Genomic DNA, 144179 nt, shown 5'->3' with positions numbered 1-144179 from the left:
TGGTAGCATAGGTACACACAATATAATTCAGCACGTTGACGCATAGAGTGCATGGGAGCAAGCGATTGGACTATCGGATGTATCTCAGACGTGTTTATGACAACTGGGAAACAGAAACAATTAGCATGCGATTAGCAAACAGATTTTCTGATTAGACCGTTTGGCGATATCCAGGTTTTCCGGTACAGCAGAGATTATTTTGCAACAGCTCATTAATAATTATCCACATTACCTCGCACGAAACGGATAGAAAATCTTTGTCACTTGGCACCCAGTACAGGGGACCGTTTCATGAAACTTTCTGTCGGTGATTTACACCGACAACTGTTAAAAGCTACTGAAATCCTTGCATCTGATTGGCTGATAGCAAATTTGTCGGTGAAAACCTCCGACGAACTTGTTGATGAAACGCCCCCCAGGTAATGATTGGGGTATTACTACTGCAGTGAAGATGGTGGAGGGCCCATAGACAAAAATTGATATTTTCTTAGTACAGACAAATTCTATAAAAAAACAACAACCAGAGAAGGATCTACTTTCTGATGCAATGTAAGACTCTCCGATATAGTGTAAATAAAACTGGACAACTGACATTGACTGAGTTTAATAAGTCCTTTCGTTCTGTGGGAGTCTTCTTCATAGATTCACACTTCACCACTCCCAGAATTGTTGACATCAACAGTGAGACAATCCCGGAACGCGGCAGGTAAAACTTTACTCAAATCCCACTGGCTGACCGGCGGGTTGATACCGAGATGCCTCCTCATTAGCGACCATTATCTGGGATTTCCAAATCGTCTGTGACGCCCGTTTATCTCTCCTAATTACAATGATGTTTAGACTTAAACGGACTATTTGTTTGCTCCGGCTGTTTTGTCAATATGCCCAATATAGGCTTACCACGCCAGCGAGGCCCCAGGGACCCATCACCGCCAGGGGAATCCTCGCATCATCCGCTCACTAGAGAACACCCTCATCAGCCGTTGATGGGCAGTGCATCACATCTCCATCACTATTTGTCAAATTTCGAGGATAAACAGGGTGTTGTTAGAAAACAAAATAGCCCTATAACCTGTTTATCTCTAATTGGTGCGCATCGCAGTGCTCTTGTTCTGTACAACCGGAGGCTGTATATTATATGGTGATGCTACTTGATGTTAATCAGGGCCGGCGGAGCGTTTTCAGAAGTGTTGGGGGGGGGGGCACTTCCGGGTTTCATGAGCTAACAAGAAAAAAAAAAATAGATTCTCAGCTCATCTCTTCCCTTCCACTTCCGGGTTTCTTCAGCTGACAAGCAAAAAAACAAAAAAGTCTTCAGCTCATCTTTCTCCTTCCACTTTCGGGTTTCTTCAGTTGAAAAGAAAAAAGAAAAGAAAAGAAGAAAAAAAAAGGTCTTCAGCCCAAAAAACATAACCTTACCGCGCTCACACTTCAAGATATCTATCATTTCTTTTTAGTGCCACTCACGTAATTCCGGGTTGAAAAAAGTGGGGGGAGGGGGGGGGACAAAGTGGTGACACCTTATGTATTCCTTTGTATGGTGCACAAAAAGTTAGGGGGCCGAGCCCCCCTAGCCCCGCCCCCGGTTCCGCCGGCCATGTTAATGACATACGCCCTTTGATGTTTATAGGCAAAGAGTTTTAGGAGCGTAATGCGAGTAAAAATATATGAGCTTTCTTCATTTCACTTGTAGCACTTATAGGAAGTAATCAAGTAAGGCAAGTTTAATACAATGTACGCAGGCACATCGCGTATTTTTAGGAGTTCCATACTGAAATTTGCCGCCCACCCCCCCCCCCCCAAAAAAAGTGTAAACATGATTATTTAAACATGCACTGCTTCCTTTACGGCCATCTAAAACAAATCAATTGACTTCAGAATCAAATCAGCCTTCTAGCCCCAACAAATTACATTAATCACTATACGAGTACAATGTATTGAATGATAGTAAATAATAGGGCCTGCCTAAATTTATCATTTAACATCTAACATTTAACACAAGTTAGTCTGTGCTTCTGGCTATACATTGATGGATGAGATGATGCCTGGAAGTTTACATTTCTACAGTGTTGGCCTGCCTTTGGAAGATTCCATGAAGACCCTGCGTCTTTTCAAAGATAAGACTTGCATCATTTTACCCCCTCCTCAATGTGATATCCGATTAGGGACCAAACTGGACTAGCTCGTTTTACTGCCATATTTTCATACCCTATACAATTCATCTCTTCGGAAGTGAATGTATGTCATCAGGGGCAGTGGAAGTATTTGAGCGTTTTCTGTTATGATGTAGGATATTTGAAAATACACACACGCACACAAATACCCCCCAATCACTTGAAAATGCAGCAGCCTACACCACCAAACACATACCAGCAAGACTGCTAACATTTCACATTAACCTATATAAGGCATACTATTAGTGTAGGTTCCAAAGATCAATCAGGGAGAAAGGCATGTGCTGCAAGTATCTCAATGGACAAAAATGATTCCCGAATTAGGGGGGCCATTATTATTCCTTTGTCAGGGCCTTTGGAACGATACTACATTTACTTTGTATATCTTCATATACTTATGTCTTCGTATGTTTTCCTGCGGAATGAAGGAGGAGGTTTTATTTGGCAGCTCCCTAGTAGCGGAGACGTCTCCGCGATGTCTCCTGGAATGTAGCAGAGTCTCCGAGGAGTCGCGAGATAGTCGAACATGTTCGAATTTTTCGGAGACTATTTCCAGTCTCCAGCTGGTCGCCGAGACGTCGTGGCAACGTCTCCGCAAAGTCTCCTTCACGTCTCCGCCAAGTCGCCGGAGATAAATTGTTATTCGCTAAGTCTCCGAGACGTCAACGCGACTTTGTTGCGGAGACCCATTAGCGACCTACCGGAAACGTCGCAGTGACGTCTCATCGACTTTCAGACAAATGAATTATCACCTTATATTTGGAGACGTCTCTGAAGTCGCCGTGAAATCGCCTTCTTGGTGAGAGCGTAAGCCATATTTATTTTTTCGGTTTTCAATTTGTGTGTGTGTGTCTACTGAGTCGCACGACTGATCAGTCGCGGCAGTCGCGGCGAAGTCTCCTCCAGTGAGATCCACGCATTACCAGTGACCATCCGACCCAAGCTTGGTACAGTGTATTAGCATGGAACTACTGGCAGCTCCATGGTATTGAAGCGGACGTTCGGGGGGGTGGGGGGGGGGGGGGACCTGTTCTCCGCATGCGCAAAACAGCTTATAAAAATTGATCTCGCGTCGTCTTAGTTTTGCGTTCTGGACCATTTTTGCGTCCCCTCAACTCCGACGCAGAGAGCTACTTGATGCAATTATCGTAATTATGGGGGCGCCATTTGACTTTTTACGGGCTGCGTCTTCGCGTAATCTATACATGTATCAGGGAGAGAGAAGAACGGCCAACGCAATCGTCATCTAAACGTCCGTGTCGCAAATCTAAAGCTCCCTTGTACAAGGTAGGCCCTATAAAGACGCAATCTGGTTTCAAGGGATCGTATAATTTTGGTTGAGACCTAATTTCAGGTTTCTAACATTTTTTTTTTGTGAGATAATGAGAAACCTCTTATGAAATATGAAAGAGCATATAATTCTATGAGGAATTAACGTTTATTTGATGAAAATTGGTTTTGAAATGGCCGAGATATCCAAAACAGAGCGATTCTAATAAAGTGTGGGACCCACCTTTTATAACGATCGCTTTGTTTTATTTTACTTTGTTTTTGGATGTTTCAGTCATTCCAAACCCCATTTTTATCTAATAAACTTTGAATTCCTCTTAAAATGGTATGCTCTGTACTATTTCATAAGTGTTTTCTTGGTATCTCGCAAAAAGTTAAAAGCCCTATTCTCATCTCCACCAATACTGTACCATCTTATTGGACTGGTCTACAAGCATGACAAACATGTGTTATTCCTGATGGGAATTATGCCTTGAAACTGTTAGTACCACTGGAAAGTTATAACCCAATCCATGATCGATTTAAATGTAATGATTAGAGAACGGGATGTGCAATCGGAGCGGCTGTGTTTTACCACGACAGCGATAGTGGTCATAATCAAAAATTAGTAGGCAAATCTAATATTCGTAAGGCCATGATAACACTGGTTCCCAAGTCTTCCGTCACTTGCTCACAGATGTCCACTAAATTCAAGCTCTTTACACATATTCAAGAAGAAATAACTGCTTAACAAACTTACATGTTGTAGGCGGATAATCATCTGGTAGTCAACTGGGACCTTGTAAATCGTGGTTGGGGTTACAGCTTTTGTATATGTATACAAGTTTTGTATACATTCTGTATTTTTTTAGACATAAACCATTGGGGGTGTGCTGTGGGGTGAACACATGAACCATGACTGACCCACTTGCACATGTCATCACGACTAATATCATTGTTTCGTGAAAATGTGTGTAATCTACAAATCTCATTATTCTATTAGAGTGTATATATGTGTATGCATATATATGCATATAATTATATATATATATATACACATATACATATATATGTGTGTGTGTATTGCTATATACAGTATATCATATACACACTCATCCCATTACAATATTACACATACAAATATACTTTTCCTGTGCATGACCATAGAATGGATATGCCCCTTTAACACTTGAAAACAAAAAACACAATACACTGTGAGATTATAATTAACAGCGTTAATTACAAAGAGACACATTTCATGTTAACAACTTTAAGTAAATCTTTCTCACCTTGACCTATGGCATCAGGAAATCAATTCACAACTTTGTTCTTTCGTTTTTCTAACAGAGGACAGCACTGATCACCGATCTTGAAAAACAAAAATTACCTACTGCTGATCCATGTTTCGAACCAATTCAAAAAAATAAATTAAAGCATATTAGTGAAATTCAACAAATTCTGACAAGTGAGAGGATAATCAGACTATGTCGAAAATCAGTAAAGTATTCTATGGAAGTATTGAATCCTTCTGGCAGGTTTAAGAACCACCTTGGGCATGGGACTCAAACATTGCTTGCAGGATATATGTACATGACTACATGTACTCTTTTGAGAAGTACTAAAGAGACAAAAAAATGACCACAACATCAACATCAATCATAATGTGGTGTGCTGTATATTTTATTCATTTACAGTGCAGAAATCATGCATACAGTGCACTCCTGTTATAACGAACATGGTTACAACGAAATTCTGGTTACAACGAAGTAAAAATTGAGGCTGCAACATTATCCACTCTATGTATTTTTATTGTTTATTTGTTGGGTTACAACAAAATTCCGATATAACGAAAGAAAACTGCCGGTCCTGAGGACTTTGTTATAACGGGAGTCCACTGTACTACATTGTATCATTGAGGAAAAGAATATTTTTATATCATTTAACCCGTTCTATACAGGAACCTGGTGGCCTGGGTATTTAAGGCTATGGGGATGTCAGAATTTAGTATGGAACAGGTTAACGTGGAAAAAGATAACACTTTGTGCAAAGAAAGATAAAAAATTATCAGCATTTTATGTTCATGAAGAGAACACATTACAATACAGTAGACCTCGCATAAGTCGACATCGCATAAGTCGACAACTCGCTTAAGTCGACACAATAAAAAAGTCCCGATTTTTGCCTTTGTTATTCCTTGAAAATTTCCTCGTCTTAGTCGACATTTATAAGTCGACAACTCGCGTAAGTCGACCTGATTTTTCAGTGCCAACTGAGCTGAAATACGTGTTAATTCCCTCGTCTAAGTCGACATAATTTTTCGCTCAAAATCTTATCGCCATTCTCTGAAAAAGAATTGTTTTCCCGCTCCGATTCACTGCGTTTCTACTCGGTAATTCGCTAGTGTACGGCGCGGTAGCGTTCGCGCCATGCGTCCATTGTCTTGTATGCCAGAAAATAGAAAGGACTGTACACTCATTTACACTGGAGCATTACACGTAGTACCGTACCCAAGACAGTTCACTTTACCCCTTTTCTCCCTCTCGTTTTTCTCAAAACGCACAAATTTTGTACACTTATACGTCCCAGTAGGTATTCATTATCCGAACATGAAATAGGTGTTTTTGTAAATCCGAATATTCTATATAACGTTGATTATTCCGAAGCAGTATTAAAACCAGGGCCCTTTATAAAAAGATTTATTACAATGCAACTAACAATGCAACTCAAAAAATCAAATGCAGGTGTATCAAATCACACGCAACTTTTGCATTTAAACGCAAGTGCGTTGCTGAAAAGACTTGCGTTTGATAATCATATGAAACTAGAAAATAATTGTTACGAACCTGAAACTCAATTGCGTTTAAACGCAACTCTAAAAATCAAATGCAAGTCCATCAAATCACACGCAACGATGTATTTAAACGCAAGAGTGTTGCAGAGAAGACTTGCGGTTTTTGTACGAAACTAGAAACTGCGTTTAAATAAATCTCTATATCTACGGAAGTGTGTTATTGTTGAAAAGACTTGCATTACTTTTTTCATTTCGTAAGCAAAATTAAAAATTAAACGCAACTCTGAAGATCAAATGCAAGTCCATCAAATCACGTGGCACGCTGAAAAGACTTGCGTTTGATAATCACACGAAACTAGAAAATTGTAGGAAACTTAAACTCAATTGCGTATAAACGTAACACTAAAAATCAAATGCAAGTCCATCAAATCGCACGGAACGCTGAAAGACATGCGTTTGATAATCATACGAAACTTTTTTTTAACTCAACTGCGTTTAAACGCAACTCTAAACATGAAAGGCAAGTCCATCATATCACACGTATAGCGCTGTATTTAAACGCAAGTGCGTTGCAGAGAAGACTTGCGGTTTTTGTACGAAACTATAAAGAAACTGTGTTTAAACGCATCTCTACACATCTACGGAAGTGTGTTATTGTGTAAAAGACTTGCATTATTTTTTTTATTTCGTTAACAAAATTACAAATTAAATGCAACTCTAAAAATCAAATGGAAATCCATCAAATCACACGGAACGCTGAAAGACTTGCGTTTGATAATCACACGATACTAGAAAATTGTAGGGAACTTTTTTTTAACTCAATTGCGTTTAAACGCAACTCTAAAAATCAAATGCAAGTCCATCAAATCACGTAACGCTGTATTCAAACGTAAGAGCGTTGCAGAGAAGACTTGCGGTTTTTGTACGAAACTATAAGAAATTGCGTTTAAACGCATCTCTAAACATCTACGGAAGTGTGTTATTGTTTAAAAGACTTATCGTAAGCAAAATTGAAAATTAAACGCAATTCTGAAAATCAAATACAAGTCCATCAAATCACACGGAACGCTGAAAAGACTTGCGTTTGATAATAACCCAAAACTACAAAATTGTATGAAATTTAAACTCAATTGCGTTTAAACGCAACTCTAAAAATCAAATGCAAGTCCGTCAAATCACAAGCAACGCTATTTCTAAAACGCAAGAGCGTTGCAGGAAAGACTTGCGGTTCTTGTCCGAAACTAGAAACTGCGTTTAAACGCATAAAAATGTACGGAAGTGCATTATTGTAGAAAAGGCTCGCATTATTTTTCATTTCGTAACGGAACTTTCGCCGTGACCGAACTTAGTCTGCACTTGCAGGGGAAAGACATCGCAGCATTTACTCGTTTCAAACTACCGAAACGCATGCTGCTTCACAAAATGTCAATGAAATAAATGATAACGAATTATTGTTAAAGTTCGCTATGCCGAAGTTTTAAATCTCAGTCCAAAGTTAAATTAGTCCGACAATGGTAAGAGGTTTGTTTTTACGAAGGTTATTGTACATGTAGTCCGAAAGATGTCGTTTTCGGATGAACAAACTTTTCTTCTTCTTTTTATTTCAGACGGGCCCGCGCCGTACAGAGCGGTAATGTTGCGAATCGGAGCGCGAGAACAATTAATTTTCAGAGTATGGCAATACAAATTTAAGCAGAACAAATATGGCGACTTAGGGAAGGAAAATCAAACATATTTCAACTCAGTCGGCACTGAAAAATAATCTCAACAGAATCATGCGAAATCACACGCATATCTTCCCAGCAACGCACTTGAATTTAAATCGCAAAGTTTAATGCAATTTTGGGGAATTTGCCTTTGATATTTCAAATCAAGTTTAAAACGTTAAGTGTCTAGAAACGGGGCTAGGTTTCCGATCCCGCTCTCTCAAAATCCCTCTAGAGATTTTGGAATTGTGCGTTGTCGTTACTAACCCGCGCAAGATTTATGCATGAACTAAAACATTATTGTTGCTCATGTCAGTAGGCATGTTTTGGCGGCAAAAGGAGTAAGATATGGGTAGCGATCCGCATTGTGATCCAAGTCTTACTCTGTACAGGGGAAATCAATTTTCATTTATAAGTCGACAAAATGTCGACTTACGCGTAAGTCGACATTCGCGTAAGTCGACGTGTTTTGCTCAGTCCCGATTATGTCGACTTACGCGAGGTTGACTGTATATGTACTTCTCCAAATGCTAGCTGTAAGTCAGGCATCTTGTTTGACAACTTCCTGGTACAATTTTGTATTTGCATGATAGTAACTATCACGTTTGTTCAATTTGGCAACAACACTTCACAAATCTATAGATTGATTTGGTTATTAGATTGAAGGTTACTGGCTCTATTGGGAGGGGGGGGAGGGGGGGGGGGGCTCATGCCAGTGCAGTCACGTGCCCCCATGACCAGTGTTACTTGGTCAATCTAATCAGGATTCCTACTTAAAAATGTTCAATTGAATCTCACTAAATTATGCTTCTCGAGTACCCTCATGAAGAGTATGATTATGGCTGTCGCACCAACAAACACGAGCAATTAAGCCCTAATTATCTTTCAAGGAATCACCCTGTGACAGTACTTTTTTCTTCTTTGCATCAATTACTAGAAAGACAGCAAACTGTATGTGTCATTTAGTACATGTACATCTATGTGTATGGTTAAATTATTGCCAAACAATTTTGCAATTCAGAAGTTGTAAGGATGCAATCATGTTGAACACACCAATCTAAAATATTTGAAACATCTGATCATTGAGTGTCCAGGTGTGATGTCATAGCCATTCACTGCAATGGAAAGTGGCTCTCAACGATGTCACATAGCCCGAGTACCTGTGAACACAACAGTTGCTAACCATGCTCGCACCCAATTTTAACCCACTGCTCGAAGCCTTGTGCAGGAATATTATGTTTAAAACTAGCAATAAGCTAGTGACATCATCAACTCAGTACTCTACAGAGACTGCTAGCTGCTTTATAAGAGCACAATTTGCAATCGATACTTTTCTTCGCAATAACCAAGAGTGATGATTCACAGAGTTACGTTTAGTTTGACATCAAAGTCATTATACTAGCAGAAAAGCACTGTGGAATCTCGTATCAAACATGCACTAACATAACAAACAATTGTCACCATAGAGTCTTGCACTAAATTCTATTCTTTTTCAAATCTAGAGGCCTGTTTCATAAAGATTGGTCATAGATTGATCTTACAATTAATGCAATTTAAGACAGTTAAACTCGATCTGCTTTTAAATCTGTGCTCGACAATGAAGCATAATTCTGTTTATGAAACAGACGTACGATCAGTATTGATCTTACACTCGATTCACTGATTTAATGCTTAATAAATCGAGCATAAGATCAATCACAACTCTTTCTGAAACACACTCCAGTTTATGATACGGTTATGCTGTAAAAAATGACAATTTGCTGGTCCCAAAGATTTTGTTACATCTAGAATGCATTGTAAGGTACACTGTATCATACAAAAGATGAGTACATGTAGTTTCAAGTTGAATGTTCCTTTTAGTGCTCCAACACATGGAGACACATGGTGAAGAGTTCCATTTGCCACTGGCAATCTCCAAGACAAAGAATTCCCAGGGATGACTGCAAAGAAGCACAGAGTTCTCGTTCATATTGGAGGTGGCAATGCTTTCACCAGTGAGAGGCACTCCTTGTAGCTGTCTGTATAGTCAGCATGGCTCTTGACGAGAATACAACACGTTGCCCTCTTTGCTCCGCTGGCAGCTCCCAAGTCCTTTGTGATACAGAATTTGAGATATAATAATGTCATACAGAATTTAGGATTTTATGTCATACAGGGGAAACTCGGTATAACGAACACTGCTATAACGAGATATCGGTTATAACGAGGAAATTTTCCCGGTCCCAAATTTCCTTCCACACAAGTCTATGTAAAATGCTACTCTTATAGCGAGATCGGCTGTAACGAAATAACTGCTATAACGAGATAAATTTTGTGACTTCCAAACAAAGAAAAACATAGTCAATCAAACCTGCTATAGCGAAGTAAAGCAAAATGCCTTCGGTAAAGCTTTACTTCGCCTGTGCTATCATCTTCCGAGATTGTAAAGCTTGATGCGCCAAAAACTGTCTTGTATACACATAATCATTTTCTTCAGTGCACTCCAGCTAGCACTGCATGTTGTACGTGTAAGTGTGTGTGTGCGCACACACTGATACATGCAGAAAATGTGGTGGGACGGCCATATGTATACATGACATCATCATGACGTTTAGCAGGTGTGAGGCAATCTGATGCTGTGATTGGCCTTCTACGTAGGGAATTCCCCATCTTCACACACACGCAGTCATAATGCATACAGAATGTGTCATATACACACACAGCATTGTGCAGACCATATTCAAGCTTTCCACACAACACACACCCATACGATAACCACATACCAATCCACAGACGATCTTGATACAATCGCAAGCTACTGTATATAAATTTACAAATTCAAACATCTACAATTGATAAGAAACACATTTTTGATATTGGATTTCCTTGGTGAAAAACATCTTCTTACCCATAAAGGTAATTCCCTCACACACAATATCAAGTTATCACAGTATTGATTGAAATATGATGGGTAGTCCCACATGTGCAAATTAATGTCTTTATGTTATGCCCTCTTTTATGCCTACTGATATAACGAGATATCGGCTATAACGAGGAAAATGACTCGGTCCCGACCATCTCGTTATATCGAGTTTCCACTGTATAGAATAAGTGTTTAACTCTTAATACCTCTTGGGAAACTCAAAGGCATTCAGAATTCTACACAAAAAGAATGTATAAATCTGCAAGCCATAGTGCCCCCAGCCTGACCAGACCTCATATCTCAAAATCATGTATTTTCTGGGCAATAAAAAAAAAAAACTTTCTTCACATGCATAATATTTGACATATTTTGATATCATATAATGTAGAAACAATGTTTTGGATTTTTACAATAATGATTGTAATGTGTTAAACATCCAATCAGTATTTTTCATAATCAAAACTGAGTTGTTGTTTTTTTTATATACATTTTGTATATGCCAGTTGAGACATGAGGTCTTGTCAGATACTTCATCTGACAAACTAATGCGCTACCGAAATCCTTGCATCTGATTGGCTGAGAGCAAATTTGTCTGACAAGTTTGTTGGACAGAACGCTTTATGAACTGCCCCCCCCCCCCCTCCAAACTGTTTATTACCATTTCACCTGATACAGTTTTGCATGCTGGAGGACTGATTGTAGAACAGGAACTTGTCATGCTCAAAAGAGTAGATTTTGTGACAGTGAGCATTGAAAAGAAGAGTTAAAAATACACTTGTTTTATGAACAATTTTACTTGCTGACATAAGGGAAAGTGTCAAAACACCCTGGTGAACCATTTTTGACATGTTTTGCATTGTAATCAGTACAGTAGAGATCTACCTGCACTATACTTAAACCACAACAAAGAAATAATTGCTACTCTTAAATGGACAGGCTACTCATCAATACATTGTACCTGCTTATGTAGGTAATAGAGAGTACATACTGTACTGTTTATGACTGTATTGGTCCTCTTTGCTTTATTTCTGTTGTTGTTATTGTTATTGTTATTGTTGTTGTCCTAACCCCACCAGGATCGGTATACACTCCATGCATATTTACCACAACTAAAGCAATACACATCAGTGGTCACCAATATCTAACTCACCGATTTTGATGGCACATATGCATAGGGCAGATCCAAATCTTCACAAACTGCTGGTAGATGGCACATGACTTCAATGGGTGTCACATCCCCAGCAAACACAACGAACCTGAAAACAAGACACATTCATAATACAAACGTATACAAATGAACAACTTTAGAACTTTTTTTTTCTTAACAAATGATATCCTGTTTTGCCATTTTCATTGATATTTCTTTGAATGGCCTACAACAGTGTACACCTAAAATCTGACTTCGTTGCATGTTGCATTTCTAGAAGTCCCAGCTGTTTAAATAGGGCAAAACTGTTTAGCATTGTCACTAATGTCACATAACAGGTGAATTTTTGCAAGATTGGGCCAATAGATGAGCAGAATAGAGGACATCACTATTTTAATACAGGGCATTATAAAGATATTTTGCCCACTTGCTATGCTGGGCATTTAAGCATGTGTCCAATACATTAAACAAGCAAGTACCCTTTGATTTTACTTATCCAACTATGAGCTTTAGTTGCTCAGGATTATGATTAAGGTGAGCAGGCACATGAACTTGTAGCAATCTGCATATCATGGCACCCCCTTGACTGTACTGCTACCGGCAGCCATCCCAATGGCAAGAATTTCACCAACCCCATCAAAAATTATTGACAGATACTGGTCACTGATCTCAAGAAGTACAGTAGAGCAGTATTCATAAATGTCTGTTTATTTTCACATCTATCTTTGTATAGTTATTTCAGGTAACTGTAATGTACATCATGCTAGCTAAACGACTGCATCACATTTTAATTACAAATTGCATTTCTATGACATTGTGCAACATCTACATGTACAAGTAACATTTGCCAGTTTCCAACTTTGCATATGAATATCCATGTTAAGTGTTGCATAATCCCAATCAAATCACTTGAACAGACAAATCTTATACCAACCCCTTTTCTCCTTTGCGCAAGAACTTCTGAACTTCTTTCACACCTCGGCGAACCATCTTGACTTTACTAGCTGTAAAAAGGGTGACATTAAATATAAAACAAAAATGTGTACATGTACAACATCAGGCCTAAATGAAAGTTTAATCTCCCATGCAACACGACAAGTTACACAACATACATGTATTTAAATGTCAATATATGATTCTCATAAAAAGAAAAAAAATATATATGCTTGGCCATAATTCACGACCTCATGTTTCAGGGCGTCCTTTTCCATGATTGTATAACAACATCCATGCAAGCTCAGTCAGGGCAGTATCACTATCAGTTCACTGTATTGTTGGTCTGACCACAACACAAGTATTTCTAATCTTTGCAGCAGTGCTAACAATAACATGACTTACAATTTGTATTTAGAAATATAATAAATATTGTGTACATTTCATCACATACTCTGCGATGTGACTGAAACATTGAAGGGATGAAGAAGCCATTCATAGACTTTCTAGATTCTAATTCTACAGTCTCCGCGGAACATATCCCCGACAAGATGCAGACCGATCTTTCGGTCAAAATGCAGTCTAGAAATGTTAGACTCCATCCAGGGCCAGGGAGGTGTTTCACAAAGAATTTAAGTCGGGCTTAAATTTTAAGACTGACTAAATAAACCAAATGGTATGCTGTGTGTGTCTTGTATCAATGACAATGTATTGTTGCTCAACTTTCTAAGGAAAATGAAGATTTTTCGAGACATTTGTCATGTAGCCATTGAAAATACAAGATAAGATAAAGAACATTAAAAACAGTGAAATTATTCTGTTAACATTAATGATAAGCTGAAGTGTGGGATGATTAAGCTAGTGAAATGGAACAGGGAAACAAGTGGGTATACCATAACTTTTTCGTACGACTTCGTGAAACACCCCCCGAGAGGGTATTCTGCAGTCGACTCACTCATCACTCAGCCCACCACCTACCAGTGCCAGTACCAGGCACCAGCCAGGCCACACTATACGCACCAGATCAACTGTTCTAGCTAGAAATCTTATCGCAAATTGTTGTTACCATTATGACTGGCTCTGTCAATGGCATATGGACATTGTTAAGTCAGCCATTCTCACCTTTCTTTATCACTTTGTACAATTTTTTCGTCAACTTTCTCGAGGCCATTGGGTTTGCAATGGGCGAAACTCTCGACACAAGTTCGTCATACGAAAGCTCTGCCGTCTGTTTGTCATCTGACTGTTCGTCACTAGCACTTTGGGCAGGTCCGTTCTTCATTTTTCGTGTATCAAATAGATGTGTGACGATAGTGCAAAAACTATCAATGGTAGTACCACAAAGTCCTCTCAGAACCAACTTTCTCTCAGAGTACGGTTGGTGGATATTCGCAAAATTATTAGACACGACAAAGTCAAGTGGTGGACAATTTCAGTCAATGCTCCTGCTATGGGTAATCTGTGAGCGCTTGCAGAATCAGCGCAGCGAACGCCGCGTTGGCTCATGCCACATACCGCACTGTACCCGTGGAACACATGCATGGTATGCATGCATGCAACACAACATGTGCTGCACGCACGCTAGGATAATTATCCTATCTATGGCACGCCAAGAAAGAAACAAGAATTTCTAGTCGGAATTTTGGATAATGCTCGTTATTCCGATTCCGAAAGGCAAAGTCTCTATCATTATTGGGACTACACACGTGCGTAGAGATTCGTAAAATGAAATCATAATAATAACGATAATTCTATGAAACGTTCTTATCTCTAGGGTTCGCTAACCGAATGCGGCCCCACCAAACGGCGGTATCGCGGGGTTGATACAGCGATGGGGCCGATTTCCACGGCACAGCATCATTCGTCCTTCTTTCTTTCTTTCCCCCTTTGTTCTTCTTTTCTTTCTCACTTCGGTCCAATATGCGGAAGGACTTCCATATGTCGCTCGACTAAATTAACCATAAATGCAATCCTAACTTAACCCTAAACCTAACCCAACCTTGCATGCTTGCCAACGCACGGTTACACGCGCACTGCTTATTTTTCGCTATTGAAGAGGCAAAATCGCTCCCCCTCCCCCCCCCCCCCCCCCCACGCCGATTCCCCAACCCCCTAGCTGTGATGGCATGTACCATCAAGATTGCAAACTGAAAAATAAACAGACAAACACCAAAAAGCAAATATCAAGCAGACAAAAGCTTGGCCCACCTCTATGATGAGGGTTGTTACTGTGAGCCACTTAATTTCTGACCAGCGTCCTCCACCGTTGTATATTTTTTCGTAAATTTATTGTCTTTACTGAAAATCATCATTGCTTCATGCATTTTCACAGTTAGCTTTCTGTACTGTATGGTCCTCCCTTTTATTCGTTCATCCTTGACATGACTTGGTATTCCCCTATAATATTTTTCTCTTTATCGAAAGTTCTTACTATTTTATCTTATACTTTAAAGACTAAGCCCTGTTCATCGTCCTTATAATACAAAAGAGTGAATTCAGAGCGAAATTGGAGTGAATTTTAAGTGAAAATGTTCATTTTCACTCATTTTGGAGTGACCTCAGGGATCACTCGAAGATTTTGGAGTGATCCCTGAGGTCATTCTAATACGAGTGAAAATGAACATTTTCACTAAAAATTCACTCTTTTTTGTATTCACTCCATTAAGAGTAAATATTTTCACTCGATTTTTTAAAGAGAGTATTTACACATCTGTGTGTGTTATTCCTCGATCATTGCTGGGTAATAATTACAGTTGTCAGTATAGCGCCTTTTCCACATGATTAGTATTGGACAAATAAAGCGCTTTTCCCCTATAAAGCCCACGCTATTTTGACCCCCAGGCCAAGGAGGGGGGGGGGGGGGGTCCTATATAACTTCTTGATTGTTATGATAATTATATCACCGTCATTATTTGGCACGTCGGTAGAGCGACTCATATACGCTACATGACCCAACATTTTAATTTTCCTCGAGGTTCCCCATTGAGGGCGCTATTCACCAAAATAAAGAAATGTATATGAAATATGCTAAAATCATTGTTTTTATATTTCTTTTCCCAAGTATTTATGTTTTTCTTTCCTACCAATCATTTTTATATTTGCTAATCAATCCTCACTAATTGTTATGGGTGGAAAAATGAGCAAAGAAAATGGGATTCCATCAGGATTCGAACCCAAGACCTCCGGATTGCTAGCCCAGTCGGTGCTCGGCTAAGCTATAGAAAGCCCTAGTTCAGTGTTCTTCCCATTCCAGAAACCCTACATTCTAAATGCTCGGATGGTCAGAAGCTATAGCAGTGTGTTTGTGTGTGGCACACACATACACACTTAAACCTGGCGTAAACCCAAAGGATATAATTCAACTTGGGGATAAATGTGAGGGATCACCGAAGTGATGCAGCTTAGTTTTGAGTATGTAACAAATTTACAGTATATTCTGTCTTTATTTGTTGCATACTCAAAAAGGTGCATCATTTCGGTGATCCCTCGCAGTTATCCCCAAGTTTAATCATCCTTCGGGTTTATGCCAGTTTTAAAGGGGAAGGCTAGCAACTGATTAGTGGGAATCGGTGGAAATGCTGGGAGATGATTGTTCCAATCCTTATGGGATTCATTCAAGAGTACATTATATATCTATTGTTGTGTGAAAATGATTTGCTTCAGAATGGTCTCATATTCAAGTAATGTGCAGTTTAATGCTTCCAGGTTAGCGTCCCTGGTCAGTGACGGAGCATTAATCTGCACAGTACTTGAATATGAGACCGTTCTGAAGCAAATCATTTTCACACAACAATAGATATACAATGAACTCTTGAATGAATCCCATAAGGATTGGAACAATCATCTCCCAGCATTTCCACTGATTCCCACTGATCAGTTACTAGCCTTCCCCTTTAAGTGTGTACGTGTGTGTCACACACAAACACACTGCTATAGCTTTTGACCATCCGAGCATTGAGAATTTAGCATTTCTGGGACGAACACTGAACTAGGGCTTTCTATAGCTCATGCAGTCGGAGCACCTGGCTAGCAATCCGGAGGTCTCGGGTTTGAATCCCGATGGAATCCCATTTTCTTTGCTCATTTCCCACTAATTATGCTCTTTCTGGTCAGTTTATTCTGTCTTTAGTTGTTAATTGTTATGGTTCGAAAATGTCAGACTTTAGACAGTTTTAAATCAAAAGTGAAAACTTTTTTGTTTTAGCATGGGCCTATATCTTTTTGTACTTCCCATGCAGCACTGTGCAACATACGAATTTAAGAGCTCTTGAAGCGCAGTAGAATATAATATAGACATAGTTTCTGCGCTTAATAAATGATTTATTATTATTATTATTGAAATTTCAAGGTAAGCATGGGGTCGCTATGTACATTATAAAGAAATATAGGAGACCTACGATATATTGTTTTGAATAGGAACATATATATACGAATTGGAATCACATTTCATATTTCCGTTATATTGAAATTTGAGTTTGCAGATTGATTTGGATAGACAAATAGGCCTACTACAGACAAAACATGTGTGAAAATAATACAAATAAAACGGTATATTTCTTGGAAAATACTGTATTTTAAATTATTTCTGGATCATCTATTTGATGCCTATGTCATATAGAAATAAATGAAATAATAAGAAGACTATTTCAGGGTAATGCATGATCATAATTACTTCACATTTTGGTCCTTCAGCAAATTAACTGAAATTGGAACAGAAAAAAATCGAATCTGACAGACATGGGTCGCTTTACGGATGCTATGGCAGCCAGCAATAACGGACATGGCTATTATGTATCAAAATGTTCGCAATTAACTTTGAGAAAAAGTCACCAAATATGGTTGAAATTGAAAAAAAAGTAAAACAAAGCAATCCTCATAAAAGTGCTCAGTTGTTGTAGGATCCCTTTGAATTCGGATATCTCAGCTATTTCGAAACCAAATTTCATCAAATAAACTTTGAATCCCTATCAGAATTTCATACTGTGACGTTTCTCAATATTTCGCAAAAAGAACAGTTGAAAACCTGAAGCCCCATCTCAACAAGTGACTATATACCCATCCCTGGGTCAGCATTTGAGTCAAAATAATGATACTTCACCATTCAGCGTTCAAGGAATGCAGACGTCAATCGTCAAACACAGAGTTGGCGTGCCATAAATGCAGACCTGACGACTTTTAACCTTGTGAGGGCGTGCTTTCATCGCAAACCATCGCAAACGTGCACAATCCTCTTTTCATTGGCACGCACGCACGCACCTCGGACCGAGCTGTGACCTCATGCCATTACTGCTAGCTGTGCCGCGAATACGCACACGCGCCTACGATGTACGCGCACGCGTCCGCCGCTTATTTTTAGGAGAGCGTGTCCATCATGGCCGATGAACAGAAGGACGAGACGCAAGGGAGTGAGACATTTTCATCACAAAGTCAGCAAAGTGATGAATCAAATGTTGGAAAAGAAGTCGCTGACAATGCAGAAACAACTCAAGGCTCTTTCCGACCTAGGTTTGTCATTCTTACTCGACATCTTATGATGTTCTTAATGTGTAAAATGCACCTGCTGCATGCTGTGTAGAGGTCTGGATAACTGGCTGCACGCCTGTGCTGCCGCCAGTGTGCTGGAGTGTGACTGTCGTCGATGCAGATGCGTGTTGTATGGTCTACACAGTGGCAGTGCAGTGCATTGGGCCTGGGGTGTGTAGTGACAGTGGTGTTGTGTGATATTGTGAGCTGAGCTAAGCCGAGTGAGCCGAGTCACTGAGCAGGGGTGTATCCAGGATTTTTTGTGGGGGGGGGGGGGGTCGTAATCACAATTATTGGACCTTTGCCTTTGCGAGAGAGTGAAGCGACCGCACTACGGTTTGGCGCCCATAGGCCATGTACACAGTTTAAGCAGCTTCTCAGTCAACACAGCGCAAGCGCAGATCCCCGATATGCATAATTCATGTCGCCCCGAACTCACCGAGAATGCCTGCCGCTCCATCGCTCAACTCCCGATTGCCTACAGAATATCGTTATCTCGACTATCGGCTGTGCGATCGCAGCAAGGAGAGAGCTAAAAATATCTTGGCCGCTTCTCTCTCGGGCTCTCTCTGCTCCGCGATGCGCTTGCCATGTCTTACCTCGTTGCTGATTGGCCGAGCCACGACTGCATTGGCCATGTGTATTGTGAGCACTGTGTCTCGCTCGCTGCATCGCTAGCATGCACAGTGCGTGTAATCACTGCACGCAATCCCGCTCTCGTAACCCGTTTGTATGTACCCAAACAGCCTCGCAGCGCACCGCAGGTATCGGGTAGATCGCTTGCTACGGAAATCTAACATTATCAACATTGATTTATGCACTTCAAACATCCTCGCACGTACATTGCACATACTCGCACACGGTAAAAATAGTATCAATACACAGATAAATCGATCGAGAATCCATCAAAAAATACCACGAGGATGAGAAAAAATTGCATGAATGACCAAAACTACTCCTTTGATGACATATTCCTGGCACAGATTGCCGGAAAATTACATAAAATAGGGCGAAATTATACGGAAAATCTCCGTCGTTTTCCAGTAAGCCACGGAGGTGTACATGGTATCAACATAAAGTTTATGAATGGAAGAAAACGATGATGTCATTTTCGGAAGGCATTGTGGGAGAGCAAGCCAACCAATGAGGGAAAACCTTTCATAGTTGAGAAGCGATAGCAAGCCGATCATCAACCGATACCAGCTTGCTGTCGTCTGCTATGGTAGGGATCAACGGCATGGTGCATGCAGTGCGCTGAGCGAGACATGACGTCATCACTCGTGAACGGTGGGAGTCCAAACCGTAGTGGACCGAGCCCGAGGGAGCGGAGCGACCAAGCGGGGGGAGGGTGTGGATGTGGGAGGGGCACTACGGTTTGGCTGCCATAGGCCATGTACACAGTTTAAGCAGCGCCTCAGTCAACACAGCGCAAGCGCAGATCCCTGATATGCATAATTCATGTCGCCCCGAACTCACCAAGAATGCCTGCCGCTCCACCGCTCAACCCCCGATTGCCTACAGAATATCGTTATCTCGACTATCGGCTGTGCGATCGCAGCAAGGAGAGAGCTGAAAATATCTTGGCTGCTTCTCTCTCTGGCTCTCTCCGCTCCGCGATGCGCTTGCCATGTCTTCCCTCGTTGCTGATTGGCTGAGCCACGACTGCATTGGCCATGTGTATTGTGAGCACTGTGTCTCGCTCGCTGCATCGCTACCATGCACAGTGTGTGTAGTCACGGTACGCAATCCCGCTCTCGTAACCCGTTTGTATGTACCCAAACAGCCTCGCAGCGCACCGCTGGTATCGGGTAGATCGCTTGCTACAGAAATCTAACATTATCAACATTGATCTATGCACTTCAAACATCCTCGCACATACATTGCACATACTCGCACACGGTAAAAGTTGTATCAAAACACAGATAAATAGATCGAGAATCCATCAAAAAATACCACGAAGATGAAAAAAAAAATTGCATAAATGACCAAAACTACTCCTTTGATGACATATTCCTGGCACAGATTGCCGGAAAATTACATAAAATAGGGCGAAATTATACGGAAAATCTCTGTCGTTTTCCAGTAAGCCACGGAGGTGTACATGGTATCAACGTAAAGCTTATGAATGGAAGAAAGCAATGATGTCATTTTCGAAAGGCATTGTGGGAGAGCAAGCCGACCAATGAGGGAAAACCTTTCATAGTTCAGAAGCGATAGCAAGCCGATCATCAACCGATACCAGCTTGCCGTCGTCTGCTATGGTAGGGGTCAACGGCATGGTGCATGCAGTGCGCTGATCGAGACATGACGTCATCGCTCGTGAATGGTGGGAGTGCAAACCGTAGTGAGGGGGGTGTCCCCCCTCCCACGGTGGGGAGTTTTTTAATTTTATATCTTAAAATGGGGCCATTTGGTGCATACAAAAGTGACTTTTTCGGCATACTTCCTATAAGATCCTAGAGTATATAGTAAAAAGTTTTGCGGACCATTTAATACAAGTATTCCAGAGTTGACGATACTCCCAGAGCTAGTCAATCCTGCGTAACTTTGCCTCCGAATGTAGTAAGAAAGTAGAATATGTACTTCAATCTCAATCCAAAAGGACAGGAGTTGAAAACATGAGTATGAATTATAACATTCTCCTTACAGGACAATATAGGTTAGGCCACAATTCAAACGGCCGCGGTTGTTGTAGGGTAAGGCACGAGTAATAAGGCCGGCTGTAAGTGTGTAGTCTAGGCAACCAGTTCGATGAGTTGCTGATGGGAGACAGGAAAATCAATAAACATGGCAGTGTGGCTTAAGCCTAAGAAATAAGTTATGGCAGATTAAAACTAAGTTACGAATTAACAAGGTTTTTGACAATTTGCTGGAACACCACTTGGTCACTTTTTTCCCTTGTTGTATACAGGGTAAAAAGCCCCCGAAAAACAAAAATGTCTGTGACAAAAAGTGGACCTTTTGAAAATTTGGGGGGGGGGGGGGTCGTACAACCCTCCCGACCCCCCCCCCCCCTTGCATACACCCATGCTGAGTGAGGTGAAGCTGTATCATTCTGACTTCCATAGCTGCAGCTATACCATAGCCAGTTACTTGATAGCTAGATGGGCAGTTCGGCGAAATGACGCTGTGCTGTCGGTGTCGATATCAGTATTATCACTACCCCCCCCCCAATTTCTAAACAATTTCTAAACTGCATCAGAATGTCAGTCTACATGCTTATTTTTGCTAAAGGGCAAATCCAGACCAAAATTGTCATTATTTCATAAACGAGAGATGGTATACGCTGCAAGAAAATCGAGCAAGCTCAATTCCCACTTTGCTATACTATTCGCAGCTATTCGGTACTTTCGAATAGTGTCCTCTTATGTGAACCGGTGTGAGGAAATCCTATCGTTCGATTCAAGCTATTCACGTGCCCTTGAAAACAAGCCTCGAATACCTGAATAGTATACTTCTATGTGAACGCAGCCTCACTGTATCAGTCCTGGAAACCAGCTCATGAGGCCTGCTCCCTGTACGAGCACTCCTTGATCCTCCGCCTCACAAAGCCTCCGGAGAGCCTCATGACGCTCCCGGGGAGAGAGACTCATGAAGCTCCCTGTTCACTTTTAGTTCATCTCACATCTGACATATAGATTTAACTTGTCACAACTTTGCACGGTGATTTCTTCTTACAGTATACACACATGTCCACTATCCATCAAATTCAAAGATGCCCATGATGAAAAGAAAAAAAATCTGTAGACTAGAACCCGTTTTTTTTATGCCTCCGCCACGAAGTGGTGCCGGAGGCATTACGTTTTCGGGTTGTCCGTCCGTACGTCCGTCCGCTTTCGTTTACGCGATAACTCGAGTAATATTTACTGAAATTTTACCAAACTTGGTCCAAGTATGAAGTATGATGGGGCAATGATTCGATTAGATTTTGGGTGAAATCGGCTAAAGGTCAAAGGTCAAGGTCAAATCATGAAATTGTATCCGTTTACGCGATAACTCAAGACTGTATGGAGCAAATTTCACCAAACTTTGTTGGAGGATGATGTATTATGGGACAATTACTTGATTAGTTTTTCAGTGAAATCGGACAGAGGTCAAAGGTCAAAGATCAAGGTCAAATCCTAAAATTTATCTGTTTACGTGATAACTCAAAACTGGATGAAGCAGCTTTCACCAAACTTGGTGCAAGGATGATGTATGATGGGACAATTAGTTGAGTAGATTCTAGTGACATTGACAAGAGGTCAAAGGTCAAAAGGTTAAGGTCAAATGCTAAAAATGTTGCTATTTCCCCCATATCTATGCAATGCCCGCAGTTATTTTCTTGAAACTTAGTGTAGACATGTACTACTGCGTAAAGATTCTCCAGAGAGAGTTTCATGTCATAAGGCCAAAGGTCAAAAGGTCAAAGGTTAGGTGAAAATGTTGCAATATCACTTTTCTCGCAAATGGTTCAATGTATCTTCATGGAACTTGGTACATATCCATGTACTGACTGGCAGGGATTATCTAGGGAATTTAGGGGTCATGGGTCAATAGTCAGGGGTCAAAGGTCAAGGCCAACTCCTCAAAATATTACTATTTTCCTCATATACTAGTATATGCAATGATTGCATTATTAGTTTTAAAATTTAATATATGTACATGTATTACTTAATGGAGATTCTCTTGGAAATTTCCAGCCAGAAGGTCAAAGGTCAGGATTAAATGAAAAAAAAAGAGATATATTTTGTACTGTAATTACACTCTTTCTTCATACCTTGAAAATTATACTCAATGCATAAACTTATAATAAGGTCGGTCAGAAGTCAAGTAAAAATTTTCAATTCCCCAAATATGTGTACCTGCACTCTTTAATAGACAATAGCAAACCCAGTTCGTGGAAAGTGAACATTCAAGATATTTCTGACAAAACCTATTATTTCGATATTTTGCCAGTTATGTGAAACTGTCATCACACATTGTGAAGACATTGTACTATACACCTATTGGGAGAATCATGCATTATGGCGAAGGCATCAGTCGCTGTAGCGACATTTCTAGTTTTTTTTTAAACAATCAAGTTTTAATCAACCAATGCACAGCGACCCATCGAAACACGGACGCCAGCGGGTTCGCTCAGTGCAAGGCTGCCGCACCTAGTGGACTGATCCGACTATATTTTCGGTGCTTTTTTCTGCGGCTCTCACCTCTTCGGGCACGAATCAGCCTCATGAAGCTAATCATGAAGTCTGACATCTTTTTACAAATATTTGTAACGAGAAAAATAAAATCGGTACTAACCTGATCTTGTCTTCCCGATTACTATTCCACGCTGATAGAGTAGGTGGGTGCTCCATTTTGTTAGCAAACTAATCACTTTGTAGGTATGACGGGTTCACTTTCTTTGTCAGTTCTGCCGTCCGCTAACCTTTAGCTTGGGCGCTTTTTCTGGGATCATCCCGTGATGCGACGTCACATTACATTGCGCATCCAACACATACATACAGTGCACAAGCTGTGAGATTTTCAGAGCGAGCTTGTGCACCCAATGGAGGATAGCACATTTTTGTAAATTTTAAATACTTGTAGGTGGGTAAACTATATTGTTGTACATTTTTTTTTTTTTTGTGCGTGAGTGGGGGGGGGGGGGGGGGGGAGTGGTGAAAGTTATTCAATCTGAGGTAAAAATTTTCAATAGCAGTGCAAGGCATTATTAGACTTTTGAGGTGATACTGTTATTACAATGTACCTCATTAATTTGCATATTAATTAGTATGTGGCTGTCACAAATTCTGCTGGATGAAAGCATGTTTACCTAGTTGTGATAGCAATCTAATAAAGTCCTCAGTCAATTTTGTCTGATTTTTTTTTTATGAAACTCTTGGTGCACCTCTGGCTTATAGTATTTTTACCAGTGTCAAAGTGAAAGGGAGTGGAATCGAATGTCAAAGCTCCTGCAAACTGGAATTGATGAGTGCATGTTGTGTAATATGTTGTGTATACAAATGTACCTTTCATACCTCTCAACGCAAGAGAATATACAATTGTATGGACGCAGTCCTCTGTGGAGATTTTGTTCTGGGTATTCATTTTCATGAGGAAAAAAAGCTGCAGTGAATGTCTGCCATGTACAAGGACAATAAAGACAATCTCTGTCACAAAACATATACAAACTGTACATTGTAGATACTCTGTACACAAAATATCCAAGAGTAATTCTGACATTACAATAAAGCTTCTCTCACTACTTAATGGCAGTCCTCTGAAGAACTCTCAGTTCACACTCTTTTGAGTTGCAACTTTCTGTTTCTTTCAAAATCACATACAGTAATTGTGTATTCACATGTACATTGTATACAATGTTTGGATCTTGAAGAGGACACAGGCTATTATAGGTGTGAAAATGATACTTGTATGACTACCACGTTCTGTAGGCACTGTTCACTTCTGGCAGACATTTCCTTGTGCCTATTGATGACATGAGTTTACACATTGCACATTGTACATACATGTACACTACAGTGTACATGTACAAATCCTGTTGTCTTTGTAGTTCATGATGAACTTAATCTTGTGTGCATTTGCTCTTAAACAGCATTATTTACCGTATGCAGTTAAAACAAAAACCCAGCTATAGTGCTTCAAAATAGTTCTAAAATGTGAGTTAGGGATAGAAACAACCAAGGGGTGTACGAAATATAATCAATGTTCAGATTTGCAAAATGTTAACAATTGTTATAATAAAACGCTGACATCCATTCAGCAGTGTGTTCTCATTACATTGTATGAATGTTTATGCGTACAACTTGTTTGACTTCTTTTATTTTAATGTACATGTGCAACTAGAGTTTGACATGATGGCAGGTGAGATTAGTCATCTGTGTTATATTTGCTAACTAGTCCAGTTGTCTTCCACATGTTCAGCAAGACTTCAGTGGACTTCGGATATTTTAGCAGGAATATGATTTGAAGGCAGGGACGTCTATGACCTCGAAACAAGAATGGAGTCTGTAGAGTTTGAGAAACATCTGACTGATCGCTTCATTCCGTAATACTGCTGTACCATGCTTCTATTTAAATGTCTTCAGGGAGGAAGTAGAGTGTTGACTTTGAGCGGATGTGTATCAAGTTAGGCATACAACTTTACTGAGGAAACTGTGAGGAAGGTGACCGAAGTGACCAATTCATCCATCATTTTCTTGCTCTGCAGAGAAGACGGAGAGGAGGACAGAGAAATGAAGGCAGACCCAAATTGGGAACCGAAATGGGATGACAGTGAAACTGGAGACGCTAGTTATCTTGTGCTGGAGGAAGATGAGCAGGGAGCAGCTGACGAAGCAATGGAAGCCTCCATGGACCACGACAACATATCTCATGATTCAGAAGAGTCTGGCCTTCTTGCGTTCAACGGGAAGGCACATAGTGTGCAACCAATTGATGGAGAAGGGTACATGTGTAAAGAGTGCGGGGCATGGTACAGGCACCGCCAATCCCTCAACTCTCACATTCAGGATCAGCACCAAGGCAAGCGATTCAAGTGCCCAAAGTGCTCTTACAGCACTAACCGCCGCCATGACCTGTTCCGGCACGACGGGCAAGTCCACAGGGAGGGCAAGAAGGGGCTCCCGCGGAACAGAATCATCACTCCAAAGTTGTATGCGAGCGTTGCAGCCATGCAGAAGGCAAAGCGGGCAACGAGGACATCCACAAAGACATCCACAGCAGTAGCAGTAGCAGCAGCAGCAGCAGAGCCTGCCTCATCCTCCCAGCCCGCCTCATCCTCCCAGCCCGCCTCATCCTCCCAGCCCGGTCCGTCAAGCCCCGCATCGGCCCAGCCAACCGACCCTGGCGGTGTCCAGCCCCTGGTTGTTGTCAGCGACGGCATGCAGGGTGCCGTGTATTCCGCTGCCTCGTCTCCCCAGCTTGATCAGGGTGGCACCAGGTGGCCGGAAGACGAAACCAATGGAAAGCAGCACAGTCAGACAGAGACCTTTGAACACCAGCTGCCCAGTGGGGCGATTTTCAGGCGCATTACAGAAGTGACATTCTTTCCAGATGGACGTATAAGAGAAACGCGAACAGAGGAATATGAAATGCCATGACATATCAACGTAAATTTATTTCCACTAAAGCTTGAAAGTTGCATTGTATATTATTTTGTGAAGGCAAATTTTTTCACAATCATATAATTTCAGATGTACCCTTGTACATTGCGAGTAAATATGTACAATTGGTACATGTACATGTACATATATTTTCATACAAAGTGTAAATATTTTGGAACATACACAGGCTGGCATCAAAGTAGTATGTGGCTGACAAGTTCAGTGAACTTTGATGGGGTTGTGTACTTTTAGTTGATGCCTACATTGAACACACAGGATGAAAATGCAGTGTTGGTGGTGAAACATGTGATGTGAGGTAGAATAAAAGAAAGAGAAAGTTCAGCACAGTAGAACATTTAAAAGGGAAAGTAAACATTTTGTAAGACATATTGAAGAGATAAAAAGTCAACACCTCCATGAATATTGTCGATGACAAAAATAGTGTTTTGGTGATTTTGTTTGAGGAATACCAACCAAGAGGCTCTTGAATGGCTTTCAGTGACTGTAAGTTTTGGTATATTCATGTTGGTCCATATCTTTTTGTTTTTGTTTTTTTGTTTGTTTTCATATGTAGAGAAGCCGTCTACTTGATATTTTGCAGATAAGAGAACAGGAATGAGAATTCAAAGAAAGACGACCTCTGATGATCCACATGTGCATTATGACTAAGAATGTTTATGGGTTGTAATGCCTACTACAGCTGTAAGCATGATCAGCGCATGAGGTGTCTATTTGATGTCAAGAGGAGAAGCATTATCAATCCCCAGTGATCATAGAAAAGCTAAACAAGACATGTTGTGGCTTTGCATAATAGACGAGATGATGATTGCATGTGCACAAAGCCACAAAACGTCCAGGGTAGCTATGGTTACAAGCAATTGCAACATTTAGCTCCCCCTACATTGTTGCAAAATGTGATGGAAAAGCAAGTGAGGTTGAAAACCAAGATGAATAAAAATGTGGGAAAAGAAAAACAAGCTGCATCTTTAAATGCAGTTCAATGTCAATCATGGAACATATGTACAAGTACTTTGTAGATGTATTTTCAATCTTTTTACACCATATATCGAATCATCTACTGTACACATTGATAAAATCTAAGATGAAATTTACTGGCTCTGCATGAGTTTGTTCATCTCTAAGGGATGTAAAAGGTTTTTAGATTCAAGTCTTTTACATATTGTAAGAAGATTCATATATTTTTGTGTGCTTTTTGATGTCTTTGATCATGAAAGCAAACCAATAATTATATGTAGGGATTGTATACTACCTAGGGTGTGTTACTGAAAATGCATTCATGACATTAATTCACAAAACAAAAATCAAACAAGCCTCATCACAAAATTGCAATTTATTTATCAAAATGTTCAGATATTACATATTAATCTACGATATGTTTTGATTTGTACATCTTGTTAAAATGCCCAGAGATTAGCTGTGATTGTCTGGTTATATCATGTTTCTGTTCAAATTGAATGAGAAATAGTTTTTAAAAAAAGTCCTGAGAAAGTGATTTTCTCAAGATGCTGCAATTAAATAGGTACATTTTGTAGTTGATTTCAGTTGGTACAACATGTATGTTTGATATACAATGTACATTGTACATAGAACAATTTCCCTTTTTGCATATCTTTAAATTTACAATGTATGTGTGATGAGTTGAAAAGAAAGAATAATGGAGACAAATCACAGTTTAAATACTACTTTGATCATGAACAGTAGAATAATTAGTGCCAGTGGTTAATGATATTTACCATTCAATGGACAGCATACAATGTCCTACAAGAGTCCTCAGTATTATCTTTTATTAAGGAATATAAAAGAATGAAATACAAGTGTATTCTATATATTTATTTATTATCATGTATGGATAGAATTTTCCCTCAAAAAGAGTTTCAGGTACAGTCAAACCTGCCTTAGCGGCCACCTGTCTATAGCGACCACCTGTCTATAGCGGCCACTGAATAATCCCCCTGAGAGAAAAGTCCTGTCAAAGACCCTGTGTATAGCGGCCACCTGTTTTAACGTGGCCAGCGGCCTCAAATTTTGTTTCCCACTGTAGATTTTAACCTGTCTACAGCGGCCAAAAACCCAATGGAGCCGTTGCCGTGCGGATAATTCAACGTGCTTTTCTGCTTTGTAGCCGTGCGGGCAATGTTCAGTGATCGCCACCGCTGCATTCATCCCTCATTCAGTCATGATAATGCACTAGTGTTAAGCTTTCTTCACGACAATACACATACTACTGTGCAACAATTTCAATTACACTGTCATGGTTAAATGCATGAAACACACGGTGTGTGCATACATACACACATACATGTACATGTAAGGATACAACGATGATACATGTACATGTAAGCAATGCACACAAAAAAGGATTACCTGTCTATAGCGGCCACCTGTCTATAACGGCCACTTTTTCCGTCTCCCTTCGGGTGGCTGCTATAGACAGGTTTGACTGTACATAATACATGTACAAAGTTGAAGTAACAAGAAGGTTTGACAGTAGCATGGTTGTAATTTATACATAATCGTATATTTAGCAAATCGTGACTTCCCAAAAATTTCGTGAGTGGTTAAATGTGCGATCATGGAGTACTGAATTGAGAAGTATGCATGCAAGTTCACATTCATGTCAGGATGTGAGTTCATATTTTCTTGTGTTTTTAAATTTGCAAATCTTGCCTAATTTGCTAAATTCAAGAAAATAAGAGTCTCACGAAATATTTTCCATACAACTATGTACAACTCTATGTTGTATGTTAATAAGCATTAAAGCAACAAACTGCTAATGACATGAGCTGTCAGAAGTTAAAAAAAAAATTACACAAAGTAGACATTCTTGTGTAATTTGTAAGTGCCAAATATGCAGCATTATGTTATTAATGGGGTTTTCTCAATTCCATATTTTTCACCATCCTCTTGAAAAAAATATGTACCTAAGTTAAAAAAAATGGTTGAGCCATTTTCACATGTGGATCAGATGTTGAGTGCTGTTGCGTGCTTACAAATGTACAGCTATGCGTACAGTGTGCAGTGGAACATCACTGTAAAGAGACCAGATGTAACAAAACCCTTTTATAGTGTACAGTGTGACTTTGCAAATCCAAACTCTGTATACATCTATTTCTTTGTTTTTGTACCCTTATTTATAGTGAGAAACCTCACATAGTCACATGAGGTAATGGTCATGGTTTTTAGGCCCTAGTGAGCTTACACACATTTTTTTTTTTCTTTTTGTCCAAGAATTTTCGTGGCGTTATAGAGAAAATTCGACGTATAATGTAAGGGACTTTGACTTGAAAATTGTGTGCAGTTGATTGTGTTTGTGAATCTTGTGATAAAAGCATCAGAGCTGTGTGAAAACATGTACATGTACAGTGGGTGTCAGCAGAAGATTATACAAGCATGAATATGATTTGCCTGGATATGATTTTATACCACTTTGAAATGACAGTTGAGTGTGTTCATCTTTGTGTTGGTGGTACGAAAAATGCAATTTATATACATGTTAGAGGGAAGAAAAGTATACGGCTGTGCAGTTACAGAGAGTTTCAGTATGTAAATGTACACTATTGAAGCCTGGATGATGGTACATTGTACACTGAATACAGCTTTATGTCTCCATGTGTGATACTTCCCAGAATATTTTTTCTTGAAAATAAAGTAAAGCTATGTACAACTTAAGTGACAGGAGGAATAAAACATTGAAAGATATGCACCACATGAAACAAAATGTATGCTTGTCTTCCAGATGATTTTTGTGTACAATATGTAGCATACACTACAGGGTGTTTATGTCCATTGTACAATGATATTGCCTTGCTGCTGTGGATGTTAGAATGTCACCTGCAGTACTGGTAGGTACTTGTGGCTTTTGCATAACGTTTTACGTTCAACGATGTGTTTGCATATATGTGTTTGTGTGTGTGTGTGTGTGTGTTTCATGCTTGTAACAGGTTTTTTTTTTTATGTGGCTACTATTAAAGCAAGCAATACAGTAAACCTTGCCTAAGTCAAATCTATTTGGACTGGAAAAATAGTTTTGACTTAAAAGAAATTTGACTTATGAGGGATCAAAATCAATAGAATGCATGTATTATGAGAAGAGGGCTTGAAAAGACCTTTAACTTTGATGATTATTTGACGTATGCGAGGTTGACTTTAACAAGGTTGACTGTACTTCTAAGCAAGCAACCAATAGACCGATGGCTTTGGGTTATATTGTTGTAAACACAACAAGGAGCTGTCAAACCGTAGAGGAAATTGAGGGGAAGTTGGAGGGAAAATGTTTGTGTACCTGTGTGTCTGTATTTGTGTTTTTGTGTGTGTGTACATGTGTGCATGTACAGTGTATGTGTATCTGTTTTTCTGTATGGCTGGCTGTCTGACAGTGCATACCATATTCGTGACTGCAATGTACAGTGTAGATAGATATTTTGTTTTAGTTTTATACAGTAACTGCTGACCATGGATTCTTTGGTTGCTGCGTAAATATGATAGAGTAAAAAGAGTTGTGGAGTTTGGTGCGTAGTGTTACATACTACATTTTATACAATTATACATACATTCAGGGGTAAGCACGTAATGCCCATTCTCCATTCTTAAACTTCCTCAGTATGGAAATAAAAACAAACAAACATGAGGACCTGTCTGCTTCACATTCAAGTGAAAGCTAGCAAAGCATCTATGTCAATACCATACAGCATGCAGAGGACTTTAAAGGGATGGTACAGTATTGGTGGAGATGAGAATTGGGCTTTTTACTTTTTGCGAGATACCAAGAAAACACATGATATAGTACAGAGCATACCATTTTAAGAGGAATTCAAAGTTTATTTGATGGAAATAGGTTTTGGAATAGCTGAAACATCCAAAAACATAGTAAAACAAAGCAATGTGGGTCCCACACTTAATTAGAATTGCTCTTTTTGGATATCTCGGCCATTTCAAAACCAATTTTCATCAAATTTTCACCATTTCCTTCTTTGTTGAAATGTTTGAATATGTATATATGTAAATATATAATATCTCTTTATTTCTGAAGCGCCATGAGCACTGAAAAGTGAACCTGTGCGCTATACAGTACAAGTAGCCACTATTATTATTATTATTATTATTAAATAAATGTTGTATTCCCCATAGAATTACATGCTCTTTCATATTTCATAAGAGGTTTCTCACTATCTTACCAAAATATGTTAGAAACCTGAAATTAGGTCTCAACCAAAACTGTACGATCCCTTTAATAGTGATGATGATTATGGCAACTGATTGACACATTGCCCTACATTGTATATCGCGTACCACGTAAATCAGTTGCAATGAAAATATCTTGACAGAAGAATTTCATGAATTTGAATAATGATAATAATAGTTGACATATTTATAGCACCTTTCTTCCTGGAAACAAAGCACTATGAGATGTAATCCCTGGTCGCCATAGGAGTTGAAATACATGTACACCCAAGGTAGTGACAGTAAAGTCCAGTGCATGCATAAGGATTTCAAAACAAGTGGGTCTTCATATTTTGTTTGAAGTGAAGTGAAGTGGCTTTGATGAATGGTAAAGACGCACAATCATGCAGTATTGTTTTGCGAACTGTGTGAGAAATTCGGAAGAAAGGAGGAATAGTCTTGCAGCAATTTAATATGTTTTTTATTGATGTACCGTATGTCCCTCAAAAAAATTACAACAGTACTCTCTGCAACGTAATCTTTGATAATAGTGAATCACATTTCAGGGTATGAAACTCTCGTTGCCCACATCTTACAGAAAACCCCATTCGATTTGCTTCAGTGGTCAAAGAGAAATGAGGAATTTTGTAGAGCATATCAAGAATCCCTTCCCTCCAAATTTGGTCTAATGATTCCAAGTGCACCGAAGTGCTAAACTTGGAAGAATCAGACTCATGACATGCTTTACAACAATCCACATTTCTCTGTGACTGCTCAACCAAATTGAATGGGGTTTTCTACAAAATGGAGCTAAGATGTTATATTTCAAGACCCCGAAGTAGCATTTAGATGGTTTAATCATATTGAGTGTTATCAATGCGAAAATCTGATAGTAATTTTTTGGGGGACATACTGTACGTTAACATTGTATTGTTGCCTCTTTTAATTTGTAACTTTGCTCTGTGATGCTTTGATAAAGTGCTAGTTTCCCAAACAGGTATATTCAGTGAAATCAGCGAGATGGGTGAAACAAGCATCAAAAGTTTGAAGAAAAATATGAAATATCCTCTAACCTTATGAATATGTCTTCATATCCATGTGCTGCTCACTCCAGATGAGGAAAACAACTCCATACAGATATTTGTGCTGTCGGTGAATCAATGAGTGTGCTTACACATTTAGAGAAACCTCCACCACTGAGTAATTTGTTCATTGACTGTTATCTGTTGTCTTTTTATTTGACAGGTATAGTGGGTCGCCCACCAATGGAGGCTTCCACCGTGGCCCCCCTCCGCCCCGATTCAGAGGCCCCCCGGGTCAGATGAGGCCTTTCGGGGGACCCCGGCCGAGGGGCCCACCACCAAGGGACTTCCGCAACAGATTTGGAGGACCGCCACCATTCGACCCCCGCTTTGGGCCACCTCCCAGGGACCGGTTTGGCCCTCCGCCACGGGGGCTCCCACCGATGCCTCCAAACATGCAGGTGAGGAGGGACGTACTGACCTTTTACCACACACAGTGAGCCTTTGGCTCAGTGCTGCCATACCGCTGCACCTCCATAGTCACCCCCATAGAACTGAAAGATTTGTCAATTCACATTTATACATTAATTACACCAATTTAATGGGCAATGTGATTGTCGTGGTAGTACATTTCCTTGTGCTTAAACCAAGAGAATATCCACTGTATCTACTAGCCATCAAGCTACTGACAGAAAATGACAAGAAGTTATATGTGACATTTGTTTGCTCTCTGCAGTTTGCAAGTTTATTTCGTGATGATGAAACACGATCAAAATAATTACATATAGTAAAGCTCAAGTCCCTTTATAATGATTGACGTGATGTCTTTCGAAGCCTTAGCAGAAGCATTTTCATTTGCTTTTGTGTGTGTGTGTGTGTGTGTGTTTTGCGATAGGTGTCAAGCATCAATTCTTCTATATTTTGTGTGGTGTGGTTGGTTGCCACACAATTTGCCTGTTATGTGAATTGCATGATAAATCATCAATATGTGATTCCTGTCATGCATAATATGATAAGTTTGATCAATATACATGTAATTATGATTGTGTACAAAGAGAGAGGATTTTCCATACCTGCTTGAAATGGCAGGAATTATGGCCTTTCAGGAATCTTTTATAACAAAAAAAGCATTTTACGGAAATGTGTTTTGCAAAAATAACCAGTTGGAAACGTACAATTGGCTTGATGACCACTGAGTAAAATGAGCAAATGAAAACATGCAAGGCTGTAGCTGGGAATAAATGTTACGACTGTAACTATTTTGTGTCTGAATTTTACACAGGACACTTGTCTGTGCACTTTATATTTGTAAATATACACTCCCATGTTGACCTAACATCTTTTACACTCTTTTCAACCAGTCCAATCCAAATATTGATGGAGAATGCCACACATATTTGCATGAGGCAGAGAATAGATCCAATATGACAGGTAATGTACTGAAACAAATCCAATTGCTACAACATGCATGTCTAGGTTTAGTTCCTGGCATGGATTTCTTTATATCATGGATCTTTGCTTAAAAACTACATGTATGAGTTTTAAACTACATCAATCTCTAACCATTTCTACACACATTTTTTTTTTTTTTTTTTTTACTTCCAGAATCCTTATAGAACAATATTCATTTCTATATATCAGATTTTGATGTTTATTATCATTAAAGAAATTGGTGTAATATTTGTGCTTGTAGAGGAATATATTGGTCAGAATGAATGTTACAAGCAAATACATCAAGATGGCTTGTGATCGTGTAGTTGATGACAGGGGGAATGATGTAAAGGAAACCTTTTCTGTGTGCATCCACCTATAGCCACCAGGAGGACCCATGGGGGGAGGGATGATGCCCCCTCCAGGCATGCCCCCACCGGGTATGCCCCCTTTCTTTCCCCCACCCATGGGAGGCATGCCCCTGCCCCCATTCCAGCCGCCGCCCAGCCACCAGCCAGCCGCGGCCCAGGCTCCAGCCAAGCCCGCTGCAGGCACTCTCACTACGCCACCCCCGGGGATGAGCCCGGCAGTGTTTGCCATCGCCATGGAGCCCAACCAGGACTTCTGGGTGGAGAATGTCACGCCTGAAGGAAAGGTACGCTCCTTTGTGTCTTCTCATTCCTTAAAAAGTGTTTTGCTTGTTTTGGTATGATATTAATGATTCAATATTCATAATTTTGAGTGCGCAATGTTGGGACATTATGTCAGAACATCATAGAACACAGAAAAGTTGTGGGTACAATGCTTGAGAGACAGCCCTTGAATTTTGACTTTATGCAAATGTATGTGTGACATGAGATTAAGGTCGGCACAGTGCAAGGGTTTCCTCTGTTTCAACTTAAAGGCATGATCAGGTAATGTTGGACCATTGTGATGTCATAACTTTGTGTCAGTTATGGCCTTGTGATGTCATAGCTTTGTGATGTCATAGCCTTGTGGTGTCTCTCTGCCCTTCCAGACCTACTTTTTCCACGCCAAGAAGCGGGAGCCAACATGGACCAAGCCAGAGAACGTTCGGGTCATCAAGCAGTCGGACCTGAATGCCATTGCGGCGGCGGCCGGTGTGTCCCAGCAGCAGACGAGCAGTGCGGCCACCTCGACCACCAGCAACACCCAGACCACCACATCTGCAACAGCTGATGCCACTGCAGAGCAGAAGTCATCAACTGGTATATACACACTCAAAAACAGTCCTTTCTGTCTAACCTTTCTTTTGGCAGAGGAACTTTTGCCTAAAATGACTTCAATCAATTTTGGACAAGTAAGCAAGTCTCATATGCAATCATTGAACTGTAAAAATGCATCTGTTTGCATGGTAGCAAGCTTGTCAAAGGTAATCTTGCAGAAATTTCCTCATCTTTGTGCTTTCCTGGTTCTATTCCACTTCTGTTCACTGTGTTTTCCTTAATTTCCAATTTCATGCTACATTTCTTGAGGTTTTGATGTTTAAAGTAGTATTCAGTGCATGGCATTGAAAATGTCCACCTAGATAATGCACTTTTAATTAAGGCACTTCTCAAATTTATGTAGTCAAACAGAGTTGCATGGATTAAAGCAAACTATGTAATGAAGCAGAGATTAAAGGGCAATAAAAGGATAATGATTTTGATATGCTCTTACAGATGCAGCAAAGAGTCCAGCAGCCATGACAGCTGCCTCCCCAGCACAAGCCACCCCGCCCTCTACTCAGGCATCTCCGTCAGCTGGAGGGGGAATGCCCCCGCCCATGAACATGCCCCAGAGCCCCGGACTCCTGCCCCCACCTCAGGGGATGATGCAGCCGCCCATGCGCATGCCACCTCCGGGAATGCTGCCCCCACCCAACTTTGCCTTTCCCGGCAGAATGCCTCTACCAGGGCTGCCAGGAATGCCTCCTATGCCCATGCCAGGTAAGCTCAGAATCTTTGGAGTTAGTCTTGCTTAAACATAGAAATTAAGATGATCATGATAATTATGATCTAATTGTTTGTTACATGTATGTGACTGTGCTTCAACAAAATCAACAACAAGTCGCTTGTCCCAATTTTACTTGACTGAAAATAGGTGAAATGGGTCAACTTAGTCAATCTTAAGTGTTTACGTTTTCTGGAAGAGCAATTCTTCTTTTACATTATTCTTAAGTTTGGGATCATAAATCGAATAGGGAATTATGTTTTCTGCAGTTTTTCTTGGAAACTTTTTTGTAGAGTAGCCTGATTAGTTATGTCTTACAGGCGTCTTTTCATTTCTTAAAAAAAGCCTTTACACACACTTCACTTTCAACTCTAGTAGCTTGAAGAAATGCTGCTATCACATCATATTAGTCACGAATAGAATGTGCTAATAGAGTGTCAGCTTTATCTGATCATCCCTTCATTGTGGTTGTTGCAGAGTTTTACTTCCTGGTTTTTGTCCCATTCACTGCACAGAGCATAGCTTGGTGCGAGATTAGGCACTTTAATGGACCCTAAACTTCAGAGCCTCTTTTCTCATTAAACACTTCTCCAGAGTGTGCTCGTACTATCTTTCTGTTATTTAGGTTAGGAATTTCCACCTGCATTGAGTTATACATCATTTTAAAGCTTAGAATCTGCTCTTTCAGAATCTACCCTTAACTCAAAATCCATGTCTGGTGACTTTTTGATGGTTTTGTGATGCAGGGTCACATATCTGCTATACAAAATAAAACTAGCTGTCCGAGAATATTAAGTTTTGATAATTTGGAAAATTTCATGCATCCTATTTATTCCTGTCCCTGTCCTCAAACAGCATTTGATTCACCATAAGGTAGCTCAGTATAGATGCAGTTTTAAGAAATAAGGATGTTTTGTTCCTGATAGATCTGGAACTTTTTATTCATTCTGTTTCTGCTAAATACATGTCATTTCTTAGAATAAAGTTAGCTTGGATTGGTTGCTCCCTATGCTGGATGTGTTAACGTGCTCAGGAACAAACCTTACACCAATATGAAGCATATAATTTTAACAGGTAATTAAGCCTATCTACTAGTCCCATATATGTTTAATCAAAGAATAGGTCATGCAAATTGAAACTACTTAGACGAGATTTGTGATGATTTGCTGACATAATTTTTTTTTTTTTGTAGGTATGATGCCTCCTCCCCCGAGGATGCCTGGCGGTCCGCCTGGTCTCATGAATCCTGGCATGCCCCTACCAGGAGTCAACATGATGCAGCAATCTTCACAACCACCACCACAACAGCAGCAGCCACAGCAGCAGCCACCACAGCAGCAACAACAGCAGCAACCAGCCTCCTCCCAGCCCTCGCAGAGTGCACAGGTACATATGTATGTGGAGCGTGGGTGACACGACATTTGCTCCTGCGACAGTTGCTCTGGTCATACTTTCTCCAAGTTAGGGATAGGGGTGTGATGGGTTTTAGGATTAGTTTTATGTGAGGATTATGGTTAGGGTTATGTCTGTGGGTAGAATTTATGTTTGGTTTAGCATGCAGATATTTCATAAAAGCAACTGTCTGTCGCATGAGCAAACGTCATGGAACTTGAGTGTGGTTTCTTCATTGATACAGCATTCTTTGGATTTCATGAAATGAAATCCATTTGGTTTTTTATGTGACTGCTATAAAGGAAGTATTGAATGTCTATACGTGAGCAGCCAGGAGGCCAATGGCTTTTAAGTCCCAGCCAAATGACTAGGGGGTGAGGATAAAGTGCATTGCCTAGAGACACAACTGCTGCGCTAGGAGATGTGAACCACCGACATTGTGGTTGGTATTTTGTGGTCAGATCCACCAAGCCATAGCAGCTTGTAGGTTTATGGTCAGTAATGGCTCAGTCACACCAAACTCAACACTGTTATAAATGCTATCTTTCTCTTCTTTTTTTTTTATTGGGGGTAAATGGTAATTCTTGACTTAAAAAAACAAAAAACAAAGACAAAAATGAAAACAAGAGGTCAAAATATAGAGCAGAATAGTAACATACTGCTCTCCCTGAAAATCTCCACTTTCTCATCATCCAGAACAACAACAACTCCTCCAAGACCGAGTGGATGGAATACAGGAGCACAGACGGACGGCCATACTACTACAACACCCGCACCATGCAGTCTACATGGGAGAAACCTAAGGAGATGGAAGAGGCAGAGAAGCCCGCCAAACCTGCAGAAGGTACTGTAAACGTCGATATTTTTGCGTGATTAATTTTTCGCGCTGAGCGGCTCAAAAAGACATTCGCGGGTTGTTGAATTCGCACTGCACAATTCTCAACCCATTCACAATGTGCATGGAAAGTTTTGAAGATATTTTCGCGGGCTTTAGAATTCATGCTAGCCAGAAGTAGCGTGAAATATGCGAAAATTAATGTACCGTGAACATTTTTGCATTTACAGTACTACCCTTGGTCTTACTCTTTCCCTGTACATGTGTCACACGTTCGAAAGTCATCTCTTCAGACGCACTCCTGAAAACCTGATGAACAGTACCAACCCTACTAAGGGTTCCTCCTATATGACAAGTGATGTCAGCTGGTGATGTTTACCAAGCACTTTTACCATTTATAATGAGGAAAAATTAGCAGAAGGCAATATTTTTTTCCTTCATAATAAAAAAAAAGAGAAGAGGAGAATGGAATTAACTGCATATGATGAAATATGTTGATTCAGAGCTATATAAATACAAATTCTACCTTATGTATACAAATTTTCTTAAGCAGTATTGAATTTGTCCCCAAACCCTGATGGTGGTTCAAGGTGACTGAGGGGCAAGTGGGTTTCCAGTTTTAGTTAGGGAGCTTTTGATTTTTGTGACACAGACGTTCAGAGGAAAAAAGCCTGTTCTGCGCATGCGCAAAATCGTTTCTCAAAATTGATCTTGCGTCATTTGAGTTTTCATGGTTGGTTCTGGACCATTTTAGCGTCCGTTCAAATCCACACATCCCAGTCCATTTTACTTTTTAATGTAGGTTGCATCCTTGTGGAATCGAAAGCTACTTTGCCACATGACGCAAGGAGAGAGGAGAACGGTCAATCATCTAAATGTCCACGTCGCAAATCTAAAGCTTCCTGTTGTAAAGCTGTGTGACTTTTATGATGTGCTGTTTCATATTCTCTTTTGCTCATGTGCATTGTTGTTCTTTTACTTACAGCTTCAGAAGAACCCAAAAAGGTGGAAGAAAAGGAGAAAGAAGAAAAGAAGGAAGAGGCAGTACCTGAAGAGGAAGAGAAGAAAGAGGAAAAGGAAGAAGTGAAGGTTGAGGAGGAACAGGAGGAGAAAGAGGTGAATTTAGCTTTGCAATGTTTTTGTCTTGTTTTATTTTGTATGGATGAGATAGGGAAAATGTTTCTAAGCTAGATTATAGTTTTCCCCTCCAAACATTAATTTCATGGGACTTTTCTGCCGATTTGTATTTTGTGTACCATTGCAATAGTGTGGCTTTTATTTGCCGAATGAGCACAACTAACATCAGTGTCACCATATGGCAGTGTAAATCTGAGTGATCTGAAGGGTGCTTGCCACGTCCTACAGACGAGGGCAACTATCCAAAACCTTCTGCCTAGCTCCACGCTGGCTTACATCCAAAAAGCCCTCTCACTCATACTGCTTCAAAAGAAGTATGGTACAGACTAATTTGTCCGCTGCATTTGTCTTTCACCTCCTGAAGTGCAACAAGTAAACAAAGATAAGTGTAGTTTCAGTTTCTTCCAAAGGAGAATCTGTGAGGAAGCTTTCACAATTAGTGCATGAATACCATGTGTTCATCAGTGCTTTGTATCATTAAGGCTATTCATCTCTTTGCTCTTTAGAAAGCCTGCCTCGGTATATGATCCTCAGACAATCTTAATAAGGAAGGCTGAGTGGTCCCGTGAGCTTGAGAGTTTCATTTAAAATTTGACAATGTATTTTCTTTTCATTAAAAGGAGGAGATGGACCAGTCAGAGCCAGCTCCGGAGACCAAACCTGTTGAGACTGTGGAACCAAAGAAAGAAGAAGAGAAGCCAGTCGACAAATCTAAACCAGTTGCCACCAAGCCAATCCCAGGAACGCCCTGGTACGCATTGATTAACATGACAGTGTCCCATCAAGACTAGAGACTGAATTCACTGAGGATGATGTGATTGGGGTTTATCCCATGATTTCACTCTCCCTTGTTTGCTATGCTGTGTTGGTTTTTTGCTGAGAAGAATAGCTAAGTTAGCAAAACATTCACTGATTTTAATGGAAAGATTAGCCAAGTTTTACTAAAAGCATGTCATGGCTAATGTGATAAACCAAGTTACTGTATACGCTATATATTTCGCGGGGGTTTTATTTTCGCGAATTTCGCGAGTCGGGAGCTATTCGCGAAATTAACAACACGTGAAAATATTACCTTCCAAAATGAATCCCTTGCCTTGATGATACAAACATTTCAGTACTAGTATACCATGTCACGGCTTACCGAACAGACCATACTGGCGAAGCTTGTTTACGCACGTCCACGTCTACTTACGAATACTGTAGAGAGCCAATCCATTATCGCAAGGGGACCACTCGTCAGAAATCTAGCGCGATGGACTTAACCACTTCAAAAATGTTGAATTCTAACTTACTAGTTCGCAGAGTTTGGTAAATTTTTTTCATGCAGTGTATAACTAGTATCATTCTTATTTGCTAGTAAGTTGAAAATTCACACTTTCTTTGCCACTTCATATTTTCTCTGGTTCCCCAATCGCGAATTTAACCACTCGCGAAAATGGGTGACAGCGGCAATTCGCGAAAATTTATGTACGCGAAAATTATAGCGTATACAGTAATCCACATGGGGTAAAGTAGTTTCAAGTGTTTTCCATCATATACAATGAATGTATATATGAAGACATGAGTTGTGTGAGTTTGTTTAGGGAAGGCAACCAAGTTGAAAACTCCACTGGCAGAATCTAGTTGAAATCAGAAGCAAACGTGTGATTTCAGGAAAGCTGCTCATCGAGCATTTTAAGTCATTTTTCATGTGCAAATGTTCGTTCAGGAAATCATTTGTGATGTAACTTATGGATGTTATTGGATGATTGAGGAATACCTCTTCCTGGAATAGAAGAATATTTAGGTATGGAACGACCAGAGGTGTAAAGATAGTACTTTCCCCATTTGGTATGTAACTCTTGTATGCTCTTATCAAAACTGTATCTTGCTTTGGTGCGACAGGTGTTTGGTGTGGACTGGTGACAAGAGGGTGTTCTTCTACAACCCCAGCACCCGGCAGTCCCTGTGGGAGAGACCGGAGGAGCTTCTGGGGCGGACAGACGTGGATCGCATGGTGCTGGAATCACCCCCTCAGTCGGAGGAGGAGCTGAAGCAAGGTGCAGGGGTTTCCCACCTTTCAGACTTTTGGAAACTTTTCACTTTTTGTGCATTGTATAACAGTGTCGGCTGTTTTGATTGTATTAATATTAATTGTATTAATGATAATAATGACAGGCCTTGCTGGGATAGCACATGGCCAGTTGCAGAATTATTCCGCCAGCCTGAAAAGGTAAAAGAATTTCCAGATTTTGAGCCAAATTTATGATATTGTGTGATAATCTGCTCGTAACCACATTTCTGTTTTCACCTCTGTTTTTATGCCTCCGCCACCAAGTGTGGCCAGAGGCATTACATAGTCTTGGCTTAATTCTTCATTGGATTTTCCATTAATAGGAGGATTCATTTGAGTTTGTGCAGATACACTGTAAACAAATGTCTTCAAACAGTTCAAAGGTGTGGATTTGATCAAAATGCATTCTTGAACATTCAGTGATTTAAACATGATAGAGATCTGGATTCCCAAATATTTCATTCTCTCTCTGTTTTTGTTTGTTTGTTTGTTTGTTGTTTGTATGTTTTATGTGTGTTGTGTGTGTGTTGTGGGTTGTTGGTTGTTGGTTGTTGGTTGTTGGTTGTTTTGTTTTGTTTTTTGGGGGGTGCAAAAATTACGATTACAATCATTCAAGTACAGTGGATCAGCAGAGGAAAGCAGGTCACTGGTTTGTTTGAAGTCCGTGGTTTTGACTTTGGTTTTCTGCCGAGTCTAGCTACACAAGCATCAGATGCGATATTGCACTTGAGATGTTTTGACTTTCACTCGCCCCTCAGTGGTTTGCTATTCAGTGGTGCTGTTTGTCTTTGGCAATGCAGAGGAGAAGAAGGAGGAGACGAAGACGGAACCCAAGGAGGAAGAGGAGGATGCTGCGGGGGAACCCAAGGCCAAGCGGAAGAAGAAGGACAAGCACCAGTCGGACCCTGAGAAGCTGGCTGCCCTGGAGGCCGAGGTGAAGGCCGCCAGGGAGAGGGCGCTAGTACCCCTGGAGATTCGCCAGAAGCAGTTCAGAGACATGCTGCTTGAAAGAGGGGTAAGACCGTCCTTTTTGCTGCATAGAGTTCTATCCAAAGATAAGACATGGATAGATTTACTTTTTTTAAGAAGTAAAATGCTACTGTGAACAATAGTCCACAAGGCATGACACTACATATCAAAATCATGCATACAATGCTGTGCACTATACATGACAACCTCATGGCCTAATCAAGGGTTCACAGCAGCTTAAGAGAGGAATAATGACAAAAAGAAGATAGTGGGGCCTGATAAATAATATGCTATACAATCTGCAGAAAGTGGTTATGGACGCGACTCTTGAAGGACTGAGACCCTCTGAGATGTGCAGTCTTTGCGTGAACAGGAATGGATGAAGCAAAACAAAAACAAAACAAAACAAAAAATGATCTGTAACTTAACCTTGGGTGGCGGGTTTCTTTTCTCTTTGTGTTGGGCTTATTTCTTTTTGCATTGTTTGTTGATTGTCATTTGTTGTCCAGAAAAAAAAAATAGTGAATTATCATGTATGATTTGAATACCAGTAGACAGATTATACTCAGCTTTGGTAGGAAACTTTGACAACAGGAAACAAAGCTGTTGGAATGCCAGAGATTATTATCCCCTTGGGCCATAAACTGTAAATTTTCAGTTTTTATGCCTCCGCAACAAAGTGGCCGGAGGCATTATGTTTTCGGGTCGTCCGTCCGTCCGTCCGTCCGTGCTAACGAGAGTATGCTTGTGTGGCTAGGAGAACAATAGTGCACAATAGATGGCCTTTATTCCGTCAGGCTTGTGTGGCTAAAGTTTTTGCTTGTGTGTCTATTTTAACAGAAGGGAGAACAAAGGGGTAGACACACAAGTATATCACCGTGAGGTCTTCCGTCCGTCCGTCCGTCCGTCCGTCCGTCCATCCGTCCGTCCGTCCATCCGTCCATCCGTCCGTCCGTCCGTCCGTCCGTCCGTCCGTCCCGTTTTGTTTTTGTCGATATCTCAAGAACCGTGTGGTGGTTTTACATCAAACTTGATAAGAGGGTATATCCTTGGGGGATAATACTTTGTGTGGATTTTAGGGTCACAGGGTCAAAGGTCAAAGGTCACAGGTTATTTTGTGAAAAAAAAAATTTGAAATTTCATGTTTTCCCCATATCTCGCAAATGGTTCAAGGTATCTTCATGGAACTTAGTATATATGCTTGTACCGATGGGCAGTGATTATCTAGGGAAGTTGGGGGTCATGGGTCAAAGGTCAGGGGGTCAAAGGTCGAGGTCAACTTCTCAAAATATCACTACTTTCCTTAAAATGCAATATGCCTGAAGGTTTTTTTTTTTTTTACTTGATGTATGGCATGTATTACCCAATATATATTTTTGGGGAAGTTTCTTGCCTAAAGGTCAAAGGTCAAAAGGTAAAAGGTCAAGTGAAAGTGCTAAATTGCACTTTTTCCTCCATGTCTCGAAAGTAACTCGAGGTATCATCATGAAACTTACATAATTATGCATGTTCAACCTAACAGTGATTCTCTTTGGAACTGAGAGGTCAAAGGTCAAAGACCAGGTTTAGATAATGCTCTTTTCCCATTTGATACTGAAATTATACTTTTTCTCAATACCTTGAAAATTACTCAATGCATAAACTTATAAAAGGGTCAAAAGTCAAGTAAAAATCATCAATTCCCCAAATACCTGCACTCTTACATTTTAATCATTCATCCAATTGAACCTAGTTCTAGGAAAGTGAACATTCAGCACATTTGTGTCAAACCTGTCTAATATTTTGCCATTTGTGTGAAACTGTCATCACCCATTGTCAAGACATTGTACTATAGACCTATTAGGAGAACCATGCATTATGGCGGAGGCATATCAGTAGCCGTAGCGATATATCTAGTTTAGTCTAGATTCAGGAAGTCATTATAGCCAATAAATAAATTGTAACTTGATGCTTTTACGGGTAAAGTTAAAGTTGCTTCTGAAGGCAGCAGTGGTAGCCCGATTTGGTAGCTATGGAAGTAACAAAGTCGTTGTGGGGCCCAAGGGGAAAAATACATTTTCAGTTTATAGAAAGACCTATATTATCAGAAGAGGAGGTGCCTACAGTCGTGTTGTGTGTCTTAGGTTGCATTAAGGTCAAGTATGTCTTGAAACTCATGTGAGTGAGCTCTTGTTTTACCTGTTCTTTTTGGTTCAATCGTAGTCACTATTGTATAATCTTAGAACATAGTATTAGAGATTTGAGTTACTAAAATATTCAGGTCTGGTGTAGGATAATGCAGTAAAATTGCTTTCATTTGCAAGTTTTCATTAGTGAGAAAATTCAATTGAGAGGGAAATGTGCATTGAGCAATATGGGTACCAAACAAACTTTTCAAAATGTCTCTTTTTTTTCTCTCTCTTCTTTTTTTTTTTTTTTTTTTTTCTTTTTTGTAGGTATCAGCATTCTCCACTTGGGAGAAGGAGCTTCATAAAATTGTGTTTGACCAACGCTACCTGCTCCTAACTCCTCGGGAACGCAAGCACGAGTTTGAAAACTTCATCAAGACCCGTGCTGATGAGGAGAGGAAAGAGAAAGCGAATAAGGTCAAACAAAGCAAAGAAGACTTCAAGGCCCTCATGCAGGCAGCCAAGCTTACTCCCAAGTAAGATTTCTTTGAGGGGTGTTTGTGTGTCTGGGATGTGAGAGTACAGAGTCCAATCTGACTTAAGATTTTCTCTTTTTTTCTTACTCTGCCCATATCTCACAAATGCATTGAAATGATTGCAATTTACTGTGCGTCAGACTTTTTTTCATAAGTTTAAGATTTTTTTTTTTTTTATACAGCATTTTTTTTTTCTGCAAGTACTCTCACACCCCTGGTGCGTGTGTGTGTGTGTGTGTGTGTGTGTGTGTGTGTGTGTTTGTGCCTTTTCTTCTCCAGCAACATATAGCAACATTATCCGTCCCCCCCCCCCCCCCCCCCCCCCTTTCCCTCTCGGCAGTATGTCAATGTCAGTATCAGCACCGGCTACTTTCTCCCTAGATAGGTTTGGAGATATGATACATTTTTATGCTAGATGAGTGATACTGGGGAGTTTTAAGGGCAGAAGGTCTATCATTGCTCCATGATTACATTTTTGTGAAATGACCAAAAAGTATGGGTCAATTTATTCCAAATTTTGACAATAGCCCCATAATCATGCTCTAGCTAGAAATGTTAGGTCTGTGGATTTCATGATGTCTTCAAATGTGCAAAAGAATTACCACCTATCTGCCAACAGTGAGATATTACCTTGAAAATGTTTGTTTTGAAGGGGATGGCTAGTAACTGATCAGTGGGAATCAGTGGGAATGCTGCGGAATGATTGTTCCAATTCCTGTGGGATTCATTTAAGAGTGCATTATGTATCTATTGTTGTGTGAAAATTATTTGCTTCAGAACGGTCTCGTATTTAAGTAATGTGCAGTTTAATGCCCCGTCACTGTACAGGCATGCTAACCTGGAAACATTAAACTGCACATTACTTGAGTATGAGACCATTCTGAAGCAAATAATTTTCTCACAACAATAGATATATAATGTACTCTTAAATAAATCCCACAAGAATTGGAACAATCATCCCCTAGCATTCCCACTGATTCCCAGTTTTCAGTTACTAGCCATCACCTTTAAGTTTCCTTTTCTGCCGTAAAAGAACAAGACATAGAAAAGAAGAGAGAAGTTAAGGTGTGCTATATCAAGAATCTATTCTTAGATCATAGCTGTCATTGTGTTATATTTTCATCTTCCCAGAACCACCTTCAGCGAGTTTGCCCAGAAGCACGGCAAGGACTCCCGCTTCAAGAGCATCGAGAAGATGCGGGAGAGGGAGGGGCTGTTCAACGAGTTCATGCTGCAGGTGCGCCGGCAGGCCAAGGAGGAGGGGATCAGCAAGACAGAAAAGGTAGGGAGTATTGGTGCCTTTCTCAGCGGGAGGGGTGGACAGGGCAGGGGAGGGGAGGGGAGGGGGTTGTTTTGTCACCAATGGTAAACATGCCAGTTGGTAGCAGGAGATATCCCTTACTAGTCCATCTTGGCAATAATTTCATTTCGAGGACATTTTACATGTGCCAGTGAGCTTCAACAAATATCTCGGAACCCTTTACCAATGAGGAATTCAATGCAATTGCTAAAATTTTTACTACAATATCATTTTTAGCCATTTTGCTGCCAAACATGACTTTCACTCAGTTTATAGGTGTCTTTCAAAATCTTGCCTTGTTTATTTTGTGTGATCTCCAAATGCTACCAGAAATGACAAATTCTAATTTTGCTCTCGTTTGCATCAGTGCAGACAGAATTTGTTGCCTTGGCAAGGGAAAATAAGGAAAATGTACTTTCTCATCAAAGATTGTGAAAGAGCGTTCCTGTCAAAAAGTTCATGGTCAGGTTCTTGTTCTACGAGGGGGAAAAAAAAGTGAAGTAGTTTTGTAAATCATTGTGATGACTGATGCCTTGTATGGGTATTAGCTGTCTGAGCATATAAGTGTGTAAGACAAGACATTCTGCTCCCCGATTATATCAAAACAAAAAGGAAGAAATGGGACACATTGACTGGAAATGTTTGGGTTGTATGATTTGATAACTTGATGTGATGGGCTAGAGAATTTTGTGTCTATACACCGAATATGTAGCTGCTTAGTACTACCATCTACTTACACCTCTGCCCCAATGTCGTTTTAGCTTAGGCATGTATGCATTAGTCTTTTTCTCGTTCATTTGTTTTGTTTTGATTTGGTTCTTCTTTAACACCAGGGGATGCATTGATGGCAATGATAATTGGTAATGCATTGTACAGAGCCTTGAACCCATTTGTCACAAATTCCTTAAATTTGTGATGGAAATCAATCACTGATGAGGATAAAAATAAAAAAGAAACGAAAATGATTTGACGTAACCACGGTGATGATGCCTTATGATAGAAATTTACTTGCCTCTTTTAATCAAGATGTGCCTCTATTGATTCTATATGACATGTGCTATCAACCATAGTGTCATATCATGATCGATGTGCACTGCCTCTGTACATTATGCTGTGTCCATATGAACACTGAGAAAGATTATTTTTTGATGATTTTTGACATGCAACTGTTACATTGACACTTTTGTCCGTAAGGTCTGCCCAATATTTTACACTTGGAAAGAATTTTTTCTTCTGTATGACTTGTCTATTGTGCTGCAGTAGTATGTAAGGTGTGTTGTTTTCAAACATTGCTACAATAATACATCACCAGAGTATTAAATGTATGCTAACAATTTGCAGGATACCGACCTGATGAGCCCAGCCGTTTCATTTATCTTCTTCTAATTTCCTCTTCATTCCAGCTGCATCACTTTTTTTACTGAATGTATGTTTTTATTTACAGTTTATCTGGCATATCAGTGACAATATTTGATAATTGCTTTGTATTGTTAGTAATTATTTCATGAGTCTGTTGGACCAAGTTATAAATCATGGTTTCAAATCTTGATCAAGTTGTGATAAAATAAAATATATGGTTAATATTTCAAACTGTTGAGTTGTAGATATGTGTATATCAGAGAAGTATATTATTCAAGGCATGTTTAATGAGATGCAATTTGTAGAATTGATTCAACTTTCATGTTTGTCCATTCTTCCTCAAACAGCTTTTATTGACATTCAAATCAGCCTACTCTGTCTATATTTGCCATACTACTACATTTATTGTTTTTCCTGTTTTGCCATTTTTTTACCATTGCAGGGATTCTCAAAATGTTTCAAGTGGTGTAAATGAACAAGTTTCTAGTCATGCAAATATTTGTCAACAGTGTTCATTCTGTATTGCATACATACAAAACTACAGCTTGATGTCAGTCATAATTTTTTTTTTTTTTATTTCCCATCTACAAAATTTGTCATCAATGTTTGACTTTTTCTTGATAAATTTCAAAACTTTTTGTCTTCGTTTTTTGTGTTATTTGTTCATTTACAATTTGGTGATTCTTTGATATTGAAACTGAAAGTCAACATTTCATTTGGAAGTGGACTTTCAAACAAAAACAACTCATCGTAAACTATTTTTTTCCATATATTTAGACTTGAACTTATGTCATGACCCATAGCTGTTACATTTATGCAGCTATCTAGCATTTTGAACCACTGCTACATGAAAAAACAAAACATGAAGATGCATAGTGTTTCACTGGGAATCTGAAATGTTTGCTTGACTGACAAATTTCGTTTTATACCAACTTGAAAACATATTCAAATGTAATCATTTCATCATTGTTTCAATATTTTGTCGTGCCAGTATGATGTGTATTGTCTATGCAGATTGTGTAATGTGAACAGATTCATGATATGATTTTTATTCGACATCAAATTCAAGTGATATTGACTGAAATGGTTTTCATTTATAAAGCAAACTATTTATTATTGTTGAGGGTACAATGTTGCTTTAGGATGTTGGAAAGGTTTGGAAAGGCAGGGAAAGGAGTGGCATGCTCCAATAATACTCTTCATCATTGTTTTGTGTTCATGAGGAATTATTTTGTCTTTTGTTTTGGCATTAAAGCCATTGTTGAAATATTTCAAACTCGGAAAAAAAAAACCTCGCACTGAAAAGTTTTCACTGCGTACATGTACAGAGAATGAGGTAAAATGAACAAATTCATTTACTTTATAAGCATTTCTGACTGCATAATTCAATAAGAATTAATAAAACAGTTGCATTTATGAGGCTCTTCATATCAAATATTTTTGTCCTTGATGGAAATTGTATGTTTGTTTGTTTTTATCTTTTGGAAATGTTTAGCCTTGAATTTAAATGGGGGAAAGGCATTTATTCATTGTGAATTCACTACAGACTCATCCTAAAGACACATTGTACCTTCCTCTATTGTTAACATTCCATGAAAATCATGATGTACTGTTTAGTTTAAGATTAATTTCACGAAATTGGAATGTGTTATGCATGCTAGAGAAACTTTAGAATTCTAAATATCGTCTCCATAAAGTTATAGAGCATGTTAGAAATGAAGTTTAAATGAAACTGACACTAAAGCAGAGTCCTTTAAAGAAATTTCACTCACTTGTTGATGAGGCTCTTAAATCCTAACAAGCATTGTATTTTATTTTGTCACGACAACCAACAAAGCTTGTAGCGATGGCGATTTCAAGGCCGCGGCAATGGAAATCTTTCCTGCTTGCTTGTTCCCTGCTGATATTATCAAGATGTCGTTGATAGTTGGAACAAAGGGTGATGAATAAAAGTCTTCCTTGTCTGCAAAAATAAGCCAGCTTTATTCGGTACAGCAAATGGTTTCATGTTGATGTAAAGAGTAGCAATTCCGATGATCATGCAGTGGTCACATGCCGTTGTTTTGCTTTTAGCCAGAAGCTGGGTGCCTCTTTGGGCTTAAACCACACATCTACCAGTTCTCCGTAGCTTGCGCCTATTTTACTTTTGTGCATCATGATGCAATCCAAACCTTCTTTTTTTTTTTTAATACCTAAAGGATTCATTTCTCAACACTAATCATTTCACACAAATGGAAAGTATTGAACAGCATTCACATACATGAAATGGCATTGATTCAGAAGCTTCATTTTTTTTACTCTGTTTTGGGGTAATTATAGAAGGTACATTTTCACATGGTTTTCTAACAGAAATACTTTAGAACTTTTATCGCCACCGGGAATCCAATAAATGAATGATATCTAAAATGCATTATAAAGTGATGCACAAACTGCCAAAACTTGAATGATTATTTGTAATCATTTGATTAATATGGATATCATTTTGGTTTAGTTCTTCTTTCATTAAAGAGCTAAAGATTGTGTTTATGTGCATAGAGGCATTCACTCAGTCATAAACCAGTACACAAAACCAAAAACAAAACTAAAATTTCTTTATTTAAAAAAGTCATTTCCTCTAAAACGAGGGTTTTTTCCCCTTATTTTGACCAATATCTTGAGTTTATTGTGTCTAAAACACAAATGCATGATTATTGACTGGAATATTCCAATGACTGTTATGAACTGTGACAGGTTTTGTGTGCTTGCTTGTGACTGAGCTGGCTACTTGGCATGTGTGATTTGTGGAGGAAGAGGTAACGTCTCTTTATTCAGTTGTTACATAAACAGCCAAATTACAGTGTTTAGATGCCTAAATCAAGCAAGATCCACCCACTCTCATGTTCTGAAACCCTTGTTGTGTGTGCAACTGGTGGAGAAAGCCTCTCCACGGAAGCTACAACAGTAAATCAGGCTGCTTTAAGACTGCAAATATGCCTTGTTTGTACCCACATCCTCCAACACTTGTTTTTCAAAAGGGTTTGGAGTGTTAGAGTCTTCCTGATTCTCGTAAACTGCAAATGACATTCCATACATTGATTCCTATCGAAAATGAGCTCCCAGTTTAAACACATCCAAGAGTACATGCATGTATGCCAGTGTACATTGTATGTACATTTATGTACCATACACATTATTCTTAGACCCTACAGATTGTTGGTAGAACTCTTCAATGTGTTAAATGTTTTGGAAGCATTCAGATTGCAAATTCACTTGAGAGCTATAATGGGCAAAATGTAATGTGAGAAAAAAAGAGTGGAAGACACATTATTGAAGTTTGTATTTAGACTTTGAGATGGCTTAATGTGCAATGAATATTTCCTCCGAGAAGGTTAGCAGACAAGTTCTATTGGCAGTCTGAAAAATCTCAAAAGTTTGTGACCCCCTCTAAGCATCACTTCTGTTACCTCTTCCTTCACTGTGGTCATCATATTTTAACACATAATGGCTGTGTCTGACTCTTGTGATTTGATTTATCTCGTACTCAAAGTTACGAGGTATACCAATCATGTTGCAATACCTTTGCGAGACTTATTTTTATTTTGTAAAGAAATATGTGACTACGGCATAATGCAGTCTAATGGAATACAATATTGCAAACTTGTTTTGATTGAATGTGACATGAGAATTAATTTGACCTTTTTTCTTTGAAGAAACAGTTATGTGTATACTAATGTGGAAAGGAAAAAACATGAAAACATTTTTAATGAATTGATAAATGTGTTTGCTAAAAGTTGAATATCTTTGTTGAAATTTCCTTAAAAAGGTGAAACAATTACATACCTGCCTTTAATACAAAATGGCTCGTTTTTTTTTATAGTTTGTAAGCATGATTATATGTTCACTTTGGCATGAAATTAGTAGGTATTTCTACACAAGATTAAGGAATTTTTGTTCGGATTTGGATTTTTTGCACTGATAGAATGTTGGAAACTGAACATTTATTGATTTCAAAGTTATTTGCTATCAACTATAAATCCATCTTTGGAGATTATTGCATGAGTTGATTAGGCTGCAGAACAATGCATACTGGATCGCCAATTTATGCCCATCTTTCTTATAGCTTCCACACTTACTTTTCCTATTGGCATAATAAGCAAAGACGTTAATTGATAACTCGAGGTCCTTATTTTTATCAGTGAAAAGAATCCAATGACACAAGTTTTCTCAATTATAATGATGAATGATATCAGCAAACTGAAATTGAAAAACACTCGCACAAGAAATCGACCCATGAAACAGCTTGAATGCCTTATTCACTGAATAACCTTACCTTTTTGTTTCATACAGGGTAGTAAAGAAGCAAACTGGCAGACTGCAGTTACTGTATATGTTTATGATTGTTATCAAAGTGACATGCGTGCTCCCGTTGCATTTCATAATGACAAAGAAGAAAAAAGAAGTCAGAAATATACAAAACTACACTTGAATTTTCCATATTCAAAGGGCAAACTGCAACCACTACACTCTAAATTTTCTGTGTTCAAAGTGCACACAACAAATACTTCTTTTTTTTTAATTGGAAAAAAAAAAAGATTGAGATCAGTTGTCACAGATGCAGTATGTCGGAACCAAATACTAACTGCTCTGTCTGTTTTCTTTTTGTCCTATGACACTGGCCCTGACTTTCGGCCACAGATGAGGAAGGATTTCCTGGCCATGCTGGAGGAGAAGAGTGAGGAGTTGGAGCTGTCGGCTTCCAGTCGGTGGAGTAAGGTGAAAGAGCTCCTGAAATCCGACCCTCGCTACAAAGGTGTGGAGAGCAGCTCAAAACGAGAAGACCTGTTCCGAGATTTCATCGACCAGAACTTTAAGGTAGCTCACAGCACATTCGAAAGAGACAGATGTGCAGATAGTGGCGCTGCTGGTGTGACCCCGCTTTCAAATTGGCCACATATTATCTGACACTGTGTAGAGAGAGATCTTGCAACTTTTCACTGTAGCATGTTGATACCCAAACTCATTCCAAATGTGCATGTTTCTTATTCTTATCTGTTCAGTGTAGAATTTAATGGTGTATTTAAAACTTGAATGTCTTCATATGTTTCAAAAGTAAGGTATGAATGATTAAATTCTCCTTAGAACTGAAATTCCGAAAAAAAAAAAAGAATTTGGACTGTCCATTGGTTGTCATAATCAAGGCAAATCCCAAGACAAGGCCAGAGAATAAGACAGAACAGGATAGCATTGTTAAATCAAGAGTGTCAGGCTTGCTCTCATCTCATTGAAGGAGGAGGCCATAATAGTCACATTCTGTATCCATTTTTGCATGTACTTGTACCATGAATTATAGCTGCAGATACAGAGAATATATAATGATGTATAAATGTAATATATCATTGCTTTCCATGCATCAGAAAATGCCCTCTGCCAAACAGATACAGGTAGGCATCTACATAATTGTAGAAGATGTTCTGGCAGGTACCATTGAATTTTGCGGAGACCATTGCAGTGTACATGCTGGTTTTTTTAATGTAGATTTTGTCAAAAAAATGTTGGGTTTTGATTCATGCATTGCTTCTGTCAGAACAACGATGATGCCGAGCGGCAGAAGCGCATCGAGGCAAGCCTGCGGGAGAGGGAAAAGGAGGTGCAGAGGACGCGCACCGAGCAGCAGAAAGAGCTGGACCGGGAGCGTGGGCAGTACAGGAAGGACGAAGCCCAGCAACACTTCCAAGCCCTCCTGGCAGACCTGGTACACACTCCACTCCTCTTAGTGCTCCACCTTTCCTCTGTTTACCTCCCTAGCGCTCTGCCTTTTCTCTGTCTACCTCCCTAGTGATTTGCCTTTTCTCTGTTTACCTCCCTAGTTTTCTGCCATTCTGCGTTAAGCTAACAACTGTTCACCAATCACTGCTTCTCATCCGGGACGAGCTGTAAGAGTGGAGTTGCACCACATCTCCCTGATTCGGAAAGGCATCCCAAAAAAGTCAATATTCCTTCATGTCTTGATGAGAGAATTCAAAATCTCCCTGATTTAGGAACCATTTTTTACTTATTGAAATGTATGTATTTTAACTCACATGTGTTTCCCGATTGCTCTGTAGAGTCTTCCTGATTTTGATGGGTAAATGTTGGCAGCCCTGTAAGGGGGTCTAACATAATACCTCTTCGTTTGGTTTCTCTATGCTCTGCGCATTTCATGAAAAGTAAAAGTGGAATTTGTGCATGTGTGAGTTTAAGACTCTCCCATACAAGACCTGCCTCTTTAATCCTGTGAAACAAATTTAATTCTGTATTATGAATTAGCCTGTATTATATCATGCTGTGAGAATCATTCCATTAGACACATCATATACAATTTGTACTCAATGCTTTCTTAAAGATGATACAAACTATGAAAATTTGTTTGGCGTGTGTTACATGGCATAGTCTCTAGCTTCTTTCATATTCAACTAGACTGATGATAGTGACTCAGATTACTTGAATATTGTACCCTGTGTAGCAGTGAGCTGTATATGGAATATTCAAAATGAACACTCCAGTAAACTGGTAAAGTCAAACTTGGAATTCATCTGCAGGTGCGGGATTCAGACTCCAACTGGCGTGACACCAGACGGCAGCTGAGGAAGGACAGCCGCTGGAAGCTGGCGGAGCTGCTGGAGCGCGAGGAGAAGGAGAAGCTCTTCACCGAGCACATCAGCAGCCTGTCTCGCAAGAAGAAGGACAAATTCAGGGAGCTGCTGGACGAAACCAAGGGTGTAAGTGCCCAATGTTTGGGAGACATATGTCTGGTATTTCTAATCTCACTGTGTGCATGTGCCTTTAGCATATGTACGTTGTGGCCAGGAGGTACATGTAGTTTTCTTGTGCCTTGGTTTGTGTCTTTGCAAAGTTACTGCTGTAGGTCAGTGCTTGTCAACTGCTGGGCTGCAATGCTCTCGCAGGTGGGCCGGGATGTCACCTAAAAATTAATGAAAAAAGATTTGTATTTAATCTATATGAGCTACAAAAATGTTGTAGGAGCCAGAGTGGGCTTGGGGGTCAAAAAGGTTGAGAAGCACTGTAGATAATGCCTTTTATGGTTAGAGTGTCCTGTATCAGTTCATGAAGTAACTGCTGTTTTTGTTTTTAAAAAAATTGTGCTAATATTTGCATTTGCATTTGCTTATGCTTATGCATGATAACCACAGTTAAATTTTGAGCAGGAGTTCTAGGTGATGGCAAAATGAATGTTTGGGGGAAAGGGGGGGGGGGGGATTGCTGCCAGGAAAGCTGATTACATAATATGAAAGACATCATGTGACATCAAAAGTATCCAACTTTGCTTGGCATCAGTGTGCAGTGGAAACATGGAGACCACTGCTGCATCGCAGGGCTACATTTCAGAAATCGGTTTGACTTGTAGATTTTTGTGTGTTGGTTCCACAGCTGGAGCTGACATCCTCTTGGAAGGAGGTTCGCAGGATGATCAAAGAAGACCCTCGCTTCACCAAGTTTTCCTCCAGTGACAGGGTAAGACACTAGTCTTGTGATGGAGACCGTCTTGGGGAAAAAAATCAGTAGTGACTGTAGCTCAGTAGCATTGTTAAGTACTTGTACCTACTTATGTTTGGAGTGGAGAGAGACAGCCATGAAATGGACAAGGAAAAATCGAATTGAATTGATTTTTCATATTTCTAAACAAAGTATGATGCATATATACACTGGGCATATGAGTATCAAAATCATTTAGGTTTAATTCTGAGTGTAGAAATTAATTACAAAAGTAATGCAATTACTCATGAATAGGTTGATAACACAAGGCATGTACATCTGTATTCAAATTCATGGTGGAACCGAAGCTGTAAGTCCAGAATAAGAGAAACTGAAATATGATTGAACGAACAGATGAGATGGATCAGTAAAGAATTGTAAACTGTATGTGTTCCTGTCTTCAGCAAATTACCTAAGTTGACTTCCACTTCAGACATTACAGAGAACCATCAGAATGACATCATTTTTGAGCCACTCATTGAGATCCCCCTCTTCGGGTTTGGAGTACAAAAATGGGACTGTATAGTTACAATTCCTCTTAAGCAAAAACAGTCTTTGATTTCTTTGATTCAGATATGCCGAGGATTCCTGTGAATGATAAGAGTTGCCTTACAGCACATTTTGTAACACTTTTCATTTATGAAATCCCAGCATATTTGTTCATTTTGCTTGAATATTCAGCAACCACGTGCTGCAGTAACCATCTTCACACATTTATCGATTTGTCTTTCTTCTAGAAACGTGAGCGTGAATTTGACGATTACATTAAGGAGAAATACCAGGACAGTCGCATTGCCTTCAAGAAGCTGTTAAAGGAGACAAAATTCATAACCTACAAGTAAGTCTCCAAAAAGTGTGGAGGACTAACGAGAACTGCTCATTATTTAGATGGGATTTTTGTTTTACATTCATGGTTGAATGAAGCATGAGGCATTCCTCTTGTTGACAGTTATTCTCTTTTGGTTTGAGTTTTTTAGCTCAATGAGCAGAATGGCTCAGGCGAGCATCCAAAGTCTGCTGTCTGTCGAGTGTGAAAACTCTTTCACGTTTTCATCTTCTTCTTGAAAATTTGTGGCTGAAATTTTGCCCAAATGTTGCAAAATTATCAGTAAAGGGAGGAGATTATAGTTTGTATGAATGATGGTGATGCCCCCCAGGATGGCCCCTGGGGCAGGGTCCAAATATTCCAAATAAGCTAACCTTCAAAATATTTGACACTTCCGTCTTCTTCTGGAAAAGTCGTGTCTGTATTTTGACCAAACATTGCAGGCACCATCAGTGGGGGGTTATAGTTTGTACAAATGGTGATGGTACCTCCTGGAGTACCCCAAATTAGGAGGGTGTAGCCCAAAAGACCTGCAGTAATCCTTGAATCTCAAAGATTTTTGAATAGTTTGCCTCAGGTGGAGTGCCATGAAGGTGAAGTATGCTGATCAGGTGAGCGCTAGACCCACGGTGTTGATCCCCCATGGCTCGCTTTCTTTCCTAAGCTATTAGCAAGGAACTATTCAGGCTTTTGTGGCTGTCATATCTTCAGCATTCATCTGTAGCCATACATCCATATGTTATGCCTCTAAGAGCCAATTTCTGCAAGAAACAAAAGTTTGATCTTCAGTTTTCTATCAAGGGTCATGGCACCTGTATTTTATTTTCAGACTATGGAATGTAGTGTGATACTGTGCTGATCATGTTTTTGCATCATAGATTTATATACAGTATGTCCAAAAAAATTACAATCGGATTTTTGCATTGATAACTATCAATATGATTAAACTGTCTAAATGCAACTTCAGGGTCTTAAAATATAACATCTTAGCTATATTTTGCAGAAAACCCCATTCAATGTGGTTAAGTGGTTACAGAGAAATGAGGATTGTTGTAAAGCATGTCATGGGTCTGATTCTTCCAAGTTTTGCACTTGGATGCTCTTGGAACTGCATAATGTGTGAACACAATGGGCGGAACTTGGAGGGAAGGGATTCCTGACATGCTCTACAAAACTTCTCATTTCTCTTTGACCACTGAAGTAAATCAGTTGGGGTTTTCTGTAAGATGTGGGTAATGAGTTATAGTTTCATACCCTGAAATTGTATTTGGATTGATTCACTATTTTTGTCCCCGCCGAACGAGTTAGAGCAGGGGACTATGAAACGGGCTCCGTACGTGTGTGTGTCCGTGTGTCCGTGCGTCCGTGTGTCCGTGTGTCTGTCTGTCCGTGTGTGCGTCCGTGTGTGATCAAAATCTTCAATTTGCTACTTCTCTGTCATTTATGAGCCAATTTTGATTCTGTTTGCTTTATATGATAGCACTACATGGGAGCTTTGAAACTTCTACACAGAATTTCAGTTGTGACCTTTGACCTTGACCTTTGACCTATATTGTACATTTTGCTACAAAATGCTACTCCTTCGCCATTTCTAACTTAATTTTGATTCCGTATGCTTTATGTGATGGCACTAGGTGAGGGCTTCAAAAATTCTATACAGAATTTTGACATTTGACTTCTTTGACCTTTGACCTTGATTTTTAACCTATATTGTACATTTTGCTACAAAATGCTACTCCTTCGCCGTTTCTAACCCGATTTCGATTCCGTTTGCTTTATGTGATGGCACTAGGTGAGGGCTTCAAAACTTCTAGACAGAATTTTGACCTTTGACTTCTTTGACCTTTGACCTTGATTTTTGACCTATATTGTACATTTTGCTACAAAATGCTACTCCTTCGCCATTTCTAACCCAATTTCGATTCCGTTTGCTTTATGTGATGGCACTAGGTGAGGGCTTCAAAACTTCTAGACAGAATTTTGACCTTTGACTTCTTTGACCTTTGACCTTGATTTTTTACCTATATCGTACATTTTGCTACAAAATGCTACTTCCGGCGGGGACATATATTGCGCACCGCGTAATTTCTACTTTTCCTTGTTAAAGTTGTCATAGCAACGGTTTCCGTTGGATTTTTGGGGGGATTATACGGTATCATGTCTCCTTCACCTCTGTCCTGCTACAGGTCAAAGAAGATGATTGCAGAGTCAAAGCAACACCTCATGGACATTGAGAAGGTGCTCCAAAAGGACAAGCGGTACCTGGTCCTGGACTGTGTTCCCAACGAGCGACAGGACCTCTTGAACGAGTACATCGACCAAGTGGCGCGGAGCGGTCCCCCTCCACCCCCGACGGCGTCCGAGCCGTCGAGGCGATCCATCATGAAATGAGCCGAGGACTCATTTAGGAAGGCAATGAGCGAGGACTCATTTAGGAAGGCAAAGGTCCAACGATGGAGACACAAAGGATGTGGAAACGTAGCAAGCACAGATAGTCCTGGCGTCTGATAGTTTCCTCTCACCCACTCATCAAGGGAATGTTAGCTTGAGAATGCTCTGGTGGTGGGGGGGGGGGGGGATTGATAAAATCAGAACGATTTGTATCATTGTCTGAATCAAGTCTGGAGAAGTATGTGAGGTTATTATCAGTCCAGGTGCAACACGTACATGGTGACTGTCGGGGAATTTGAAGGAAGTTTGCAGACCTATTGTTGGTACCATGTAGTCTGAAGGCTGTACTTTTGTGGATCAAATACCCTAAATATTGATTGTCATTGCTCTCATTTAAAATGTGTCTCCATTCCTTGACTGAACTGTGACCTGCCTTTGGTGTAAGACATCATCGAACCCCATAAATTGTCTGTTGTACTATTTGAGTGGCCTCATAGCCTACCCTAGTTGTCTGAGTATGAGAAAGCTCTTTGGGTTCACGGCATCATTTTGCCTATTATTCAATGCTTTATGTGTCAAAGGAAAGATAACGTCATGGAAATTTCATTGTGTCTCACACCATCCCCCTAGGGCTTCACAAACTATGTCACGACATACCATCTGGCCTAGTTATATCGGGGATCACTGCCTTGAACTGTGGCGTGATGAATGGCAAGAGACAAAATATTTCATTCACCAGGCAATATGTGTGTTTGTGTTTGTACATATTGGATGGTTTGGGCGTCTTTTGTTGCTCCGTGGCATACTAGTATTGTCAGTCACCCCAACCTACATCAGCCACCCGGTTTGTTCACCTCAATTTCACCGATTTTATACCACAAATATGTTGCCATTTGTAAAGAGAGACCTAAACTTCTTAGTTATGTTATACTTAAAGACATCCATTATTTTTCTTGCTACCCTATCATTAATGATGATCATAAGGTCTTCTTTATCCAAGGTAGCCTCTTAAGTGTTGTCACTTTTTATCAGATGGCCTTGCCAGTATCATTACCCTAGTTTTATTAGTTTCTGGTGCAAAAAGCTGATTTTATGCAGCCATGGGAAGCCATGTCTGGCATTCAGCACAGAGATTTCCTTTCGAAACATGACACGAAGAAGGTCTGTTTAATGGGAAACAGAATAGATTTTGAAGCTTCAGGTTCATGACCTCTGGGATGGTTTGTCATCTCAACAGATTGTGGACTCGCTCAGAAAAAAAGCCGTGTGAAAAGGTTTTAGACTCGTTTGTACAGTTAGATATAGAATTTCTCTACTGTCATGTAGAATGGAATTGAATCAGTTGGTCATTGCATCTCATGCAATGCAAATCTAATGAAAAAATATCCTAGCAACATATAATGACCCAAAGTTTACTACATACATGTAATAGAAAATGATTTCATGCTTTGCATCATGTATGGTGTTTTATGGTTCATTTTTAGGTAGATTAGTCATTGACAATTAAAATCATTAGATTACACACACACACACACACACACACACACACACACACAAATTATACATACAGTGTACTAGTCTATTTTAAAGATTGGCCAGAAATGAAGCACCAGAATGCTTCTCATACTTGGGGTTGTACAACCATTTATGAAATTTACAGTATGTTTGTTTGCTTTCTCATAAGAATGCAAGTCTTCAAATGAAGATTGTATGCTCCATGTCACCTTATGCTTAGTAATGGCTTCTGTAGTTACCAGTGTCTGCTGCAGCTTTATCTATAAGCTTGACTAGGGATTGTTTTCATGGACTCAAGTTACACACTCCCAGTGATTGTACTTGATTGTGTATTGTGTGATGTGTGCTTATTGATGCTTTCAACACATTTTCATGTACATATGCAGGGGGCGGATCAAGGAATTCCATAAAGGAAGGACCCCTTTACTAAATTAAAGATGACACACCCCTCCATCCTTTTCTTTTTATTTCTTTTGTTATATTAAACAAAAATAAAAGGGGGGGTGCGCCCGATGCACCCCCGCCTGGATCCGCCACTGCATATGTTTCAATATTCAATGGTATATGCACTATAATGCAACATGTGACTTAAAGAATTGGTTGATCTTGTTCTGTAGTGGGACTTTTTCGTAGTTTATGTTCGTAATTTATTTCATTAGCACCTGCGATGTTCCGCACGGGGGTTAACACTCATATAGCGAGTTTGACATAGCAGCGTCACATTTCACACAATAAAGCTGTAGTTTTTCTCATTGCTTATTTTTCGAGTTGGAGAACATCAGTATGTTTTCATGACATTAGCATAATTTATTCCTTTGTAAAGTACTGTGACATCTCCAACATTGCACTTCGCATTCTCGATGTTGATAACGTTTTTGTCTTTTCCACTGCTTCATCAGATTGTCCTTCAAGTGAGCAAGGCTCATTCACTTTGCATTGTCATTAATTAGTTCATTTTGAGAGCAGAATTAAAGTTCAACAAGCTTTTTTAAGAAAAGAGACAAATTTCATCTGCTTATCAGTTCTTTTGCGTGTCAGTGTTGTAGTGGGAGAAGGAGATTTGCTTTTGGAAGTCTTAGAATGAACTGTGGTGGGCTAACGCGTGATTCAAGAGCAGCCTTATTAGCTCTGTAGCCTCTCTATGAGAATATTCATTCATTCTCAGTCAAATCAATGTCAAGCTTGCTCACATTTTTCAAAAAAAAATGAAAGTCCTCTGTAGCATTGAATTGTACCTGAAGCTGTACTTTTGGTTTTCTAGTTCCAACATTTATGCCATTTGAAATCAGTTCTTCCAAAAGTTAAGTGTAAACCTCAAACTATTAGAAATGACAACTACCGGTACTCATTAACTTGCAGCTTCATGTCTTCACCTAACCATGAGCAGACATGACAGGTACACAACAACACTGTCAAATGTTTCTGTGTTCGACTGTTGGCCAGTATGCTGTTGATGGTAAATGTTCGCTTATTGCTCTAAATTAAACTTGTTTATTGCTGACTGGATCCGTTGGAGGCACGGGAGCAGGGGGAGTGGTTGCTCTGGAGGTCTCGGGCGGCGGTGGACAGCTGGCGGCCCGGCGTCCGAACGTCGCCCTGTAAGTGGTACAGTTGCTCATGGTTCCCGGACTTGACCTAGGACGGATGGAGGGCCGGCAAGACTTTGCTGGCGGGGCAGGCGTGCCCTTGTAATGGGCGCTGGAGGTGGAGGTCCCAAAGAATGGTGCCGTCGGAGGCTTGTAGGTTTTGCAGATCTGCAGTGTGGGAGAAGGTGGAGCAAAATATCATAGTTTCCTCTATGCTCTCGATGTGCTTATGCTGTGAGAGGAGTATTGTGTGATGAGCTGCAATATGTAAAAGATGTAAGTGAATAATATCTACAACTTTGGCATATTGATACCAAAGAGCAATGCAAATTGCAACGTCAGTGCGGCAGTCTTGTCAATGAATATTGGAAGTATTAGTGACAAAATTGCGTGATGTACTACATGTACTACAAATTCTAACCAACTTCAGATCATTCTACACAAATGTACATTGTAAAAACACTTCAGGAATAAAAGTACCTTGTAAGATTCAGCTCGTTTCTCTTTGCCCCAGGGAACATAGCTCAGTCTGTACTGTGTCTTCCCTTCCATGGGCGTTTGCTTGTCCCCACAGGCTCCCAATCCATAAGGCGCATGCTCAACCTTGTAGGTCACACCACGACATTTCTCCCTTGGGATGACTCGATCCGGGTCTTTGAATGCCTCCTGCGGAAAATAAGGCATTGCATTGATTACGAGAGCCATTCCAGTGGACTCCCGTTATTACAAAGTCCTCGGACCGGTAGTTTTATTTTGTTGTATTGAAATTTCGTTATAACCGGACAAATGAACAATAAAAAACCAAGAGCCCATAATGTTGCAGCTTGAAGTTTTGGTTCTTTGTAACCGAAATGTTGTTACAATATAACCGTGTTTGTTATAATGGGAGTGCGCTTTATATATATGTATACATTGTTAATATATATATATATATATATAATATATACTGAAAGAAATTAGACTGAGTCGGACGTTGCCCTCGAACTTGTTCTCCCTTTTAATCAGTCGAGCTTGCGGCCAGTCATCAGGCCTTCCTCAGGATCTACCAACAGAATCGTTATTATCTAAATATCTTGATGCGTCATAATATGTAATGTAATATCACAATTATAATGCCAATATTCTGAAATATTACCTTTATATACACACAAATCAATCATTCAATTCAATACAGAAATCCAATCTAACATCTCATCATCAAAAATACATCATTAATTTAAAAAAAAAAAGTATATATAAATTTAGATTCTTATATCAAACCGCTAAAATATGATAACCATATTTTCTTATAATTCTAAGCATAATAATTACAAAAAATAACAGATATAAACATATACATATATATAACATTCATATGTCTATTTACATTGCATTATATATATACATAAACACATACAGTCACACACCCACATTCATACACATATTCACACACACAAGCACACACATATTTCTTATTTAATATTTCAGAGGATTGGCAGTTGATGATGAAGTGAAAATGTTTTGCATTTTTTTGACGATGTGTTTGAGGATATAAAACAAATACCAGGTTATCATGCGCTATTTTGATCCTGCAGTGACAGAAATTGCACTATTTTTTTTCTTTTTTTTTTTACCTCGAAACCCACAATTTTCAACTAAAGGTTGTCAGTGCATGGCATATTGTGTTTACTATTTAAAGGGGTTTGAAAAGCACCAGTACCTGATAGCTCGTAACAAGATCGAGTTTTGCGCGTTGGGCTTTGGAGACAACCACCGTCTTGCCACGGTCTGCCCAGGGAGGGCGTGCTTTCCGATCTCCCACTGGGATCGGCTGGTAAGCCATACGATGTGTCGTTCGCCCATCAAACTTTGAAGCTGTATATATCGGTAAGAAACAAAATATGTATGTACAACAAAATAAGAAATTACCTCAATTGCCATTACTCCGATGTGACAACTACCCATCGGCGATCCTTATGTTAGGTTGTCTACCGATTCATAGTTTTGGTACTTTATAATGCCACCTCCCCAAAGGAGGCATTAGTTCTCAGCTTGTCCATCCGTGCAACGTTCTTTTCAAAACTGTAAATGCCAGCCAGAGATTGGTTTGCAGACAACCATGCCACAAGTTTGTAAGTGATTAATCAGTACAATATCCATATTCTTAATCATAACGGGAACCGTGAAAACTTGTAAAAGTGCGCAACTTATTTTTGCATGTCAAATTTCTTGAGTACAATGAAGATCTTATTCCAACATAATATTTTAAATCGATGGATTTGGGGCTAGATATTCATCATTGCTTGAATTGGGAATCTATGTGAGGGCTACAATTGCGCACAGTTAAAGTTTTTTTTTTTCTGCAGAAATGATAATATAACAATCTATTGAAATTAATCTTGGACTTACGACATATTTCAGCTTTGTTTTATTTTGCACAGCGAGATATTTTACTTCTTGCTAACAAACCGAATTTTTAGATATTAGAAGTGCTTGGGGTTAACAGGATGTCGAATTTGTTGAAATGCCGTAATTTAAGTTAGCAAATATTGCTTATATTTTGCTAGTCATAAGGTGCTGTTTAGTTGTTGTTGATGTTGTTTTTTTCGTTGACTGATCATCATTTTAACTGTCTCTCACTTTCCATAATCCACAGCTATAAAATACAAAATATTACAGGAGGAATTCTCACTTACGATTTCTCCTGTATGTCTGTTTTGGTTTGTAGCTCTGCTGGATATACGACATTTTGTGATTGACGAAGTCACGCCTAAAGACGGTGAGGCCGTCGAACGGTTCCCGCACGGCCTTCAACTTGCTCATGGCAGGTGGCGTTCTCTTGGGCGAAAGCTCTCGAGTAAAGGGCGCCACCTCTCGGGCCGGCATGGTCTTGGCCGTGAACTCGGCCCGGTGAGTCGTTTCGGTCTCGAACGGTTTGGAGTGATCAATGTGAGAGTTTTCCTCTGGTTTTAACGATGAGGCAGGGACAACGTTGCCGGGAGGACGAAAGGAATCCTGCAGAGGAAGCGTGGTACACAGACATACAAAATGGGAAATAAACGCCAGATGATCTGGACTGTCAAAGGCAACATAATGTGAACAATAAAGTGAAAACTCTGGTCCACGGTCCTGCTAAACTTGACATCATTACCCCGTGACCTTAATTCTTCTTATAACTAAGTTTGTCCGTGTTTTTTATATCAAATAAACGAAGTGATTAGACCGTTCGAAACGTTTTCCATACAGTCAAGTTCTTTTCATCATAGTATTTATAATTTGTTTTCTATAGTCTTACGGTCGGTATAGAGGACTACAGTACACGATTTTTTGTAAAGCAGCTCTTTAGCTACACTCCACTCACTCCCCCCAAAATAATATTACATTTCCATGTGACGTGGACATCCTGATACCTGTGCAGTGCTCTGGGCGCTGAACGGCGGTTTCTCCTCCTTGCCCAGATTATCGGCATGGCGTCGCGTCTCCACCTTGCACGCATCAAGCTCTTCGCGGTTAAACTCGGTGAAGTGCGCCTGATACACCGTCTTGGCGTTAAATGGCATAGCCACGGCGTGCTATAAGATGATAATGATATATCATACAAAATGTGCACCAACTTGTGATTACATTTCAAAGTAGATATGGCCATCGCGATTGCATATTAAGTAAATTTACGCAAAAGAAAAAAAAAAGACTTTGCAAAGACGAATCACTTAACAACTGATCGAGATGCACATGTTACGGGTATACAAAACTAAGAAGAAAGAGGACATAGGGAAGAGGTAAGTCGAGGGAAAATGAACGGAAATTAAAAAATAAAAGGAGGAGAATGAGCAGAAAAAGAAGAGAATTAGGAAACGGCAAAAACTGGAAAAGAGATGGGGGATTGGGGAGGAAAAGAAAGAGGACGAGAGTAGGACGAGGAAAGGAAGAAATAGAGGGGGATGCTCACCTTCATATCGTTAGGTTTGAAGGCAGGAGGTCGAAGACTTCCCCCTTTCTCCTGGAATTCGATCGAATAGGTTGTTGAGCTGTTCATCTTGATGTCGGGTTTGGTGAAGTCGGCATTTTTTGGCTTGTAGCTTCTCGGTTTTCCCTTCGGCTAAACATTCAAGTATAAGTCATTACAGTGTTATGCGCCGGACATTCAACCAAAAAAAAAAAAAGACCAAAAAAAAAAAATTTTCGATGATAGGCCTATCTATCTCTCATCATTAAGATTTGGAACCCTCGGACCAAAACAGTCAATACCGGTAACGTTTCGGCTACATTGTGATTACTAGTAGCATTGCTATAAACTTTAACTTTCATGATAACGATGATAACATTAAAACATCAACATTTACATTGGCACTTGCATAAGCGTTACAACAGGAACATTCTTGGAGTAAGTTATCAAGCTCTTATTGAGGTCACACTGAGTTTAACTTTTTTTTATTGGACCCATTTCACGATACTCTATTCCCTTTCAAATTATTTTCTTACTTGAGATATTTTGATTTGGAACTTGCCTTGTGAGGGACAAAGGATCGATGAGTGCAGGAGACCATGTCTGTGGGGTAGCTCAGGGTTGACACACCTCGTATAACCGTAGGCCGCATTGACTTTCGTGGGGCCTGCCATTGGTGCGATTTGTATGCCTGCATGCAATTGACATGTAATAGTGGTTGCAGTCACAGGGCATATACACATTAAAAAAAAATAATGATATGGTCTCTGGTACAAATGTAACAGGGATCACATCATTTTAGGCACTAAAACAAAGGAAAAACAAGAGGCACATAGGAACGACAAAGAAGGGGAACGGAGAAGATGAAATGGGGGGGGGGAGAGAAGAGGGCACACGAGGGAGAAGGAATAATGACGATGGTAATGATGATGGTGGTGATGATGATGATGATGAAACAAATATGAAGAAGATGAAGACAGTATACAAAAATAAAGAGAAAAGGTTTTCTACCATTCGCCGATTCGCTATACCATAGCAGTACATCTTAATGAGAACAGTGCTTCCCTAATGGTAGAAGCCTCCTAGTGCAGTCATCCTTAGAAGAAGAAAGTTAACTGCTACCAATCATACTGCTTGCATCATATGTAAACACAAGTCAATATCTCGCTTGAATTCCTTTTTTTTTTCTTCTGAAGATATAAGCCAGTCTCTCAGCATTTGGGAACAAAATTGGTCTACGTTTGAAGAGTTTGAAGAGAGTAAAATGTGACACATCGTTAGGTGGCGGTATACCGGCCGTGGCTCAGGTAGATCATGATACTTACATCTTGATACTCCGTCTTGTAAATCTTTGCCTGGACTTCCGGGTTTCTGATGTTCGCCATCCGCTTACTAATCACAGCTTTTCGACTGCAGCCATAATTGGAAAGTAGACATCAACTGTTGCGATAGACAACTTAACTTGATGTAGTTGTATGTAAGCATAATTTTTCTAACAGGGTTTTTTTTTTTTCAGAAGGGCCTAATTATAGCTTGCCCAATGTTTAGCTGAGGTTTTCTTGATATTAAAGAGCCATAAGATAATGTACACACTATATATTGCGGCAGCAAAATAGAACTGAAATAAGGCCATGTGGAATTAATGCTTTTTTACTAGGTGCTTATATGAAACTCGTTCACGAATGTGAACATATATATGCACAGATACGTTTGTAATCTTCATAAGTTATTATGAGTGATGTTACCAGAACTTTGAGAAACAAGTTTTACAATGTATTCAAGCATAGCGTCGATCCTTTCTCAACTCATGATAGCAAGTGACCTCAAGAACTCGTTGCGAACAATTCCAACTTTACAGACAAAATGCGGATTTCAATAAATTGCTAAATTATTACCATGTAGGGGAAACTTCAAGCCTCGAAACAAACGATGCAAATGCTGTGACCCTTGATGATAGACTTATAACTAAAATTAGATAGGCCTACTAAACTGTATTATTCAGTTATCAAAAATTTATAAACATAAAGAGAATGGGAATATATTTAGGGCTTAATTATATGAGCATCTCTGTGTAGGCAACTTAATGACGAGCTGAATTCACCACGAAAATAAATGAATAATGAAAAGATATAATGGCTTATTGCCCCCCCCCCCCCTGCAGAATATATTTCATCAACTGCTGACAGTAAATTTTTGATTCAGGGTGTCTCGTTGTTTTTTAAAACACAATTACTATTTCTTTCAGGAATTGTAATGCTTCGTTGAATGATAGTGTATGTAAATCATATTTGTTAGTCTAGATAGGCTGTTCATAACTTATCTGGTGATTTCTGCTTTCATTAAATCTTACTAACTTTTCTGTTTCCTTCGTGTATTCTTTACTTGTCACACTTATAAAATACCATGGTTCAATGATTGATCTGTACTCTACTTACCTCATCTTGTCTTCTCCTCTGTTTTCCCCGTTCTCTTGGTGGCTTTTTTTTTTTTCAGGGCTACACTTCTCACAGCTATCACAGAAATATGAATGCTCCTTTACCGTTAACAAGCTTTGATAATGTCTTCCATGCATTGGCATGTAGTACAGTATGTTATTCCTGTCGCCATGCGCGATTGCGCGCTGGATGAACATGACATCACAATGGAGCATTTTTCAGCCGGAATCCCGTGCGTCTGTGATGCTATCACTTTTATTGTGACGTCACAAAGTAAATTCCATCTTTGCGCGTACATCGGCGTACCATATTGTGACGTTTTACTCAGGGGGGCGTTTCATCAACGAGTTCGTCGGAGTTTTCACCGACAAATTTGCTATCAGCCAATCAGACCAAGGATTTCATTAGCTTTTAACAGTTGTCAGTGTAAATCCTTGCGTCTGATTGGCTGATAGCAAATTCGTCGGTGAAAGCCTCCGACGAACTCGTTGATGAAACGCCCCCAGGGTTAATACTAGTACAGGAGCTGGATTTTTCCTTCTCCGGGACGCGTGTTTTCATTAAAGTGATCACATAAAAATCATTTTACATTATAAATCTCAGAATGGGGTGAGAGACTTTCAAAGAGAAGTAAAATCCATTTCATAAAGTCTCTCATAATTAATTGCATGTGTCTTTTGAGCGAAAAACCTCATAAGACTTTCATGAAACGGACCCCAGGATTTTAAAACCAGTGGCGGTTAAATAAAAGAAAAAAAATGGGGGGGGGGGGGAGTCTCGTCCGCTCCCTTTAATTTTGTAAAGGTGCCTCCCCTTCCTGGATCCGCCACGGCTGAAAATGGAAATCTCTTTCATGAAACACTGACATTGTGCAGGGCACAGTGTCAGCGATGGCATCAAAGGGGACCATACATTGGAAACGATCATGACTGATGCATGCATCTCTTTTTGAAACTTTCGGATGTTTTCACGGTTCGCCAAATTTTAGTTTTTCTTGGATGTGAGAGTTGTCCCGAAAAGGGTCTACTCATCCACTGCGCTCCCCTGAGTGTAAAACAACAGTTTATCTGTGTTAAAGATATGAATGTGAATATCCAAATAGTGACACTTTTGAAAAAAAGTTTTGGCTGAGAGAGAGAAAAAGAGGACGAATCCTGCATTATTCTTCCAATTTCAAGATTCCTTTCCTCAATTTGAGTCATGACACACTAGTCTGGACTGTGATGAAAAGCAATAAATACTTCTCCAGTCTTCTACAAAATTCCAACCAGAAAAAATTTGCTGCCTGCTCCTCGAAATGCCCCCCCCCCCCCCCCCACACACACACACACACACACACAATGTCCTAGGCTGGGCTGCATGCATGCACAGAACAGCGCACGCAGCCAGCTACGCCTTCTCTCCCCACCCCCAAGGTACAAACAAGGGGCATTTACGAGTACTGTATTCGGTTCGACATGCATATTATAAGTACACGTATGTACGGATTAATGAACGTAAAAACGTGCACGTACATCGAGTGCTGTCGCTTGATCCGACAGAGTAGGTGGAACAGAGCTTCTTAACTTGACTGGGAAAATAATGTTGCAGAAATCACTTATTTAAAGTACGAGGTGAGTTTTGAAGGATTTTCATATTCTACTCAGTTTGTGTGGAAATGCCGACAGTATCACTAAAAATTGACGCCGAGTACTGGCGCACGTGCTGTAGGGCTGCACGGCAATGGAGGCACTGCACTTATATTAAGTCTGTGGTCCCTTGCCTATGGAATTGTGATGTAGTAGACGAGCTAGTATATACGAGTACAGTACCACCGGCACCGCAATAATTAGCCAACACTGCACTGTGTCGCATCGCCTCGTGTCGGTCAGCGGCACACAGTAGCGTATGGGACTTTTGGCGGATTGAAGTGTTCTCATTCCCTAGTTTCTATATCCTTTCATTTCAATTATAAACAAAGAGCAAAACATGGGTATAATTTACTCGGCAATCTTGTCATAAAATAGACACGACTGTTCTGTGGAGCTATGGAGTGTGATAGTCGACGACGTGTTTATAAAAACAGCATTGCACTGCATGAAAAGTATTTTAAATTTTATAGAGTAAAACTAAGAGTTACCGGCATTAAAGTAAAACCACCAGTTTTCGGACACTTGTTAAAGCTTTTCTGCAATATTTATTGAACTCAAATTAATACATAAATTTACAAAATTATATCTACAACAATGTAAATTTATGTTAGTCTATATCATTATCAATATTATCAAACTACTTTTATCTCAGCAATGACAATGTTGGTTTTGTTAAATACATCATGAAATTTCACAAAATCCCAAAATATTATCATCTTGATAATCCATCAGAATTTGTCCGGCCTTTCTAGAATCCGGACAGGCGCTATGCGCGTTCAATGTCAATGCACGTATTTAGGCCGCTAAAAAATTAGCCCTGCCATACCTTGTTGGCGCAAGGTTGCATTGGGAACGTTGCGGCGCCTGTTGGTGTCTGAATTCTAGCGAGACGGCAAGCATTCTCTGTTGTGTGTAATGTTTGTGCCTGCCTGCCTGTTCTGTCCCTGAATGCCCATCTTTCCTAACATTAAATAAGTTCAAGACTTTGTAAGTTTAGCCGTCTACAGGCTTTACTTTGTATTGTACATGTAAAATTTTACCTATGTTGTACCAATAGATCTGCCTGTAATCCCCTGTATTTTTTTTCTGGTGCAGTAGAAGTTGGGATTTTTTTTTTTTTAATTTCTGTCCATGCCATGGCCAGTGCAAGGGAAACAGCTACACTGTAATTTCAATTTGACATTTATGTTGATGCTTGAATATTGATTTTGGTACATTTGGTCGCATCATAAGAAATGAGGTAGAGGTTGTACTACACACATTATTGCATACATACAGCTGTACATTAAAAAAAAAAGCCGCTGCACCATGGTTTGGTCTCCTGTGCCAAAATTGGACAGCATGCAAAAGCATACACTTGATACACTTGTAGGTTTCTATGTGTAATTGGCAGTCAAATTATGGGCAGCTTGCTTTACTAAATGTTTTAAAGTGTGCATTATTTGCTTTGCAGGATATAACATTTTATGAATGAAAAGAAAATTTTTTTACACATAATTATATATCTAGACATCTGTAAGTAAGGTTATTAGACACTAATTAGACTAGGTGATAGGGCTATCATGCTAATTTAAGTTTTTCTAGACCTCTATATCGTTTAGTGAATTCTTAATAGTTCTTTGGGTCCTGGATACAACCGAATACCCAAGTCGAAGTACTCTGTAAACTGAGTAGTTAAGTGTTAATGATATTGAGCAATTGATGGTCTCGCGATAATTATTCAAAACTGAATTGTGTCAAATCAGAATGTTTATATGTTCATTCCCAGTTCAGGCGGGGTAGTTCTCTCACAGAATTTTCTCTTGAAGATACAGGTAGTACTATCCCCATCTCTCAGTCCGTCAGAGATCTCAGAGTTATTGTAGATAAGCATTTTAGAACTTTCAACAACCATTAAAAACTCATGTCCTGCTGCTTGGGGTATTTGTAAAATTGGTAAAATCTGCAAATTATTGGATCAGTCTTCCACTGAATGTCTTATTCGGGTATTTGTATCTTCTCATCTTGATTACTGCAATTCCCTTCTTGTTGGTCTCCCTGCTTCAAGTTATTTTGCCCCATCTTATATTAAAGACTTGACTTCCTTCTGCTCCTCCACTTCAACCCGTTTACGTTCTTTCTCCACTCTCCAATTATCACATGGTCCCTGCACCCGTACCCATTATGGTGATAGAGCTTTTTCTGTTATTTCTCCATCTCTTTGGAACAAACTCCCTCTCTACATTCGTAATGCTGAAAGTGTTGATAAGTTTAAATCATTGCTGAAAACTTACACTTGTATCTGTTAACTCAATCCTAATTTTTGTTGTTGTTGTTGTTGTTGTTGTTATATCATATGTACATAATGCTGTATTTTACTTTGAATATTTTTTTCCAGATTAATGCGCTTAGAAACATCAGTATTAAGTGCTATATAAGTGTTATTCATTATCATTAGATAGTTTTTTCCAAAGGATGGGGTTAGGGTAAGGCTTAGAGTTGAGGTTAGCTTGTTTATTGCATTTTTTTGGGGGGGGGGATGGCTGCCTCAAAGGAATTCTTTCAAATGAGACTGGGAGATGCTTTTAAATCTATACGTAAATCAATTTTACTTGAAAGCAATTATGTAAGACCAGAAGTGAAGTAACATGTCCTTAGTCAGGATGTAGAACAAGATGCTTACAATTTGCATCTAGTTGTTTCAAGAGGCAAATCACTCTATACCCGTTTTGAGTCATGTAAACATATTTTTAGCAAAAACTGTTCCAGTATGTGGAAGGTTACATACTGTAAAATGAATGTTTGTGTGCATTTTAATTTCGTGAATTTCACAAGAGCCGAGTTTCGCGAAATTAAAATGCACGCTAAAGATCTTGTCCACACTATATGCATTGAATGCTAGAGGCAACTCGCGAAAATTTCATGCCGCGAAAATATCATGTTTTACAGTAATCACTCTGTTGCAAAAGATGCAATGTATATGAGCCAAATTGTTTCTTTTGATCACGCATTTTGTTGAAAAGTTGTTTGTAATTCATTCTCATATAAAAGGACCGGTGTAATTACAAATTCCAGCACTTAAAAGCATTGTGACGGGAAATGCAAACATTGTGCTTGAATGCTTCAGTGCTTCCTGAGGTGAAGTTTGTGTGTTTGTGGGGAGGGAAAAAGCAATAGTTGTGCTTCATGGAAGACATTTAGGCCCGAATTCACAAAGATAGTACAAATGAAACCATGGTTTGTGGACAAAAACCATGGAGCACCAAGTGTCGCATGGAATATTTCGTTACGAAATTGGTCATTTCGTCTATGGAATGATTATTTTGTAACGAAATGACAACATTTTGTAACTAAATGAACATTCCGTCAACGAAATGATAATTTCGTTAACAAAACGGTAATTTTGTCGACGAAATGACCAATTTCGTAACAAAATATTCCGTGTGACACTTGGCGCCCCATGGTTTTTGTCCATGGTTTAAACCATGGTTTCATTTGTACTACCTTTGTGAATTTGGGCCTTAGAGTGACAGTGGGGAGGGAAAAAATTGCTCCGTACTAAATTGAATGCCTACGGTTGAGGTGGGTGGGAAGTGCAAAGACTCACACTCCAAGGAGCATACAAACACATATTTTCTATTCTCTTCTTCATGCCATTGTGATGTCTGATATCTAAAAAGCACTTCATTTGTTTTCATTGGTCAACCATGCATTCAATACTTGGCAGTGTAGTACACTGTACCTTGTTCAACCAGGGAGGTGTTAGAAAAGGAGAGACAACTCCTGCTCTCCTTTGAAGTCATGCGCGGCACCGCCGAGAAGTTATGCGCTTAACTACAGGTGGAAAGCAGGTGCTTTGACAAAAGAGAGCATCAATAATCGGGACTAGCGCTCTCACATCTAGAAATACTTGCCCCTACTGCATTTCGCTCTCTCTCTTTCAATGTGATGGCAACAATGAATTTGTGTACCTTGAATTGGAGCAGGGAATCAAAATGCTGTGTAAAACTGACAATTTTAACAGCAAATAGTTTAAAGGCACGCTGGTGCACGCTTTAGCGGAGTACTTTATTTGAAAGATCAAAATATCCCAGATTAAAGGATAGAAAACTAACATGCGGAAATGTGCGCATTATAGAAAAATATTAGGTTTTTAAGATGGCCTAATTTTCATTTCATTTCAATTTGCGCATTACGAAGAAACTAGAAATGTTTATAATATTGAATTCTTTCCTAAACTACTCTTAATCAATTTGAGTATTTCATTTAAAATTTTACGGGGAAATAAAGCTTGTAATTCAACGAAAGGTGAAATGCGTTCTTCGTCTCCGTACTTCGCCTTGCAACTAGAGCGGTGCAATGCATGACTTCAAAGCGTATAGCGGAATGCTAGACATCCCATTGTAACGCTTTGAACCAAAACATGTGTTTGCATGAACTACGAAGAGTTGTCTCTCCTTTTCTAACACCTCCCTGGTTCAACCTACAGTGTATGTATAATGTCTCTATCACAGACTTTTGATATGAACATCATAACATGTGTGTGCAAAGTGGTAGTTAGACTATCCGACCATCATACTTGATCATTATGCCATTAGTGTATTAACATGGTTCCTTGCTGCTATTTGGGCTTTGCTCAGTAAGAAGATGCAAGTCATTTTATGAAACTCTAATAAAGCCATGCTTCATTTTCTCTTGTTTGTGATTTTTTATTTAATTTTTTTGCATTCTTGTTATCAGAACAAAACAAAACCCAAGTACACAACCTCAGGATATTTTTGCATACCATATTATACACAAACACACAAAATGTAACACACACACACACACACACACACACACACACACACAAATGTTGGCTGTCATCTGTAATTGTTCAACCATGTTGTCATCTTTATGTGCCCTTAAAGGGTGTGTACAGTTCTGGTCGAGGTGTAGATTTAGCTTATACATGTAACATTTTGCGAGATATCCAGAAACCACTCTCTGAGATGTCAAAGAGCATGCAGTTCTAATGTGTATCAAAAGTTTATTCGATGAAAATCGGTTTTGAAATGGCTGAGATATCCAAAAACAAGGTGAAACAAAGAGATCCTAATAAAGTTGTGGCATGTCGCCTTTTAGTATTAGCACTTTTTTTGGATATCTCAGCCATTTGAAAACCAATTTTCATCAAATAAACGTTGAATCCTTCTTAAAATTACATGCTCTTTCATATTTCATAAGAGGCTTTTCATTATCTCACTTAGGAATGTTCAAAACATGAATCCCTACCTCAACCAGTACTGTACAGTCCCTTTAAGTGGTGCTGACCGTTTGCTTGGGATTTGTAGGATTTTGCAGGCACATTTGAACTCAAAATGTTCCCCAGGCCAAAAGCATGCTGTTCTTTCAGGAGCCCCTTGAAATAATTAGTAGTGCTTTGTATTTTGTCGATGATGGTACAATGGTACACATTGCCACCTCATACTGATGTATTATGCGTTTATGCTCCCCCACCCACAAGGTGTATTTAGCCTCTTGGGTGGCGACGAGTAGGGCACAATAACACTTATGATGGCATGATTGTTCACAGACACATTCTACTCATTTCCAAATTTTCAATGGCTCTGAATCTCACCAGCAATCACATGATAGGCCTCAGCATTCACATTTTAGATTTACATTTAAAATTTAAACATTTACAGTTTATTTGTTTGGTGGTTTTTTGTTTTTGTTTTGTTTGGGTTTTTTTTTTTTTTGGTGGTAAGTTGTCAGGAATAGGCCACTTGGCAAAATATACTGAGGAAATAAATAAAAAGCATGTTTATTTAGTATTTTACCAGTATCAATTCAAAATTCTGCAGCTCATTTACTCCACGTAAGTCAAGTATGATATATCACTTTTCAGTCTCAGTTTAGATGACATATTTTTTCACAGCCCAACCCGGCCAGTCTAGAGCTGCAAGCTGCTGCAGCCATACTATACAGTATATAGGGCCTACATTCTACGTATACATTGTACTAGCTTAGCTTGCTTTTGTTCACATGAGTATTATAACATTTGGCGCATGCAGAGTATTGACTTTTATTTCATTTCAATTCCCACAGTAATTTGCTTGGATGACAGATTAGTATAGATTTTTTTTTTTTAAAGAAATCAGTAGGTGACTGAAACCTCTCAAAAGTCATAGAGTTAGCAAGTATTTACTATCAAATGCTCTTTTCAGGGTAAATCATATGGAATGTGCAAATATCAGACACAACTTTCTTGTTGATGTTGTATGTGAATGCACTGAATATTGAAATTGCATTCTGAAATGTGTTGATGACTTTGTAAAAATCTTCCCCTAAGTTTCTCACAATTTGAACGCAGACTGCTTTCCTCCAACTTTCTGTAATATTTTCCTTGAATTTGGTACTATCTATTTCAATGACATTTTATCCTCTCTTTTTTTTTCTCTCTCTCTCTCTCACCCATCACAGGTTGGGAGAAAAAGGTGCATGTAGATCTGAAATATTCTGCTGTGAGAGTGAACAAGCCATAACACTAGTTGCAACTGTGCTTTCTAGAAGGATGAAGTACTTCACTTCAGCAACCATCTTCAAAAATTCATGGGACCAAGTTACATCAGCATTCTGGCAAAAGTATCCAGGACCATACAGGTATTGTTGTATGTGAAAAAGCAAACAAACAAACAAACAGACTGAAAAACAAGCAGTTATCTTTATCATGCTGCAGAATTTTAAGTCAAACTCTCCTCTGTATCATTTTTTTTTTCTACCCAATTACAAGTAACTGTGCTCTGAATCTTATGCAGTACATGGCCGAAAGAATGCACAAAGATATGACCAGTATTTTATTGGTAATGTATATATTATGACAGCTAACTTGTAGTAACAATGTAAATGCAATACATTTTTGTTCAGTTTCTAATCTTTTTTTAAGGATTAGTAAATCCATGGCAGAAATTATTTCTTTAAGACTGTAATTTTTGGTAACTTGCTATGTTTTAGTTAACCCATTGAGGACGGTTTGATTTTGCTACAACACGCATTTCCCATAGACAGCTGCCGGAGTATACTCAGGACTCGTCCTCAACGGGTTAAGAAGCATGTGGCCAATTGATATAACAAAGTATTGGTACTAATGGGGTATAAAATTACCTGTGTCAAGGGATGTGCTCAGATAGTGCTTTTAGACCCCATCCCTATTTGAGAAGCTAGTAATAAGCTAATCACACTGCTCTGTGGCAGGAAATACATGTCTGTTCTGTGAATGTTTAGTGTCCCACACTTAGCAACCGAATGAAATGCCTGCTTTTCCCATGCTATCTAAGAACAAGCAACTATTGTATGCGGGCGGAATAATGGGTATGGATATTCATGCTGTGCAAAGTTTCTATGTTCATTTGTTGTTGTTTTTTATGTTTTTTGTTGTTGTTGCTTTATTCTCCCTGTGTCACTTACATTTCAGTAAGCATGTTCTGTCTGAAGATGTAGTCGCGCGCCATGTGGGGGCAGACTCCAAGCTGTACAGCATAAGGCTTCTGACCAAGACCAATCGAATGCCAAAGTGGGGCAGTTTCATCTTCGGGAATTACTCCAGATTTGTTTCCATTGTCGAAGAGAGCATTGTGGATCCAAAGGCCAGAACATTGACTACCTACACCAGAAACATTGGCTATACAAACTTCATGGTAAGCATGTCACATGGCTGAATATGATGGTAGGATAGGTCTGTGAGTCTGCAAAGGTCCATCATCTATTTGTTCTTTTGTATAGTGAAAGAATACATGTATGTTGTACGTGTAGCTTTAATATTTCTCTGTGTCAGGGAAGAATCAAGACGTACAGGCTCCAGCAAATTTTTGAGACTTCCTCATGTTATTCTAGTTTGTTCTTTTGTTGGTAGTGATATTTTTTCATGTATTGCTTGAAGTGAGATGATAATTTTTTTTTTCTCATGTACACTGCATTTTCTTGTAATCGTCTTGATTTGAAAGGAAGGATAGTTTATGACACGTATATCAGTGGTATGTTAGTTGAAATGTTGAGTTTTATGTTGACTGTAATGCATATACAGTGTAGCAGTCATTGGAACAAATTGTCATGGAACATAAAAATCAGTAAGAGACATACGACTAGAGACAATCAAAAGAAATAATATTAAAAAAAACTATGCAGTTCATACAATCCCAACTTTCTGTTCAGAATGTTTATTCAATTATGATCTAGTACGAGTGAATCTGATGATAACAGATTAATGAAGTGCCGCTGTTTGCATGTTTGTTTTTCAATGTTGTTTGTTGCAATACAGGTATTGGAGGAGAAGTGTGTGTTCAAGCCATCACAGGACAATCATAGCTGGACGGAGCTTCACCGGTCCATCTGGGTTAACTCCAGCCTCTACGGTGTCTCCCGGGCCCTCATTGCTTTCGGGGTGGAGCGCTATAAGGCCAACATGGCCAAGTCGAACAAAGCGCTGCAGCACATCATTGATAAGCTCTACATGCCAGAAACTGTCCAAGACACACTACCTCAGGAGATGTCCAAACTCAGGAACCAGGCAACGGCCAAAGCCCAGGACATGGCGGCCCAGGCCCGGGGGGTCGTCCAGTGAAGTGCACCAGCGCATCCCAGTTGGCAGTGAATTGCACAGAGATTCAATATGTATATTTATATAGAGATGTATATATGCGCGAGTACGACTATCAATCAATGCAAGTAGAGTGGAAGGCAGGTGGAGAATAATGATTTCAGTGTGAGCAGAAGGAATATACAGTCAAACCTGTCTTAGTGGCCATCTGTCTGTAGTGGCCACCTTTGTCATTTCCTGTGGGTGGCCACTATTGACAGGTTTGACTGTACTGTAACACAAAATTTTCACATGCATTTTAATTTCGCAAATTTCAGGAGAGCCAAGATTCGCCAAATTTAAATGCGTGCAAAAGTTCTTGTCTACACTGTATGCATTGAATGCCAGTGGCAATTCGCAAAAATTTCATGCCACCAAAATGTCTTGCTTTACTGCAGTGTTTGGAGTGAGCTGAGGGCAACAAGCTTTGCTTGACACTCAGGATACCATGATGTCTGTAACCAGCTCATGTGTCTGATTTCAAGACAAATGGAGAAATGAGTGAAATAACTGTGTTTCTCATTGCCAAGAACACAGGTTTTTGTACTTTATTTAACATCATTACAATTCTGTGGAGAGCTCAATATCCATACGTAAAAATACACACAGTATATATTCCATAGTACCCATTTTTTTTCTCTGGTATGCTACACTTTATATGTGATATATTTCACATTGTTTTGAATTTTCATGAACTTTGCAGATATGCAGTTATTTTAGAAATTTACGTCTCATGGTCATATTGCCTCTCGTAAGGAAGATGCCATGCATTGTCTTCAGGGTGGGGAATCACTCGCGTTTCTCATGAATGGGGAAAATAATTGTTCCTCCTTCGTTCACTGTGATTCTCAATCTCAAATTCAACCACACTCATTATTTACTTAGTTCCAATTTGCAAAATGTTATACTTGTGAAATATTCTGCATGTACAGCAAGAAATTAATCAGCTCATTTACTCTTATTAATTATCAAAGCCAAAGAAGTTGTATTTCAGTTACATGTATGACAAGAGAATACACCAGCCAACTATTCCTATTGATAAGAATTGCTTTTTTTTTCTCTCTTTTCCTTTTTTTCTTTATTTTTGAACAGCGTCCTGTTGCATAAAAAGGTGAAATCAGACATGAGTCAGTTGTCAGCAAATCAGAATTGAGTATTCCCTGACTTAACGTTTGATTTCTGACTTCAAATTTTGATCTCAAGTTTTATGCAACAGGGACCTCAAGAAGTTTTATTCAACCTTGTATTCCAATTTTTATACACACCCGCTGATAGTAATATGCTTAAAGTGGGTAAAAATTCCAATCTGTAAGAATTTTCTCCCATTTATTCCTGTTCATAGAATTTCAAGGGTGGCATGTATGCAACAACTTATAGTGATATTTCCATTATTTGATTACAATGTGACTGTACGTTGTAAGTAATTTCATTTCCACATATATGTGAGTACAAATTGTACAAGCTGATTTGCATACATTGCTCTAGGTAACAAACACTACACAAATTGTATGACGAAATTCTGTTACAACAAAGCAAGAGTTCATGTCTCAAGATTGTTATTCATATATCTGTGTATACTTTGTTTGTTCAGTCGTACAAATAAGCCAATCAAACAAACAAAAACCATTTCTCAGTATGATACATAATGAATAAAGTCATACCATTGTAGATCATTATGAAGTCATATTGCCATCCTTTATAATATTTCTCTCACGTTTTAGATATGAAGTAATGGCAGCTTGTAAAAGCCCAGTTATAGAGCAAATATTTAGCAAAGAGAAACCATTTGTTTTCTACAGTGGAAGTAACTTTCTCTGGCGTGACTTGGTACAATCGTACTGTGTGATGCCAGATTGCATAGTGTACATTTGACAAATAAGGCAAGTCAGATTGGTGTATAGTGTAATATGTAGAGAGCAAAATACATGTAGCTTAAGTTGCAACTTGCCTTTGTCAGCACAAAACGGCTAGAACAAATGTTAGCCAGAGTTAAGTTTCATTTAGTTCATTTTATTTCTTTTGTTTTCTCTTAAAAGAATAGGATTAAATGATGAAATGTCACAGATTTTCAAGTTTGAATTTGAAAATAAAATATGACAGTGCAATGTGCTGGTGCAATTGTGCTACCAGCACCAAATAAGGTGATTGGTCAGGTTACCAATGGAGTATTTCTTTCACCCCTCGAAGGAAATACAAATTGTACACTCATATTATGATCTTGGTAGCAAAAGCTGCGTGATACAGATAAGTAGCATGGTCTCATGGTTTGAAATACAATTTGTATATGCTGGTGTTTACCCTTAAAGGGACATTCCAGGCGATTTTCATAATTTCACATCATGTAGTACATAAATCAACAGCTCCATGTGTAGATTTGTGGAATTTATTGTGGTTCTAGAGCAGAGAAACAATACTTTGAAAAACTTTAAACGAATAACACTGAACAAGGATGATGACATAGGAGGTTCACATATTCCAGAAATGTAGCAGTGTAATTCCATTACAATACCGCTTGCTTGCGAGTTCACCTGTTTATAATCTATGCATGCCTTCTTCTTTTGTTCTGCTTCCAAGAGCCCCAAGTCATGCATTCTAATGGGAACCTGCCATGTCATCATCCTTGTTCATTGCAATTTGTTATAAATTTCGAAAATATTCCTATTTTTCATCCCAATTATCATAAATACTGAAACTCTTTCCTTAGTATAACTAATTTATAGTGGTTCAAATATAAAAATATGAAAATCATCTAGAGGTCTCCTTTAATGGTTGTCACTTGGAAGTGTCTGCTGTTTCTCATGCCATTTTTTGATGAAACCTGTATGTTTTTAACATGTCAGGTGCTGATAGTTCTGAGGATTTGAAATTATGAGTCAACAAGCTCTGTTTGTTTCAAGCTCTGTAAAAGTTCAGATTTTTTTTTGATTTTTTTAAATCAGATTTCAACTACCCAATGAGTCATGCACAGATATATAAGTCTGTGCTACTTCATGGGTCTCAGCAGGTTGTAACAAATGTGATGTTTGACCATATTATGTTTCATGACTGTTATCACATGGTTCATAATTCCCACTGTACAGTTTATACATTTTTGTCAATGACATGCTGCATTTGATGAAACAATTTATGTTATACAATTATCAATTTCTTCTTCATGTATGTAAGACGTCCTGAATGTACCAAAGTTGAAATATAACATTCAGTAAAGTGATCATTCAAATTTTGTTCTGTGTCTTCCAAAGCCTCTTACCAAGGATGTCAAATGTGTCTCTGCGTTTTGCCGCTACATGTACCATCCATTCCACCCACAGTCTTATGTCAGTAAATAAGGGACATTTCATCAAGTGTTTTGTCAGTGATTTTCACTGAAAAATTTGCTTTCAGCTAGTCAGATGCAAGGATTCCTGTAGCTTAAAGGGGCATTCCAGACGATTTTCATAATTTCATTGTGTAGTCCATAAATCAACTGTACAGTTCCATGTGTAGATTTGGGGAATTCATTGTGGTCCGTGAGCAGAGGAACCAATACTCTGAAAAATCTTAAACAAATTACACTGAACAATGTTGGTGACATAGGAGCCTCACATATTTCAGAAATGTAGCAGTGTAATTCCATTACAATACCACTTGCTTAACAAGGTCACCTGTGTAGAATGTATGCATGCCATCTTCTTTTGTTCTGCTTCCTTGACCCCCAACTCATGCATTCTTATGGTGAGGCTGCAATGTCATCATCCTTGTTCATTGCAATTTGTTGTAAATTTTGAAGACATTCTTAATCCTCAATCCAATCACTATGAATTCTGACATTCTCTACTCGGTACAACTAATAGTTGTTCAAATTAATGTAAAAGTCTGAAAATCATCTGGAGGTCTCCTTTAAGAACAGTTGTCAGTGACTGACAAATTTTATGCAATGCTGCTCAGGTGAATTTACTCTCTCTCACACACACACACACACACACACACAGAACAGAAAAAGAGGGAGATACAAGCATTCTGTGCATATGCAATTTAGGTAAGATACTGTTGCCTGACAAATGCTGGTGTACCGACACTCAATTAAGTGGAAATGGACTCATGTAAAGGACTTTACGACATGAATGTTGACGTAGTTGAATTGGCAGGTACCACAAGGGTGTCATTTCAAAGCTCTTGAGCAAGCTTCACGTCACCTCGCTGGTCCAATACAGGAATCAAGAACCACGCCATCCCAAGCTTGATGTTGTCCCTTATCTGTAGTGGTGCTCTTGACTGCGTGAGCATATTGCTCTATTGTCATTTATATCAGGAGAACAAGCATATTGCTTGTCTAGCAGCCAAACTTTGGAATTACCATAAGAAATTAAATTAGGAAATCCCCAACTGTGGCATTCGTTAAATCAAGATTCATTTTTTTTTTTTTTTGTCATTTAAATGTTCGTTATTGTTTATCAGGAGCTTTTGCAGTACAGAAGAATATGTTTTCATTGGTTCTCTGCTTTATGAATTGATATCAATTATCATTATATTCACCCAACTCTTCAACCTTAACTTGTTGGATAGAAATGCTTAAAGATACTATGCAGTGCAAAAAAAAGTGTTGACTTGTATTGATTCATAATACAAGTACGTCGATCATCACTCGTGTAGCCAAAAGAATATACAGCCGTATAGATATGTGCTATGTATTTTATAAAAATTTTTCTACAACTTCTTCAGATAACTTGGATACACCCACAGAATTACAGACTTTCCAACCAAGATTCTGTCAATGACATTATCTGCCAATCACTGGTTAAGTGCTATGATTAATAAAAGACAATTGAATGCACCTTCCCTGTTATGTACTGAACATAACTAATTGTATTTTTCTCTGCAATGTCTTTGTTACATCATTTAAGTAATTTGTAAACATGCAAGTTATACTCGTCTAGGGAATGGTGCATTTCAGCATCTTCCGTTAATAAAGTCCATTGTAAATATTTGCGCAATGATTGACAGATGATGCCATTGACAGAATCTTGGTTTTGAAGTTTGTTTTGAAGTTTGTTTGTTTGTTTTTGAGGGCGTATCCAAATAATCTAAAGGAAAATAGTGTAAAATTATTGTCAAATATAATTATGACACGCATTTAGATATTCATGTGGCCACTTAAGTAATGTTGAGGGTATCATGAATCGACACAAGTCAACATGCATTTGCGTTACACAGTTCCTTTAAAGCATACATCAAGCTTTCAAGGAGTTAATGTGTTCTCTGACGGTAAAAGTGGATATGAATGAAGTCATGCTTCAAAAAAACAAAACTCTTCCTCTGGTGAGAGAGGAGGGGAGGAGAGAGAAAAATGTGAATAAATGCACTTGCGCTTTTATTCACCATACGGGGAAACTGTCACATGTTCAAAGTTGAAGTGAAGAAATTCAATTAAAGAGAAAGTGACAGTTTTATCGAAAGCGGATAAAGAATAAAAAAGAAGTTATAGACGTCACATGTTTTGTAAAACATTAATACAATGTATCAGTCGCATTAACGTAAGCAACTTAACAAATCAGTGGAACCAATAGCCGCGGTTACACTGGCAAAAAAATCGTGTAAAGATCGTAACGATCTTTACGATCTCGGAGTTTTGCAAGAGTGACCGCAAACTTCCCGCGAAACTTCTCGCAAAATTTCTCTCGAAACTTCCCGCTCAAACTAGGAATACTGTATTTGAAAGCTCGGCCTGAACCTTCGCGAAGATTGTCACGTGACTACACTGCAAAAAGTCCGGTGTTAAATAGTGAACACCGAGCTGGTGTTAAATTTTCTGTGCTCATTTATGGTGTTAAATTAACACCTCCGGGTGTCATTTCCAAATTTGAAACTGTTTTTTGAAGAGTTTCTTAGTAACTGCACTTTTTGTTTATTTTTAATTTAAACAAGACGATCAAGAATTTTACACTAAAATACTAGATTTTTGAAAAAATGTGAAAATAAATTTACACCAAAGTAACACCAGCTGGTGTGGTCTCTTATTGAAGCTGGACGGGTGTTAAACCATTGATATTAACACCAACAAATATCAAATCAACACCATGTGGTGTCATTTTTGAATTAACACCAGTACAGTGTCACAATAACACCAGATACGGTGTCAAATTAACACCACGAAGTGTCAGGTGAACACTTTTCAACACCATCACAGTGCATTTTCAACACCTGTGGGTGTGGTCCTTTATTAAAGTTTGATCGGTGTTAGATTTAACACCCGTGGTGTTAAATCTAACACCGATGTTTTTACAGTGTATAGTCCCTCGCAAGCCATGTTTGCGGTATCGATCGATGGTTTTCGGGTGGTGCCTCAATGGGATGTACCTGTGTGCATTGTTAAGTCACAATCCATGAGCTGTCAGACGGCGTACTCCTTTCTTGCGCACGCGCACTAGTGACCCAAACTTTGAGAAGTTTTACTGTCAGTGTGGACGGACGACAAAAGATCTCGAAGACTTCGCGATCTTTACCACTGTGACCACTGCTATTGTCTCAGGAATTTCTCACGAATGTTGCTTTGTAAAAATAGTAATAAAAAAAAAATCGGCAGTTGTAGCCCCTTCCCTTTACAAAGACATTAACTGCTGAATCGCTCCGACTCAAAAACTAATAGTACTTAATGCAAAGTTTTGAACTCTTCATCTAGAATTCATGTGGAAAGGGGAAAAAAAATATTGAATACATGTATTTGAGTTAAACACAGTGGGAGACTCACTCATGATGCCATTTGTCAGCGCATCGTCTCATTTACAGATACCTGTGTTCTGGGAAAACAAGTAGATCGCTAAAACTTTTGAATTTTTGTTTTCAAACTCCTGCCAAACAACTTTTTTTTTTTGGGGGGGGGGGGGTGGGGGATTACAATAGACGACATTGTATAGGAATCAGCGTGTGGGTTGGGCAGTTGGGAAGTTGGTCTGTTGCGTATGTTGCGGCAAGGTATAAATACGGTATGTCACTTTGACAGCTAGTGAAGTGCCTAACCAACTGACAAAAAAAAACAAGGAAAAAAGGGTTATTGCCCAAATATCTAGAATGAGCCAGTTATATACGAATTGGCTTATTGATAAATCAAAGAAGTATTTGACGGTATGCGTATATAAATCCATACCACCTCGTGTGCGTGCGTGCATGGAGAACACAATGACGGTAGTCTGTTCTTACAGAATATGTTTTAGTCCTACTATCCATCGGGTTCGTGCATAAGATATGGTTAGGGCATGCATTACACCACAGTCACTGATCCAAGGGACAAGGACATAAATCATCACTTCATTCTGAAGTTTATTTTGTTAGAGTTACATGTATTAACATGTCAGAAGTCACAATTACTGTAGTTCCTGTCGTCTATTTTCCCCAAAGTCAATGCGTTTATTTTGTTAGAGTTATGAGTATGTCAAAGAGCACAATTAGTTTCCTGTAGTCAAAATTTATTTTCAAAGTCGATGCGTTTGATTGCGTTATAACACAACTTTGATCTATATAAGATGACCTCAGATTGAAATAGCTAAAGATTTGTATTAACTTGGATTTATTAGATTAACTCACAGGCAATTTAAATTCATTTGTGTGTGTGTGTGTGTGTGTGTGTGTGTGTGTGTGTGTGTGTGTGTGTGTGTGTGTGTATGAAAAACAAAAAAGTGTGTGTATGTGTATAAAAACAACAAAAAAAGTGTCTGTGTCATCAGATGTGCGTCAGAGGTCCAAGGAAAGGTTAATACATGTATTAGTGAATGCAGATGCATGTGCTGCAAACAAAACACTTTTTTATGGAATGCACGGTCGAAGGATGAAATTAAACGCAATTACTCACCGGAAAAGTTTTCCAATCAAACGTGATGGTTAACTCCTCACCCTTTTATGATTAGGCCCACTGATACAGCTCTGTGGAAAAATAACTGGTGGTGTGGTAGATCGCGTCATAGCATAGGTTCTGTCCCTCTTGAGACGAAATTGTTGATCACAAATCCAAAGGCTCTTTAAAAGTCCATAGTATTAATATTGCTAATGCATGAGGTGTTTAACAAAATTAGGTGATCAATATAAATTTCTCACGTCTCTCTGTTTAAAAAAAAAAAAAAACATTGGAAGAGGTATAGGCGTATTTTACATAAATTTCCCGATATAGGCCTACATAGATTGCCTCTCCAGTGATCGATGACGAAGCATGCGATATCTAGTGCAAGGATATGTATGTGCAAGGTAATGCTCCGATTGCCTTGTATCGACCTTCATCTATACTTGCGATTAAATCCTGTGAAAGTGTACTTAGCATTATACAATTACATCAATACTTTCCGGTGGAATTTGGAACTATTAGGCATTCCTAAGCTGTTGCTTAACTTCAATTTGCCTTTAATTCCAGACTGGTTGCAAAATGTCTGAATAGGGAAGGGTAAAAGTTTATGAGTACAACAGTGAAAATTTTTATCAAAATCTGATTCAAATAAGGACAGTTATATGAAATTGTGAAGTTTCGCTGATTTTTTGCAAAACAGTTAATATGAATATGCAGGACTGAGTTGATGATTTCATCACCTCACAAGTTTCTATTGATCGTGTAAAAAAAAGTGAGATGAAAGTAGTTGAAAACATATCATCCCTGGCTGAATAACTTTAAAATAATGCTGAGTCTGTTTTTTGTTTCCTTTTTTTTTCAGGAATGGAGACTAGGGCATAATTGCATTTGAGCAATAAATAGATAACAGGAAATGAGTATAACAAAAGAAATAACCGGAAAGTTCAACATTTCGTGTACGAACTATAAGACAACTTCACAGTAATTTGTTGTTACTAGTGATACAGCCCTAATTCTCGTTTCATTTTAATGAAGATTTACAGTTCTATCTCTCTTTCTTTCTTTTCTTTTTTTTTTTTTTGGGGGGGGGGGGGGAGGGCCAGGGGCAGATAAACTTGTGAAGCGATGTGGCATCTAATTTGCATTGTGGTCACTATTGATATAGTTTTGTTTCATGAAAACACAAAAGATTTAAGATTTCCATAGATTTTCTGTTTAATGTCATATAGAAACATCTACTGAGTGTGTGTGTGTGTGCGTGTGTGTGTGTGTGTGTGTGTGTGTTTTTTGAATTTCCACCTCCCTTTATGCTTAATGTACTATGTAGGTCTCCTACTTGTATAAATATATATATTGTTTAGAGTAATATAAATAGATTATATATATATATATATATATATATATATATATATATATATATATATATATATATCCGTTTGGTATATATCCGTCGGGAATATGTAGTTTGTTGAGGATTGAAAAGTGCTCAATGCTGTAAAGCAGAGCATATTAGGCGTACCTGTGTTTTGGTGCCTTGTCTGCTACCGGCGGTTTCACGCTGTCGCGATCCTCAGGCAGACTGACAAAGTGGTGTGTTTCTGTGCTCATGTGGCGCGGTGGATCGGTTTGACGCATGGATGATTTTTCTTCTTTTCCGGTGTCTGCATTTGGATATAAGCTCTGACCTTTTATTGAGTGCGTTTTTGTTTCGGATAATGATGGCCTTCTCATCGAGGCAGAGGTTGCACAGGCCACTCCTTCTTAGAGTTAAGTTTGACTTTTTTTGGATGTCCCATGTCAGTGTGAACTTCACGCGTTTTTCTTTCAGGCTCCAGATGTATTTTGAGAGTTGGGTTTCGTTTTTGTATTTCTCATTCTTGATGGATTTAACATGATTCCTATATCTGTCTTTGAAGGTACCCCCCGCCAGCCCGTAGTAGCACTACATTACATTATATATATATATATATATATATATATATATATATATATATATATATATATATATATATATAATATAGATATATATACATACAACTTCCGTTTTATATTGCATTTGAGCATTAACTTAATGAAGATCAAACAAAATGATTGCAAAATATGCAGTTTTACGACAAAATTTGAGTAAGTTGATTACTATGCGCAGTGCCAGTAAAGTATTCGCAACTGCAGTGCGGCAACGGAAGTGCCTGACGAAGGACACGCGGTCATAGGTCAAACTCCAGTCATAGGTGAAACTCAGGTCACACGGTTTACACTCGCCGTCACATGCAATCACGTTTGATTAATTAATAGTACTTCGCTCGCCCACGAGTGATTAAGCAGGAGCTGAACCGTGCCTAAACTGGTGCTGCTAGAAAATCGACCTTCGATTGCCATCCAGATTTTATAGAATTGACCCGCGTGTACCGAGCCTTATACAAATTTGCATTTTTAGTTGGCAACATTCTGGTCTTTGGTGTTGGGAAGTGTAAACTTGCGTGATATTTCAAGAAGTAAACATCTCTAGCGACGTTACTTTCACATGACCGAGATGTATACCTGGGCTTGTCCGTCAGATGCCATGTTTGACATTCATTTAACGTTGAAGGAACTCACGAGATGAGCAAAAGACATACAATATACGGATCATCAGCGAAAGAGGGAGACGTCAATCTAATGACAATTTCTTTCCGCGGCCGCTTTGTAGCTAGGAATGTCCGTTATAGTAATATTGTTTGGTAAGGAAATATATAGGTCAACAATTAATTGCCTAAAATGTGAGAGGGAAGGTCAAAGATCAATGTCAAAGGTCACCAAAAAAGCTAAAATTGTCAATTTCTGGCACTGAATTCGACGAGGAATACTTTAGTGTAACGGAGAGAAGTAAATAACGAGAAAAAAAAATCCTTTGTGCAGAGAGGGTTAAAGGTCAATCTTCGATTGGTGGTCAAGTTCAGTCTACTTTATCAAAATACAAGTGGCGTGCCATATTTCTGTGACAGCATTGATGATTGTGAGAGAAGCATCCAAGTCGGATTGTGCTCAAAAGTCTTTAGTCAAAACTAATGAAACGAATTGCATTTTTCCCCCGAAATTTTCATTGTTTACACTACAATATCCCATATGGCCCTGATCTGGGCACCACTCACGTCCTGAAGAGACGAGACGGTATATTGTGTCACAGTCTTATAATAGCTTTTGGCTACTTGGACGTGCATGTCTATATAAGTACCGGTATATATATATATATATATATATATATATATATATATATATATATATATATATATATATGCGTATACATTGAACTTGATGGATTTTGGCATGTGGCAATCTATAGTTATGTCATTTAATTTTCTATAATGCAAGCTTATTTTTAGCTTGTTTATGTGCCTGCATTGCGAAGCGACAATCAAAAAAAAAAAAAGAAGAAAGAAAAAAAGCCCGTAATGATTTACAGTATTATATATGGTCTACGTAAATCCTGTTCGGCTATTGTTCATAATGCAATCACGTGACTAGCGCAGCGAGGATTGCAATTGCTATATCGCGATAAGTGACGTCATGTCAAGCAATATAATTCCAGGATTTGACTGTCTGCCGACAGGACTATAGAGAATGAAGTGATGTGTGTTTATGTAGACCACATACACTATTATACTATTTTATTATACAGTATGTCGCCCCCCCCCCCCCCAAAAAAAAAAAAAGAATTACAATCAGATTTTGCATTGAAAACTTCCAATATGATTAAACTGTCTGAATGCTATTTCAGGGTCTAAAAATGTAACATCTTACCTATATTTCGCAGAATACCCCATTCAATTTGGTTAAGTGGTCACAGAGAAATGTGGATATATGTCATGGGTCTGATTCTTCCAAGTTTAGCACTTGGATGCTCTTGGGGATTCCTGACATGCTCTACAAAACTCCTCATTTCTCTTTGACCACTGAAGCAAAGCGGATGGGGTTTTCTGTAAGATGTGGGTAATAAGTTATAGTTTCATGTCCTGAAATTGTATTTGGATTGATTCACGATTTTTCAAGTTATCGTAGCGGAGGGTCCCGTTGACATATGGTCATTGCCATGTCTATCCTTGTAAAAGAAAATGTGTCTGTTCTTTAAGAGGTATATTTTCCCCTCATTACAATATTTTCCCTCAAATCTGTCCCGTTCGGGAAAATACAATCTCTTTGGGAAAATATAACCGCAGCGCGGCCCGCCGGGATGTCAAGTGTAAGATGACACCTCCAAAAAGGCAATATCTATATAATAGTCAATGTTCTAGGGGCGTTCGTTGTGTACCAAATTCAGGGTCGTGTAAGTGTGAGAATGTACGTCCATGTTGTTCGTATATGAGTGTCTTAATGCGATCTTGCTTTTGTTTTCGTATATGGGGGTTATTTTTAGGCAAACGTCCTGTTTCAAATAATCGAGAGATCTATAATCCGTATTCATTGAACTTACTACAATATACAATATTAGAGTCACTATGCATAGGAGGATAACAAAGACAACAAAAGACGCGTAAAGACTGCTAACATATAGTATTTTGAACTTATATATTTCATCTGTATGTTATATTTTTTTCAACATGAATAACATAGTAACTGGTTTACTGTCACGAAGCTTTATCACGAAGCAACATTAGCAAGGTCATTTGAAATTCACACATTTACCGTATCGTTATATTTGAGACTTTATGCCATCATCAGTTACTCTTATCTACAAGGGTCGTGTACACCCACTGACAGAATGTCATCTCGACTAAAGAGTCGATTCTTTTTACTTTTTTTATCACGCAATATAATAACAATAATGACGCCCTGCTACATCGTAACATGTTGATCTTCAAATTATACTGACATAAACGTGGACATTACGTCATAATTTCATCAGTAACTCCGATAGGATTAGAAATAACATCAAAGCCAGACAGAAAAAAAAGCATGTCCAAGTTAAGATACTGGTTACAGACACAGGTGAGAACTGGCCATTCGTAATGAAACATCTCCGATTTCTTCATTGAGAAATACTGCATTGCTTACCCTTCAATGAACTCGTGTCACCTAATAGGGTATATGAGGATTCAATTTCCATACGATTTACCTGTATCGTGCTTGTCCCAATCCGTGACATTTTTAATAATTATTGAAGACATACAGTTGTCATATAGACCTCTTCGAAAATTTTTAAGCCGCAAGTGGTAACACTCTTTTCTTTCTGTTTATCTTCTTCTTCTTTTTTTTTAATACCCAGTAATGATACCATGAGAACTACATACTTAAAGTCACACAATGTATGTCCAAGCTACAGTATGACTTAGTCCACTCCAGTTCTAATAACACGTAAGTGTTATGTGTCGTGTACACATAAAGATGATCTTCGATACATTCGATGATGTACATGTATGTGTTTGGCTGAATATATATATATATATATATATATATATATATATATATATATATATATGTATTCACTGATTATGTATATACAGAAAGGCTAATATACACACATTTTAAATATCCTTACAGAACACGTTCTTTCAGTGACTTGATACATTTAAGTATACATTCATAACATTAAGTACCTCACGTCACTGTTCACGCCTATAGATATAGATTTAACTTTGGTTTGATAATAAATACATCAAAAGCATATGTACATGCTGCTGTGTCTACAACAATGTCAGACTTGTCCGAACCTTGCAAACACGTTATGAGAGAAAAGTGACAGTATGGCAGGCGAAGTGTACACAAAATACCACAATATTAGACAAAACACAAATAGTTGTGTAAGTAGACTAAGTTTGACATTTTTTCTGCTGGTAAACATAATTAAGCGGGCGATGTCGGTGAAGGGATGGGTAAACAATACTAAGTATTACCGGGCCAGTATAATTCCCAATATTCTATAGTGTATGTAGTACTTATTTCACATGGCAGGATACAAATGGTACTGTCATAAGAATACATTAATTGATGAATGACACTCACAGATAATACTTTTCACGTCATAATGCTGACCCGACTTTCTAAAAAATACGAACACGTGTAACACCATGAAGAAGCGCAGTCACATTACCTCACCGTGGCATAATACTTTCCTCTTTGAAATATGATGAATGCGTGATTTTCTTCTCCTTTAACGTTTCCTACTCCTTCAATGTTTTCTACCTTGTCATAATTTCACGAATGCAAAAGGTTTCTCACGACACATCATTACACACCTATAGTTACAATCCAATACCAATGTGCTCGTGGACAACGTCAAAGTAAATAATTTGGCTGTTCCTTCAGGGAACTTCCTACAGTTAACGAAGCAAGAATGTAGTAGCAAAGCAAGATCAAAAAGGACAGCTTTTCACATGCCTTATATACCTCCCTCTTACACATAACTTGTTTGCATGCATCTCTTTTACTTGAAGTATTAAAAAAATCTTAAAAACTGTCTCGACACTCCATCAAATTGGCCTGTACAGAACTGAATAGAACCAGACCATTATGGCACAGTAAGAAGTTTACGTCGTATCACTCGGGTTTATTACCGGCTACATAATGTGCATTTGCGGGAGAATAATTTTGCATATTGCATAATATCGCATAACATTAAATATAATATCATTCAACATCTAAAATTATGGATGTGCTGCGCACAAGCATTTACTCCGAACTGTAAACATGATCATGATTGTGTCTCTTCCATTTGGGCTGAAATAAGGTTGCATACACAGATGCTAAAGTGACGGAAACATCTTTAACACAGTGTAATTCGTACTGGAGACGTGGAAAATTCGGAAAATTATTTACAAGAGGAAAGCGAGTAAGGACCGCCAGACTTATATAAATGTATCAACGTCGATTCGTCGGCAGTGTGTTAATTAAGACTATTAATGTTGATATGTTTGGTTCTTCTCCTGCGCGGTAAGACGTACGGCAAAATTGTTCGACTTGAAAAAAAAAAATAGATTGGCAATCATACGCTAAAAATGAAAAATATACTAAAATGCAGTAGTGTCTATAGTCATCTATACGCATTAAATTTCAAGATTGTTCAGGTTACGGTTGTTCGATTCCTATCATCATTAATTTCAAAACCTCTGTGTAGTTGCAACGTCCGTATCAGGAAATTCGTGATTCTTGACGAATTAACGACGAAACGAACAAAACAAAACATGACAGGATGTGACACAATCACATTTTTTTCTTTTTGGTACGAGAGTGAAATTTCGAGAACATCAAATCAAATCACACGGCCCGAGTCTGGGGTAAAGTAATGGCGCAACTGGACGGTAGACATGGAAGCAATGTCAAATCTCTACAAAATGATTGCTACCTTAGAATACAACTGAAAACTTACGCACAGTAAATGCAAGTGGTGTTGTCAGAGTTATGTCACCAAATATTTGTTGGGGTAAACGCAAGGGTTTCTTAAATTATCTGTGACTTATTTTTCTATTACATCTCACAGGCATCGACAAGAAGAGGGGAGAAAAATCAGATTCCTACATCCCCGGAACATACATCTTTCATAAAACAGGGAACACACCTGTCTTGTTTTTACCAGCAGTGAAATAAGGAATATAAACCTGGGATAAATTAAAAAAATAAAAAAAAAACAAATGTTTCTAACTTTTATGTATACATCATAGGCTATTTATCATAAAATGGTTATATGGATCCTACTCAAATGATTGGCCGAGAGCAATCACGTGACTAGTCTTTCACTTTGCCTAACATGCCCAGCGGGCATAAGTTTTACCGTTGACCGCGTACTAACGACCGCTCAGAAATACGCGCGTGATTGTGGCTTGTCGTAATCACGCTCACTGACGTCACATTTGCATACTTTTTAGCAGTGCGCGCTCAATCAGTTATTTACTGTAAACAAGTTCTAAGTTCGTTTTACAAATACACACACACACACACATACACACACCAGACAAATACATCAGCAAACAGTAATACTTTAATAGTAGGCCCAAGACACACACACACACACACGCATAAACACTGCGCTTTCTATCAGGACTCCCTTCTCTTGTGGGCGTCCCCTCCCCTTCTCTACTGCGCCCCCTCTGCATGTGGACACATGCACAACACCTCCCCCTTCCACACACACACACACACACACACACACACACACACATGCACGCAGACACACGCACACACACATACGCAATGCGGCAAAAATATCACAGGTACATAGTAGCTCTAGTCTCTTTAGCGAAGCATGGCTTGTGAAGATTAATCAATAGTCTATCACGCTTTAAAGATGTCGCAAAGTTCGATACAGAATTCTCACGTTGCTCTTCAATGCGACAGAAAAACGGCTCAGATACTGAACTATTGAGGTGAACTAAAAGAGCATGGTTGATATCTCGTTTCCTAATCGGGAGACAGCGTCATCCAAACTTGACCCATGCAATTCTAACACCGACTTTTGTCAAGAAAAAAGTGTACTAGTAATTGACAACGTTGAGAACGTCTGCGAAAGAAGTCTATACACCCAATCGTTGAGGGCGACAGACCTAGTGGCAAGCACAACTCGTCGCGATCATGTCGTCGAACTCCTTGAGGATGACGTTTAACTCGTTGTCCATGTAGAGGACGGAGATTTTGTTGAAGCTGTTGGGCACGCAGCACGGGCTTGGGATGCGGCGTCGATCCCCGGTAGGACGTCGCAGCTTCTTGGTGTGAAGGATCGCCTGCACAGTAGCATGGTTTGTGGCGTTGAAGTGCGAGTCGAGCGGGAACGGACAAAAACCTTCACAGAAATTCCCGTCATATCCTACAAGAAGAAGAAAATAAACAGAGAAAAATAAATCGATGAATTCCACGATGAGAAACTACATTTGTAGCTCCTAATTATTATCATTACTTTTTTTCCCGGCGACTTCTGATAATCACAAAATTTACCAAATATGAATTGTTAGAAGTGATAATTGGCAGGGAAACTTCTCCTGATTTCCAGCACAGACTGTTCACAGGGTTCGCGTATCAAAGCATGGTCTGATTTCATCTTCGAAGCATTTTATTCTATGTCTTATTTTGGGTAAATCTTGGGAATATCACGAAAGTTTGACCACCAGTATCCCAGTATGGATCTTTCATGTGTCTTTTTTTTTTCGAATGGGGATGCATTCCAATCACGACATTTTGAGAGTAATGTGTATGAATTAATTTATATCATTTCGATACTTCACAGTGCATTCGAGTCCCTGTGAGAATGTCTATTTTAAGAGGTATTCAATCATTTTACAAGAATATCTTATCAATAAATCAGTGAATCAATCGATCAATTAATCACTCGATCGATCAATCAATCAATCAATGGATTGTGAAAAAAATGTATCAGAGTGTGTCAAAACATATGAAACTGATGTAAAGTTTTGGTATAAATTTTGTACCCATTGATGTAAAGGATTATGAAATTGGTCCAGATAATTTTGTATAAATTTGTTTGTATATTATGTTTCCCATTGATGAAGAGTGAAATATTCTTTAAAGCAAAAAAAAATCAAAATCAATCAATCAATCAATCAATCAATCAATCAATCAATCAATCAATCAATCAATCAATCAATCAATCAATCAATCAATCAATCAATCAATCAATCAATCAATCAATCAATCAATCAATCAATCAATCAATCAATCAATCAATGTATCTATCAGTCAATCAAGCAAGCAAACAGTGAATCAATGTAAGCCTTAAATGAATGAATCAGTGATAAATGTATACCAGTTGTCCAGTGTAAAGAGGGGGCGTGTTTACAAAATTAAAGAAAGACAGATCCGCCCCTGCAGTTGTGTGTGTTTTAAAAAAAAAGAGAAAAATTGGGGCACTGTACAACAAATAATTTGCCCCGTATACCAGTTCTAAGCTCTGAAGGATTGTAGGGCCTACACGGGTGCTTAAAGTTATGTGAAAATATCGAATGCTGTCACACTGCCATGGACATGCACTCGGCTCTATCACAAACGGCAGCACACAAAACTTCTACCTTGTGCAGAATACATTCGACGAGTTTTGAAACTACCAAGAGCAGTTCATCCGTGTTGTATTATCATTAAGCTATGGTTGCATTATAGGCAAGATATTTTTAGCAAGCCTTGATCAATATAGAAACACTGACTGGCTCTAAATATCATTAAGATGACACGCACAGTCGTCAAGTTGACGTAGATACAGCGATTAGTCCCACGACTGGTATTGATATGAGCAAGACACTTAAGTAAAAAATAGAAAAATGCCGTTTCAGGAGAAGAGCCCTGATACCATATTTGAACTTCACTAATGATTTTATTCAAGATCCCCCAAGCTCTAACACACACTTTTCCTTGTCTGTATGTTATCGTCCTCTTGTTCAGTCATCGCATATCAGTAATGGTCATTGCTGAACCTAAAGCATGCAGACGACCTTTTCAAATGTGATCACAAACCAATCAGGAGGAGGGGAGAAGAAATGAACGTAGCCTGGCTAATAAGCCTGAACCATTGAGAGAGAATAAACCTACACAGATTAATGATGCCCCTTTATCGCCATCATTCTGACTGCTGTCTCCCTCTACGGCAATTAGTCGTGCAATGATGACAGAACGCGGTTCCGAGACTGCGCTGTCCGGGCCTTACACGGTTGGGGAGTGAAGTGGCTGAATCGGGGACAGCTACTGTGTGTGGAATTCAGCCATGGATTTACATTCTTCATGGTATTTAATCCCAATAGTATCATGTTCCATTGTGAAGAAATTCTGCCACCTTGCGATCTCCTACGCCGTAGTGTTTGTGGTCACAGTAGCAAGTTGTACGATTGAAATAATAATGAATCGTGACGAAGCAGAGACAGTGGAAACACAACTGCTAAATGTCCATTTATCATATCGTTTACCACTATCATCCAAGATCATTTGGGTTTGTGTGTGGGCGTGTGTGCAAAATCAATCTCAGAAGGCCCTTGTTATATTTCATGTTAGGAAATGCGATAAGGAAATCGTCAAAAAGATGGTAACCGATAGTCGGAATTAGAAGGAGATTCACTTGTGTGATAAATATTGTGTTGATTTTCAATACAAAGTGGAAAAAAATTGTGAAATAAAAGTCGGCAAAATGTGTGCACAAATCTGCATTTCAATTAATGACTCACCGATATCATCATTTAAACCTTAACCTTAAGATGCAAAAGGTCGCACCGCTACGTGCGTAGACCATCATGATGGTGGGAATGACCAGTATATATAGAAGCGCGATAGTAATTCACCTTCGTTTGAGCATTAGTAGATTGCGTGGGCGGCCATTAACTCGAATAGTATCATCGAGACAAAATTGAATAATGGCAGTACCTGAATCAAGGCAACTTGACTTCGACTACTGAATTTCCGATTTGACATTCTAATGCACATACGAGGGCAGCAATAACTTCATTTTTAATGTACTTTTCACTCTAACAAGTCTGGAGGTCTTATCATCGATATGGGCAATATAGGCACATGCCTCCATTATTACATCGTAATGTGGCGATTTTTGAGTCGCGGATCTGAGAAAAGTCTGCCGAAAAAAATTTGATGGAGGAGACTGTGAGCATCGGGGTTGCTGTGTGACACCAGAGAGCATATTACCATTGCCTCATGTCGATCTCTCTCTTTCTCTTATATATATATATATATATATATATATATATATATATATATATATATATATATGTGTGCGAGAGATAGTGCCCTTCCCTTAAGATTGATTAAAAGGGAGAACAAGATCGAGAGCAACGCCCGCCTCAAGTCTAATTTCTTTCACTATATATATATATATATATATATATATATATATATATATATATTATATATTTTTTTTCTCTCTCTCCCTTCCCCTCTCTCCCATTATGTATCTATCTCTACTCTCTTACTTTCCTTTTCTTGACTATATCTTTCTATCTATACATTTATCTATCTATCTTTATCTATATAATTCTATATCTATATAATTATATTCAAATCAATTAGTAATTCTTGAGTCGAGTTGCTTTGTTGCGACTAGTTGACAGATTTACAACTAGCCTATCGTCGACGTAAACTATAACGTCGATGAAGGGCAATATGTCAATCAGTTTGCTGTTGTTGGATATATTATTATCTTAATCATTAATTCCTGTCAGAGCACGATAGTGTGACCACCCGAATCAAAAGAAAGCACTATGAATTAAGATAACTTATTCTTAGGTAATACCGGCCAAGAGGAGTATACCACCAAACTTTCTATAATTTTCAACCGTTGCCTTGAAGAATTCCGTTCAGTTATGAAAAAGGAGCAAAAACAAATACGTGTAATTAGACTTCATTTCAAATCCTTGTTATCTGTAGTGCTATTATTTCTAGAATAAAATCTTTACTTTTGACCCAAGGAAAGAAGAAAAAGTTACGACACCTGGAGAGATTTGCAAACTCTGTAACTGTTAGCCGTATACGTAATAGGGAAACAAACAACATCAGATCATCAAATTAAGCCACGTGATCTTACCTATCAATAGATGTTCAATTTCACAATATCATAAATGATTTATTTAAAAAATGAAATTCCACATGAGGAGGATTTCAACATGTGAAGACTACAAATGTTAAAAGAAACAAACGCAACTAAACAGAATGCGACCAAGACATTGTCCCATATATAGGTACCGACAGCTCAATTTACTACTGCATAGAAATATTCTTGCACTCTGATCCGCTCGTCTAATGTAGAGCCATTCCATTCTTCATCTTATGCCCTGCTAATTTGCCATTTATTTACCCAGTAATTTGTCGTTCATCGCACATTACAACATGAGAGAGACAAATTAAGTTTATCCGGCACCCAGACACACGACCTTTTTGAGCGAATAGCTTTCTCAGTACTGGACTTAGGCACAGACAGACACAATGGGACAGAAAGAAAAAAAAAAGAATTAAAAAAATTTGAGCTACTTTAAGATGGCTAACTTATACAACGTTGCAAAATGTAGGATGAAATAAAGTGAACTTCGAGAACATCGAGGTGGAGCTTTCTGTATGATCTCCACAATTTTGTTCGAGGCTGTTTTTCTCCGGTCACGCTTTAATCAAACATGAAGGGGGAAATGAATCCCGTTGACAGTGAACCTTGTATAACTTTCGACCTTGACCTGTTTCCCACAAAGGCAAATGTTAAAAGCAAAGAGATGACTCAAGAGAGCGGTAATTCTTCGAATCAAGCAAGCTTACAGATGTCTGCTGGGCATGAGCTCCCGAAGTCTGGCTGGCTGGCAACGAAAGATCGATTCCTCATGCAACGCCAGATTCATCGTGTGAGTTTAATGTCCCTTCATGAACTCCGCTTTTTTAATCCTAAACCAAATCTATTAATCGGAGTAAAACCTCCGCAGTATCCACGACGGGGGGAATTTATCACTATTCGTAGTGGGGGAGAAGCGGCCGAAAATCGCGCTCATTTGTCACTGCAGGATCTTCGGAGGACGGGACTAAAGAGTCCATCAGGGCTTCATCCACTTTAAGCTGGGTCCTCTCTTTGGTAAAATTGAACAATGGCAGGGACGAAACTCCCATTTATAGTTACAAGAGTACCACTCAGACATCTTGTCTCACAAAAATTACCCTTTGTAATCCCCTCTAACTGATCCCCCTTAGAGCTCAAGTCACAATATTTCATGGCTAAGTTTTTGGCTTTTTTTTTCTTCTTCTTCTTCAGTTGAGACGGGATGGATACTGATTTCGGCTGAAAGGTCAATTATGAGTAAGGAACTAAAAAAAGATTATCCTGAATAGGCGAAGACGTCGCCATTCACTAACATAAGCTAATCTAATAGCTCTCTCTTTCAGCTACACTAAGAAATGACCATCGATACAAAAATCATAGCGACAAAAAACAGGCTTACTTATCCCGAGTTCAAACATGATTCAAGGCAGCCAGGGCAACGTGTCAATCAAAACTTTGTATGAAATCAACTTGGATATCTTGAGGGAGATGGACTGCTGGGTAGCAGATTAATTATTGAAATATGTCTTCATGTTCAATCCCATCATCGATATATCCATGTTTTCCTAATGATGATCCTTCATAACATGAAAAAAGCAAATACTCATGATTTCTAGAGAATGATAAAGAGTCACATGTGGTGTAACACTTTCTGTGTACCTCCATTTGTCCTATTTTGATTTCCGTTGGCAGATACAGCAAGGTCACACACGGGTTATGCCATAGTCACATGGCCAAGATGGTAATATCAAGTCCTGGTTTGAATGTCTCGACAGTGACGTCAAAATGCTACGCCAAAACTTTACTTATATTCCATTGCTTTCTTCAGAAATATAAATGGGCAGTTTTTCTCGATGTTACTTCTCTTCTTATGAAGTTGCAATATATATATATATATATATATATATATATATATATATGTACTTGTTCGATATGCTAAAGTGGGTGTATACAGCCTTTCTTCTCACTGCAACCTGACGGAAAGCTTTGATATTGCAAGATACATTGTCTGAACTATGTTGCGCAATATCGACTGGGTGGAAGCGAATACTTACGGTAAATTCCCATATTAGGGAGCTTTAGAGGACGCCCTTAGAGGAAAAAATATGTTTTGCGCATGCGCAAAAATCGCTTATCAAAATCGATCTCCTGTCGTCTGAGTTTTAACTGCGCGTTCTAGGCCACTTTTGCGTCCGCAAATTCATGGCGTAGAGAGCTACTTGATGCACTTATCATAAGATGAAATATGGGGGCGCCATTTTACTTTTTGTAGGTGGCGTCTTCGCGTAATCTAAAGCTACTTTGCAACACCGACACGACGCAGGGAGAGTGGAGAAACGCCAACGCAATCGTCGCCTAAACGTCCGTGCCGCAAATCTGAAGCTCCCTATTATGAATCCGAACCAGCAACTGGGGACTTCCTCCCAATCAACGTCATATTGATAGCAGCCATCGATTTTTCCAAAATGCGACATGGTTACCCCTTATAGAAAAACGGGGACTGTTTCTGATTGCAGGTAGGTCCACGATTAGAAGGTGTGTATACCGTGACATAAAAAGGGACACCTTTTGAGCCAATTTACAAACACGCGCACACACACACACACACACACATACACACACATACACCATCGAACTTAATGTGCTGAGGTACGATGTAATAAAGAGTGCAGTCTTTTCTCCCGCAGGTCGTGCAGGTCGAGCACAGGTCTGTTATACTTCGGAGGCATATTGAATGCTTGACCTCGTAGCTATGGCACAAACCTCATCGAACATGTTTATCCTACACCAGCAAACCTTCGCATCTGTAGCCTTTTCTGAAAGGTTTACGGATGGTTCACTGTAGCCAAACCAGGGGTATCAATTGGCAATAGATAGCTTGAACGGTGATAATTGTATTTCAAATAGCACTTTTCACCAATCACGGAGCGCAACACTCTGCAAAATATTTTTCCCTGTGGTCAGAATATCAACCTTGTACTCAAACTTATACCCGCTTGTGGAGCGAGGCGGCCACCTCGTGGGGTAGGACCCTACACATTCTGAATCCAACTGACAATAACATTCAACTGCCAATTATGTACGTGCCCCTAAAGGTAGAGTTCAGTGTTTTTACGACATTGTCTTGCATTGTCGTGTTGTGACAGGTTCAAACCCGGGACCTTCAAACGAATGGCACTTGTGCAACTCACTCGACCACGACGGCATCGCCAACAAATCAAGTTTCAGCGGGTTGGTAGTTCGTCAACATTACTCATGTTTCGCTTGCATTCATCTCCGTGGGGACTGTAGTGTTTGTTCTCTTAATCTTTGTTTCTCTTTCTTAAATGTATTATTCTCTTCTATTTATACGGAAAAAAAGAAGAAGATATTTTTGTGTGCGGCTGACGGGTGATTACATCGATTTTTAACTTTTTATGAACTAAGGCTGGTTTCATAACGCAATAACAACACATGTGACAAATCACATTTGTTCGAATGATTAATTCGAAAACAAGATTCAATGAAAAAAAAAAATGAATGAATGAAATTCCAGTTTAGAGGATAGATTAAAAACTATACTCGTAATGGAATTTATCACCCCGGGTGATTTGTTAATCGCGTGATGTGTTATTGCACATTTCTGACTCTCAATTGTGTTGAAAAAATAGATGTAATCTATACGATAAACTCACAAATCACTGTCGCCACAAACTATTGAGGAATTATTTTCGTTCAGTTGTCCTGGATAATACTGCAACTCTAAACAGTATGGGTAACATAGCAAGACCTGAGCTGGATAGCATCGATATTGCACAAGACTGGTGATAATCGCTTCAATAGAGGAGAATTGCCTTGTGTGTGATGTTTGTGTGGGTTAATACCACCCTACAATCTGTACAACACTGCCTTGACGCATTTGAGTTAACTTTTTTTTTATTTCTGTGATGGACAGTATGCATGCGCTCCTGCTGCCAAAATGATGTATTTATTAGATTCATCAAGCATCATCTTCAATGTGACATACTCTCCAGACTGCATTTGATATTCATGTGATAATATGAATATCGAATGCATTATCGATAAGTGAGCCAAATAGAATTCATCAGCTGCAATGAAGTCTTATTTGGGGGCCTATCGAGACAGTCATTCAACTCTGTTCAAAGTCAGCCCCATTGTTTGGTCTAGGTGAAACAACAATCGCTTTGTGCCAGTGTCAATAATGGCGGCAATATCGGTGGTGATCCGTGGTGCCCATTGCCATCAGTTTCCTTGAAACGGACCACTTCGTCCTCGCCTGGACTCTTTTCCGAGCTCCGAACCGATGTGACACCTGCTTAACTATGACATTGACCCTTGGTTGCGCCGAATTGTTCTGGGCTTGGTCTCGCCACTCGCTCCACGGCGCTTCCTTGCCCACGACACGCTCCACCCACCCCCAACGAGTTGAACGATTATTCACAAACACCTCAATTGCTATTCATCCTATGGATATATATTTTTTCCTCTCTCTCTCTCTCTCTCTCTCTCTCTCTCTCTCTCTCTCTCTCTCTCTCATCTTGCCGTGTATCATGGGCGATGCATGAAAGAGACAGACGCGCTGTTGTTCGACTGCCGACAGCGCGAAAACGGTCTTATCAGGCTCTCTCATTAATATCATGAGATAACAACGATAAACGCTATTACTACTCTCAATAATTACACTTTGGCCCATTTCTAAAATGCACGTGTTTTTTTTTCTTCTTCTTTCCTCAATCATGAAGAGGTATTAATGCTCATGATTGTGTCAGAAAGGCAAAGATAGTATTTTTGTTTCAAATTACTCGAAATTGCTGGCACAAGTTTTGCGGTAAACGGTAAAGTCGTGTTACTGAGAGCTTTCGTATAGGTGCCAACAGACAAACAATGCCATGTAATTGGGCAGATGTTAACAAGAATTGGGTTTTGACCAAATTTTCGTCAAAGTGTGGTGAACCTGTATTCTTTACTGTTGTTAGATATACTCCAACTGGTATCACATAATTCTTTTTAACTGTAACTATCAACGGCCGCCGATACACAACGCACGCCACCGTGTTGTCGTGAGTGTTTTACTCTATCATGCCATAAAATAAGTTAAAGATAGAAGCCACCACCTACGACACTATACGGGGCATTATTCTGTAACTGATGTAGAGTTGGCATCCAACCATGAATCAGGGGACTAAAGGTGATCATCTAGCCCAGATTGCTTTGTCTTGCCCAATCTCCAGCAGCCATAGAACCGTTTAAATCCACCAAAGTCGACCATAATCCGTGTGTGACTTTTCCTAAATGAAGGACAGATTCTCACGAAAACAAGGTACCTGCCATTGTCGCTTCACTGCCGAAGTCTAGGTTTGTGATCATCTGCCATTGCTATGTGGAACAAACACTATCAAACCACAACTATAAAGCATCTTTTCAAAGTGCTTCGGTATTCCATATTGGAGTTGAAAAGGAGATAACACGCGTAATCATTATAGGTCCCAATTCAAATAATAGTCCGCCATGCAACAGACTCAACCGACTTGTCTTTATTTACATACAAGATAAAACAGTTATAATTCGCTACCTTGCCAAATATTTTTCGTGTCAGCAGTCGGTTTTGGTCGCAAGTGAGTTACAAAACCACAAGGTCAGTTAACCAGAAGACCGCGTTACTAATGTTTCTAATTTACGGATATTTCCCGTAAGTACCCAGTAGTAACGTACGCCCTATCAGTTCACAGGTTGATACCTGGAATCCAGATCACATGCATTTATTGTCGCTATGCCGGGCGAGCAAGTAACAACACCTTTTTAACAGACTACTGAGTCCTCATTAAGTTTAAATAGGTCACTAAACTAGTCCAATGTGAAAATGTAAGCTGACAACATGGGCAATGGATGGGTACTCGATAAAAGATACTGATGCTAACTGGAATATAAGCTACGCCATCTTAAAGTATACTTATATCCTCACATGTAACAATTACAAGGATTCGCCTGGCTTACCCTGGTTAGTCAGTCACGTTCTTTGAAGACGCGCGATATATTTGAAAATTTCATGCTACCTGTGACAAACTTTAAATGAAGTTATCTATGTCATGGTGTCACGTGCAAAAAGATCATTATTGATTCTGTGAATATAATTCTGCGATGACATTCGTGTCATCTCACTCGTAATTTCAGTCTAATTTTAAATCAATATAAATCAAATTCAAATTTAAATTTTGACACCACTCCGAACAATGTTTTGCCTATAAGGTCAAAAAATAAGAAGATAAAGATTATTAACTCTTTAACGATGAACATACCAATCAGGGTTAAAAAAGAGAAAATGATAAAAATGTGTTACGTTTTGTATTACACTTTCCTATACAATAGAGGCGTCGGCTGACTTTCATGACGTGCTCACTTTTCCTGAATATGGTCTGAAGGCCCTCTATACGTACAAGAAGAACACATTTATTGAAAATCACCTCTAATCACTGTAAAAGCCAGAGTTAAACCCCACTATTGACTAAGGATGATAGCCCTTTTTCGTAGCCCTATTTCACATCAAGAACTAGACTACAGAAGTCTTGTCACGCCCTCCCATAGTGTGGCGTTCAGGCAGTGTGACTGTCCTTAGTCCCTCCTGCACTATAAACGTGTTTTTGCTAAATCCGTTACGGTGTACGTGCTGCCTCGCTAATCCGCCTACTTACACTTAAGTTTCCTGCATGACTCCTTGACTTTGTGCTGCATGTCCAAACACCGTTTTCTCTGCTTTGGCTCATTTTGGAGTCAGGCAACCAATACTTGTTGATCAATCGTTCAGATTGTTTCTATTTTTCTTTTCTTTCTTTTCTGTTTTTTCTGTACGCGGGAATGCACTACTAGTATAGTTGTACTTGGCAGTGATATACGCTGTCACAGTATGATTCGTCAAATCTAGATGACGCTGAGTGTGTATGTTTGTGTGTGTGTGTGTGTGTGTGTGTGTGTGCGTGTGTGCGTGTGTGTGTGTGTGTGTGTGTGTGTGTGTGTGTGTGTTGTGTGTGTGCGCGCGCGTGCGGGTAAATTGTATATGTAATATGTATAGCCATGTCTTGGTTGATTTATACATTTCTTCATTTATCCACGTGTATACGTGAGGGGCACCCACATCTGAGGTGGACGCAATTAGAGCGCTCATCAAGCCATCATCATTTAAATCTGTCCGTAACACACTTAAAAGCCAGCGATGAAGCCATTATGAGACGTGCTTCGTTTAGCTCTTTTCCATAATATACATTCCACGCGCATTATACTTCTCTACTGCATACGGTTGTTAGATATTAGTAGATTGCAGTCGCTCGACGACGCCATTCATCAAAGGATTTTTGGCTGCTCCTCAATGAACAGCTGGCATTAGGATCGCTGCTCCTCTCATCAATGCACTGAACTCTATAATTTTGACAGTGTGCAACCCTCGTCCTCCTACATAGTGCAGATGTCATCATTTTATGCCGCAACGCTATCATATACTGAATGTATCGAAATCACCATCGCATACAATTATACACACACTTTCCACACACAAACACACATATATAATTATACATTGTCGTCTTTTGGACTATTCATGACTTCGCGGGGTTCTACGATGAAATATCTAATGCAATAATAGGTGTGCATCGAATTTCGTTCTCCACCGGGCGATTGCTAGTGTGTTAGGGCTTATAGGTGAGAAAAATTTGATCTTGAGTGAAGATAAACCATGGTTAACGATCGTCATACTTTTTTGTTATTTACTGGTTGTTATATCTGTTATAAACTTATTCTGGAGATCCAAAGGTTACCATACAAACGCTATCTTCATCTTGTTCTTCTTTGCTGATAGCCCTCTCAGGGTCTATGATCAGCTTCCCAGACTGCGAAACAAACGACAATGAGACCCCGATTCGTAATTGTGCATCACTTGTTTTGAGCGTTGCATTCAGTGAGATGATCTTTAGATTGTAGAAAATATTGAAGCAGGTAGGTCCGTTGGTTCTCTCATTCAGAAATCATGGTCCAATATTGGTCTCTTCGTCCAAACGAAATGCGAACGGGAATACGATACACACCTTCCCGGGTGAACTTGGATTGATTGACGGTTCGTCATAAATTATTACGAGAGCACGGTCTCACTCACTTCGCTAAGTCGGCGAAGTCGGCCAGCACGTTGGAGCAGACGGTAGAGAACGGGGTCTGGTCAGACGCCAAGATTGTCGAACTTGACTGCCAAGGAGGAATGCGAGACCTTGACTAGCCAGACTGCTCACACCCATTAACATTCCTCGCCTAGGATCGATAACTAATCGTATGAGTAACCCCCCCCCCCCCCTCGAAAAAAAAAAGAAAAACGCGGGAAAAAGGGTTGACGTTGTGGACTGAACACCCGATGAAGGCTTGTTGGACTTGTTGCGCCACACAGCATGCAGGAAGTCAAAGCGAATCTACGTTGATCATTCTGTCCGTCTGAGATGAAGCTCTGTTTTGACGAGTATGGGTGTATGTGCTGGTTTGTGTGTGTGTGTGTGTGTGTGTGTGTGGCAAATGTGTCGTTGTGTACAAGTATTTTTTTTTAATGCAGGTTGTCATGTTAGAATTGTCTGAATATTAATGTACTGTGGTATTCATCGTTTGAAATGATAATCAAAAACACGCATCCACAAAGTGTATCTAATGTTACATCCTCATTAAAACACCTATACTGGAATTTAAAGTAGTGTAAGTATATATTGAAAGTCCGACTAAGTTTCGCATTTTCTTTCTTAACGTCAACTCTGGCAGATTTATAGCGAGTACCTCTGGTCGAGGGAAGAAGTGGTCTTTGGTCAAGTTGCATCTGGCCATCTCTCTCTGCTGTCTGAAGTCGACAGTGATATCTCTGATGAACAGTTGTCTGTGGTCATAAAAGTTTGTCTGCCAAGAGGTCTTCAGTTGTCTCTGGTAGGCAGTGGTTGTCTGTATTAAAAGAGTGACTGTCTGTGGTCGGAAGTGGACGTTTCTGGCCAGCTGCGATTGTCTGTAGAAGACAGTTGCTCTATTGCTGTACAAGCGATTTTCTCTGCTTACGATTGTCTCTAGAAGACAACGGCTCTGATTACAAGCGATTTTCTCTCGTCGGTAACAGACGTTTTTGGTTAGCAGCGATTATCTGTACAGAAGAAAGTAATGTGGTTGTAGTTAGTACCGATTGTCTGTCGGAGACAACGACGATTGTCTGATTAAGGGCAATTTGTAAATCAGTCGCAATGTTGACGTACTGGTTTTAAGCGATTCTTCCCTGGTCGGCAACGGACGTTTGTGACTAGCAGCGGTTGCCTGTAGAAGAGAGCTCTATGGTTGTCTGTAGTCGGTAGTTGCTGTTTTCGGTCAGCTGCGGTTGTCTGCAGATGACAGCGTCCCTCTCGCTACAAGTGATTTTCTCTGATGACGGCTGTCTCTTATAGTTACCAGTGGTGTCCTAGGTGAGTAGTTGTCAGTAGTCACCAACTGTAGTGTTTGTCTCTTTTCAGCAGTAGTTGATGAATCCGGTCGGCGGTCAGTAGGCGGAGTTGTATGTATGCCCATGATTTCTTTTGTCGTGGCTAATACTAAACGCTGATTAAATCAGTGCTTATTTACGTCGATGTAGGGAGATTTGTCAATCAGTTGCATTAAAAAACATTTGTTTTCATAACGCTTTTGTGCTTCAGAAAATAAAGATGAATATCGATGTTATCTAACATGCACTCCCGTAAGAGGAAACAAGGCGCCCTGACACGCGTGTGACGATATTGTGTTGTCGTTTCAGTTACTTCAGTGAAGTATCGCTACGCATCGAACAGTAGCTATGGTTTCAATTTTAAAGGTACACGACTTGGCAAAGTTCATCTTCATGTAAATGGTACCTCAATTTACAGGAGGAATGTCGAGGAGGAATGCATTCTCTTAAAGTCTGCCAGTCGTTACTGAGAGATGACGTTTCGATATGTGATCATTTAGTGGTAAATCGTGCTTCATTAGACTGAAGTTTGGAGTTTATCTTTGACCTATAGATTCATTTGTGATTGACATCTCTCAGTGCACAGGACAACAATGTCTGAACACCTGAAATGCTCCGGGTTAAAATCTAAATGTGTGGTTCAAATGTCACAAGTACAATACATCTGCGGATGATTTTTTCATCATTTTTGATATCCAACTCGTGATTAAATGTTAGGGAGCATTTAAAGTGTTACTATTGTCAGCCACATCGGCACGACATAGTCAGATTGCATTTAAGATTGAAAATGAGAGAAGCGCCAATGAACATGAAGCTGCAGCACTATACAGAAGAGTACTAACTAATGTACGTGTGACTAGACGCCATGTTTGAGAACTACACAAACTAATCAGGGAATTGTGCAGTTGTGGAATAATGTCACCAAGGACTGAAAAAATGGAATGCTTGATTGTTTTTGTGCAATTAAATCCCTGTCTTTTGTTTTTTTGTTTCGTTGACATTTCATCGATTTTAAAACAAAATTTAAAACAATGGTTCATATACATTCTAAAAACTGTTCTCGCCATGATATCTGAGCCTGCTTAAATGCCATTGCACACGGTTCTGGTCGTACGTTGCCGGTGACTGAACTAGAAAGTGATAAATACTGGCTGCGTACTATAAGACCCTAACAAATAGGACAGTGACGTTGGCAGACGATAATGGGTCGTGACAGTAGAATTTTCGGCGGCAACCCTTTGAAAGAACAAAACTCTACTGTAACAGTCGGGGATTACGTGGGCGTGGCATGAAACGTCCCTGGCCGATCACGGCGCAGCTTCCCCGCTGTCAACTGACGAAATGGTCACAAGAAATCAATATTGCAGTAATTTGCTGCGTACTTCAGTATCACTCAAGAAGCTCAAACCATGGAGCTACAACAGACGTAGCTCCATGCTCAAACCGACCATTTTGATGAAAGTACTCGTACCACTCTGTTTAATTTTGTTTTGAGGCGTGGAAGCAATTATATGATCGCTCCCTGCTCCTTGTCCTCATCCCGGGTTTGTTCGAGAGACTACAGAGGTGTAGTTTTGTCCCACCAGTAAAGTCAATCAGTCATGCGTCAGCGCATATCGATGATTTTTTTTTTTTTGGGTAATTTCATCACATTTTTTAGGTATTGCATTTGCCAGGAATTGTTTGGAAGATGTGTGGCTTGGGTTTTAGGCACCATCGCTAGTTTGGCGATTTCGATGACATTAAGAAGTTATGTCAACTGACTGCGATACGAGCTTAGCAGCCTGGGACCATGACCCTTTGTTTAGGAACGGAAACCGGTGGTCTAGGTCATTGCAGATCCAGGTGTTGCCAACTTTAGTAATGGAAGAACAAAGAAAGGAATAGGGACGAGGAGAGAGCCGAGGAAAAGAGCAGAGAAAGACGGAGGCTGAGGGAGAGGGAGATGGGGGAGAGGTTGGAGGACGAACAGGAAAATTCCTGCTTCCGCGCAGTCCGAAGTGTTTGAATTTTATGTTATTTAAAGTCTTTCATCAACTTTAATGCCCTTTTTTCAAACCAAAGTCTATAGACCCTAGTTTCAGCTCTTATTTTTTCTTTCACAAAAGAAGAAAAATAAGTCAGATAAAATAAAGCGAGAACCAGAAAGAGGTCACCGTTTTTAAGGTATAGAAACTGCGTGGTTCGGCTTCATCGATAGTCATTTTCTTTTGCGAGAGTGATATTTCCTCCTTTTCTCCTTTCTTTCTTTCTTTTATATTGGACTGGTTCAAACGTGCTAAGAACTCCAAAATAATGTAAAGACGACGATTCAATCTGCAGGGATGAAATACAAAATTGCGAAGACGCTTTTATCTGTCAATCTGACAGAGATGAATCTGAGAAAACTTTATTCTATTGCAATTCTAACCTTGAGACTTGTTCCGAAAAAGGTGAAATGTTGAATAGATGCTTACAACTGAATAGATGATCTGTCATATTGGCGTGACCAGTAGACCCATCATGCACAGAAGTGGCGTTGAGCCTGACAGTGTAATTGATGGTATTTGTTCTTTCCTCTGATAATAAGGCTCTCTATAGAGCATCAAGTATCAATATTTGCTGCCATTCGTATGAATTTCCACCCAGGAAAGATAAAGACCCACCTCGGATTTTTTTTTTTTTTTTTTACGAAGCAGAAGTTTTCAGCGAAAATATTGATCACTAGTTATCGGGTTTTCTTCTCGAAACTACCGGTGTGTGGCGTGTGTAGTCAATGGGCGCACAGGACACAACAACGCGCTGGTAGAGAGTTGATTGATGAATTTCATTACAGTTCCTAAAGGAAGCCCCTGCTTGTTGACTGTATTTACTTAACCACACTTACAGATTAATTGTCAGCATTGCGTGATCATTGGGCCGTATTCGGTTAGGAGTCAAATTTGATTTACCTCACATCGGGAAATTGTTGCAATGAAAGAGCGCGAAGTATGACATCACCGTCGACAGGAAATGATGAAAAATAAGACCGTCAAAACACATTCTTTGGGGACTGTAAATTATCAGCAATCTACCGGCACTCCGCACAAAGACTTAGCTTTGAAATGTTAACTTTGATATCTAACTTTCACTTTGTTATCAAACGGAACAAGAATTAGTTGACTCCACTGAAAAAAAAAAAAGCTGCTTCGTTCAAATTGAATTTACTCGTAGCATTGTTTCTACGTGAAATGATTTCGAACATTCAAGGCATTTGGTTGTACGTTTCAATTTTTCATTTTTTTTTTTTATTTCAGGAATTGTCGTAAAGTTAAATATATCTCCCAGATTCATATCTATCGATGAGATTGATAGATAACCGAACGCATGTTACTGTCAGACTGGCAATTAAGAACACTTCTATAACATAGGCCTACAACATTTCAGGCGACAGAGGAAAACTTACATATGGAGTGATAGCGAGAAAGAACGAAAATAAGAGAGAAAGATAAAAAGATAGATAGATAGATAGATAGATAGATAGATAAAGATAGATAGATAGATAGATAGATAAAAAAAGGACATAGAGAGGAAAGAGAAAGAGAGAAGGAGAGGAAGCACTCGAACTCTCCTGTTGAGAGAACCATGAGCTCTGCAGATTTGAGATGAACTTTACGAAGTCGGCTCTCCGGTAATTGAGGCTGCCACCCACTCGCCAATGTAGGACTTCTACTCGAGACTAACATTAAACTCATTTGCCACCTTTAATTCTCCTGCTAATATATCAAAATTGCATTGCCTTCGTCGATCGAATGGCATTAGGATCAGCCAATAAGGATACAAATATCCGTTAGAGGTATACACTGCTGGTGAAAAACATCGAAGCAACGAGTTTGTTTTTATTTTATTTTTTAAAATCATTTTGTGAGCAATGTTTACAGGCGGAAAGCCAGCGCTCGGGGCACTAACATGTCCGAGTTTGACAGAGAATGGGCAACGAAAAAAACAATCTTATATTCGGTCGTGTTTACAATCAAAGCTTATGGTTTCGCCGACAATGCGAAATTGCCCGATTCAGTCTATATGTTTTGGAGATGATAGCAGCTAATAGATTCCATCTCCTTCCCTCACTGCCCACGACATTTTAGGGAGAAAATGTCTAATTTACAGGGACAATCGTTGATGAGACAATATGATACACTGTCCTTGGTCAACTTCAAACGAAAATATAGGAAATATCGTTGATTTGAAACAGCCACGCGTAAGAAGTGTCCCGTGTGACGTTAGTCTAACTTAACCATGTTATGATTAGAACATTGCACTTAAACAACAACAGCAACAAAACTTGAAATAGCATAGTAGCTGCTGGATATTGTTAGTCTAATCGTGGACTGGTATCGTTTATCCACAATCCTATTACAGTACGGAGATTACGGGACAAAGAGCGCCCGGGACCGACGATCCGACTTGTTCCATCTCGCTGAAAGACTGGTAACGAAACTGACTCTGACAACCTTAAGTCTTCGAAGTTTAAAGTCTACAATGACACTGAGCTCCAAAAGAGGCACAGGCCAGAAAGGAAATGAACTGTAGGAGGGGAGGAGGGGGAGGTTAATGACGCAAAGAACTTTGCACAATACCTCCCCCATCTTTTCAGAACTCTCCGACCGGAAGAGGTCACAGTTTTGCAATTTGTTCGATAGTTACCTTAGTCCGCCCCCGTACATAATATTTCTTTTTAACAAGTCCTTCGTGTGATTCTTTCTTTTGTTTTCATTACTTTTATTCTTTTTTTTTTCTTTTTTCGTCCTTCGCTTGCCGAGATACTTTTGACAAATATTAGCCGCGGGAATGAACATAAAAGTCTCATCTTTGTTTTCGTGCGACTGTACGTGTGGGTGTGTTTGTGCGTGTGCTTTCGTCGCTCGGGAGAGAATGAGATTTGTTTTAAAATCTGTCGCCTTGGCGCGGCATTACTCATTGCCGAAATGTAATATTTCAACGTCATGCCCCCCCCCCCCCCATTAGAAATACAACAGGAATATGTTACGAACTCCACATCAATACAAAACATACGGATGTGTGTGGCATATTACTAGTACCATGCCACAGTGAACATTTTGCCCCCTCTCCTCTATACACGCACTCACTCAGACACACACACTCAGACACACACACACACACACACACACACTTTTTATGATGTTCTTTATTTAAATTTCATTCAATATCAGGCTCATTTTCACAATGAAATTAGTTTGAACAAGAATAAGTAGCTGTTCTTCTGCTGCTGAATAACATTCTTTTTTAAAACATACGATACATTTTTTTGCAAAACACACACACACACACACACACACACACACACACACACACACACACACACACACACACACACACACACACACACAGATCTAATCCTGAAACAAACGAAAATACAAAAGCAGTAGATACAATAGCGTTTGCTCCCTGACAGAGCGGAGCATGAAGCAAGGTGTATACAGAGAGTTGCCAAAGACCAGCGGCAGCCCATTGGGCATCGATCCTTCACTCCGCAGCTGCCGGGAACTCATCCAGCCAGGACACACCTGGACACACCGGACAACGAGGTGGCCTGGATTCTGCATGGTTTGCAATGTCACTGCGCTTCAACGCAATCGAATTGGACGGTAATCACCTTTCCAGAGAAATCAGTTTAATTCGGTCGAACAAAGTCCCCAAACTGATGGTAGATTAGAAGGTGAAGCATAGGTATCTTGTGATTTTGCAAAATGGGCATACTGAGATGGAGATGATTCAGAACATCTAGACAAGCACTTTCCGTTTACTGCGGCACTCAAAAATTCGTTTGAGTAACGATAGACCGATCGATCGCTAAATCGATCAATCGACCGTCACTTGATAAACTTTGGACATACCCATAATCTAAGTCATAACTTCTTCCATTTGACATCTATGCTAGGTCCAGTCACTGATTTAAACATCTTTGACATACCATTTGCCATTTAACATGTTTACGATGAATGAGCAAAGTTTGCAATCAAGCATATCTGCGTGCAAGCTGATTTAATGACACATCTCATTTTAATTCAGCACAATTCAGCAATTGATAAAAACGATGCAATTTTCCTTCCCCAGGAGTTTGTCCATGCTATACGATACATGAATCACGATAACTTTGACAGTATGATAGTACACTAGCATGCATGCGGAGTCCGAGGGACATGCTGCCGTCCAATTTAATAACTACTAACTCTACCTCTGGCTGAGCCCTCAGTTACTTTTCCCACGAGCTAACATTTCTTATGAAATACTCCTTAATCACCATCCGATTCCACTAAGTTCATATTCCCCGCACTTGAGTTGCCTATTGGGTATTTCGTATCTCTGCGCGGTATTACCCAAAATGTCCCTTACTAAGTCCAAAGTCTCCAAGCTCAAGGCGCCCCAACGGTATCCCGTATCTCCACTCGGTATTATCCAAATGTCCTTAACTAGGCCAATGCCTGGTAATTACCATCCCACCACCAAATTCCGTGATAAGGGAAAAAACTCTGCATATCTTTTCATCATTTTTATTTTGTGTGTGTACATGCATCCAATGAATTTTCGGTCTGTCTTCATTATCGGAGGTGTTAATTACTTCGACCCACGAGACGCGGGAGTGGGCGAGGGTTATTTCGCCAATGAGATAAACATTCGCACAGCAGACCGTCGAAACACAGGGTGACGTCACGCCCCTGCTAAACTTGCGTCGCTTTCAAAACTCAGCGGACAGGGGTGAATGACGGACAAGCAAGGGAGCGTACACTAGTAATTTGCTCCACGGGTCTCCCGCCGAACGCTGATCGTCTTTCTGCGGTTGATGTCATCGGAGAGGCCCGCCCTCTTATCTATCCTTTAAATGCTTCAGGGGATCGAAAATATCACTTCATCGTAATAGCCAGGACTGTAAATATGAACAAGGATTTGATTATTCCTTCGACGCGATTGACGACATTCCGAGTTTCCTGCGTGCGTACGTTTGGGCCACTGGAAAGCGTTCGAAGAAAGAGGCGATATGTAGCCATATTGGGTGGACAGGGAACTCGCGCTGACGTAATATCCGCTCTCTATCTATTCTAGGGTTATCATTACTACGATGGCTCCTGCATTCCATGACAGTAAACAGACATTACATAAAGTCACGGGAGGATTTCCGATCGAAAAACAGTAGTAGCGAATCTGATGGGCGATTATGGCAGTGCTGAAGTGTGCCGACATCAGTAGAATCGTAATAAAAATCTGTTACTTCTACATATTCGACTGCACTTGATGAGAAAATTCATTCACACATTCAACAAACAGACAAAACTGGGCAATCTGTGTAGTGATATCTTTAACAATTTCTCAAACTTTCTATTGATCTATGTCACTATAGACGATAAATTGTTATGTTAAAACAAGAACTATTATTGTTTTCTTCTGCATGTTTCTGTTGTTGTTGTTTACTAAATGACATAGCGACTGTCCTCTGAAGATATGAATATGGTGGAAAATTACCTTTCCTGAAAAAAAGACTTTAAAGACTCAAACACAATTCCAGAGCAACAGAACGGAAATGTTTCTTCAAATCTATGGTCGAATCCGTTATTGTCATTCACCTTTCATGCAAGGCAAGGAAGGGTCTTTAGCTATTCATTGTTTACCACATAAAACCGAAAAGATGCATAAATGTTGGACTAATCTCTAAAAATGTCAGTGACATTAGTATAAAAATTCAACAGGAATACGTAAGTTTTAAAAGAAATCAAGAATATGCAGTATGTACACTATCAACGTTCAAGAAGTAATCAATAGCAGGGCCCTCTGGTAGAGCAGTGGCAACACTGAAGTGGCTACCCTGGGTAAATAAGACCTTATTATTATTATTATTATTATTATTAATAGGTAGTAAAAACATAAAAGAACATTTATCTTCTTTCTATACCTCCAAAAATGTGTAAAGATATGTCATGATACATAGAAGGATAAATATATAAAGAGAGAGGGAGAGAGAGATCACATCTTTACACATTTTTGGAGATACAGAAAGAAATTTATGATATGAATAGGCCTAAATATACTTATATATGTTTGTGTGTTGAAGTAGACACATCCATAAACATGATGAGGTGAATTGTATTTGTGTGTGTGTATGTGTAAAAAAAATGAGCCGCAATGGGCGCCAAGCTACATTTTCTAAAAGTGTTATCTCGTTTGAAATCTGAGAGAATTTGTAATTGCACTATTGGTCATAAAGTCCGAGAGACGGGTGAGCAGTATCCGCTAATAAACAGCTGACCTACGAGTAACCATCCATTTTCCGCGGTCAAGATAAACATGGCATGTCGTCCATCAGCGTGGAAGAAGAGAAAATGGCATTTTTTTAAAAATATCGCCCACGTTGCAAGCACATCTAAATAATACGTGAAAAGATTCTCACTGTCCCTTTTCTCACCCCTCCTACACGTCCACTTTTCCACGGCATATAGCAACAGTTACTTTGTTGTCCAAGCGACGATGCATCTATCTTTGCTTTGCAAAATAATTTACCTCGCATTTCTCAAAGAGTATCAAATACTTCTTCCGATGATTGTCTAGCAAGCGCAGCCGTTCCGATCATCCCAATGATATTTGCCTTTTCAAACCGACGAAAAGGTGGCACAATAAAATTGTCAATCAAATTATTCGCCTCGCAGTTGTCGGTTGAATGCTCGATCCCTTTCACATCTCTCTTTACAGCACAAAGCAGGGGGAATTCTTTGCTGTGACTTTGCTTTCAGTCATAATTTTTTTTCCAAGTCTCTCAGGATAATGGGCCACAAATATATTATCAGACCGTCCTTTATTATTCATGAAACTCTTACAATTCCCTTAATACCGCGAAAAATGTTTTGCACGGTTTAGCCTTCCGGCACCTTCTCGGTGTGAGTGCGATCACGTATAGTGATACACACAGCAGGTGGTCCTTTTCTCTGTCATAACGCCAAGTATAACTGCACCATGTAAGGCACGAACATGGATACACACACAAACCCCCACACAAACCTTGGGTTAACGCATTGATTTGGCCATGTCCAGTTGCACTTATAACATGTTTTATATTTTGCAAACTGGTGGTGGTATAGTCGTAGTGGTTGTGATTGCCTCAAAGGTTTTCGACGCAACTTACTAAATTGGCAAGATTTTCTCTGCTTGTCTGTCTTTTTGTTTTTGAGTCGATTGGATTTGTGTTCATGCCTTGCCCGGCAACAAGGGGAAGCACACCTAGAAATTATATTTATTCGCGCGTAACACCAGTTTAGGGAGATTCTGTGTACTTGAAGTGACGAAAATGACTGTTTTGCTAATGGTAATGATGACTGATCAAACTGGGAAATAGGTTTGTTTGTTTGTTTAGTTGTTCGTTGATGAGCCGGAATGGTTTAATTTTCTCGAATGACATTGGCCATTTTCATATGCTTGTGAACACAAACTGCCGTGTATAGAAGTAGAACGGAATGAGTTAGAACAAACATTCTTTCAACCACCCCTCCACCGTTCCGAGGGATCCGGGAACCTGCATTTTGGTGACGGGGCTCCGAGGAGGGTGAGAACTACGCATTGGTGGTTGCTTAACACTGAGGGGTGATCCCAATGCAAGAACTTTTATTGTCAGTATTAGATATGCATGATTATCAAACTGATGCTAATATTGCAATGATAACAAAATTGATCATTGATTGCATGCACGTGACACGTAGCAGATTTCCCGCAGCTATAGGCATGAATCCCACTTTTCGTGGTGATCAATGTTGTGGTCGTGGGTCGTACGTCGTTGACTCTCTGATTTCGGGATAAGCTGAAAGCCCCAGTGGCGTTCATACACCTATTTTCATTTGCAGGTAGAGATTATTATGTATATAAAGAATATTCTCACTGCCAGTATATCGTCCCATTGACTTGGGGGTAGGTGGAGCAGTGGGATTATTGTGATCTCGGCCTGTCGTGCACAATACCGCGCAATGATCAGATGCATCCATGTGGTTGGTTTCCGAGGGACGTATATTGGCTGATGTCGTTGGGCCTAGTCTAATTGTTCATGAGAACCAACAGATCAGGCATGCTATTGAGTTCACGCGAGGGGGGGAAATATCGTCCATCGCCTTCGGAAAATGGCAGTGGAACATGCCTTCTGGGGTAAAACACTTCACCCGTGGAGAATGGGTGGTTTTTTACAGAGCGATCACACATTTTAGCACCCGCAGCCACCTGATAAGTTTTCATTAACGAGCCATGATTATCACTACTCTTCATCCACATCAGGCGTGGATGCCTCTGATAAGAACAGAATAGTACTGACACTGGCTGTTGTGACGAAGATTCTAATGGGCCAGGTAACCACAAGAAACCAATTTAATTAGCGAGTAAAGGTAAAGACGTGACGAGGTTAAGGGTGATCAAGCTTTTTATCCAAGAGTGTGATTGTCCATGAGCTGGTTTTTAAAAAAGGATGAAAAAAGGCGATCAACCGAAGATGATCAATTTTGTGATTACATGGAGAGGAATAGGTGTTGTCTTGCTGGCCCTTTTGCCGAACTTTTTCCCAGAAATGCGTTCGTTGACATATCGTTCAATCAAAATTTTCAAAGATGCCTCCCCCAAAGAATTCAAAGATGCAATCAAACAGATTTCCCACGACCCTGCGGAACACCAAACAGCTCAATGCTGCAGCATACACGTGGAACATTGCTCTTCACCCCGTCCTGCCCTAATAATGGTAAAAGAAAATGATTGACCTCTTTATTACCCTAGGCCTAGTCCGAGGACTTCGTTCCTGTCTTTCAGCCTGTTTTTCCTAAGCATGATAGAAGTCCACATGGCCATGCCTTCATGACGGCGCCTTTTATTCTCAACCAAATAAACAAACAAACAAATAAACAAACAAATAAACAAATAACAAAAACCCACACGATTTTGTCCATGTAAGATTTTTGCTATCTACGGAAAATAATGATACTGATCAAATTTTCAAATTGTTACAAATAATGTTATCTAATTTCATTTATTTTCCATGTGTATGTTTATATATATATATATATATATATACATATATATATACATGTATATGAGAGAGAGAGAGAGAGAGAGAGAGAGAGAGAGAAAGAGAGGGTGCAGACGTGATAATTTGCGGGTGTGTGTTGCACTGGTCACACTCAGTCGACACAACGAGGGGATACCATGCTATTCAGGTTCAGATCAATCATAAATTGGGTCAGCGTGACCGGGAAAGCAGTCGCTATTGTCTCTACCTTAAAAGAGAGCAGACGATTTTCATTTCGTCATTGTTTGTTTGTACCGCTCTCTGTATTTCGTTTCCTCTTTCATAATTCGGGTTTTGAAAGTATATGATTTTCGTGTAGAGTATATTTGAGCCAATTACGAATAAAAGTCACCGCTTTCAATAAACTGGAAATATCAGAACATTCCTCCTTTAAAACGTAAGATGTTTTTGGTCATCCCACGGGTACTTACCATTATTGTTAATTTCAACCCCCCAAATAAGTAAAATTCAAAAGAAAGAGAATAATATTCCCTACAGAACGATACAAAAATGACAAAAATTGGATAAGAAATAAGGAAGATATAACATTTCTTAAAATTTGAATTTTTTTCGGAAAATATTTCTTGACCAGTCCTTATGAATATTCAAATGAGTGAGTTGATGACGTCATACCATCTCAATTTTTCATGTAAGTTATATATGAAATTCTTTAAAAATATCAGTTTTAGCGAATACAAGTAAAAGCATGTTCTCATACCAAAATACATCAGAGTTAACAATTTGTTCTTTTTATTTTGGGTGGTTTTAGGGCAAGTTTTACATCTATACAGCTGAAATGTGAGATTTTTGTCATTTCTGCATATGAAACAAATAAGAAATTTTCACAAGGACTATTCAAAAATGTTTTCAGAAAAAAAGTTCAGTCATATTTTCCTTATTTCTTATCCGATTTTTATCATTTTTGTATTGTTCTGTAGTGAATATTTTTCTCTTTCTTTTGAATTTTATTCATTTTTGGGGTGGATTTCCTCTTAAGACTAAGTCTACAAAACTTCAGTTGAAATCTGATAATGATTGTTCCTAGGATAAAGACATAATCATGTGGAACGTTTTGAAGACCAACCAGCAGCCAGCGATGAAAGCAAAAGCGGACCTAATACACTGTATGTAAGAATTAACTCCTGTAGTCTGGTCTCCCATTAATCAGAAGTAAACACTCCCTTGGGACTTGGAGCTATAGCTTTATAGGGGCTTTTCGTTTGTTTGGTATTCTCTTCCAATCTATCAACCAAAAGATGTCAGCTGGCACTCTCTCCTTCTTCTGGTAAGTCACACTAATGCCTTAAGTCTTTGTCTTCTTTTGAGGCAGACTTCCATAACGTTTGTATTATAAATACAACAAGTTGCTCTGACCAAGATCTTTCAGCAATCAGCGATGTCAATGACTTTACAAGAGTGGTTTGTCTTTCGATTGCTGTTATCATAACAGGCTGTATAATAGCTCTTCCGCGCTGCTATGCAAAGGGAAAAATATTTTGAAAAGGATTTGCATGGGAGGAACGGTCCAGTTTGCGCACATTTCGATCTTCATGGAAATTATCACACGGAGTCGACAACTTTCGAGGCCAGTTGCCATGGGAACCTGCCGGATTTTCGACTGATTATTTGTTTCCCAAAACGAAATCGGCTCTACGACAATCTCGATCGAGATTTAGGAGCTATTCGGTTGGATTAGATAGGTTTCAGAAGAGCTTCGTGTCACATTTGACTGTGCAGGTTGAAAGATTCCCCAGTTCTTGCTGGATTAAGACTTGATCGTGAATAGAGAAGGAGCCATTGTCATAGATTTATGACGTCAGATGGACTTTACAATGAACGGGATGCTGAGGTCATAAAGTGCACTTTTTGAGGTGTCAGTGAAGCAAACGGCAAGTCAACGACTTATCCATGATATCAAAAAATCTTTGCGCCTTTACTCTCTCGAACTTAGTTACTCAACGTACACTGAGCCATGCTCAAATGATTCCTTCATCCACTAATATGATTATTCATTATTTGGAGGTTAGACATCCCAGTGTCGAAGCAAGGATAGGATACACACGTGGATTTGAAATATGCTAGTTGCCATAACAGTGCACAAGAGTTGACATCTTGCAAAGCTGCTAAAATGTATGTATGTTAAATAAATTGAGTGAAAAAAACCCACTTTTACTTTGCTTTTCGTGGTTTGGTGATAGCAAACTGACTGCGACAAGCATTAATGTTTTCTATGAATGATCTATGATGTCTTCATTTGGAAATTTTTATTTATCATTCTCTCTTCTTTCACTAGTTTGTGCTAGATGGTGTGATGGCGTGCAGTTGTGACACAGCGTGAATGGTACAACTATCACGTCGATTAACACTATGCGTCAGTCTGCTTTTTAGTGATTATAGATGCATTTGTACCACACATATTGATGAAGACATACATAAAGGATTTGTTTTAAACCACTCTTTTTTTAATCTGAAATTGGCTAGATCCAGTAAGGACACCATCTTATGATTTCAATAAAATACATCGTGCCATTGCAGCATAGATTTTATTTTCCTAGAAAAAGGTTGGAATTTGAGGGTCATTTCATACTTTGATTTTCTATTGTTCGTGTTTTGCCAAAATAGTTATATAAACTATCAGCCATTTATTAAAACTGAACTCAGTGGATGACAAAGACCTCTTGAGAGTATTGATTTTTATGAAAATCTATTTTTATAACCATATGAGCATTACCCTTTTGATGCTTGATCACCTTTCAAGACTTGTGATTCATGTCAGACTTTTCATAACACATTGAGATTTAAAAACGAAAAAGTAGTAAATATTCCTGCACTTTCTTGACGTGCTGGAGCACCAGCCACACGCATGGCATGCGCATACATACCATCAGCTTTAAAGTACGTCCATGCAATTTTAATGATTGGCAGTGATTGAAGGCTGCTGGGAATGAGAAATGGAACTTACCCGGTGGAGCTAGAATCCAGCTGGTCCACCCTACTTTCTCAAAGCTGACTCTGTACTTGTGTAGTTGACATCTGACTCTGGCCGGTCTGGATGAAGAAGCGGTCGATCGATTGTTCGCAGCGCGGCGTTTACGTCTTACCGCCGCTGACCCGCTTTCAACCGCGACTTCCGCGTTCCCGACCGCGTCGGCCGCTTCCTCAGTATCGGTCAACTTCTGCGACACGACCGCCGAATCATTCCACGACCTTTCTCCAGTTCGCCTGTCTGGTATGACTGGGTGATGACGCGGCATGAGTTTCCAGCCGCTTGGCGTGTGTGACGCCACCACACCTCGACTTCCCAGCGGCATTCTGATGTCCCGCCGATGGATCATATTATCATTTAGATATAAAACCAAAAGCGGTTGTTTCTCTGGCCTGCCGTCTGCAGGGAATTTGATAAACCGAACCGTCCTTTGGATGTCTTCCCTTGGCGCTCTAACTTTAATTCGAAATGTTCTCCTAATGACACTGGAAGTGTTCGTCGTGCTTAGGTCTAAACTTCTTGCGGCGTGCACGAACGCCCTTGTGACGTTAAACTCTAGATACCCCGAATACGCCACATCTATTATTCTTTGATCCATAAGAGAGCTCTGTCTTCGAATTTCCCCCTTTTTTTCAATTGTATACATATGATAAACTTTGATAAGCGCTCGTTTGTGTTCAGGATTGATGGGATCGGATGCTGAACGCCACTTCGGATGTCGCTTGAAGAGGACAAGCTCCGCCGACACAATGTTTTCTCGATCCAGAATCCCAGTAACGTCAAAGTCATATGACTTCTTACTTGTCGACGGTAGTCCTGCAAAATAGAAACCACAAGAGACAGGGTTTTAGTCAGGCATATTGCTCGGCCATTGACGCATCTGTTGGCATTCTATGAAGACCCAACAAAATTCTACAGGGTCACAAGCACGATCGACACAAATCATACAATACTCCACAGGTACACATTGGTTACATTATTCAGGATGAGTATTGTGTCGCTTTTGTGTAGTGAGAACAAGATGTTCCTTCTTGTATAAATTGTTTGATTGTTTGCTATTTCAGTTTAAAAAAGAACGAAATCACTTAAACCTAATGACCCTATATACACTGATGTGTAACAGTCACGTTAGCAGAAAATGTAACATATAAAGCTGCGAGAACGGTGAAAGTGAAGAAAGGTATCATCGTGGTGCACAGACCGCTGTAAAAACAGAAACACATTATGACTTGTATTGATATGCTTCATTGATTACCCAGGAATTTCGAAGGGTACATCTTCTTTTATTGCAACTGATTGACAACTTGCCTGACATTGACGTAACGGATTTGTCAATCAATCACAATGAAAAGCAACTCGAAGCTAAAATTTTATTAATTTAGATACATCTTCTTTTGACCCTTAATGAACTGCCTGAGTGGATCACAAAAAAAAATAATAATAATCATGCTCAGATTTTATTACAAGGAATTGCTACCTGTTGATCAGCAAAAATCTGCATTAACGATCATCTAAATTCATTATTGTCGTAACTACCAGAGGTCCAGTCCAGATAAAAGTACATTTAAACTTGGAGTTTAAGTGAAGGTTGTTTTCGTTTTTCTCCGTCCCTTATGTTCCTTGTTTTCACGTAGTTCGATGAGATGGTGTCTAAATAAGCTACTTGCTCTCTTATGTAACTCGTACACTAAGTCGAACAATTCGCACCCGATTGGCGTATTTCGTCCTATCCCCTTCTTCTTGTGTCTTGCTTAGAAAGCGTATCTTGCTTACAAAGCACCGTGCCTATGATAAGCTTTGTTGTGCCCATTACAAACTGTACCGTCTTAATGTGATTTCTGCGGCTTCCATGCTGGGGAGATATAACGGCTGGTGTAATCGCATATCAAGCAACCGCTAAGAGGCGTTTAGCGGTCACGGCGCGTAAGTGGTTGTGCCAATACACTTCATTAGGCCGGATCTCCGATAGGCATTGAAAGGACTTGACTCTTAAACGATGGACCTTAAGTAAGTCGTACCGTGGGGCGCCCTAACAAAAAAGGTGCGCTCTTGCGACTGAATTAGTCTCCATGAAATGACCTTTCACGAAGAAATCAACTTCTGCTACCATTCTGAGAAGGGGCCATTATGACACAGTTCCAACTAGGACTTTGTAGGTCAATAAAACGGACATCGACATAGCGCGAAGGCGGTGACATAATGAACTACGACAAAAAAAAATGACAGAGCTTACGGGGTATAGTGAGTGCAATAATCTTAAGACGTTAATGGCAAAAACAACCCGTTGGATCGCACGAAAATGTCGAATTCAAGTGTAGGAGGCTATCTCAATATCGTTACTGCTTCAATGATGATAAATTAAGGTAGCTTTTATCGTCAGAATTCTTGCTCAAAGCTCACTTGAAACACATTAGTATGTAGCATCTTCGTGGTCATGTTCAATAAGATAAACTTGATGTATTTCACACAGCGTATGTGTAAGCATATCAGGAGTTCGCCCCTCAAAGTATGCTTATCGTACTGGAATCACACAAGTCATAAAGACATAGATTTGACAAAAACACAGATATATTGACGCATTAATGACAGGAAATGGATTGCTCCATCGCCACGTGACGAACCAATTTCTCGTTTTATAATGAACTAGAAGTGACTAAATGCGTTCAAAGAAAAAAGAGACATAATAATGGTATCAGGGAAAGGGATGTGTTTGCTGCTATGAGTATTCAGAAAATGAACACAATTAAAAATCGCATTGTGACGTCAGAGCTGAAAGTTTTACTTATACATAAGATGCATGCAAGACTTGCTGCTATGAGTATTCAGAAAATGAACACAATTAAAAATCGCATTGTGACGTCAGAGCTGAAAGTTTTACTTATACATAAGATGCATGCAAGACACACTATAGTTTTTTTTTTCCATGAATGACAAAAGAGAACAACTCACGAGAAAGCATGATACATTCTTTCTATGACAGGCTGCGCTCGATTCCAACCATCATCATCAGTAGTTATGAAAACATCGATTTTTACTATTGCTTTACTGCTTAGGGCTTATTCTGAAAATCATTTTGCTCTTTGACGTTTCTCTATCCTTCAGTTGCCCATCTTTAATCAGTTGTTGACCCTGACATAACATGACCGATTCGACAACTGTGCAGTACAATTTTATACTAAGTTTCCTTAGATGCGCTTTTCCTGTCGTTTTGTATTTTCCGTTGCATGATTGCCTAACAATTTGTTCAAAACATCTCGTTACTATGCACCCGTCTTCCGTTCTCTTCTCTTTCTCACACGTCTTGTCCTCCTCTCTATCTCTCCCTCTCTCCTATCTCTATCTCAATCTCGATTCATCTATGTATATATGTATGTATCTATCTATCTATCTATCTACATGCATCTATATATCTGTCTATCTATCTATCTATCTATCTATCTAACTATTTATTTATCTATCTATCTGTCTATTTATATATATGTCTATCCATCTATCTATCTATCTATATATCTGTCTATCTATCTATCTCTATACTCTGTCTGTTTTTTTATCTCTCTCTCTCTCTTTCTCTCTCTTTCTTTTCTCAGACATTGCAAATCTCTTAGAACCCGCTTACAAATACAATAGCCCTGGTCTGCTGCGGAGAGATCCAGTCATTCATATTCCTTCTCGGTCTATGTCTTCCCACTCAAAGCAGGTTGTTGATCTTTATCCGGCCTTGAATTGGGCAAGACAGCTTGACATAGGGTCGTTCTATGACCGATTGACAATCTCCAATACATAACAGCGACGATTTCCAAGCCCTCTGCCTTAAAACCATGCGCAAGAAGGAGAAGAAAAGCGCTCGAAAGTATTGCAAATCTCTTTCTCAACGGTGTAACCCAGAACAAAGGCACCAAACAAACGAATAAGGTTAGCGGTCCTTATAGATTTATTTCTCTAACTTGTAAAGAAGATATTGAAACTGCTTAGACAATCGTAGTACAGGATTTGGAGTGATTTGCGGGTTAATGACATCTTAATGGCTGAGCCTTCTAAAGAATCAACCCGCTAGCTATCTTGTTTTTCCCGATGTCCTTGTTGTACAGTTCAATTTTGAACGTTTTGAAGTTGTGTATATCTCATGCTAGGACTTATGTTAAGGTTATTCATCTTTTGCTCGACTGCCACTGTGTATAGAAAAAGCCATTTATTTGGGAATCGTATGAGAGTATATTCCACCAATCATAGCTTAAATAGGCCAAACACTGATGATCGCAAAACCACAGCGTGACCTTTCATTGGATTTGGGGTGTTTTCATATTATTGACAGTGTCAGGGCAGTGTTATCACTTTTTGAGACAGGTTGAAAGCCCGCCACTAGACTTGGGAATACCACTTCGCGCGGTTCACAGAACCGCGAGGAATTAGAACCATTGTAGTGTAATGTAACTGTGTTAACACACTGATTACACATCTGAGAAACTGTACCGTTTTGATATAAGAAGATTCTTGAGAAACCTGGTGGCACCAATTGTTCCGGTGCGTGGAGATTATTCCATTGGGTATATAGGCAGCTGATAACACCTTCACACTCACGCCTTTTAAGCTTTACAACTGACTTATAAAAGTTTCCGTTTCGCTCGATTACCAAAGAGAATGTGTGTTTTGTGTCTCCTCCTCAGGTACCCCCCCCCCCCCCCCACCGCGAGTTTGTTATAGTTACCGTATACATACTATGCATTCACACACACACACAACACACACGCACGCAAACACACATGTATACTATGCATATTATGTACATATTATCATGATAAATTGAATATATCACACACATCCTATTCCACCTTCATAAAGCCTAACAACGTAAAATCAATCCAAATAGTAATATGATTCAAATGCGAATACTCCATTCCTTAGGAAACATATTACAGGGAGGCTGAGAGATTCTTACGCATGCGTGATATATCAAACCACGTACGCGTTCAGTTTCATATACCGAATACTAGTACCAGAACATACCTGTGTATAGAAGGGAGGACTATTAAAGGGTGTGTACAGTTCTGGTGAAGGCGAGGATTTAGCTTTTAACGTTTTGCGAGATATTCAGAAACCACTCTATGAGATGTCAAAGAGCATGCAATTCTAAGGGGCATCAAAAGTTTATTTGATGAAAATCGGTTTTGAAGTGGCCGAGATATCCAAAAACAAGGTGAAACAAAGAGATCCTAATAAAGTTGTGGCCTGTAGTCTTTTATTATTATCATTTTTTTAGATATCTCAGCCATTTAAAAACCAATTTTCATCAAATAAACGTTGAATCCTTTTAAGAATTACATGCTCTTTCATATTTCATAAGAGGTTTCTCATTATCTCACTTAGGAATGTAAAAAACATGAATCCCCACCTCAACCAGTACTGTACAGCCCCTTTAACAGATGCGGTGACTTGTTCACGGACACAACAGTGCCGAGAAAAGGCTTGAACCCTAGCCTTTTCCGCCGAAAGCGCAGAGCGTTATCCAACAAGACCACGGCACCTTAGTCACTTATCGAGCCAATCAAAATGCATAATTGATTTTTCTAAATATATACAGGTATAGATGGCGATTTTAGGACTGTAATGAAAACAAGCAACATAGTTATGCAGCAGCTCGCTTTGTAACTCTTTCATTAATAACTTAACTCCTCTCCATATAGCTTGGAGAGGAGTTAAGAATAATCATACCCAGCATGGATACCTATAGCTTTTTTTCCTCTCACAGAATTCAATTCAGATTAAGGATTACTAGTGCATGATTTTCATGTTTTCTAGTTTTGCATCGCTGACTTTATAGTAATTATATCTTTTCATTGCTGTCTAATCAGAAAAAAAAATCGATTGCTATGGTGTTTCAAAGTTGTATAACGCTTCAAGAAGCTGTAGAAATGGTCAAAAGTATCCAATGGACTTGAGTGCAATGTGTCCTAGAACTAAAGTAAAGAAAACAAAACAAACACTGAATTGTTTCATTCCTATCATTTTTTTTTTTGTAGAGTTACCGCAGCAAAAATTATGTCACGGTGATGGGTTGTATAGTTGTTGACTTAGTAACGAAAACATAAGTTGTACAATATTTTCGCATCAAATTTCCCTTTTGCTTGTTTACAATTCTCAATTTCATTTCATCTTCAGTCAGTCCAATCTATTCGATTATAATTTTGTACTAAAAAAAAAACCCATGTAAACTACGGTCAGACATTATCTGCAGGGTATGAAACCCAAGAATGCCACAGACTCGTTGAATATCGTGCTATCCCCGAAGAATTTGAGAGAAAATCGAATCCTCCACCAAATAATACCCCCCCCCCCCAAAAAAAAAACAAAAAACAAAAAAACAAAAAAAAAACCAAGACGTAAAGAAGGATTTTGTTAGTCATATCTTTGCAAAATGATATTATGAGGCGATGACGTCTAATTTGCATAATATTAGAAGATTGTGACAGGTATCAGTGTTAACGAGTATACACGAAAACACTTAAAACTTCCAAATATCATCATTTTTGTACATTTCCAATGATCGTTTAATTTTACTCTCATTATACTTTAGTCAACTCAACTGCAGCACACTAGATTGGAGGAGTTATTTCCTCGTGTATAACTGCGCTTATGTAGGCAAGCACATACAATGCTATACAGTGCGTGCGATCTTCTTGTACCCCAGTGAATGTATTGAAAACTGCTTGTTTTGTACGGAGTACGTTACCCTGTCCAGAACAAAATTACCGCGCGGAAACTTTCGAGGCGACATAAAACTACCCCGCAGCGACTTGGCATTGTTCGGCATGAAGTACTAGCCCCCCTGCACGCGCAATGCACACGTTGTACCTCTACACCATATCTTCAGCATCTACATTGAGGCTAAGAAGTCATCTCGACCCCATACCGGCTTCACCGCAGGTTTTGGTGCTATCGTGTACCTGACCAATCCACTAAGCAAAGTGTGTGAATATTTGCCTGACAAATCCACGCATCTATACTCCGAGCCACTATTAATATCATAATCGCCGTCTTGAATCACGCAGATTAATTATCATGTATTGTTGTGTTAGGGGACTTTTGTCAAGTTCTTATATTCAATCTGAAATGTCAAAAGAGTTTAAAAATCCCATCGACAACTTTAAAGTGACCTCAAAATTTCACAAACATCTTTTAAAAGAGTCGCAACAAATAGCTTCTTTTTTTCCCTCCTCCTCTCGTTGAATCGAATCAATTTACAAACTCCGAAAAGGATGCCAATCGGTGTACGATGTTATCAGACACGCTCCCTGAATAGCGGGAGTCCCAATTTGATGCTATCTCGCGCACCTTTCTACGCTAATGATGGGTAATCGCCCAGTCGTCTTAATGACCACCGTGGGCAAAGCGACCCCAGGTCGGCTGCTACCCGGCTATGCCTCACTCACGGACGTGTCCTAGCCTACGTCGTGTCACGAGACGGCGCATCGTGAGAAATACGAACTCAGACGAAAACCTTTTTGCTTTCTTTTTTCCTTTTTGTTGTTGTTGTTGAGGACAGTGAATTCGAAAACGGAATCGATACTGCAAAGCGGTTCGGCTTACAGGTGGTATTTTTTTTTCCCATTTTTGTTTTTCTATCTGCTCGTGCCTTTTTTGTTTGTCTCAATTTTTTGCAAAATATATCGAAAAGGCAGGCGTTTACACTGCGAATATGGTGGGATCAACAATCAGAAACAAAGTGTTTAAGTTACTGGTCAATGATTTCTTAATTTGTTCCTTTATTTTCAGAGCTATGCAGGAGAGGTATCTTTGCCCACAGTGAGAATTCAAAGAACCGGTAGATACGCGTTAACCTTGTAGCGTGGTGACAATACGGAATTCCAGCAAGTTGGGATTTCTTTCTCAACACATGATGTCCGTAAGTAGTTTGTAATGTGATGCCTACAAATTGGTTAAAGCCATCATGGTGTAAAGTCTTATATTTGCCTTTAGAGAAGCGATTAGGTCACTCTTGCAGAATTCGTTCTCGTAATTCCAACACGCTTAATCCGTTTCGCTGCAAAAAGAAAAAGTTTGCATTGCATTGGGATCAGATTACTCACGCGGTATATTCGGGTCTTTAGGGAAAAAAAATGTATTAATTGATTAATCCGATTACATCTAACCAGGATCAACTTAAGGGGTGCGAAGGCTCTAACTTTGGCTGCAACTATGTAAGCAGGACTTTTGCTAAGCTGAAGTCAGGGTATTCCAAGAATTGCATCTACATGTATGTTACTTTTCTTGAGATGGAAGAGCGACAGGGCTCAAGCAACTAAAGACATGTACCATATTCAGCCGAGCCTGCGTAGGAAAAATCGAATGCTTTGAACGATCCAATGGGAAGAGTGTGATGTCCGCTAAAGTCGGGGCAGAGACCGGCCAATCCCGGTAGCATTTGATCAAACTTTCGCTAATAGGTGAGCCTTTGGGATGAAAAAAAAATGGATTTTTGTGTGACGTCAGACCAAAAAACAAAAAAAGAACCCACCAATTGAATTGACGTCTGACAGAATGATCGATTGGAAATCATTTCCACCTATGTGGAACCTGACTTGTTTCAATTCTTCCCCCTCCCTCATTAGTGGCATGAAAGCGAATTTGGTAGACAGAACAAACAAGAATCAGACGGGAAAACTGACGAAGCAGTAGCGGCTTGGCGCCGGTCTACGGTTCCCACTCCCGTCCTCTCTCTCATTCTCTCGCTTTCTTTCCTCACATTAATTTCAAATCATAACGAACCGGTTGACACACAGCTGACTAAAATACACACGTTAATTGACTCTGAGATATATTCCAAGATGGTATATCAACTGCTGCGGTCCCGTAGCTCTGGTTTGGGAGCTCAAGACTGGGGCACGACTGTTTATGCGCGAGGCATTTGTATAGAATGAACATGACCATTAATCAGCGTCCATGTTGTGTCATAGCTTTGCGTATCATCAACAATTGTGTTTTTATTTTTTTCTGCAGTTTCCTCCCTTTTTTTCGCTTCGAAGATGGAACCCTTTAAGGTATTCTCTCTAAGTATCGTATGCTGAGATGAGGGGAAAATCAAAACTGGAATTGAAATCTCATTCTAATAGATTTAAAAGTCAATCTTTTTTCTTAGTCTTATTTTTGGGTTTTTCCTTAACTATAATCTCATATAGATTTATTTCCAATCCAAGGAATTTTGAGAGTTCCCTTGTCTAACTATCTGATCTGTTCATAAAAGCTTAACATGCTATATGACTATAAAAAGAATGAAACAAAACCCAGAACTAGTCATATTTGTATCTAATTCGAATTGTCGCAAATTTACAAATGATAACAAAACTTTTCACATCACTCAATTCCCCTTGCATCAATACTACAAAGCCCACTCAAAAGGACTTTTTGCCCATTCTCGAAGTCTACAAATCTTGAAGCAGTTTAACCCTTTTGTCTTGCTCCACATCTTTAGGTTTCAATTATCTGTCAATGAACACGAATGTTTTAACTATATATATATATATATATATATATATATATATATATATATATATATATATATGTATATATAATTTCTATCATATGAACATATACGAAAGTACAATGTACTATGTATGCATGTTTATTTATACGTGATATATACATTCCGTACTTACCGCCCACACTAATAATTACCACTCTCAAAGGCCTTATTAGTTCGTCTTTGTACTTATGCGGATGCTCTCGAGTTCGAAGATTCCCCCATTCGTGTTATCTAATAATGCTTTAATCACTCTCGTGAGTTGCTTCATCTCTTTTGGAATTCGCATCTTGAGATCCATTGATGGAGGTCCCAAAGCACAAGTGACTTTATATAGAATGCCATTTCTAGCCCCAGCTAATGACCACTGAGCGCGGGAATGGCATTGCAGCCAGAATGCTGCCCGTGGAATAGTTGTTATTGAATACTTCTCTTGGACTGATGCTGCTTTGTTTCAGCAATCTTACGTATCAAAAATTACCACATTTTACTTCAGCCTTTGACACATAAGTGTTTCCAGGGACGAAAAGTGAGAAATTATATTCTGAGTACGCTAAGAAAAACATGAGGCTAGCAAAACCAGATTTTTTTTTTTTTTTTTTTGGGGGGGGATCAAATCGAGCAATCATATATCCTATTTTTTTTTTCACTCCTTTCCTTTCAAGTTTCAAGTTTTTATCTATATCCATAAGTCATGGTACGCCCATTCAATGACACAGTTGTTACATTAGATCATTATCTCGTCTGTTTTCTGATAACATTGTCGATGGTGTTAAATTTGAGTATCAGTTGCTTGAGGTAAGTTCACGCGGCCACTGAGGCAGTAACCACATGCGATTAACCAAGCAACCATGGGACTGTCGACATGGAGCCTCTTCCAATCCACCAGGCAATGAGTGCAGCACCAAAGGGCTCTAACCACTGTTGCCGGCAGAGGTGTCGAACTGAGGACCTCGTGATTAAGTGTCAGTAGTTTAAGCTGGGCAATTACCACGATCGCTCCTCATGACAATAACATTGAATGAATTTATTTTGGAGGTACACGAGGTGAGAGTAATGTATAAATCTATAGAAGTCATTATGTATTTGGTCCCTGAGCTCTCTACTCGTTGCTCTCAAGGCTTGAGTAAATGATATATTGCACTTTTTAATTTCTTCTCTTTCCTTTTTTTTGTGCTGGACTAAAGGGTATGTTTGTTACTTATAAAGAGCGACATCTTGCGGAAGCAAAAATGATGGATAAGTGACAGAAGAAGAAAAAGAAGGAGAAGGAGAAGAAAAAGAAGAAAAAGAAGAAGAAAAAAAATATGTGGAGGAGGAGGAGAAGTAGAAGAAGGAATATCAGAAGAAACGGTTCTTAAGCTTCCTCGAAGCCGAACACTGCGCCTTACCTGCTTTCACCCGTGTACAGCATTCTGTTACATTTTCATTCACCTCGATGTTAACGTCTCCCCCCTCTTCTCTCTTTCTCTTTCTCTTGTCTGTGAGGAATAAAAGGACCAGCGTCTATTGACCTGATGAGATACATTCTGGGAGATTACATTCGCCCTCACATATCAGACACCTTTAAGCCTCTTGGGCTATAGACTACAAAAACCACCCGGTAAAGAAAGAGAAATTAGGGATTCTCGCCACGTTAGCTGCCTCTCCGCGGAGTGGCATGGTAAATCACATCATCAGCACTCGTACAAACGAACCTCTTAGTTATGGTGTCTTAAACCCAACTACACTATTTTAGGAGGGAGCAACTTGTTCCATGGTGTCAAGCGTCTAAATATAATAGTTTATTACCTCGTATCTGCGGACGCAGAGCGACATGTGTAGTGCCAAACGTATTTTGCGCTGGTTAATTTGCTTTATGTTTACTTATAGAAGTTTTGTATAACAGATTGTAACGATGTACCGTAAGCGAGGGGACCGCATTAAACGAGTTCGCTATATAGCATCCCTTCACAATTTCATTTCCAGTCCTTAATGAAATAAGATGCGTTTCTATGTCAGATGTATGTGATACTATGTCACATAAGATGCGTTACTATGTTTTGTGGTCTTTATGTACATTATTTGGAAATTAAGATAAAAAAAACCGGGGGAATGAATTAGAAAAATGAAACGCGTTGCACTCTTAAAATAATTCCAACAAAGTCTTTATCAAACCAAATTAAAAAAATCTCCTCCGGTAATGATAATCAAGAAGGAAATTTAGGAGTTGCATAGTCCTTTTGAACCGTGCATCACATTTATTCATCTAAAGACGTTTGTACAATCTACCATATCCATGAAATACACATGGGGCAATGGTCTGGTAAACTGGACTGTGGAATTTTCTTTCTGCTGTAATACCCTGTATATGAAATACCCTTTGTAAAATGACCATGATCACACATCTGGATAAAACTTCCTTTCTATAGACACACATTGCTGAACGGGTCGTAGTAAGGGCTCCCTTTCATCAGAGATTCCGGGCGTGGCTCTTGTCAAAAGTAATGCCACTCTGGGTTTCTTTCGTGATGGCATCGGAGGGGTGCATGGTTTATCGTTTCGACGATTTTGTGTCATTCGTGCGAAGGGTCGGATAAAGAATAATGAATTACCTAAATTACTGAAAGCTCACGAGTTAAGACATATTAAGGACGGGTGTAACGTTTTTTTTTTTTCGTTGAGTAACATTATGCGATATATCATTTACACACGCAAATAACATGAATAACTTTTCATTTGCTGAACAAGTTCCACCTTATTTCTACTAAGAATACATTTATTTCGTGGAGTACCTGTATGATAAATGTCTACTCATGTCTACTTCCATTTACTCATTAATTGATTCGCCAATAGAAATTGAAAGTATATATTCAAATGAATTCCTATTTATTTGATTTGTTGTAGTTGCTAAATCATTGACCAAATCAATAATTAGAGTTGTGAACTGATGGTGTAATCGCGTTTCCAGCGTGATTGCAACCAACATCATTCTTCGGTCAACATATATAAATTCCTAAGATTCCCTGGTCCCCTCATTTTATGCCCGATTTTAATGGAAACTTTTACCATTCTGTTCGTCTGATCTTACTTTGATTACCAATATAAACTTGGACGTTGGACGTTGAACGTACTATGGAGTCACTATATTCATAGTTTGTGTTGATGTCTTAACGGCCAAGAAATAATGCTGACATCGTTTACAAAATCTCTGCACAGACTTTCCTTTGTTAATTCTACGGATTCAAATTTGGTATGAAACGTACTGCAAGATGTCTTGGAAGTTTGTCAAAGTTACTATATCACTCGCACACACTTCACCACATTTCGCTGTCCTATAAAGGTATACAGTTGCTTTTTAATGTTTTTGTGCGTGTTTGGGAATAGTAGTAGTCTTGATACGAGTTGCTTTTTAGGAACAAATTTATCAAGGATACCAGCAAAAAGAAGTAGAGGGGATCGTCTAGCCCCGCCCTGCTCTACCGCAAGTTGACTGCACCAAAATCTCTTTGTACCTCTCCATTTCTGCGGCGCTTAGTGCGGTGACCCACATCTTCCACCCCTTGCCGCACACTTCCCTTCCCTTTCTTCCGTGTTTACGTGACTCCATCACCTTACTTTAAGAACAGCCGATGACTGATTCTCCTGAGTAAAAACATTGGGAGGTGCTAAGCATGACCAGAACTCGCTAAATACATTTGATGACAGCATTTGAACCCGTGGAAAAAAAAAAGCAGAGAAGAGAAAATAATTTTTGCTCTCCTCGAGATTCCGACAAGATACAAACAGATCCCAACGGAGGTAAAACAAAGCGAGCGAACAGTACACAAAGTTGAATAAGACGTTGTGACGAGTGATAGAAGAAAATGACTGGACTTAAATGAAAACAGATTGCAAGATAACGAAATGCGTTTTCATTCAGTTCTGTCGCTGTGTATTTATACATCATCATTTGGGCATATTGCTTGAAATGCAAATATAGACAATTCATTAACACTTCTTGCCAGTTTTGTTTTCTCAAGCAAAAGGTAGTTTGCAATTAGAGAATAACTTTGGAAAGCACCAAGTATGACCTATAAATGACAAAGTTGTCGGGAATCTGATGTGCATTGTTTAGACATTCAGGCAATGAAATGATGGGCTTTTCCAATGAAAATGGTAATTCATGTTGGTAATATTTCCCAACACTAATTCGGCTCAGTCGGTAGCGCGTCTGCCTCCCAAACCAAATGACCAAATGACCAAATGACGATCCCGAGTCGCTAGCGGAGCAATCTTGTGTGTGAGTGTGATCATTAAGATGAAGAAGCACAAGAGCCTATTCCGATGATAGGACATAAAATGGAGGTCCCATGTGTGAGAGAGTCACAACTCATAGCCGTAAAAGATCCCGCTTCATTCATTTATCGCAAAGAACAGGGTGTGTAACCTGGTGAAGTGGTCCCGCCTTACATTCAGAACTGGACCCTATGGAAGACCAGCTATTGTGCAGCTAAATATTGACTATCCAGCAATCTTCTCACATGGAAAAAATGAAACAAACTAACAAAATGGTACCTTGATAAGGATGGCCACCGTTCCAGTTCATTATACTCGAGCTTAACAACTCATTCGATTTTGTATAGTGTATGTGCGCTTCATAAAATGCAATACTAATAACGTTTCTAAGCAAAATCTTTGCTACTTGCAGTGCAGCTGCATACCACACTTGACACGTTGTAAAGCTAATACTTGAATATTAGGTTGCATCTTATTGATGCAACCTTTGGAAGTCGCTGGCGTCATGACACGGCGTGTTTCTTGACTGTTGGTTCTCTTTTTGTCTGTCTTTATCAAGAGAGATGCTTATTGTAATGGCCTAATGTGTTATAATTTGTCATCATAAAATGAATGTTGATTTGACATAAATATATGGAAAATGAAATGTAATTGGTTTGAGCCACATTACTCCTACGTCATTTCGATAGCTATAGAACTCCTTTCTCCGCTGCGTAGGCTTCTCCAAACTGACAAGAAATTGCTTCAATCAGCCTCGGGACGATAATTATTATCATCCTCATAAAATTATGAATATATCATTACACTCAATTAGTTTCTTCAATAGACTGTTTATTACCTTTATGTATGGAAAAGAAATTCAGAAACAAAATCACTCAATCAATCAATCAATCAATTATCGTCGCAGGTTTTGAAGGGGTCTCGACTGCTCTAAGTCCCAGAAAACGCATTTCTATGGTTTGGTTATACTCTTGTATTTTAATTTTTAATGTTCATCGTTGTGTTTTATACACTAGAATACTCATTCTTTTTATTTGAGCCCATAACTGTTCTTCTATAATTGTTTCCGTTTCCGGTTTATCAAAAGCCTCATAACGACAAACTTTGTAACTGATTCTTAAGCCGGCCACACGCTTTAGTAGATAAAGTTCATGTTCCTCTTTTTAAATTAGCAAATATTTGTAGATTTCTATCTGACTTTAGAGAGATTCAGTGATAATCTACCAACTCTATCTACTCCGTGTGCGAGGTAAGATATGTGGTGAAATTTAAAAGTGTCGATTGCATGATTGCGATGATCATTGCAGCACAGATCCTTGAAGTGAGTAACGATGAAGTGTAAATGCATCTTGGGCTGCGTATGAATCTCGTCAAACCAGGACCAGCTGATCTCTCTTGGTGTGATAGAAGAGACAGCACAAGAATCATTACGCTTCAGGTTTGTGGAGCTAAGCAAGGACCTTAAAAGAGATAGATTGATGGGAAATCCAAGAGGATGACAGTTTTAGCATATACTTGAGGAACATTTTTCCCACTTTTTCATCATATAAACATTTCAAAGATATAGTCGTTCTACTGTATAGATGTATGGGAGAAGGGATAAGCTGGCTTGGTAATAAGTTGACCACATCGGTATCAGCTGTAGACCAGCTAGGACGTAACATCTACAGTTGTAGAACAACTATATCTTTAAAATATGTTTGATGAAAAGAAAAAGTGGGTAAACATTCCTCAAGTGTGCTAAAACGGTCATCCTCTTAGATTTCCCATCAATCAATCTCTTTTGAGGTCCTTTTCAGCTCTAAAAACCTGATGCAAAATGATTCTAACTTCTCTTCTATCATGCCAAGAGATGTTTATTTGCAAATGGTGTATATACATGACACACAAATATTTACCCGCAGTCTAGTTTATGCATAAATATCAGATCAATCGCGATTTTTTTTTCTCTCTCTGTCTGTCTGATTAAGTCAAATCATTGCTACAATTTCAATGCATGGAATGCGTCTATTTTGCTTGTGTGGGTGAATATGCCTGGAGCTTGCCTCGACAAAGGATTTTTCGCTTTTCTTTTTCTAACTCCCTTACAAAGGCACTGACCCAGTCAAAGAAGCACTTTTATCAGCTCAGCCACGGGGCTTGTTTACTGCCATGCACAGCAAATGAACTTCGAAATTGCACTTGAATAACCTCGTCAATATTGTTTTAGCATTTTCACGCTTTTTGAAGCCTGATGATGCACGTGATACAATACTTTCAATGTAGCCATTCAATGAAAGGGATTTATTTGGATCAATATCGAAACATGTGAAGAAGAAAAAAGGAATAGACTTAAAAAAACCGTTTACACGCAATGTGAAGCCCATTTTAACATAACAACCGTAACGAATCTTCTATTATTCATATAAAAAAGGGAAATATCACGGGGATACCATAAACACAATGGAAAATCTAACTAATGTATATAACTTCCTCATTTACAGCATGGTTAGTATACCTTCGAACACAATTCCTTATACAAACCATGGAAATTTGGCGTCAGGTTACTGTGGTGCCTGTAAGCGTGCACTGAACTCTTACTCCGCCTAGCTGGCAACTTGAGGTGTGTACTTATTTACAGCAGAAGAGCTTGAAGAAATGGTAGTAAAACTTGTACTTGTTGTAGTAGTGGTTACAGTATAGAAGTATAAGTATTAGTAATAAAATATATCAACGATATTAGTCAAAGTAGTAATGGTAGTAGTAGGAGTTGCAACAGAATTAGTTATAGTAATGGTAATAGCGATGGTAGTAGTAATATCTATGATAATATTGATGGTAAGAGTAATAGTGATAGTGAATAGTATGAGTAGTAGTAATAGTAGTAGCAGCATCAGCAGCAGTAGTAGTAGTATAATAGTAAAAACGATAGCAGTAGTAGGCCCAGTCGTGGGAGTAGCAGTGTAGTAACATACTAGAAGTAGTAGTGATAACAGTTATAGTACTTCTACTCTTGCCATGACCATTACCACTATTATTTCTACTTTTACTACTACTACTACTACTACTACTACTACTACTACTATTGCTACTATTACTGCTACTACTGCTACTACCTTTACCAGTAGTAGAAGTAATTACAGTAGTAGACATAGTTATAGTAGTAGTAGTAGCTACTACTAGCCTACTAGGGGCGGGTCCAGGAATTCCATAAAGAGGGGGCGCCTTTACTGAAATTAAAGCCCCCCCCCCCCTCATTTTTTTTTTTTTTTAGGGGGGGGGGTATTTCCTTTGTTTTAACAAAAAAGGGGTGCGTCCGGTAGGTTCCGGTGCGCCCCGCCTGGATTCGCCACTGACTACAACAACTACTACTACTACAACTACTATACTACAACATCTACTACTACTACTAGTAGTAGTAGTAGTAGTAGTAGATGTAGTAGTAGTAGTAGTAGTAGTAGTAGTAGTAGTAGTAGTAGTAGTAGTAGTAGTAGTACTAGTTGTTGTAGTAGAAGTAGAAGCAACTGTTGTAACAGTGATGATCGTAATATCACATGTCGAACAAGAGACAAAAATAGAATCAAAACGCAGTAATAAAAGCACTATGTTATGACTGCAGTTGAAGTAATAGTAGCTGATGTAAGATTAAAACTTATACTATTATCATCGATTTGGTCAGTTCATTAGCACAGTGAATTGGGAATGACGCATATTAAGTACTATCAGTAGTGCAAGCTTTAGTAGAAGAAGGAATACTATTGGTTGTAGCAGTTATATAGCAATGATAGTATATCTGGAGTGTGGTGCAGTGGAAGTTAAATGGGGGAATAGTAATAATTGTTGCTGTTCAGGTAGTACTAATAGTGGCAATGGTTCAGGCTGTGGAAAATAGTTCTCGAATTTCAATATAGGTTTGTGCCTGTTTTCTTTTTCTTGAGTGTGTGTGTGTGTATGTGTGTGTTTGCGAGGATGGGCGTGTGTGGTTCCTTTTTACCTGTGATTTCAGCAGATGAACTTTATTTTCAATCTTATATTCGGAATATCTTGTATGTGTGTGAGTGTGTGTGTGTGTGTGTGTGTGTGTGTGTGTGTGTGCGTGTGTGAGAGATAATGTTGAATGTCATTTTCAATGACGCTAGTACTGGCAACTTTTGCTTTTTTAGCTGTTGGTATTGTTGTCTTTTACCATTTTTTCATCAATTTTTAATGTTAGGGTTAGAATTTCAAGGTCATGCGCGCTTTTGACTTCCAATTGTAATAGCGTACGGATAAATACATCAATTTCACTGTGACAGCTGGTGCAATTAAATGCTTCCATCTGTCTACACTGATAAAACATGAACGATTACCGGTATTAAACAGCTAGCTGCGCGACCAACTGTCAGATTATCTAGCGAGCACAAGATTCGACTTCATTAGTCGTACTTCGAAGAAATTTAGCCCTACTTCTTTTTATACTTATTATACCCTAAGATAATAAACAGGGGGAGAGACAAAAAGAATGAGAGAATAGTCACCACCCTCTCTTTTAATTCTGTGTCATGAAAAATCAGTTCATCTGACTATAGGAGAGTCTCCATGACGGGTTACCGAGATATTGGGCTGGATGCTTCGCCTCGCCTTCAGTTACACATTGGAGGTCTCTCAGAATGGCTTGCACGTTTTTAAACGGGCATACATCTGACCCTTTGTCAAATTCCTGTCTATAGGGCGATTATGTCCTTAAGCTAGGATAGAATGCACGTTGCTTTTTCTCTCTCTACTATACCAAGGCACATAAGAGGATATCTGCCATGGTTCAAACGGCCTCGTATGAGATCGCTTGTAACTAGCTGATGCTAGTCAAGGTATGGCGAATACAGACTCCACTCTGATGGTGCTAATGATGGTGTTTATTACTTTGGAAACTTTGTATTACGCTAGATGATCCAAGAAAGGCGGAAAGGTGGAAAGGCGGAAAGGCGAGATGATGATAACATAAACGATATCTCTAGAGAGATACGAAAGAGATGAATTTGAATCGCAATAGCTCAGATTTTTGACTCTGATATAAGTTTCAACTGGCATGTCAATCAAAACAAAAACAAGAAAGAAAGACAAACGTGTTGTTGTAAGATGAGATACTTAAAGCTGTAAAAAACAAAGCACATCGACGTAAGTATGGTGCCGACTTCCCAAATTACCACTCACAAAGACATATAGGAAACATCATGGGAGAAAAATCGAGATTTATAGGTTGAAGATCTCCGTTTGAAATTGTCAATCGACTAAAGAGGACAAGGGAACAATGTAAACGTCTGAACAAGTATCGTTCCTTTAATGCATTATGTCTTTCTAGAATATTTTCCCAATTTTTCCAATGCTTTGACTTCTGTATGTGGCATCCTGCGCTACATGTTGAAGTTGATATATGACAATAATAACATAATAATCATGATTAGGGTACGTTGTATTAGGTGCCATTAGAGTGAGAGACATTATCGCGTCGTTCCGTCGAGTGGTGTGCTATTTTTTCAATAGAATTCCGTGCATATTTTGTGTATCATTGTAACACTCAAACCATGATAAATTGCACAAAGTTGTAAACTTCTGCAATATTCATTTCTCTTGGCGCATAAAATATTCTGGATTTAAGCTATTTCTTCTTTTTTTTTACATTTCTATCCCTACTACGACCAGCCATTCGTCGCGAAGTTCAACATTATGATATTGTGAAGGGAAAAACATGACAGAGACATAACCACAAAGTCGGCATGATTTATGAAAACATATTCAAGTTGAGTTTCTTTTTTTTTGCACTAAAAAAACCGCACGCACAGGCACATACAATCATGTACAGACACGATGCACACACACACACACACACACACACACACACACACACACACACACACACACACACACACACACACACACACACACACACACGTACGCACGCACTCCTCAGACCGTGTCAGATCAGAATCTCTCACACTAAAATCCGTTTCTCCGTTGCCACAACAGCACAAACCAGGTCATTTTACATGGGGTACACATGTAATGTATAGGATGCGCTTTTCCATTTCTTCTTCAGACTGTTTTGTCTTGTCAAAATTAAAAACGTGATTAACGATATTCATTGTAAAGGGCAGTGATAATGTCTTATAGGAGGGAAGGGGGATATTGCTAGTGGCCGAAAGTTTGTTGGTCTGTTGATCATCTACACACGCACCACACTCACATACATACACACTTAAAGAGAGGGAGAGAGAGAGGGAGAGAGAGATGACAATGCAGGTAATTCCAATAGAAAATGACATTTTTTTCATGTATGAACTCACCTTTTTCCCTAAAACTTCTCACTGTATTAGCTGTTGGCGTATCCTTTTCGCTAAAAGTTAACCCCGCCGCCGCTTGGAGTAGTGATCGGCGAGGTCGACTGGTGAGCACGTCACTCGCGAAAGGATAACAAGAATGAAGGAGATCCGTATCGTGGTCAGGGCGAGGTTCGGCATGACCATACTTCATCCAAGTCCAATCCTGGTCAATGAGGTCGTGAGTGGACGAGCTCCACAGTCACTGCATTGGCAGTACTCTATTGTTACAGTCACTGGCTTTGTCGTTTCCAGTGCCTGACTATCAGAGCAACAAGCCCCAGATCTGCCTTGAAAATTTTGGGTGAGCCATCCTGGGCTAAGAAGCTAAGGGCTAAGCTACGAGCTGACAGAAAAAAGGGAAACCAAGAAACGGAACGATCAAGAAAAACAGTTGTCTGTCACGCACAACGATACTTGCAATGCGTGCCCAGCGTTTGTAGTCAGTCCCTGGTAAGCCAATCGATGGAGCTCTGCATGATTCAGTGGTCTGGTCGCGCCTGAACGCTCCTTGCAGCTTGCTCCTCTTTTTGACGACGGCGCTGTATAAGCGGCCGGTTGGTGTGCGAGTTGGATGAGAGACAGAGACAGAGTATGACAGAGATGCGAGTTTTACGGGCATATTACTCGTGTGTGGCTATATACAAGGGCTATACTCGTCAAATCAAGCAAGCCACAAACAGTCGAAATAAAGGCAGTGTCTTCCTTCGTTGTAACCTTGGAAGAGAAGGTGGACCGGCCGAGAGAAAGGGAGAGACAAGCAGTGACAAGGAGATTGGCCGATTGGAGCAAAGTCTGCGTTGCGCACGCTGGCGCATGCGTGTTGAAGTGACATGTCTTACACTTTTTTTTTCATGCTTTCTAAATCACATGCACGCATGCATTGATAGTGCACGTGCAATAGTCAGAGAGAATGACACTGGCAATACCCCCTCCTCCTCCCCCCCCCCCCCCCACCCTGCCAATTCAAAGAGAAAGAAATAACTTGAAATATTAAAATAAATTCCCTTTCCCTTCACACTGTCTTACACCCTTGGCATTAGATTTGCACGGACTGGAACAGATTTAAGATGCTATTTTCGGTTTCGGCTAGAACTGACTAATCTTGTTGAATCTTTCTACGCATGGCTCCATTAAACCCTCCCTCTCAGAAGAATTGCGGCGTATGAAAGATACCCCTAACAGACTAACAAAGCGAAACAATGGGTATTGTGATCAACTAAGTGAGGTACAAAGCTAAGACCGAATCCCTCGAATGGAGAGGCGCCGAAAGTGCCGCTACGTCTTTTCAGTCCCCCGTAGGTAGTCCAGGGGAGGAAAGCCATCCAGTAACATAGTCCACCAGGTTTTTGGCATGCTTGTTAATTGAGAGATCAATTTCGGCCGTGGAGTCATTTAGACGAAAGAAAGCCGCTAAATAAGGTTTCGGGGTGAATTAGGACGAAGCGGTAATCTGTTAATTTGGATTAATGGCGTGAGCATCAAAAGGGACTAAGCAAAGCTAACGACATCGGAAAGAGTCTTGAAAGGCGCGGACGTGAAAGGGCCGTACAAAGCTGGGAAGAGGTGGAATCTTACCTCTATAACCTTATCTCTTTCTCCCTACCCTGATGTTTCCCTGTCGGTAGTAAAAGAAAAAAAACTACCTACATGTTTGCAAAACACACCCACTGGACACTACTAATAGGTAGATGAGGCCTTACATAAATCACGGCTGAAGCATTTACTTGCTAGTCTTAACATGTTGGTTAATGATCAAAGTGTGATTAATGTTTTTCACCGTTTGTATTACTAATTCAACTAATGGGCCATTATATCAATTCCTGTTTTCTGGAGTCTTTGGAGTGTGGTCATTGTGTCATTATGCTCTTGTGGAAATAGATATTCTAGCATTTCTCCGACATATGCTCGACAATTTATTGTCGACTAAAGCCTCCCATAAGAGTATGTAAGCGGCAAAAAACATTATCCTTCAAGGATAGTTCCATCTGAATCCAGAGTAAAGTGAGATCGTAATATGGTTACACA

At 39.3% G+C, this 144179-nt stretch overlaps 4 protein-coding genes and 1 pseudogene across 4 annotated transcripts; 3 read left to right on the top strand and 2 right to left on the bottom strand.

Annotated features, from left to right (window-relative positions):
• Window positions 1-9663: 9663 nt before the first annotated feature.
• LOC139712772 (H/ACA ribonucleoprotein complex subunit 2-like protein) lies at window positions 9664-14312 on the bottom strand. The gene is made up of 4 exons (XM_071624565.1): window positions 14045-14312; window positions 12924-12993; window positions 11993-12098; window positions 9664-10031 (listed from the first exon to the last, which is right to left on the bottom strand). Exons 1-4 carry the CDS (start codon window positions 14202-14204, stop codon window positions 9906-9908), a joined length of 462 nt encoding a protein of 153 aa, XP_071480666.1. The 5' UTR covers window positions 14205-14312; the 3' UTR covers window positions 9664-9905.
• A 3981-nt stretch (window positions 14313-18293) lies between these two features.
• Window positions 18294-58537, top strand: LOC139712776 (transcription elongation regulator 1-like). The gene is made up of 19 exons (XM_071624567.1): window positions 18294-18427; window positions 32959-33196; window positions 34549-34821; window positions 35185-35395; window positions 35849-36115; window positions 37312-37505; window positions 38208-38355; window positions 39332-39462; window positions 40104-40234; window positions 41368-41522; window positions 42337-42551; window positions 44941-45149; window positions 46281-46431; window positions 52483-52659; window positions 53372-53539; window positions 54366-54545; window positions 55216-55299; window positions 56058-56158; window positions 58333-58537. The coding sequence occupies exons 1-19, from the start codon at window positions 18294-18296 to the stop codon at window positions 58535-58537; spliced, it is 3372 nt and encodes a 1123-aa protein (XP_071480668.1).
• LOC139712777 (uncharacterized) lies at window positions 25398-26529 on the top strand. Its single transcript, XM_071624568.1, has one exon. The coding sequence runs from the start codon at window positions 25663-25665 to the stop codon at window positions 26527-26529; it is 867 nt and encodes a 288-aa protein (XP_071480669.1). The 5' UTR covers window positions 25398-25662.
• Window positions 58538-69527: 10990 nt separating the features above from the next.
• LOC139712773 (PRELI domain-containing protein 1, mitochondrial-like) lies at window positions 69528-79661 on the top strand. The gene is made up of 4 exons (XM_071624566.1): window positions 69528-69611; window positions 76074-76253; window positions 77065-77287; window positions 77908-79661. The coding sequence occupies exons 2-4, from the start codon at window positions 76165-76167 to the stop codon at window positions 78208-78210; spliced, it is 615 nt and encodes a 204-aa protein (XP_071480667.1). The 5' UTR covers window positions 69528-69611; window positions 76074-76164; the 3' UTR covers window positions 78211-79661.
• Window positions 79662-94221: 14560 nt separating this feature from the next.
• Window positions 94222-142298, bottom strand: LOC139712775 (bone morphogenetic protein 2-like; annotated as a pseudogene).
• Window positions 142299-144179: the final 1881 nt, after the last annotated feature.

This window comes from Diadema antillarum, unplaced genomic scaffold, assembly GCF_040938485.1.
Source record: "Diadema antillarum isolate AM-2024a unplaced genomic scaffold, OU_Dant_1.0 seq00001855_RagTag, whole genome shotgun sequence".
NCBI lineage: Eukaryota > Metazoa > Echinodermata > Echinoidea > Diadematoida > Diadematidae > Diadema > Diadema antillarum.
Note: the sequence above shows the minus strand (reverse complement) of the source record. Positions and strands in the feature narration are given on the sequence as shown.

What these genes read in the sequence shown, in the direction of transcription:
- LOC139712772 (XM_071624565.1), bottom strand. Translation starts at nt 14,204, where the DNA reads ATGAAGAACGGACCTGCCCAAAGTGCTAGTGACGAACAGTCAGATGAC. An exon ending in TTGCGCAAAGGAGAAAAGGG is followed by an intron (nt 12,099 to 12,923) that starts GTTGGTATAAGA and finishes TCTTGTTTTCAG; the next exon opens with GTTCGTTGTGTTTGCTGGGG. An exon ending in CATATGTGCCATCAAAATCG is followed by an intron (nt 10,032 to 11,992) that starts GTGAGTTAGATA and finishes TGTATCACAAAG; the next exon opens with GACTTGGGAGCTGCCAGCGG.
- LOC139712776 (XM_071624567.1), top strand. Translation starts at nt 18,294, where the DNA reads ATGGCCGATGAACAGAAGGACGAGACGCAAGGGAGTGAGACATTTTCA. An exon ending in ACATGCTGCTTGAAAGAGGG is followed by an intron (nt 42,552 to 44,940) that starts GTAAGACCGTCC and finishes TCTTTTTTGTAG; the next exon opens with GTATCAGCATTCTCCACTTG. An exon ending in GGATCAGCAAGACAGAAAAG is followed by an intron (nt 46,432 to 52,482) that starts GTAGGGAGTATT and finishes TTTCGGCCACAG; the next exon opens with ATGAGGAAGGATTTCCTGGC.
- LOC139712777 (XM_071624568.1), top strand. Translation starts at nt 25,663, where the DNA reads ATGAAGGCAGACCCAAATTGGGAACCGAAATGGGATGACAGTGAAACT.
- LOC139712773 (XM_071624566.1), top strand. Translation starts at nt 76,165, where the DNA reads ATGAAGTACTTCACTTCAGCAACCATCTTCAAAAATTCATGGGACCAA. An exon ending in AAGTATCCAGGACCATACAG is followed by an intron (nt 76,254 to 77,064) that starts GTATTGTTGTAT and finishes CTTACATTTCAG; the next exon opens with TAAGCATGTTCTGTCTGAAG. An exon ending in TTGGCTATACAAACTTCATG is followed by an intron (nt 77,288 to 77,907) that starts GTAAGCATGTCA and finishes GTTGCAATACAG; the next exon opens with GTATTGGAGGAGAAGTGTGT.